This window comes from Talpa occidentalis, unplaced genomic scaffold (assembly GCF_014898055.3).
Source record: "Talpa occidentalis isolate TD23 unplaced genomic scaffold, MPIMG_talOcc4v2.1 talOcc4.9, whole genome shotgun sequence".
Lineage (NCBI taxonomy): Eukaryota > Metazoa > Chordata > Mammalia > Eulipotyphla > Talpidae > Talpa > Talpa occidentalis.
Window position 1 is genome coordinate 80730960 of NW_023605305.1, and position 144179 is coordinate 80875138.

At 43.7% G+C, this 144179-nt stretch overlaps 3 protein-coding genes across 11 annotated transcripts in view; 1 reads left to right on the forward strand and 2 right to left on the reverse strand.

Annotated features, from left to right (window-relative positions):
• Nucleotides 1–1523: 1523 nt before the first annotated feature.
• TUFT1 (tuftelin 1) lies at nt 1524–40157 on the reverse strand. 2 transcript variants are annotated; one of them, XM_037498320.2, is made up of 12 exons: nt 40018–40157; nt 19571–19645; nt 19083–19184; nt 16533–16619; nt 15935–16024; nt 11299–11412; nt 7554–7682; nt 6889–6983; nt 4864–4969; nt 3850–3933; nt 2873–2973; nt 1524–2069 (listed from the first exon to the last, which is right to left on the reverse strand). In XM_037498320.2, exons 1-12 carry the CDS (start codon nt 40075–40077, stop codon nt 2006–2008), a joined length of 1107 nt encoding a protein of 368 aa, XP_037354217.1. In that variant the 5' UTR covers nt 40078–40157; the 3' UTR covers nt 1524–2005. The 2 variants fall into 2 exon arrangements, with proteins under 2 accessions (XP_037354217.1, XP_037354218.1); XM_037498321.2 differs by lacking the exon at nt 19571–19645.
• Nucleotides 40158–41908: 1751 nt separating this feature from the next.
• CGN (cingulin) lies at nt 41909–67595 on the reverse strand. Of its 2 annotated transcripts, none has more exons than XM_037499281.2 (21): nt 67529–67595; nt 60146–61025; nt 59366–59466; nt 59150–59219; nt 58969–59061; nt 55178–55305; nt 54359–54491; nt 53827–54039; nt 53262–53410; nt 52880–53012; nt 50276–50476; nt 49745–49951; nt 49095–49352; nt 47814–47984; nt 46513–46674; nt 45416–45505; nt 44888–44971; nt 44661–44779; nt 44245–44353; nt 43701–43864; nt 41909–43414 (listed from the first exon to the last, which is right to left on the reverse strand). In XM_037499281.2, the coding sequence occupies exons 2-21, from the start codon at nt 61007–61009 to the stop codon at nt 43273–43275; spliced, it is 3591 nt and encodes a 1196-aa protein (XP_037355178.1). In that variant the 5' UTR covers nt 61010–61025; nt 67529–67595; the 3' UTR covers nt 41909–43272. The 2 variants fall into 2 exon arrangements, with proteins under 2 accessions (XP_037355178.1, XP_037355179.1); XM_037499282.2 differs by lacking the exon at nt 67529–67595 and adding an exon at nt 64741–64897.
• Nucleotides 67596–111258: 43663 nt separating this feature from the next.
• Nucleotides 111259–144179, forward strand: part of POGZ (pogo transposable element derived with ZNF domain) — a 51031-nt gene continuing 18110 nt past the window's right edge. The window contains exons 1-7 of one of the 7 annotated variants that reach the window (XM_037500931.2): nt 111366–111603; nt 130058–130182; nt 131129–131287; nt 139852–140027; nt 140995–141103; nt 142351–142641; nt 142720–142938. In XM_037500931.2, the coding sequence (XP_037356828.1) occupies nt 130059–130182; nt 131129–131287; nt 139852–140027; nt 140995–141103; nt 142351–142641; nt 142720–142938 (1078 nt within the window). In that variant the 5' untranslated portion in view covers nt 111366–111603; nt 130058. The other 6 variants (XM_037500932.2, XM_037500933.2, XM_054691358.1 and 3 more) reach the window with 6 other exon arrangements.

The window sequence follows — 144179 nt, forward strand, 5'->3', positions numbered from 1 at the left end:
CTCTTTGGTTCAGAAAAGATTCATGTATAAGTTCAGCAATGTCCCTGTTGGGCCCTGCAGTCAACTGCATTTTTGGCAGAAATAAAAAAAGACCATTGGACTAATTGAATGATGCCCAGAGATAGCCAAAAACTAAACCCTTAAACAGCTGCAGTCAGCATTTCCAGAGTGCTTGTCATTTCTGCAAAGGACATGGTGTTACTCATCACCTCCAGTGCTGATTGGCCGAACTCTAAGTAATCACAGGACCCGTGCTTCTGAGCAGTTCTTTTTCAATTGGGGACACAAACTGAAAAGTTTAGCTATCACACAGGCCACCACCCCACACAGGGGCCAAGCTAAAGTTAGGGGCCACCTCCTACAACCAGGCTTCAAGCACGGAACTGAGCTGCTTAAAAGGGTCACCAACTCCTCTGAACATGAGACTCCTTATATCATAGTATTTGGGGTGCTTGGATACAGCTCCGAAATGTGGACACAGACACCAAAATTGCATTCTTATATCCTCCCAGAAAGTGAAAAGAATCTAGGCCAGGAGCTCAAAGAGACATATTAACATAATTTATTAGATTCACCATATCAACACTACGTCACTGGAAAAAATATCAGAACTGGAGGGGCATATGGAGAGCATCTGGTCTGACCTGTCGCTTTGCAAATGAGGAAGCTACACAAAGAACAGCAAAAATCATCTTGGACAAAACCAGAACGTGAGCCCAGTCCCAACAGACACATACTTAAGGCTTCTGGTTTTTGAGTCAAGTAGAACCTTGAAGGCTTAATCCACATTTGCTTTTAATTTTTCTGAGTCCCATAGTACCACATTCTGATGCTTATCTCCTTCTTAGGACTTCAGGAAGAGCCCTAAAGAAAACATAGGTCATTCAGGTCATTCAGAGCCAGGATAATAGGCTGATTATAAAGCAGAAGTTCAGGGAAAGAATTCAATCCCTCCCCAAAAGAATCTGGACTATCCACTTCTCCCAAACAAGTGACACTCAGACCCTGACACCTTAGAGCAAATACACTTGCCTGCCAGAGGATCAGATCAGGTTTGGGGAAAGAAGCAGATAGAGAAAAGAGAGAATTCTTTTCCCAGTTTTGAACAAATCCAAATACCGCCAAGAGCAGGCTATAGAACTTGGTATTACATCGATTTTAAGATGTAAGCAAAAACACCAATAACTTAGCAAAATAAATACAATGAGTTTCGCTGAGATTGATGTTACCCAGTGAAAACAGTTTTTAGGCTCGGAGTCAGGAAGACTGAGGTGTGCCTTGTACTGCGACTTAGGGAAAAACCCTAAGAGATTCTGGGAGTCTTCACAGCAGAGGGAAGTCACGTTTAAACGTCCGTGGCCCTATAGAATCTTTCTGCCAAAAGCTACTCCCCGAATATACATTCCCATCTCCCCAAAAGGCAAGGCCATCGAATCAAGTTGAGGTTCACTGGCTCTGACCAGGCCTTGACAGGTAAGCCCCATTGTCTTTCAGTGGGAGGGCCAAGTCAGCAGGGGCTGAGGATGGAGCTAGTAGAAAAGTAAACAGTTTGTTGCTAAGAACAGAGCTGTGTTTGCAGAAGGAACTTCATCTCCCCAGGACACTCTCCAGTCGCTGTCGACAGTTGTGCTGCCAGCTTGCCAGCTTCTGAGGCAAATCTTGCTACCTCTCCCAACCAGGTGAGGGCCTGGCTTCTGGGGCAGCTGAACTCCGGTCTGTAACAGAAGGGAAACTCTACCACAGAGAAAAATCGTAACTACAGGAATAAGGACCCTGCCCTGGCTCCTGCTGGCAGTATAATGTCTTCCAAAGGTCTGGTGTCCACGGGAGGCCTCATCCTCCATCCACCGGGCTTACAGAGGATAGGCGTTTGGAAGGGGCAGGACACCTGAACCCCAAGTGCAGCCAGGGGACAGTCAGGAAGTCAAAGTCAGTGCTAACAGCCTACGGGGGTGGTGGGCTTCTCCACAGGCGAGAGGTGGCAATGGCGGCGTCTTCTTTCCACTCATGTTTCCACCACTCGGATGAGAGGCAAGGGCTTGGGGCTGGGGGGCTTTGATATCCTCACGCTGAAAAGAAAGATGGAAATACTGAGTGTGAGCTGCTGCCTTCACTTCAGAGCCCCCCATCCATACTCCCTCGGGAATTCTACCCTTCAGAGTGGCTCACCTCCTGTTCCAAATATTTTGAAACACTGTGTCTGGTCTCTAAGAAAAGATTAGGGGGGATGGTATATGGTCCCTGACAGGAGTGATGGAAAAGAGGGGGAGCAACTAAGCAACTGAAAAGTAGGTATGGATGGTCTCACTCATAGCAGGAATCTAGAAAACTTAAATAAGGGACCAGGAAAATGAATAACTATAAGAAAGTGAAAATCAAAATCAACAAAAAACTATGAACCAGAGACACTTTTTGGGGGTGGGGGGCGGGAGGGGAGGGATTGGGGTCAGAATGGGGGGGGTTGCAATTGTATGGAGAATATAAAAATAAAATTTATTATTTTAAAAAAAAAAAAGTAGGTGTGGCTGTGATTCTTCATTTTTTCCAAAGTCTTGGACCTTTTTGGGAATCTCTTAGAAACAAAAGTCTATCTCCCTAGAAAAAGGCACATAAAACACACACAGTTTTTGCATCCAGTTTTCAGGGAGTTCAGAACCTCTAGCAACTATTCCTGGCCCTCCTTGAATTTGTGGTATCAAGCTCTGCTTTTACTGGCTTAAAAAACGGTGCGGGTAGAGAATGTCAGATCAGAGGCTTAGAGGATCAAGCTGGATTTAGAAGAGCCTCTTCCTTGCTTTTGCACCAAAGCAGCCACAGCTCTGTCCTACCTCCCACCCTTCCTCCCTGGGTCTGCTCCTCTTCGCCCACTCACCTGCCCAGGTTCTCTGTCTTGGCCCGGGTCTGCGTGCTGAAGTTGCCATGACTGATTTGTTTTTCTATCAGGTGTTCTATGCGGTCATGCATCTCTAAGTTCTGTAATACAGGTTAGGAGGTTAGGACCAATCTTTTCTGGCTTCCATCTATCACGTTGACCTAGCCCAGTGTGCTTTCTCCACCTCTGTGGTGACACTGCTGTCACCCCAATCACGCATGCCAGGACACCCTCACTTCTCATCTCACCATGCAGCTTGCTCCCTTCCTCCACACCTGCTCCAGCCTCCACTGAGGATGTGCTCTCGGTGGCTCTGTGCCATACTTGTCATTTCCTCTATCTCATCTCTCTATACTGTCTGTATATCATTTTTGTGGTCAACTGAGATGTTTACTTGCCCTTGTCCATAGGATTGTCTATAATGTATTTTAAAAATATGTATTTTATTCCTAACTCAAGACTGCAAATCCCTGAAGGTAAACATCCCTCTCTCCATTTCTTTTTCTCTCTCCCACAACAAGGGATCTTCCCACAGTGGCTGCAAAGTGATCTTCGGGTAGTCAAGGGATAAGGAAGAGCTTTGAGGCTGGGTGGAAATTGGACTAAGAAAAACTCAGCTAATCAAGGCCCATCACCTTAGCCATGATGATGCCTAGAGGATGCCTCCTCCTCCAAAGCCCAACTGCACTGTCAGCTCCTCTGCTGAGCCCACATGGTCAGAAAGAAGGTTCACCTCCATGCTGCCATGGCACAGGGCTTGCACCACAAAGATGTACCCCTTCAGAAGGGGGACAGGTCTTACCAACTCTCTGAAAGTTCTGGAAAATGTTTACTCAACTGAGCAGAAAATCAACTATCCAGATACTCACTTCAGAGCTGCAGCTAGAAAGGACCGAGACCCCCCCTCTGTGATCTTTCCCTCCCTTTTAGCCAGTCTTCTCTTCCCTGCCAGGTCCCTACGGCTGCCCAGCACACACCTCTGCTTCCAGGTAGGCGATTTTCTCCTTGAGCTCCTGGATGGTGGTGTCCTTTGTCTGGACCACAGCTTTTGAATTCTGGAGCTGAAAAGATGTGGGAGACACTGAGCTCACTTTTAAAATGACTCAAGACACTCTCATCAAACTTGGACCTGCTGTCGCCAGGGGAAGCGGCAAAGATGAAGGCAGGGTTTGCACCTCTCACATGATTTGCTTAGCTTTCTATAAAAGTCCTGTTTTACTTAATAGTAAACTCTGGATATCCCAGAGGGTGTGTGGGGAGCACCACTCTGAGAATCCAAAATTACGGATGATTCAAAAACCACTGCCTTTGATTTTTGGAAATACAAATGATTTATTGATTCAAGAAGTATTTATTGAGCATTTACTATATGATGGGTCCTATTCTAGACAGTGGGGAATAGCAGTGAGCAAGACTGAAGACTCCAAGTCTGGAGGTGACACCAAGCAAATGTATCCCTTCATCAGAGGTCTCACATTCCAAACCATACCCAAATTGGCATATCCTAAATCAGCGACCCTAAAGCTCAGGCGAGAGAAGCCCAAAATCTGCCATGAAGCACAAAGGTTGGTAATTTGCACACAAAGAAGATAGTTTACCGTGACTCACTCATTTACAAGCAGTCATCAGACTGTAAGGAAAACTAACCTTTTCCTTCTTTTGCCTTCTATAAGCAGAAGGCAAATGCCCAAAGAAGTAGGGCAAAGGTGGAAGAAAAGCAAATCCCAATGACCTTGTCTGGTAACTGGAAGCCATAAATATTTTATGGGGCACTTACAAATACAAGCCAGGCTCCCCAGGAGAATACATAAGTAAAAGCATGGACTTGCTAAGAACACAGTACTAGGCTCAAGGTGATTCCTTTAGGTGGGCATTATCCGGGTTCATCTGCAGCTATGGATGCCAAGCTCTAGAAACCAGGCTGACGGATGTCTCAGAACAGTCTTCAAAAGCACGTTAGGTAAGGCAAGTAAGGAGTTGACCCTGCTTACCTGCTCGATCATTTGCCGAACTTTCCGCTGCTGGCTCTTAAGCATGTCATCTAAGTGATGGATCTTCTCCCGCAACCCAGCCACTTCCTTTTCCAGGTTAGCAGTCCTGGAGATAGAGACCAGAAGGATAAGGCAAGAGGAAAAAACATTTCCTCTACCCAGTCATAGGAAGAGCCTTGGGCTGGGGGTGAAGGGGTTGCTGTCAGGTATGATTCCCTCTGCCTGACTCCCTGGTAGGCTGCCCTCAGGGGTAGGGAATAGGACCCCTTAGGACATCAATCAGAAGCATCACAGAGATCACCTGGTCCAAAAAAGGAAACTGAGGCTCAGAGAGGTTCTAAAACTACAACTAATAGGTAGGTATTCCCAGCAAGCAGTTCTTAGGCCAACATGGGAATAGACTTTCTCAGTGTTAAAGTAGTCAGAAAACAGACTGCCCTGTGTGTAATGAGCTCCTGGAAAAACTCAAGTGGGAGCTGGATTGTGATGTCCAATACAATCACACTGTTGGCAGGGATTTTACATCAAGAGGAAAAGAAGGTGGGCAGTACTTGATGTGCGGCTGGGGCACAATGCAATGGGAGCCCCACATCTTTCCTAAATCAAACATTCTAAGTTTCCACCCTCAGCTCTCTAACACCCCACTTCCCAGTCTCCTTTCATCTAGAAAATCAGCATTAATGGTGCACAGCTATTACTTGTTGTTCCCTGGGCTTTAGACTTTCAGGTCTCTTAAGTTTTTCCTGCTCTTTCCTCTCTCAGTCGCCTGCCCATGAGCACCTCTGCCATTGAGGAAGAGGGAATACTGATATTTTAAGATATGAAGTCTGAAAGGAAGCAACAATTAAGACCCCTGAATTGTCTGTGCCAGACAGGCTGAGATGGAATTTATAACAAAGGAGAGAAAACTTCCCCAGTTTACTGAAGGGTGCAGGAAGGCAAAGGCTTTATCTGTTAATCTTGGAATTCCTTAGCCTTCTCAGGTAGCCTTGTCTGTTGAATTTTAAAAGGTCCAAATCATACAATGGAGCTCAGACTCAACATGCAGATGTAAAATTTTTTTTAAAGATTTATTTATTTTTATACAAGAGCTGGGGTACAGGCCAGAGGTGTGGGAGGGTGAGAGGATTCACCAGAGACAGAATGGGGAGCAGAACAGGCAGACAACTGAAATACACTGCTGAGGGGAGCAGTGGGCGTGACAGGAGAGGTCTGCCGCGCCATATGGGTATCTCTCTGGTAGGCCGGGAATCAAACCCATGCTGCAGAGGCTGCAGACAGCTTCATAGTGTGGCGTTCAACCCACTGCGCCACCAGGGAGGCCCTGATGTAAAATTTGTTTTACCATTTGAGATCTTATTTATTAATTGTCAAGGACATAAAGAATTTCTGAATTCTTAAAGATACACAATGGCCCAATCTTTGCTCTTAGGTTGCACTACTCTGGGACCTGTGCTCCTCTCTGATTTGAGGGAATTTGCAAAACTCTCTAACCTAGATCCCAAAGATGCCCATGTACCACTGCTGAGCTGGTTCTCAGTTTCTGAGTCACTTTGGGGGATGGGAAGATCAGTTATATCTTCATGAAGCAACTCTTTGCATTTTCAGTGAGACAACTTGTGAGGAAATTATTCAGTTTCACCCTCCACTAGTTCAGTTGCCTTGTGTCTTTGGGGAGTAAACCTTGGTGTGATATTAGCATGTCCACGTCCAGCACGACACCCTGGAATGACGTGTGACATCGGCAGAGGCTTGACTAGCTCTCACTTGACCTTGACTCTCGAACCACAAAGCCTTTTCTTTAGGTTGTTACGCCATGGAAAATGACTCCCTAGAGATGGCAGCCTCCCAACCAGTATCTCCCTGGGCAGGGCCCCACCCTGAGCAGCCCAGGGTGAGTCAGAGATGGAAGATCTGACATCAGCACCAGCTTCCTCCCAGGTCTGGCCACCATGGGAGCTGCAGGCTGCTCCGCCCACCCTCCCCTCCCAGCACCCCAATCCCACAGTGAACAAGAGCCCTTACTTTTCTTGTTCTGCTCGGCAGTCAGCGTTCTTGCTCCGCAGTTCCTCCAGAGCTGTCTCCCCTTCCCTGACCTTCACCAATAAGGCCTGATGCTCCTAGATAGGTCAAAGGAAAGAAAATCTTGGATGAAGAGATGGCAACAGTTTCTGTGTTTGAGGTGATATGGGCACTAGAACTGGGACAACTGCCAAAGAGCAGCAGGCCAAGCTGGTTTGATGGGGTGCCCTCCCCTGTCAGGGATAACCCTTCCCACCCTCAGCACATAGAAGCTTCCCAGCCTCACCCAGCTGCCCGGAGGGAGAGCCTGGCCCTGCATCATCCTGGCCCACCTGCCAGCCATGGTTGCCAAGCCCTGAGAAACCAGGCCAATGGTTGTTAAGAACAGTTTTCAAAAGCCCATAAAGGGCAGCTGTACAAGCCTGACTAAAATGGAAATCAGTTCAACTCTAGTTATTGAGGGCTGAGATTAGAGGAGAGAAAGAACATTTCCTTTTCCTTAAAGGTTAGAAGGTGCTCAGACATATCAGTATTTTCCAAAGGAAGCCATGAAGTACACTTTTCTGGAGCTGCTTGTACAAGGGGAGCTTCAGCAACCATCCCAGTCAACCCCGGGGCGCCTTGCAGCCCAGGACGCAGAGCAGAGGAGAGCAGGTTCCTGCAATTACCGTCTCCATCCCTAGCAAGCGCCTCTGTAGCTCTCCAATGTCCACCTCTTTCTGCTCCACTCTGGCCTCTGCTCTCTGAAGGGCCATGTGACTCTGTTCTGCTTCTCTCTGGTAGCGACTGAGTGTCACCTAAGACACAGGATGGGGATGTATGAGGTGGTGGAAATAGAGCACACATGGATAAAACCCCAGAAAAGAACCCAGGATCTTGCAGTGGAGGGAGAAGGTGGGCAACGCCAATGAGAACACAGCCACCACCCCCTTCACTGGTGCAGGGCCACCAGGAGACTGCAGAGGAACGATTTCCAGGGTCCATGGGCAGAAGCTGACAGAGTTCTGCTTTAGAGAGACACCTTTAGCCTATAAGCACCACTTTTAGCAGCTGACTTCTTCAACACCCCACTAGCCCTCCAACGTGACCCAAGCTTAAGCCAGTATTTTGGTTTTCCTACTAATTCAAAAACAAATCATCCAGGGAGGCTCTTGCCATGTCCTTCTTTCTATTTCTCCAATTCTTCCTCACCCTCACTTCCACTAACATCACAGCGTAAACACAAAGGCCAAAATAGCATCTGGGAGGGTTACTAAGATCCAGGAAGACTTTGCATTTTTATCAAAGATGATAAGTCGATCTAAAAGGACAGAAGCAGAATTTTGGAATGAAAAAGTAAAGTAAGAACTTGCTTCCTGCCCTCCCATGTGCATTTACCAGCTCTTAATTATCCTTCAGGTCTCAGGTCAGATACCCCTTCTTCCAAGGAGCCTCTGGGCCTGGGCGAGGGGTCCTTCTTCGGTGTGCCCACGAGGTCATGCAGCCCTCCCCTCTCACAGCACAGGGTAGATTTTGCCTGGCCACTGTGTGCACCCCCGGTAGACCGTCAGCTTCATCAAGTGAATGGAAGTGATGCTCATCGAATCAACCCTTTACTTTCACAACTAAAGGTCAACTGACCTATTCAAGGCTACAGAGCTGGTGTATGACAGAGCCAGTGCACTTCAAAATCCATTTCAGGCCCCATGGTTACCCCACGTTGACTCCTCTATCAATCACTCTGGGTAACCTCTGGAGAGCCTCCCTGCTCCTGGGAAAATAGCACAGCAGTAGCCAGTTTGGCGGGCTCCTCCCAAAGTCAAAGCAGGGAGGAGAGAATGAAATACAGGATGATGTGTGAAAAGACGTGTCCATACTGCACTGGTGCATCCAGGGCAAACCTGCTGCAAATTCGTCCTGCCAGCAAGCAGCCAGCAGGTTGGGATCCATGCTGCATGCAGGCTTTTTTCACGATAATTGAATCTTGTCCGTCCTACCCTCAGGTTCAGAATAGTAAACAGGAGAGTCTAATTCCCTATGAGAGACTAAGAAAAACCTTCAAATGCCCATGTTAGCCTGGAACAGGCCAGTCCACTGGGCAGGAACTTAAAAACAAGGCTTTTTGTTTGTGTCGTTAAACACTACACCAGGTTGATATATGCTGGGAGCACAAAGGTAACGGCCATGGACTAATCCTTGCACCCTGTGTAGAATTACAAAGGAAAAATAAAACACTCCCCTGCCTTCAGGGACATCTGTCCCTGTAGCTCCAAGTTGGCCCTGCCCTAAAGGACGCTCTCACAAAAGGGTATGCCAACCTACACCGAAGTGGGAACAACCCAAGTGGCATCTCCATTGTAGGTGGGTGCTGAGGAGCACGGGGTTAAATGGCAGTCCTTTCTGAAAAAGCAGGGGCCCATGGCCACAGCTGTGAGGGGCATTCTGGACTTCGGCGTTTTTACTTGGGGCCATTTTGCCCAAGTTTTGAAATGTCAGGTTAGCAGCATCCTCTTTGTCTGGTCAAAACTGAGAAGTACTTCATAATGCAAGGCAAACCTTACTTCCTTTATTTTTTTTAAATTTATATATATTCTACATCACCGTTAATTTTTAAACAATGTTTGCCTTTCCCCGCCCCCTCCAGGTGTAGTCCCATAAGGCAAACATTTCTTTCTAAAATTCACAGTCTGGTAGGTGCTCCAGCCTCAACCTCTGCGTCCTCCTGCTCTGTAGGGAACTGCTGGTCACCACACTGATACATCGCCAACCAAATGACCCAAACTGTGGAATCTGAAATCGACGCAGCAAGTACCTTTCTCAGCAGACTTCTTTACCATACAGATATCTTGTTCTGAGACCAGATTAATCTTAGTATAGCCCTAAAGTCCAAACTATTCAGGGCAGGAAAGCCTGTGTAGCAAATTGATCACAAAGAAAAATATATAGGGAATCTTGTATTTCTAAAGCCCTTTAGAGTGATAAACGTGTATGTTTATTACCTCATTCTAATTGCCCACTGACTGGAGAGGTATATTTCATGACTTCTTTTTAAAAAAGTTAAAACTGGTACTTTGGGAGGTTAAAATATTTGCTCAACTAAGACAGACTACTTTAGGGGCAGGTGATGGGCCTCAATGCCCTTCCTCTTCCTCCCAATCTTCTTCACAAACATTCTTTCTAGTCCCATGAAAGAGAAGAGCTCAGGCTGGCCTTCTTTCCAGCAGCTCCTGGCGTGCCTGGGCAGGACATAATCCTATCATTACATATTTATGACCTAAAAAATACTTTCCGTGTGGATGAACAACAGCAGATAACAGATGGTTAATCTCACACAGAGCAATTTAAAAGACTGCCCAAGCTCTTCTGCCCACCTGTGACTATGCAGGTGCCTCTCTTTTTCTTTCTCCTTTTCCTAACAAATCTGTTCTTTCAAAATGTAAAAAAAAAACTTCTAAGATTAAAAAAAAAAAGGTAGAAAACTGACAGTGTTCACCCAGTGCATCTTCATTTTATACTTCAAGTATTTTCTGTGAAGTGTGGAAGATTTTCCACACTTTTAAGAATGGGAAGCCTTCACTCTCTCTTTATAGGCTTTTGTATTTTTTTTTTAAAGATTGATTTATTTACGCATACAAGAACTGGGTTACAGGCCAGAGGTGCGGGTGGTGAGAGTATTCATCAGAGACAGAGTGGGGAATAAAACAGGCGGACTGTCTGTAATACACTGCTGAGGGAAGCAGCAGGCGAGACAGGAGAGGTCTGCTGTGCCATGTGGGTTAGCCCCCTGGCCGGGGATTGAACTCATGCTACAGTGGCTGCCCATCGTTTCATAGTGCTGCGACTTAACCCTTTGTGGCACCAGGGAGACCCGGCTTTGTATTTTTTTAATCTTCTATAATAACCTAGTATTGCCTTTATCACAGTAACTGAAGAACTCATTCAAGGTCACAAAGCTCTGTGTGGTAAAGCCACGACTAGGCCTAAAGTTGCCTCAGCCATGGGCACAGCTCTGGTGATGACGGCACCAGCTCTTCCACTCACCCTGACGAGGTGCCCACTGGGGGATGCACAGCAAACTTGACAGCAACAGTCCTTGCCTGCTTGGTGCCCACAGCCCAATCATTCTTACTGTGGTGCTTATAGAAATGACTTAAATTACCTGCTGCTCCCAGACCAGCACCACCACACAACTTCAACAGAGGCAAGAATCAAAAGCTGACCTTGGAATGATGGGCCAGCTGTAGACAATAAAAACTGTGACTCTCCCCGAGAAGGAAAAGTAGGCAGGCAGGAAGTACCTGGGCCTCAAAGCCTAACCTGTCTAGTTGATGACACCCAGCCAGAAAGACATGAAGTCCATGCTGACAAAGTCACTGGCACCTACACCCAGCAGCCCAACCCTGGGGCACTTTTTCCCCAAATTCCAAATCTCACCTCAAAAGTCACACGGTCTGACTGGTGCTTCCGCTCAGCCTCCTGCAGTTTGGCAAGCAAGTCCAGCACAGTCTTCCTCAAGCTATCGGCATCTTCGTTTAAATAGGTGTCCACCTACAGCCAGATCAGGAAAGGGAAGGTGAATCACTGTGTTTGCAGCAGGGTAAGGACACAGGTGCACACAATTGGTTTGAACCATCTTGTCCATTCACATCACACAAGGGGAGAGTTAGTTGGAGGTACCCACGAGTGCTGAATTATTCATTTGAAAGCATTCTCTTTTCATACCCTAAAGAACTCAACTAGTCTTAAAATACCCAATTACCTTAGGACACACCCAGCAATTCTTACACATGTATCTACTGATTGATTAATAGGGACGTCTGTGCCATCTTTGCGTGTGTGTCCTGCTTCCATCAGACCAGAGATCTCTGCAGCAGGGAACATGTTCCCCTTTGCACTACACTTCCCTTAGGGCAGAAACCACCACCCCACAAGGGGAGCATCGCAAAGACCCATCTTTTGTTGTTCTCTGTACCTAGCCCAGAGATCAGAGCATAAAGAATTCCAGATGAATGGGCAAGTTTAGGGCAAAAGAAGCCAACAAGTCCAGCTATCTGATTTGATGTAGGAAAAGGTGTCTCATCAGGTTATTGTGAGTCTCACACCTGGACACACCCAGTTGTGGGTGGGTGGTTAAGGCTGAACTGGCATGTAGGGTCTCGCTCCCATCTGCACACAGGCACCAGATGCTGCAGTTACCGGTTCCCTGTGAGTCTGACAGAAAATTCTCTCTGTCTTGCACAGTGGGAAGCAGCAACAACTTCAAGCCAGAGCCTGGGGCTCTCAGCTGGCAGGAGGGCAACAGGGTTGCAGGGCTGCCTGATACAAGCCCTCTGGGCTCTGTTTCTCTATCTGAGAAGCAGGAAGAAGTCTCCTCGCCATGCTTTGCCTTACTGGTAGGCTGCCTCAAAAATAAGATAATATCCAGTAGGGCCTGGGGCTTATGAGAAGAAAGAAGCTGAACAGATAATACCAGGTGTTATTACAGCTTGTTGCCAACAGCATATTTGCCAAATATGGTGACTCAGGAGGAAGGGAAAAATCCAAAGTGCACATCTCGAGCATTCGAGTGGCTGGAATCCCAAGCTTCCAAATCTCCAGGTCTGTAAGTTATCTGGTCAGTTCTTCTGTGTGCATGCACTGAGGCTGCTGGACAGGGCAGGTGAGAATGCTATGAAAGGCCCCTGAAGCATAACTATAATGTTTATTTTAAGAGAGGTTCTCAGGAGATTTTTTTAATCACCTGAAATATTTTTATGATGTACTGTGAAGAGAAAAAAATCTTTACAAGTAGGAGTAGCAGATAACAAACTAGATTTTTAACACAGGAACACAAAGAGATCCTAAGTACATGGTGCTGGTTCAAAAGGAAAAAACAGAAAGACAATACAAGTCCATTATGAAAACTGAAAACATATGTGATCGATGTATTTAAATCATACATTGCATATGTTAGAGTATCTGCTTGTAGGAGAGAAGACCAGCGAGAGACCTACATGAGACCAGTGATGATAATGTGGTCTGAACTGATGGCAGGTATGACTCAACTCTGCATGTGAGGGCCAAAAAAACCCCAACCAAAGAAACAAATACAGGGAAATATTATGTATACATAAACTTAATATTGTAAATATGTATTTTCGTTAAAGGAACCAAAGGAAATTTCACCAAGCTCTGGTTTTAATTTGGGTAGGTTACAATGGATATTCTTCCCTTCATTTTTCTGTTTCTGATTTCCAAATTTTCTACAATAAGATTTCTTGTATTTTTTATAAATCAAAAAAATATAACAAATGCCATTTTTTCAAAAGCACAGCCAATTACACCTCAACAAAGCTGGAAAAGATAAAATAAAAACACACAGCCATTGGAAGAAACATATGTGGTTATTCAAAGGTGTGAGATAGAACTATAATTACTAATGTGGAAAGAAGGCTATTAACAATCTTCTGTTGAAAAATATTAAAAAGTAAGCATAGGTACATTTGTTGTGTATATAGAGCATAGTATCAATATACAGATTTTATAGATGCACATATAGCATTAAATATGATTGCGTATAGAAAACACTAGAACATTGGTACTCAACTTCCACTAAACAGATTTTTATTTTTTTTTATTTTTTTTTTTTTTTTTTTTTTTATTTATTTTTTTTTTTTTTAGAGGCATGTTTTTTATTTGTTTGTTTGTTCGTTCGTTTTGTTTATACATTGTTTATACATGCACTGGGTACAGTCAGAAGCCGGGAGGGCGAGAGAATTCACCAGAGCCAGAGCGGGGAGCAGAGCAGGCAGAAGGACCGAAGTACACTGCTGAGGGGAGCAGCGGGCGGCAGGAGAGGTCTGCCCGCCATGTGGGACCCTCCTCCGGTGGCCGGGGAGCAGCCGGGGATCGAACCGGCGCCGCGGAGGCCGCGGGCAGCTTCGCAACCCAGCGCTCAACCGCTGCGCCACCGGGGAGGCCCTAAACAGATTTTTAAAAAAGATTTATTTATTTATGCATACAAGAACTGGGGTATAGGCCAGAAGCATGGGGGATGGGGATGAGAGGATTCATCAGAGACAGAGTGGGGAGCAGAACAGGTGGATCTACTGAAATACACTGCCGAGGGGAGCAGTGGGTGAGTCAGGAGAGGTCTGCTATGCCATGTGGGTAGCTCCCTGGCTGGGGATCAAACTCGTGCTGCAGTGGCTGCAAATAGCTTCATAGGTTGTGTCTTAACCCCTTGCGCCACCAAGGAGGCCCCTCACTAAACAGATTTTTAAATCACCTATAGAATCACCTAAAGTGGCCAGGCACCAGACCAATTAACTCACTCTCTGGGAATAGCACAGGGGCATGGTTCCAGGGCCTCAGATGCTTCCAGGGCCACTCCAATGGGCAGCCAAGGCTGAGAAGCAGAAAAGGATCCACGCACTTAATCTGTTAACAGTGGATACTCCCAAGGAGGAAGAAGCTGAGATGAAAGAAGAGGGAAGGCAAGGAGGGAGGAGGAGGTAAAGGAAGGGGAGAGGAGGGCAGGGAGGGTTGGGGAGAGGAAGAAGTAAAGTGTTCCAGTGCTCTGTGGGGAAATGGAAAGAGGAGGGAGTAGAGAAACACATGCAGCCTCGGAAAGAGTCCCCTAGCCTTATAGGGAAGATGAAGGAAACCTCAGGCTAAAACCTCTCAGCAGACTGGAAAATAAGCAGACCCATTCCTTGTAGCCCAGGGAATACAAGCAACTGCCTTCCACAAAGAGTTTCACTTAGTCCCTTAGGGGTCCTGATAAGGTGTAGCAAAGCATGAATCAACAGGAGAAGAGGCATTTGCAATTCTTTTTTACCCAATGCCTGATTATTCACTATGAGGGCTAGTTTGTGCTAACAAAGGGCTAGGACCTTTGAGTCAGTCTCTGAGCACAGGAGGTTCGTCTGCCACCTGACAAAGCACCTCCCACCAGCCAGATGAGCTCAAGCAGTGAAAGTCCTACCTTCAGTCAAGCAAAATGAATTGGGGCAGGTTGCCACACAAGCCAAGTACACACCCAAGCCAGAGAAACTTCGCGGTGCCAGGTTCGTGGGCACTGTTCTCCTGGTAAGTGCTAGAGAAAGCCCAGCCCACACAAACCAAATGCAAATAAAAGAGATACAGCCCATAAGTCAAAGGTGGATGAGGGTGATCATGGCAGAGATAGTTCTGTTATCCTGAGAACAATTCTATTTTAGGGAGGCTGAAAAGCAGGATCCCAGGATTATCCATCCCCAAATGACTTCTCCAATCAGTTCAATCAAGTGAACTTTTACTGAAGACCTTCCACATCCCAGACCCTTTGCTGGAGGAGTAGGGTTATAGAGATAAAGGGTGAAGGCCTAACCTTGAGGAGCTTCCCATCCCCGGCAAAGAGTTACACACAAACAACAGAGGAGGGCTGAGAATTCCAATTTATACTACAGGCGTCACCCAAATGAAGCAAAATCAACTTACGAGAAGTTTGGATTTATACATGGTTGTCTGCTTTACAAGATTTTATATTACAAGAAGATTGATCACAGAATCCTGATAGACAAGAGGTTTTGTGAAATTTTATTTCTATAAATTCCATAAATATTTATTTCCTAAAAGCAGGTATACTTATATAAAGATTTATTTACTTATGCACACAAGAGCTGGGGTACAGGTGAGCATGTGGGGGGTGAGAGGATTCACAGAGACAGAGTGGGGAACAGAACAGGCAGATCTCCTGAAATACACTGCTGAGGGGAGCAGCAGGCGAGTCAGGAGAGGTCTGCTGCACTGTGTGGGTTGCTACCTGGCCTGCCGGGGATCGAACTTGCAGACAGCTCCATAGGCCGTGTCTTAACCCCTTGTGCCACCAAGGAGGCCCAGGTGTACTTATACAAAAGCTGATGTAAGTAAAGCAAAAGCTCCTCTGCTGGAGAGCCCTGCCAAGGTTGTGAGTGCCCAGCAGAGCCTAATGCTCTCTTTTCTTGCCAGTATTGTTAGATTCAGCACCCAGTGGGTGACGGGCAAATGGGACTGCCTGGCACAACCCCACTTTCTTGGTGGGGACCCAGCAGGGACCGTTTCCCATTACCTGTATCTCCTGTTGATGGAGAGAATCTCCTGGATCTCTGTCGAGCTTGCTACTTATGTCTTCCCGGAGCTTCTGCAGGCAGTTCCTGGCCTGGGAGAGGAAGGCAAGAAGCTTTAGCTTTGGCATAGGGAAAGAGAGCACACCAACCACCCACCACTCTATACTCCTGTGAGTCCCGCACTGCTGTAAGCACAGCTGGGGAGAGTGGATCCAAGCCAAAAAGGGGGTACAGACTAGTCCCTTCTATACAAGCCCAGATGAAGCTAATGTTTTAGTTATAGGTGACAGGTGTCAAGGAGAACCATAAGCCAGGGAGAAGGTCAGGAAAAGTTGGGGAGGTGAAGCTGGCAATTTGAGATAGCATGGCTAGGGGAGAACACTAGGCACATGGTATTAATTTGTTAATGAAAGGATAGGCTGATTCATTAAAGGGTCAAAAATGTTATTTGGTACATGAGAGGGCATGGTGGTACTTTGGAGATAAGGGAGCAGAAGGGAAAAAGTAGGAACCCACCAAGTATGGAAAGGAACCAAAAATAAAAAAAAGTAAGTTTAAGAAAAATGATCCCAGTCACTTCCGTAAGGGAAGGGTACCCACCTCCTGGATGTACTGGACCTCACTCTTCAGCTGATCAATATTCTTCTCATGGATCATCTTGTCTCCAGACCTCCCCTTCAAGTACACCTGAAGTAACGAAGATAGCACTATTTTGTTATGACAACTCAAGCTAAATTAATTTCATGACAACAGTCAGCCTGGCATGAAAGTAAATATATTACCACCTTTCTGGGTAGCAAGTTGGTGATTCAGATTAGAAAACTTAAAACTATATTTACTCTTTGATCTATGAAATCTACTTGTGGGAATTTATCCTAATGAAATACACTTAGTTCAAATGGTAAAAACAGTCACATGTATATATGTAAATTGATAGGCAGGGGTTGTAAAAGGTATTACACATTTCTCCCTGTATACCATGCTGGAGCCTTTTACAGTTGAGAAAATTTTGGTTTTTAATTGTATCATAAACCACACATAGTAACATATATGTTCAGCAAAATGTTTCTGGCAGCAAAAAGTGAAAATCAGACAAAATATCCACCAATGGGCAATTAATTAAATAAATTATGGCATGTCTATAATAGAATATTATGGAGTACTTCAAATGCCAGATATTTACATTTATGGACACAGAGATATTATAAACTACCACTTAAGTGGGAGGGAGAGCAAACTGGAAGAGTATATAGTACAATTTGATTTTTTCACAAAATACATAGTATAGAAAGAAAAATGTCTGAGAGGATACACAGTAAAGTATGACCAATGATTATACTGATAGAATTATGGGTAATTTTGCTTTCCTCAAGGGCCATGACATGACTTGGAATAAGAAAAAGAAATTAAATAAAGGATTCAGATTGGAAAGGAAGAGGTCAAATTAATTTGATTTGCAGTGATGTGACCACTGTATATAAATTATCCTAAGGAATCCACTAAAAAACTGTTGGAACAAAGAATGAGGTCAGCAAGGTTGCAGGATATAATGTCAATATACAAAAACTAGTTGTATTTTGACATTGTGTTTCTTCAAAGGTGATAAACAAATGGGAAATGAGCATGTGAAAAGATGGTCAATTTTATTAGGGAAATGCAAATTAAAACTACAGGACACCACTTCATATCATCTAGGAAGGCTATAATCAAAAAGATGGATAATAACAAGGGTTGCTGAGGATATAGAGAAATTGGAACCCCTCATGCATTATTGGTTGGAATATAAATGGAGCAGATGCTCTGGGAAACAGTCTGGTAGTTCCTCAAAAGATTAAATACAGGGTCTGCCTGGTGGCGCAGCGTGTTGAGCGCCGGGCTGTGAAGCTGTCCGCAGCCTCTGCAGCACGGGTTCGATTCCCGGCCGGCCAGGGAGAAACCCACATGGCATGGCAGACCTCTCCTGCCTGGCCCACCGCTCCCCTCAGCAGTGTCTTTGGTCTATCTGCCTGTTCTGCTCCCCACTCTGTCTCTCTCTGGTGAATTCTCTCACCCTCCTGCGCCTCTGACCTATACCCCAGTTCTTGTATAAATAAATAAAATCTTTAAAAAAAAAAAGATTAAATACAGAGTTACCATACAACCTAGCAATTCCACTCCTAAATATGTGCCAAGAAATTAAAAACCTATGTTCACACAAAAGTTTGTACATGAATATTCATAATGGCATAAGTCAAAAAGTAGAACAACCCAAGTGCCTACTAATTGATGAATAGGTAGCAAAATGTGGTACATACATTCAAGGTAATATTCAACCATAAAAAGCAATAAGTACTGACATACGTTACAAAATGGTTGAAGCTTGACAATATTATTTTTTTTTTTAAAGATTTTTATTTATTTATACAAGAACCAGGGTACAGGCCAGATGCGCAGGAGGGTGAGAGGATTCACCAGAGATAATATCTGCTGTGCCATGTGGGATTCTCGCTGGCCGGGATCAAACCCATGCTGCAGAGGCTACAGACAGCTTCACAGTGCTGTGCTCAACCCACTGCACCACCAGGGGAGGCCCAGTGACAATATTATTTTAAGTGAAAAAAAAAGACACTAGAGAGCACATGTTGTATGATTCCATTCATATGAAATATCTGAAAAAGGCAAATTCATAGAGACTGAAAGTGGTTGGTGATTGCCAGGAGCTGAGAGGAGTGACTAAAAATGTTCTGGCATGAACAGTGGATGTACAACTCTGTGAATGTACTAAAAGCCACTACCTGTATACTTTGAGTCGACTTTATGCTCTGTGAATTATGTCTCAAAAAGCTGTTTTTAGAACAAAGTGAGTTGTATAAACACCCCCTTTACCTCCTGCCTCCACAATCTCCAGCTGGCAAACGGAGAGTGAACAGGCTCCCAGACAGGTTGTGCCACCATGCCTAGGCCGGGGTAGGTCACACCAAAGTCACTATAAGGTAGTGGTGTCCTGGTGCTAATTAGGCTCTTTCCAGGAGAGCCAAGAACCAGCATTACAGATCTGGTTCTTCTGAGTCAAACCACAAACTCCTTTAGGCATAACCAGTTGCTCCCTCTCATGTTTGCAGAGAGGATGAGAGAGGAAAGACAAAGTGGAGGTGAACTGAGCTTACTTACCTTAATGATCTCCTCATGTCCATCGTTGGACTCCACCAATTCTGAGGCCAGAGAATGACCAGTTGAGTAGCCAGACACCATGGCATAGGTCTTCCTGCCAGCCTGAGAGAGAGAGAGGTAGAGAGATTCAGAAATCATGAAAAGTCCAGAATTGAGCCTCTTTACCAACGCAAAAATCTGCTCCTCAAGAGACGTGAAAGGTTAGCAGAATTTGCCCTCTAAAACTTCATCTCAGGATCTCTACCAGAAGTTACACAGTAGTAAGAACATCAGACAGGGAAAATTAGTAGAAATTGCGGTTAGTTTTCATTTTAGTAGCGGTCTCCCATTCCCGGAAGCTGCGCATATGCTGAGGTCAGCAAGATGTGCCTGAAAGGAAGCGCTCCCAAATTCACAGCAGCAGAGTGGCTCCAGCAGTCAGGGGTGAGAGTCAGTAGCAAGTAAGAACTGGTTGAGGGGAGGCCTCACCCCACCAGAAACCTCAATACCTTCTGGGCTATGTGTTCAAGTTCCTCTCCTGTCAGTTCACTCTGCAGAGTCAGTCTGAGAATGTCCACGCTGCCCTAGTAATGACAACGACAGCAACAATAACCCTTTACCTTTACAGTCTACTATTGGTACAAGGTGCACTTTTGCTGAAACTATGGAGTGGGCCTTATTATCACCATCTCACAGACAAGGAAAGCTGAGGTCCAGAAGGGTGACATTAGCTTTCCCAAGATCAGGTCTCTCCTGAGTGGTGGAATGTCTCAGAGAGGTGGGGGCTCTGACAGTGCTCTTTATACTGCAGAAAGGCTGCACAGCAGGCTGCTCCAAGCAGCTCCATAGGGGAAGGAAGGGACTCCCCTCCCCTAACTCTGAAGAGGGCATTCCTGGCTTGGTCATCCCAATTCAGAATTTCTGTACCTGACAGCCAACCAGGAAGTTACTGGTGTACTTTACAAGCCTATGATGTCTTTCCTTAACCAAACTACCATTTCTATATAGCCACACAGACATTATCCAAATAAAAGCAGGCAAGACAATAGTTATTCATCTAGATATGAGCCTAGCTTCAAAGGAAGAACCAGGTTTTCTTTTATAACTCAAAGGTTAAAAAAACACATTGTGGGGAAAATACAAAGCCTAAGGGGAAAAACGTGGTAAGAGGTAAAAGTGCTGGGATTGGATATCTGGGGAGATAATAGCATAGGCAGGGTCAGCAAGGGAGGGTAGGCCAAACCTTGCCAATAACCTGTAGAGGTGGATGAGGGGCTCAATCATTCTGATACACTGGTTCCCATTTGATAAATGAGAGGTTAGACATAGTAAAATTAACCCTTGAACTATGCAGGGGTGTGGAGGAGGTGAAGGTACGTTAGGGGTACCCATTGCTGTCCCCCAACTCCTGGGCACAGTTGTAAATCCAAGGATATTTATAGTCAGTACTTAGTGTCTGCAGGTTCACCAACGGATTGATAGCTGTATTGAATCAGACAGAGTCTAACAGTTAACCCTTTGTGGGAGTATACACCTTTCCCAGGCAATACAGCAAAGTCAATGATGATCTATCCAAAGGTGAAAGTGATCTTGATGTCATCTGCTCATCCCCTGTCTTGAGGCCCAACAGGATAAAGGCCATTCTACCCTTACCATGTTTTAAGAATCCATCCTAACCTTCCAAGTATCTGTTAGAAGGAAAGGAGGAAGAAAGGTTGGCATCTTCCCAGGGAGTTGGTAAGTTTCCTGGACAGGCAACTACAGAAGGAGCAAGTCAATTTCTGCAATGAGAATACTACCATCCAACTAAAGGTAGGGTTTTTTTGTTGTTGTTGAAGATTAACTGAAAACATACGAAGGTTGTTCTCTGTCACATAAAGAAATATTCAAATAATAGCCTCCTCCTAGTTCTTAGAATGAACCCAAATTTAAGAAAGACAGAAGACACTCCCACAATAGTCCTTAAGCCTTCCCAATCTTGGCAATGTAGCTGGTTTTACAAAAACACTTAATTCCTACAAAATAAATGTCAGATCCTAACGTGACATTTAAGGCTCTCAACAGTCTGAGTCAATTCACCTATCTTGTTACTGCCCCTCCTTGCCTGCCCCCTCAATACATCCCTTGCCCTCCCACTTCAGTGCCTTTGCTTTCTACATTTCCTTTGCCTTAAGTGTCCTTTCTTTTCATCTGGGGTATCTGCAGGTCCCTCAAGAGTCATATTCAAATGCCACATCTTCCATGACGTTTCCCTATACCCTGTGGGTAGTACACCCTCCCCGCCCTGAGCTCCCTCAGCATCACAGGGCCTCCTGTGGCACCTGCCTCTCCATCACTTGTGATCCATGAGGACTGCCCCTTCTGACTGTTAACTCCCCGAGGACTGTTGTCACAGCCCTTAACACAGGTTAAGTATTTTCCGAATGTAGAATGAGTGCTCCGTGATACCTAGGTCAAGATGTTACAAAGAAAGAAGAGGAAATGATTTCAAAATTGCCAGAGTGGCTGCCAGCTCTTTCCCTCCAGAACAAAAGCATGCACTTTGCTTAAAACATTTCCCCATACCTACAGGCAATTGAGAAAAGCCGGGACAACAAAGGAATCAGCCAGTGAAGCTGGGAATTAGCCGGGTCATTGCATGAACCCAGGCATTCTAACTGTAAGAGCACAGACAGCTAGGCTGGGTTGGTGCCTAGACAGATCATCTTAGCCATTCAAGTTAACACAGATGGAGAGGAGAAAGGGGACAAGTTGAAAATTATTCAAGGCAATGATAGCTGAAACCGCCCAAATTTGGCAAAAGACATAAACCTACAGAACTGAGCAAATCCCATACAGGGCAAAACCAAAATTCTTGCCCAGAAACATAATTAACTCTATCCAAAAACAGCAGAATACACATTCTTTTCAAATACCTACAGAACATACACTAAGACAGACCCTAATCTGGACCTTAAAGTAGACCTCAACTCATTTGAAAAAACTGAAATCATAGAGTATGTTCATCTGCCTATAATGGAATCAAACAAAAAATAAATAAGAGAAAGACAACAGGAAGATTTACAAATACTATGAAACTAAACAACATACTTCTAAGTAATCCTTGAGTCGAAAAGGCATTCTCAAGGAAAATAAAACAATCATTAAACTGAATGAAAATGAAAAAACAAAATGTCAAGCTCTGTGGGACACAGTTAAAGCAGTACTGAGAAATTCATAGTGTGTTAAGGAAAGCTGGGGGGGAGGAGGGAGAAGGGTTGGGAAGGAAGGTCTCAAATCAATAATTTAAGCTCTCACAACAAGAATTTAGAAAAAGAACAAACTAAACCCAAAGCGAGCAGAAACAAGGCATTAATAAAGGTAAGAACAGAAATAAATAGTTCACAGAAAAACTATAGCGAAAAATCAATGAAACAAAGATCTAGTTCTTTGAAGAGACAAATGAAATTGATTAACCTCTAGCAAGACTGACAAAAAATAAAAGAGAGAGACACAAATTACCAGTATCTGGAATGAAATAGGAAACTTCTACAGACTCTGCAGGTATGAAAAGGAGTAGGCAATACTCTGAATAACTCTATGAGCATAAATTTGATAATTTAGATAAAATAATCAAACCCTTGAAAAACACAAATTACCTTAATTCACCTGATATGAAATTGGTAATAAGAATAGCTTTATAATTATTGGGGAAATTAAATTTACAATTTAAAGACCTCTAAAAAGAAATATCCAGATCCAGATGATTCCACCAGAGAATTCTATCAAATGTTTTTTTAAAAAATAGTACCAATTGTATTGCTATATAATCTCATCCAGAATATAGAGGCTAGTCTTATCCTGGTACCAAAACCAGACAAACACAATAACAAAAATAAAGAAAACTATAGAAAAATTACAGTTTTTTTACATTAATAAAAAACATGAAAAGACATTTTACTGAAAAAAGATATACAGATGGCAAATAAGTACATAAAAGGATGTTCAACATCATTAATCATTAGGGAAATGCAAATTAAAACCACAGTGAGACACCACTACATACCCATCAGAATGGCTACAATAAAAAATAGTGACAAACCAAATGCTGACAAGACTACAAAGATATTGGAATCACTCATACACTGCTCCTGGGAATATAAAGTGACAGCCATGCTGAAAAGCAGTTTGGCAGTTTTTTTAAAAATTCAACATACAACAACCATATGACCCAGCATTTGTACTTGTGGGTATTAATCGTGGAGAAATGAAGACTAATGTTCACACAAAAACTGGTACTTTAATAGCTTTATAATAGCCCCAAAGTAGAAACAACCCAGATGTCCTTCAATAGGTGAATGATTAAACAAATTGTGGTATATCCATAAAATGGAATATTTACTACTCAGCAATAAAAGGGAACAAATTACTGGTGTATAACAGAATAAAATATTGAGGCAACAGCAACTTCCAGAGAAATTATGCCAAGTGAAAGAAGCTAATCACAAAAGGCAACAGACTATATGATTCCACTTACGTAATATTCTTGAAATGACAAAATTAAAGCCATGGAGAACAGGTTAATGATTGCCAGGATTAAGAAGATGGAGGCAGGAAGAACATGGGTGTGGCTCTACAAGGTAAATCTGGATTATCTTTGGCTGGCAGGAATATTCTGTTTCTTAATTGTACTGATAACAAATTTGGTTTGTGATAGTGTATTATCATTTTTGCCAAAAGTTACCATGGAAGAAAAGGAAGTACAGGGCACAGGGGATCTCTATTATTTCTTACGGCTGCACATGAATTTACATTTATCTTTTAAAACAAGAGGTAATTAATACTTTCAGAGACCAAAAAAATTAAAGAATATAATGAAGAAAATAAGCACTTATAAACATACTATTCAAAAATAATCATTATTAAATGTTAGTGGATTCATTATAATTTTTCTGTGTACATTAAAAGGCGTACTTCGATACTCAGTTATATATTTGATCCCTCCCCCAATATGTCATCATTAATTTCTATCACAGTAAACATTCTTCAAAGTTGGCTTTTAATGAATAAACTAAATTGTTCAACCTAACACCCACCCTTCCTTTGTTCTTATATTTTTTAATTTTAGAAAATATATTCTACTTGGATAGTGAGAACGAGGTGACACACAACAGTACCTCGATCACCATCAGATTAACTTGTTGGCCCACTGGCCCTGAAGTCCAATTTGACTTACTCCTTTGTAGAAAAAGAATGGGATCAGGAACAGTGACCTTGACTCAAACACTGCCTCTGACTTTCATTTGTTGTGTGTATTGATCTTATTCTCCCTCAATCTTGGTATTTTAGTTGGTAAGATAGATAACCTGACACTTAAGTGAAAACGTAGTACCAAATACATATAACTTTTAAAAAAATGCCAACTCCTCAAAATCTGATATAGTGCTCCTTTTCATAATATTTTCACAAACATATTTCCTATATTTACAGATCAGTAAATATGCCTTGTTATTAGAAAAGAGGTATATTGACCCTTACCTTACATCACATGCAAACATCAATCCATGTGGATTGCAGATTTGAAAGTAAAAAGGAAAATAGTAATAGTTTAATAGGAAGTCAGAGGACAGACACCCTTTTAACTTTAGCAAAGCAACTTTTTTTCTTAAATGTGGCACACACACAAGAAATCCTCCCCATAAAAGTTTTAATAAATCAGAGTATATTAAAATTATGAATTTTTGTTGATTAAAAGATACCAACCTCTGAAAATACCAGGTAACACACACAACATTAGTTATTCACTTTACAAATATCTGACAAAGGATATTCACAATAAAGAAAGAATTCCTACAAAGCAGAAAGACTAAAAACACACTATCTCCAGTAATAGATTTCTGGATCAGAAAAAGGAACAACTGGTGAAATCCAAATACAATCTATAGTAATTGTATTATATCAACATTAATTTCTTTTTTTTTTTTTTGAATTAAATGGTTCAGGTTTTTTTTTTTTTTTATCTTAAATTTTATTTTTATATTCCCCCATACAATTGCAAACGCCCCATTCTGACCCCAATCCTTCCCCTCCCGCCCCCCACCCCCCAAAAAGTGTCTCTGGTTCATAGTTTTTTGTTGATTTTGATTTTCACTTTCTTATATTCATTTTCCTGGTCCCTTATTTAAGTTTTCTAGATTCCTGCTATGAGTGAGACCATCCGGTATTTTTCTTTTTCTTTTTGGCTTATTTCGCTGAGCATGATCCCTTCCAGCGCCATCCATGTTGCTGCAAATTGCATGTGTTTATCTTTTTTGAATGCTGAGTAATATTCCATGGTATATATGTACCACATCTTCTTGATCCAGTCATCTACTTTTGGGCATTTGGGTTGTTTCCAAAGCTTAGCTATTGTAAACAGTGCTGCTATAAACATAGGGGTGCAGGTGCTCTTTGGAATTGATGTTTCTGTGTCCTTTGGGTAAATACCTAGGAGTGGAATTGCTGGATCATATGGAAGCTCTATGTTTAGTAGGTCCAGAAATCTCCACACAGCTCTCCATAGTGGTTGGACCAGTTTGCACTCCCACCAACAGTGCAGAAGAGTTCCTTTTTCTCCACACCCTCGCCAACATTTGTTGTTGCTAGTTTTTTTAATATGTGCCATTCTCACTGGTGTAAGATGGTATCTCATGGTAGTTTTGATTTGCATTTCCCTGATTACAAGTGATGTTGAACATTTTTTCATATGCCTGTTGGCCATTTGCATTTCCTCTTCAGAGAAGTTTCTTTTTAGCTCTTCTGCCCATTTTTTGACTGGATTATTTTCTTTGTTGTTGCTGAGTCTCATCAGCTCTTTGCAGATTTTTGTGATCAGTCCTTTATCATTAGTTCAACATTAATTTCTTAGTTATGACAAATGTACCATGGTTGAGTAAGATGTTTACATGGGGGGAAACTGGGTTAAGAATATACAGGAATTCTCTACTATCTTTATGCAACTTTTCTGTAAATCTAAAATGATTCCCAAAATAAAATGTTTATTTAAAGAAAGGGGAGGAGGAAAAAGAGGAGCAAAGAGAAAGGGACCAACACAAAAATGGGCAAAGGCTTTCAACAAACACATCACATAAGAGGATATCCAAATGGTCAATAAACATATGAAAAAGGGTTTAAGTTCATTAGTAATAATCATTATTACTAGAAATGAAGACCACAAGGTGATACCACATAATAGCCATAGGAATTGCTAAAATGAAAACAAAACAAAACCCGAAGTGTTGAGGAATGGGGAACAATCATAACTCTTACACTGAAGGTGCAATTAGCCAGGATTACAATCACTTTGTAAACGAACAGATGGATAGATGAATAGATGAAAATGAATGAATAAATAGATGAACAGATGAATGAACAACTGAACAGACACATCCCCTCTAACATAGTAATTTCACCCTTAGTTTTTTTTTTTTAAAGATTTTTTTATTTATATGTACAAGACCGGGGTACAGGCCAAATGTGTGGGAGGGTGAGAGGATTCACCAGAGACATAGTGGGGAACAGAACAGGCAGACTGACCGAAGTACACTGCTGAGAGGAGCAGCGGGTGAGACAAGAGAGGTCTGCCGCACCATGTGGGTATCTCCCCGGCCGGCCGGGCTCAAACCCACAGTGCAGAGGCTGCAGATAGCTTCACAGCACTGTGCTCAACACGCTGTGCCTCTGGGGAGCCGTCCACCCCTAATTATTTACCCAACAAAAATGTACACATGGGGCCTCCTTGGTGGTGCAGGGGTTAAAGACAGCGCTATCCCCGCTGCTCCCCTCAGCAGTGTACTTCAGCCCTTCTGCCTGCTCTGCTCCCCGCTCTGGCTCTGGTGAATTCTCTCACCCTCCCGCGCTTCTGACTGTACCCAGTGCATGTATAAACAAAACAAACAAATATAATAAATAAATAAATAAAAACATGCCTCTATAAAAAAAAAAAAAATCTTAAAAAAAAATAAATAAATAAAAAATAAAGACAGCGCTATCAAGTTATCTCCAGCTTCTGCAGCACAAATTTGATTCCCCAGCCGGCCAGGGAGGGGACCCATATGGTGCAGCAGACCTCTCCTGTCTTGCCCGCTGCTCCCCTCAGAAGTGTATTTTGTCAGTCTGCCTGTTCTGTTCCCCACTCTGTCTCTGGTGAGTCCTCTCACCACTCCCTCTGCATCTCTGGCCTGTACCCCAGCTCTTGTATGCATAAATAAATATATATTTTTTAAAAATTCAGACACAAAAAGTCTACTGGATGATACTGCTTATATGAAAAGTTTAGAAACAAACAAAATTAACATGTATGTTTAGAAGTCATTACCCAAGAGGATAGCATGTAAAAGGGGACAAAAGGCGGGTTTTCTGTGGCACGGGAAATGACTTGTTTTTTAATCTGTATATTTGTTAGTGTCCAATTTGTGAAAATTACTTGACCATACATTTGTGCTATATGCATGTGTTGTGGTTAAATAACATGCTTTAAAAAAAGCTTAACTCCTTACCATGCATTTAAATCCCCCTCGTGATCAGATCTAGCCCTGACTATACCAATGTTTTGACCCCTTCAGCACTCTGTAGGGTACAGCACCCATGTATCCTACACTCAAACTATCCCAGACTTTCCTAATCTCATTGTAGGAGTGCATCCAAATCTAAGTCTTTCTCTTGATGAGTCTTCCAATACAGTATGTGCACATATTGGTTCCCTTCCTGAGATCCTCCCTTTCCTCCTTGGAGAATTCCCACTCAGCTTTTGAGGCTCAGCTCAGACATCTTTCTTCTGAGGATCCTACCCCAACCTTCCTTACTCAGGGCCTATACCCTACATATCCTACAGTGTAACACTAACCCCACTCCTTCATGACTACTTATTCATTCATCCTCCCAATAAAATTTAAGCTCCTTGAAGATGAGGTTAGCTTGCATTTAGCACAGTGCCTAAAGTAGGTACTCAAAAAAGACATGTTGCATTAATTCCAGGTGATATAGTCAGGGATTTTCCCAATCCCCTTTCTTTTAAGACACTGAGACTCTTCAATTTAGAGAAGCAGTTTTGAATACTGGAAAAAGCAGGCAAGAAAAGGGGGAGAGGGAGTGAGCAGAGGCTAAGAAAGGCAACTCTGAGATAAATGTAAGTAGCTAATAGATAAATGAAAGATGTTCAATCTCGCCAGTAATAAGGGAAATGCAGGTTAAAACAACTATCATTTTTGTGGCAGTTCCATTAAATGTATATATTTAAGAGGTACAAAGATAAGACATGCAGAAATAATGCTCAAAGCAGCTTTGCTGGCAATGGCAAACACTGGAAATAACCCACTGGTCCACTACCAAGAAAACAAGAGGAACAAATTCTGGTGCAGTAGTACAGCAAACTGCTGTGCAGCTATGAAAATAAGTAAATTACAGCTACGTGCATGGACAGGAATGAGTCTCCACATTAATGCTAAATTAAAAAGTAAGCTGTAGAATATAGATACCACATATATAAAGTTCAAAACATATCAAACTAAGTTGAACACATAGTAAAACAAAAATTGCCGCGGACCAGCACAGCGATGGACGATGAGGCCGTCTCAGGGTTGAGAGACTGCGCAGAGTGGTCAGGGATTCGGCGAATAAATGACACACAGACACACTTCAAGAGAGTGAAAATCTGAGTGTAATTTTCTTTGAGTTGGTGGCCAGTATATATATGTTCTCTAAAAGCATAGGAACGGTGAAGCACAGCAGTGGACGAAATCAGCTTGTTCATAGGTTTAGCTTATCATTGACAGGGCAGTGATTTATGTCCGAAGTTACATCTGGACCTGGCTGCATCCTTAAGTAGTCAGGCTATTATTTTTTCTTTTGTTCTATGTAATTACTTTTTTGTTTTAATAACTATTCACTACCACTAACTTATTTTTAATTATTATTGATTATTATGGGTGAATTTTACTTCTTATAATGCAATGCTTTTTTATTAACATCAAAGCTATCAAAGCTGAGCATATAACCTAGAAATTACTAACCATTCTATTATTACACAGAGTTTTGTAATGTTTCATTTGAGTTAGTCCAGTTATTAAATTACGTATGTTTTTTAATTAGCAACCAATGACCTTTTTAGACCGCGAAAAGAAAAGATTTTAGAAAGACAGTTATAGTAGAATAAAGTTTGTGGGCCTTGAGAAAGCGAGATAAGGTTCTGTGTGGGCAGCATTCCTTCTTACTTTCCTGTGGCGGCTTCTGGTAGTAGTTATCTCTTAACAGGCATCCGACTTATCTGCATCTTAGGGAGTTTGCTGTTCTCCCCCTGCGCGCATGGTTCCTTGCCCATGCCGGACCTCAGGGACCATGGCAACAGCCATTAGCCCTGAAGGTCACGGCAGGGGGAGGTGCAGCAAAAAATCAAGGAAACAAACACAAAATCCAATACAACAATTACTTCTGTCTATGTTGGAAGTAGAGAGTTACGGTTCCAGGGAGACCACAGGGCTTCAAAAGTATTGAGAATGTTCCATTTCTTAAGCTGGGTGTTCAGTAGCCAAGAATTTATCTTATTACTGTTTTAAAATTATCCACATGTACAAGTTTCTTTCTTGCTTTTCAGTAAAAGCAACTGACTTCTCTTCATGTAAATCCTGAAGAAATATTTTTTTAATCCAAAAGAATGGCAAATATTAAAGATACTAATAATATCCAGGATTGGTGAGGATGCAGGAAAAAAGACTAATCTCACATATTGTTGGAGAGAATGTAAACTTACAAAGGTACTTTTGGAAGCTAATTTGGCAATATTTGTAAAAGGGCTTGCATATTTTATAAACCACTTGAACTCAGTAATTCCATTTATTTGGAATATGCCCTATAGAAATCCACGTGTATTTGATGAGCACAAATCTTTTAACTGCAATACTGCTTATAGTACTTAAAAAGCAAAACAATATGAATACTCTCTAATAAGTAAGTATAGTACCATCCATACTATGTAAAGTACAGTAACATCCATACTATGAAATACTACATTGTGGGCCTCCCCGGTGGCGCAGTGGTTGAGCGCTGGGTTGCGAAGCTGCCCGCGGCCTCTGCGGCGCCGGTTCGATCCCTGGCTGCTCCCCGGCCACCGGAAGAGGGTCCCACATGGCGCACAGAACTCTCCTGCCGCCCACCGCTCCCCTCAGCAGTGTACTTTGGTCCTTCTGCCTGCTCTGCTCCCCGATCTGGCTCTGGTGAATTCTCTCGCCCTCCCGCGCTTCTTTTTTTTTTTTTTTTTTAATAGAGGCATGTTTTATTTATTTATTTGTTTGTTTGTTTGTTTATACATGCACTGGGTACAGTCAGAAGCGCGGGAGGGTGAGAGAATTCACCAGAGCCAGAGCGGGGAGCAGAGCAGGCAGAAGGACCGAAGTACACTGCTGAGGGGAGCAGCGGGCGGCAGGAGAGGTCTGCGCGCCATGTGGGACCCTCCTCCGGTGGCCGGGGAGCAGCCGGGGATCGAACCGGCGCCGCAGAGGCCGCGGGCAGCTTCGCAACCCAGCGCTCAACTGCTGCGCCACAGGGGAGGCCCACCGCGCTTCTGACTGTACCCAGTGCATGTATAAACAAAACAAACAAACAAACAAAACAAATAAATAAATAAATAAAACATGCCTCTATTAAAAAAAATAATAAAATAAAATAAAAAGAAATTAAAAAAAAGAAATACTACATTGCTGAAAAATAAACTGCTATGAAGTGACAGGAAAAGATCCCCAGATATATTAATTCATAAATAAAATGACTTTTCATTTATTTAAAAAATACATACATATACAAGAATGCATCATGCTTATGAGATATGTGTGTGCGTTTTATATACATATAAAATTTCATATTATGGGTAACTGCCAACCCCTATATATAGCACTTACTATCTGCTAAGCCCTACTTGTTCTAAGTACTTCCAAGTATTAACTCATCCAGTCCTCACTGCAATATCACATTGTAGGTATTATTCCACTTTACAGATGAGAAAACTGAGTCATATAAGTTTAGCATTTGCCCCAAATCATATAACTAGTAAAGGACAAAGTCAGGATTCAAACTCAGGCCCTATGATTCCAGCATCCTTGTTCCTAATTACCAGGCCAATGGCATTTTTTGAAAGTAAGCACAGAGGAAAGCTGAATTCATGCACACTAAACTAGAGCAGGGCAGGGGAACAAAGTGACTTTCATCTTATATACTTCTCTAGTGTTCTTAACTTTAGCAACAAAAATTTGTGTGGCATACCTGTAATAAAAATTCTAAAAATAAAAAGAAGGAAAGAACAGTACTGAAGTTGGAGTGAGAGGTAGCCTCTGAGGCCGCCTGACACCCATTAATCCTCAAACAAATTACCTTATTTCTAGGCCTCAGTTTTCTATTTGCAAGATGGAGGTAATAATGCCCCTTGCCTAGGGAAGAGGGGCTATGGTAAGAACAACGTGAAAGTATTTTGTGAGCCATAGCACTTCACAAAGGTCAGGCAGAAGGAGAGGAGACAAATTGTCTAAATGGAGCCTATAAATAAATCTCGGGTTCTCTCCGGCACCTCACCCTCCAGAACCAGAGAATCCAGTCTCCAAGGCCACAGGCCTTGCCCCACAGTCCTAACCCAGCGCCAAAGAGGAACACACGGGCCCCTTTCTGCTTGGTGCCGTAAGTCATTTTCCAGAGCTAGAGGGAGCTCAGAGCTCCAGAAGCTTTAGGAATACCCCAAAAATGTCTAGCAGGAGACTCTGATAGGCAAGAGAGGAAGTGGAACCTTCTACTTTAGGGGTAAAGGAACAGAGTTAATCACAAGGCAAGGAGCCTCCAACCTCATAAACATTCTTGGGGAGAAGCCCAGCCACCTCCAAATTACAGGCAGCCTCTCTACTCTGTTCAAACAAATCTCTGGCTGTGACTCACTCCTCAGAGCGGGGAGGGGGTAAACACATAGCTGAGGGGTTAGAGATCAAGACGCTAAGGAGAAGCCACAGGGAGATAAGCAGAGAGGCCAGAGGCTCTCACCCCACAGGTACATGTGAAGAAGGAAATATCTGTGGGAGAAATCTAGGTTTCCCAGGTTCCCACTCTCCAGGCTTCTGAGGAGGCCACAAGGGCCAGTGGTGAGTGAGGGTCAAAGGTCTTTCTAAGAGAACTTAAGGAAAATAGAGAATGCCCTGAGCTGGAAACCAACATCCTTAATTCATCTTCCCCCTGTGACCTGCTCCTCCATCATTCTGTCCCTCAATCCTGTCTCTTTCTTACTCCACTGTACCTTTCAACGTGTTACAGCAGTAGCCACCTCAATTCCCCTTCTCTAAGAAATGCGAATTGCTAGTCCCTTAAAACACTAGGTCCTAAGTGTTCAGGAAGAGGAAAGCCCCATAAAGTCAAATGAAGAGGGTGAGATGGGGTATCTCATGTCAACCTCTGTTGGCTGAGACTCTCAATCCACTTAGCTGGATGTCGTTGGTCCTTCCTGCCTGCTACAGGGCAACCAGGGCCAGAAATGGCCCTTTGTTGAGTATGACACAATGAATCCCTGCTGTTCCTTCCCATAGATTAGTCAACAAAACAGTTTTTTGTCTGGCTACTTGCCCAGAGGCATGGGCTGGACAAGCTCGAAGCAGAGGACTGACTTGAGGTGACTGGGAGGTGAAATGAGAAAAAGGGATTTAGGGTGGTACCCTAAATGGGGCAGCCCTTCTCATTACCTGGAGCCTTGGTACAGGAAAATGTTGGGGCCTGGCAGTGATTGTGTACACAGAGGGCGGTGGGCTCTTGAATTCTCAACTTGGAAGTACAGCCAGCCTCTTTCCAGAAAACCTGCCCAGTTCCTTGGCAGCCCCACCCCTCTGTAGTCTCTAGCTACCTTGTTTTGTGATATTTGTGTTTATGTTCCCAGTCTTTGGAAGACCATTTCTCTTTTTTACCTTTCTCTACCTGTTCCCACCCTATCCTATATCTTCTCCTCTTACTGCCCCTGCTGGTCAGGCTTGAATCTGGGCTACCAGCCTCCTGGTACATATCTGTTCCCCCAGCTAAGCCTCACCCACCTCTAGAAAACAAAGGCATTTCACAAGACTCTACATTATCACCCAAAGAGACCTTAATTACCAGCAGGCGGAAGAGGCTCATCCCACCTGCTCTGAGCACACGTGTCTGGAACCGAAACCATTTGGGTACACATGCCACACCCCCCCACCCCACCCCAGAGAAATATGGGCAAACATTGGTGCCAAATGCCTGGTGATTGGGTAAGCATCCTCTCCTAGATCTTTTACAGAGCTTAGGGTTCCTCAAATTCCTGGCAAGCTTGGAGACATCAGCGGTAGTGCTCCTAAAAATCAGAACCTGGCAATGAACAGGGAGGATGGAATGGGATGAAGCGGAACTTGTAGGCTGAGCTTGGGACAGGCCTTAGTAGTGAAAAGAATAGGCAATCATCAAACTTGAAAGGTTCCTCTGCCCAGGAGTTTCTTCCCCACCCAGGTATCACAGAGCAGGGGTTTCTACCATTTTAGAATTCATTCACTGTTTTGGAATAAGTACCAATGACTCCAGATGAATTCCCTCTTAAAATGCAAATATTCTGAACTAGCAATAGCACTCCTAGGTATTTCTCTCCAAGACAAACAAACATTACAAGCAAATGTTCATAGCAACATTATTCATAATGGACAAAAAGTAGAAATGACCTAAATGTCCATGAATATTTCTTCATAGCAAACATATGTGGTAATTTAGTCACATTGGAATATTATTCAGCCATAAAAAGGGATGAAGTACTACCTTGTGTTATAATGAGGTTCAATCTTAAAAATATCAAGCTAATTGAAAGAAGTCCATCACAAAGGGTCACAATATAGGATTATATTTACATAAAATATCTAGAACTAGGCAAATCCATTGAGAAATTTTAAAAAAGTCAGACTAGTAGTTGCCTACAATTGGAAGGGATGGTGGGGGAAGTAGAGTGACTACTAACGTGTCAAGATTTCTTTATGGGATAATGAATGTTCTAAAATTGATTGTTGATGACTATAGTTCTGTGAATTTACTAAGAACTATAGAATTGCATACTTTAAATGGGTGACTTGTATGGTATGTGAACTATATAGCTCAATAATGTTGTTATATAAAGAAAATGAGATTCATGGCAAGCCTTCAATAAACCACTGCTTTAGTTATTTAAAAAAAAAAAAAAGGAGTGGGCTCAGGAAAAACTTGGTATTAAATTAACTGAAGTTTTAAGGTCCTAAAGCAAAGATACTTATTTTTTTTTTTTAAACTTGGAATGCAATTTAGTGTGTTTTTTTTTTTTTAAGATTTATTTTTATTTATTTATACAAGCACTGGGTACAGTCAGAAGCGCGGGAGGGTGAGAGAATTCACCAGAGCAAGAGCGGAGAGCAGAGCAGGCAGAAGGATTGAAGTACACTGCTGAGGGCAGCAGCGGGCGGCAGGAGAGTTCTGCGCGCCATGTGGGACCCTCCTCCAGTGGCTGGGGAGCAGCCGGGGATCGAACCTGCGCCGCAGAGGCCGTGGGCAGCTTCGCAACCCAGCGCTCAACCGCTGCGCCACCGGGAGGCCCAAGCAAAGATACTTATTACCGGGTAAAGACAAAGATGATGCAGATAATGAAAAAATTCCAAATCCACCCAGGCACTGAGAGAATCTCTCTGGTCAAGACTGATTAAGTTTAAAAAAAAAAAAAAAAAAGACGATTAAAAAAAAAATGCAGACACTCTAAGGAAGGGTAACACTGATAGATTACATAAAGGGAATAACCTTAGAGCCCAGAGCATGATGGGATACCAGCAGCTTCAGTCCTGACATCAAAGGAGGAGGAGGAAAAGGGCTTGGAGGAAAGGGCTCAGAGGGAGCTGCCAAAGCATAAATCCAGACTATCAATCTATTTAAGACCAGTCCTGGCTGAGTTGGAATTAGCAAAGGTTATTCAAGGTCTTTTTTTTTAAAGATTTATTTATTTATACAAGAACCCGGGTACAGGTCAGATGTGCGGGAGGGTGAGAGGATTCACCAGAGACAGAGCAGGGAACAGAACAAGCAAACTGACGAAATACACTGCTGAGGGGAGCAGCAGGCGAGACAGGAGAGGTCTGCCTCACCACGTGGGTATCTCCCCGGCCAGCTGGGATCTAACACATGCTGCAGAGGCTGTGGACAGCTTCACAGCGCTGCGCTCAACTGCCTGCACCACCAGGGAGGCCCTATTCGAGGTCTTTACCCTGAGTGCACCAAAGGTGCCTTCTCATCCCTAAACTGGCAGAGGAAAAAGAAAAGAACAGATGGAAAAAAAGTCATCTCAACATAATGAGAAAGGGCTTCACCAAACCAGTTTCTACACTCTTCCTCCATTACTTGGTTAGGGGTCTCAGAGGAGGCTAAAACGATGGAGTCAAGGGCCTCCCCTGGTGGCGCAGGTGGTTGATCATCACGCTGTGAAGCTGTCCACAGCCTCTGCAGCACCGGTTCGATCCCGGCCGGCTGGCGAGGGTCCCTCATGGCGCAGCAGACCCCTCCTGTCTCACCTGCTGCTCCCCTCAGCAGTGTATTTCAGGCAATCTGCCTGTTCTGTTCCCTGCACTGTCTCTGCTGAATCCTCTCACCCTCCCGCGCATGTGGCCTGTACCCTAGTTCTTGTGTAAATGAATAAATAAATGTTTTTAAAAAATAAAAAAATAATAAAATAAAATAATAGAGTCTAAACCAGTCAGTGCCAAACAAAATAATTACTAACATTTGATAGCTTACCATGTGCTGGCTTCTGCTCAATGTCTCATATGCATTATCTTATTCAATCCTCAAACAACCTTATGAGAAGGGTGCCATTATCCCAGTTTGACAGATGAGGAAACTGAGACCGAAGAGCTAAAGTAAGTTACTGAAGGGATCTTAGGCAAAGCAAACATCAAAGCCCTGATTACAGTCCACTGGGTCAAATTCCCAGAACCCGACTCTCAACCACAATGCTATTAACAGAAATCATAGTTTAGTCAAAAATTTTACACAGGGAGGATGGGAAAAGGGAAAGGAGCTGGCAAGGGGTGGAAGTATAAACCTTCTTCTTATAATTCTACAACAAGAAATCAATAAATTAATACATCAAAAAAATTACTAGAGGCATACTGTTTAGAAACATGGAGGTGGACAACAAAGGAGCTAACAGAATCAAAAATGGTTAATAAAAAAAAAGGTTACTCCCATGGAATGGAACTTGAGGTAGGGAACCTGCTTGTTATTTTCTTTTAAAAGACTTGACATTATTAGATCTTTTAAAAACCATACACATACATTCCTTTGATAAAAAATGATTGAAAGAGAAAAAGAAAGAATATCACAGATCATTCAAAACCAGAGTCTAATGTAGTGACAATCTTTTGCTTTTGCAACAGCTTCCATTCTCCTCCACTGGTAAAAAGTATTTGGGTTTTGCTTGGAGAATCTCCCAAAGACCGGAGAATCTGCCCAGAACCTGCTGGATAATCTGTGTGACTGTTAATACCTGTCTAAAATCCCTGGACAAACAATGTTAGGGACCAATGGCATCCTTTGCCTGGAATCTTAAGCATAATGAGAAAAAGACCTAAGATAGCTGGAGCCAATTCACTCAGAAGTAGAAACCCTCTATAGTTGCTTCTACCCCAGGACTCCTTAGGTTTGGTCATTTCAAGCTTTCCCTTAAATTCGTGAGCTGCCCACTTCCTTTTAATAAAGTCTTCTTTGGCTTAGGTTAGCTGAAGTCACTCTCTGTTGCTTATAACCAAAGAAACTTAATGGAAATGTTTAATTAAAATGTTTGAGGTTTTTGTGCTTTTACTTTCCAGTATAATTTAATACAGTAACTTACAAACTTTTTTGACCTAAAAAAACACATTTTGTATCATGATCCAATAAATATGCATACACACATATATATAAAAATGTCTACCCTAATACTCTAAAAGCATTACTTTCTATTTTTTAAAGACTTTATTTTTAGAGCAGTTTTAGTTTTACAACAAAACTGAGGAATGTGCAGAGATATCTCATATACCCCCTACCACCATGTGCACAGCCTCCCTCATTATCAACAACATTCACCATAATAGTTGTTTTTTTTTTTTAAACCAATGCTGAATCTACATTGACACATCATAATCACACAAAATCCACAGTTCACCTTCGGGTTCATTCTAACAAAGTAAATGGTGCTGCATATTTTGTAAGTTTAGATAAAAGTATAAGAACCTATCTATCATATTAATATTATACATAGCATTTTCACTACCCAAAAAAAAACCCCCTTGCTCTATGTATTCACCTCTCCTCTCCCCCCAAATTCCTGGCAACCACTGATCTTTTTACTGTCTCTATTGTTTTGCCTATTTTAGAATGTCATATAGTCGGAATGTGTCTCTTTTTTGATGCTGACTCAGACCCACCACCAGTGGTGATGGTCCACAGTTTGAAAAATACTCCCTGCACCTGCTACATCTACCTCCGACAATGAAAACAACCCAGAAAGCATGTCAGCCATACTTCCATGTCCTTGTGGAAGGACATGATGAATTCAGGCAAATGGCCTAGCTGGTGTCTGAGCTCTTGGCTCCCTCTAGGACATACCACCCAGTTAAACTGTCTACACTGCTAACACCAAAAGGAACATCTGTGTATTTATTTATTCACTCACTCACTGTGAACAATGCCCTGAATAGTGTGAATATATGACACTTTATGACAGTGAATATATGACAGTTTCCTGGGGACTATCCAGAGTCATAAATTCTATCTAGGTGGCTCAGAGGAGTGGAATCCAGGACAAAGCCTGTCTTCTGACTGATTGTTTACCATCTCCTAACCGTCCTTAAGAACTCAAGAATGTCTCCAAGACATAGCTGGGTATTGGCTATCTCCTTCTCAGCTTTGAAGCAAAATAATTCTCAAGTCCAGCCTACAAAGAAAAAATAAAAGGAAATGTCTGTGTCCATCTTGTTCTAGAAGTCTCTGATTAGCTTCAAACTAATCTATGGTTAGAGCCTGAATTCTGTAATGACTAATTTCCTACTGACTCTTTGGGGCCTGCCAGACAAGCAGCCAAAAATTAGAGGATGGAAGAGGATGTCAACTCATTCTGAAAACTGCCAATGTCTTGATCTTAAGACCTGCATCTCTTTTCTACAAGTAAAAAGAAGCTAAAACATCCCTCTCCTTTATTTTCCTCATACCTCTTTCCCTGCCTCAACCATTCCAACACAATGAGCAAGAGCATGGAGCAGGACTTGGGGATGACACAGCAAGGGATGGATTTTTTCCCCATCTCCTCAGCAGACAGAGGCAGAGGAGCAGAAGCTACAGAAGACTTAGAGAACTGGAGGACTGGTGAGCAGAAACACTCACAGACCTGTGTGGTAGAAACACTCACAGTCTGGGCAGAAATGGAGAGGGTCCTGTGAACAGTATTTAGTGATCATCTGTACTCTAAACTTGAAACGAGCAACTAGAAGAGCTATAATCCAGTTGCCCCTGGGTTAGTTCTACCTCAGGGCAGGCTGAGACAGGAAGAGGGGAAAGGAATCAGATCCAAAGTAGAAGGAGGGGGAAGGGAGTGATTACAAATTTCCATCACTCTGGGTCCCACTTCACTCTCAATAATTGCTGGGAACTAGATAAAACAGTGTACACACATTCTGGATTAATTCTCCAGCAGAGCCTAAAACACTCGATCACAAGTTACCCTCCTCAGCCTCTTGAGAGGGAATAACATATGGCCTAGTGGGGTATGGAGGTGAAGAAGCACTGGAGCCAGGGGGTGAAGGCAACAGGGCAGATCGTTTAGCAGCTTCTCTCCGACCCTCACTGGGTCCAGAAGCCCCTGCTGACTCACTTCCCCTCCCTTCTCAACCTAATTCTTCCTTTTTTTTTTTTTTTAAAGATTTATTTATGCACACAAGAACTGGGGTGCAGGCCAGAGGTGTGGGGGTGAAAAGATTCACCAGCCACAGAGTGGGGAACAGAACAGGCAGACTGACCAAAGTACACTGCTGAGGGGAGCAGCGGGGGAGTCAGGAGAGGTCTGCAGCGCCATGTGGGTAGCTCCCTGGCTGGCCAGGGATCGAACTCATGTTCAGAGGCTGCGGATAGCTCCATAGGTTGCGTCTTAACACCTTGCGCCACCAGGGAGGCCCTCAACCTAGTTTCTGGCATCTCCTTCATCCACTAGTCCAGGGCTTGGAGGCTGGAGACAAGCAAAACCAACCAGCCGTCCCAGGAAGCCGTGAGCCAGCCGATAGGGGGAGGGAAGCAGGAGGACAGCAAGGGGTGGGGGAGGAGAAATCTAAGCGGAGAGGTGACCCCCAAGCGGACAGCTCTAACCCTCCAAGTGAAAGGTAGTCTCAGGCCCATCTCCGCGTCGCTGAAGTCCTATCGCCCCAAACCCCCAGTCAAAGCTCTAGGATTTCACTCTCTACCCTTTGTCTGGTGACTGATACCCAAAGCACCAGGCAATCTCCGAAGGGCCTCTGAGGTTACCAGGACCTACAGAAAAACCTAATCGCTCTTGTCGGGACACAGTCAAAAGCAACGCAGGGATCCCATCCCTGGAGCTGGGTCTCCCACGACCCAACGTACAGTCCACAGGACACGGAGTAACGCGCGCTGCTGGCCGGCGTCGAGCCCCGGGCAGGAGCCGCAGTGTCCTCCCCCAAAGGGCGGGGACGCCCTGAGTCCTCGAGCCTCAAAAGAGTCTGCATGTCGCGACACCCAGGACTCTCACTGCCCTCCGTGGGTCGGCAGAAAAAGAGAAAGACAAGCTGCCCCAGGAGCTAGGTAAGCGCTGCGAGCGCGGCACCAGGTGAGGTCAAAGAACTCGGCGCAAAGAACCCGAGGGGCGGAATTGGAAACCAAGTATACCCAGCCCGGGGGCAGGGCGCCCGCTTTTTCTTACCGCGATTTGTCCCTCCGGGTGCACGTCCACCGCAGTACACCAGTTGCGCGTCCCGTTCATTTTCCTCCCCCAGGGATCGCAGCGCAGACGCCAGCCCTTTTCCTTGCGGTCCGGCTCCTACAGGGCGGGCGCGCACGGAACCACCCCCTTGTATAGGCACGTTGGGGGCGGGGCTGTATGCAGGACGCGCCCCGAAAACGCCGTTCACCAATCAATGCGAGCTGAAAAGCACAGCAGGCGTGGCCCAAATGGTCCTGGACCTGGCCTTCCGCGCTCTCAGATTTCCATAAAGGTGGGACTTGGGAGCTCGCTAGGTCTGCTTAACTGAAGTGTGTTTGCACTTCAATACTCATCAATCTTTCTGTCTCCTTTTTCTACCTCCAAGATAAGTGTTGGTAAGAGAAAATCACCCTGCCTGTCTTTAGATAATGAGCAGTTGGAAAAAAAGCTTCCCCATTCTCCCTTCCATATATAGAGGCAGTAAGTAAGCTCTGTGAAGCTGAGCAAACCTTTCCTCCACCGTGGAAATGCAAGGGCAAGCTCACTCAGACTGGCCTAAGCCAGTCTGGCAGGTGCCCTTCCTGGCAGGTAGCCCAGGCCAAAGTCAAAGCCAGCTTGGATCTGGGTGGGGCTTGTTTTGCAGAAGCTATTATACCAAAGCTGCCCTTATATGGTTGGGAGAGGCGGGACACGTTGCCTTAAAAGGAATTTGTATTCTTGAAAAAAGATGAGCATCAACTTATCCAATGGTATTTGCTCCCCAGCACAGGTTAGCATATTAAAGGCCTAGAAGGGAGGTCTGGCCAAACAGGACCTTGGCAGCCTTCCCCAGCTCAGTGGTGCTCTGGGTGTCTGCTCCACTGGTGAGAGGCAGAGTGGATAGCAGGCAGACCTGACCCGCTCATGCGTGGGCAGCACCCCTGAACCTGGCAGTAAGCCCTGGTGACCAGGACCTAGACCCCTCTTCAAGAAAAACAAGGGCAGGGGTAATGAAAACTTCCCACCTCCCAGAAAGGAACTGGGTGCCATGCCAGGTAGAAATGGATAGGGGCCTCCAAGCTAGGAGGTGAATGCTAGGAATATCCCTCTGCTCCAGGGTAATAAAACAGTCTGATCTTGGGGCCTCCCTGGTGGCGCAGCAGGTTGAGTGCAGCACTGTTAAGCTATCCACAGCCTCTATAGCGTGGGTTCAATTCCCGGCCAGGGAGATACCATGGCGCGGCAGACCTCTCCTGCCTCGCCCACCGCTCCCCTCAGCAGTGTTTTCTGTCTGCCTTTTCTGATCCCCGCTCTGTCTCTGGTGAATTCTCTCACCCTCCCATGCCTCTGGCCTATACCCCAGTTCTTGTATAAATACATCTTTAAAAAAATATAGTCTGGGGCCTCCCTGGTGGCGCAGGTGGTTGAGTGCAGCTCTGTGAAGCTGTCTGTAGCCTCTGCAGTGCCGGTTCGATCCCCGCCGTCCTCGAAGCAACCCACATGGCGAGCACACCTCTCCTGTCTCGCCTGCTGCTCCCCTCAGCAGTATATTTTGTCAGTCTGCCTGTTTTGTTCCCCACTCTGTCTCCGGTGAATCCTCTCACCCTCCCATGCCTCTGGCCTGTGCCCCGGCTCTTGTATAAAAAATAAATCTTAAAAAAAAAAAGTCTGGTCTTTCTCCTCTAATCCTCCAAGAAGCCATTCACTGGCTTTACTATTCCTAGGAGGTTGTTCAGGAAAGATAGGAGCTGCTATAAACACTTCCAGGTTCCCTGGAGTCCATCTGATCTGCTGTAAGGGGAGTCTATAAGGTAAAGAGACGAAAATTCCAGTTTTGACCTAAACAGCTTCTTTATACCACTTGGACCTCCAAATAAACCCAGAAAAAGAATAGACAGGCCAAGGATTTCAATATAGGCATATAATTTTTAATATTTAATTTAAATAAAATCAAGGCTGGATTGGATTGGAAGAGATTATCTGATTTGTAGAAGAGGATTTTTTCTTAAAATCATGATATTACAAGTCATTGGTGAGAACAACCTGCTTCTTTCCTCAGGTTCCTTACAGAGCCTGCTTAGGAAATGAGAGGTGAATCATCTCCCTCACCTCCTCCCCACCAGGGCTTGGCTCTCCCCAAAACCTAAAGGAGTAAATCCTTCACTGCCTCTTCCCATCTCTACCAAGAGTCAGCTTCTAGCCCCAGCCAGGAAGTCTATATCAAGTCCAAGCTCCTGAGATAATGAGGGTCTTTTGGTTCCCTACTGAGGTTGGGCACATCTGGTTAGAGAAATCTCAAGGAAGATCACAGACACTGTGACCTTCTATTTTTCAAACTCATTGTCAGGGTTCCCAGGTGCAGCTACCTTACAAAACACATCTATAGTCGAAGGAAAGGGGAAGGATGGAAACCCTGAGCAGAACCAGGCCCTACCACCTTATTATGGCCGTACCAAAGTCTCTCTCCCAGGGGCTCATTGGCAGAGAGCTGCCAGTTCTCTCAATCGGTCACTGGGGCAGCAGGCGAGGCCTGGGTAGGGAAAAGCTGGTCCTTAGAGAGGTATGAACGTGCAGGTGTAAGAGCAAGAAGAGCATCCTTATCTCCTTGCCTTGACTAAGGCACTGAGGGGAAAGAAAGGTAAGAATGATGAAGATGGGAAGAGAAGCAGAAAGGATCCCTTGGACCCACTAGCTTGGAGAAGGGGAAAAAAAAGGAATGGAGGGAGATGAGGACTACCACATGGGTGCCACAGCTGTGCAAAAAGGTGCATCTAAGAAGTAGGTTGGGTCACGCCAGCGTGTCCATCACATGATATTCCCTTCACCCTGCTCCAGAGTGCAAGGAAAATGGTTTGCAGTAGTCAAGGGAGCAGAATCACATAGGGTATTTCCCTGAGCCTGAGGGTGAAGGGCTAATGGAATAAAGCTTTATATACATGGCAATTCTATTCCTTCCCATTGTACTCAAGCCCCTGCAGCCTACATGCTGACCATCCTGCTCCTGGGAGGGAGCAAAAGGAGGGCTCGGCACTTAAGAGAAGGGCTCGGTTGGCCTAAAATACCCACCACTTCAGTGGTAAGGGAAAGCCCATCCACCAGCTTAGTATTGTTGCCTTTTTTATCCCCACCATTCACATCCCTCCCTGTCTCAGATCCCAACAACAGGGTCCCTCTTCACTCCCCAACAGGAATGGGGACTCTGAGGCCGGGCAGGGTAGAGCAAGGCTGATCAGGATAGGCCTCGATCTTGGTTTCTGGGTCCCGGCGGACCTCTTGCTAACAGGAGCTAGTCTGAAGGTTGCTTTCCGTAAGCAGTGATGCGATGGAATTAGGGTCGTAAACACCGTCGAATTCCTCATCTGAGCTTAGTCCCTCATGTTGGAGGGTGGACTCAGCAGCTGAGCGGGAAGCTTTGCGCCTGAATCAGAGAGAAGAATACTGATTAGGGAGGGCGAGAGAAAGATTGAGAGAGTCACCCTTTCCATGCTAAGAAAACTCCCAGCTCTTTCAAGACCCAGAGCTTCTCACTGATCAGAGATTTGGGGACATGGGCTACAGGATGGGGGCTGAGATACTAAAGGAAAATCAGACTGGCTTCCAGACAGGAATGCATAGCTACGAAATCCCACCTTAGAGCTTCGCCTTCCTATCCAGTGCAGGAGAGCCCATTCCCTTCCTGCTCTGTCCTCACGAGCAGCCCATACCAGTTGTCCTTCTCCAGGGTTTTGATCCTAGCCTGGAGCTGTTCATTGATTTCATGCTGCTCCTCCAGCTCACGCTGGGCCTTCTTCCTCAGACCATCCAGTCGCTCAATTTCCTCTTCTGCTTCATCCATCTGCCGCTTCAAAGCCTTCACCCTCAGGCTTAGCTGGGCGGGATACCAAGTGCCCACATTAGAAAAGCATCCCACTATGGCCTAGGATCCTCCTCTGCAAAAATCTTAACAAGGGATTGTTGCCCCTAGCAAAATGTTTGTGACCCTGATCTCAAGTTGCCTGATCTCATGCGTTTGTCTTGGGGACTAAATGAGTTAATACATGCATGATACTTAGAGAGCCTAGCAAATCCTAAGCACAAAAATACATGTGCTCAATGACTGCTCTAATTCAGTCCTTTCAGTCTAGTCTCTCTGTCCTCATACAAGGAAAGGCAAAGTTTGGAAGCCAGGAATTGGAGCCTCCCTTGCCTTCAAGCAAATGCAAAGTAAATACTTTCCACATGGTTGTGTGGCCCTGATTGTCATCTCACCTGGTCTTTCTGGTCATTGACATGCTGCCGCTCATCATCAATCTGGATGGACAGCTCTTTGACTTTCCGCTCCAGTTTTCTGTTGGTAGACTGGAGGACTGTCTTCTCCCTAAAAGGATAGGGCAGGGATGTCTATGGCTGTCATCATTTTTAAAGGAATCTCTACTTGGTTCCCTGCTGCTTCCAAGGACTCCTTTCAGTCATGAGCCCCACCTTAGATCAGGACTAGGGAGGATCCAGGGCAGATAGAAAGACCTGGGGGTCATTCACATTTCAGAATTCTGCAACCCTCCTGTTCTCTAGCAAGAGAAAGTTTCCTGAAAGATCAGGCAAATTTAGCCACGTCTGAGGTAGAAGACAGATCAGCCCCAGAAGAGAAAAGCCTAGTGGGAGGGGGGGGGATGGGCTCGTGTCACCTCTCTTCTGATTGCAGCCGCTCCTGCAACTCCCGATTCTGGGATTCAAGCTGAGAGACGCTGGCGTTGGGCTTCTGGAAACCTTCTAAGCTGGCCAACCGGCTCTTCAAATCCTTGTTCTGAGAGGGACAGGTTGCCTCTGTGTTTAGTACTCCACTTCTGATCCCTTCCATGCTCATTCTGCCCACCTCCTGGGGCCATATCCACTCCCTTTCCATCCCCCTCACCTGTCTCTCCAGGGAGATTTTATCACACTCCAGATCCTGCCGAGCAGACCTCTCCTGCATGAGCTCTGACCTTAGCTGGTCCACCTGGTGGGGACAGGTGAAAGGTACCAGACTTAGGGAGGGCTAATCAAACCAGCAAGCTGAACCAAGTGGGACAGAGTAACTGTAGGTTGCACTCTGAATCCTCACATTCTCAGGAACTAAGAAATCAGAGTTTTCAAATGGGAGGGTTCACAGAATTTAAACAGGAACTCCTCGATTGCCCCAGGAACAAGCATCCTTTTTGAATGGAAGTAGCCCAGACTTAGGCCAGCGAGAGTCCAGGCCACCGGGATTCTTCCCCCCACTCAAATTCTTGGTTTCTTTCCACCCAAAAAGCCCTGCTAACCCTCACCAACTCAGAAAAGACCCTGAAAACAGAGCCAGGTATGCACAAATTCTAGTCAGAACTCTTCAGATTGTGAAAGCTGAGAGGTCATTTTTTACATGGTCAGCGTAGACACAGATGAAGAGTAAAGAGAGGGCTACCTGGTCCCGGGCCCGATTCATCCGGGCTGTCAGCAGCTCCACAGTGTTCTTCTCCTCATCTAATTCCGCTTCCAGTCGTGAGACTTTTTCCTATGGCAGAGGAGCAACAAGTAAGTTCTGCTCCAAATGCCGGACACCAGAATGCTAAACTCAGACTAGGACCTCTCAAGCCCTTGCTTCCACAGACTTTTCACTCTCCATCATCCCTATAACCTGTTGGTCCTTACCCCTGATCCAGAGTCACCTTGGAGCTAGCGCCCTCTGCTGACCAGGTACAGCAGCACGGGGCAGGGGAGAGGCACCTCTGGACTTGGGCCCTTGCCAGGATTACAAGCCCCAAGAGACAGCCCTGTTTCCCTAGTGGGAAAAGAGACAAACACCAAGTGCCTGGGCCAAGGCTGAGATGAGAGAGGTGGAAACTAAAGTACCAGGATACAGATCTGAGGAGCACATTCAAGCCAGGGAGTACCAGATAGAGACTAATGGGTAGGTTCTGGGACCTACTAGATTTGGGTATCAGATACCCCACTTCCTAGCAGAAGGGCCATGAACAAGTTGCTTAACTTCTCTGTGTCTCAGTATTCCCAACTTGTGAAATGGAGAAAATATCCTGACTTCACAGTGTTATTCTGAATCTTAAATGCACTGCACACAGCACAATATATAACTGTTTGCTGCTACTATTACTGGTATTATTATTATTGCTGTTACTGGTATTATTATTATTATTACTGTCAAATATAGCAAACTGTGGCTCACTGTTCATGCTAAAGGAGAGAAGCCTTAGTTTAGCTTCAGCCAACTGCTGCAGAAAACGCAGGATTAGAAGCTCAGCATTACTATATTTTCAGATATATAAAACAAATCAGAAATCTAATTTTTTATGCGTGATTCATAAATTTCTAAACATTGGCAATTAATTCAAAATTGTTTAAAAACACTGTAGTCAAATAGGACCCACTGGCGGTGGGCTGCCAGTTTCCAACCCCTTGAGAGACTTGGAATATGTTGGCACCCGTCTCCATAGTGTCCCACTGTGCCAGGATTTGGAATCCTTTTCCCTCTTCCAGCCACCACATGTCACCCAATGTCCTTACCTCAAGGCCCTTGAGTTGCCGGGTCCTGTCATCTTGGGAGCGCTTTTTGTTCTCTGCCTCTTGCTGCAGCCCCTCCAATCGTTGGGCCAGCAGCTCTTTATCCAGCTGAGCTGTGTCCCGATCAGCCTGGGATGCCTGCAGTGCCTGCCGGAGCCTCTGGGTCTGAGCAGAAGGGAAAAATCCAAAAGCTCAGGCTAGTAAGATGTGAGTTGAGAGCAGGGAGCAGTCTGCCCCTGAGGTGAGAAACATTTCATCACTAACATTCTTTAGAATTCCACAGTATGGTGACAATAAAAAGTTGAATGACTTGTAGCTCATTTTCTTTACTGTTTTAAAATTCTCTACACAAATTAGAATCATCTGACAAATTTTCAGACTACCAATCCTGAGCCCCAGTCCCAGGGATTATGTTTTAAGTGGTAAGGAATATAGCTTAGATACAGGTTTCCCCTGCTGTCTGAAAATAGGATGTTCCTTTTGGTATGATTTGATAGGTTATTTTGGGGGCCTGGGAATGTTCAAAATTTTTTTCCATATAAATTAAAGGTTTTAATTGAAGGGATTCCCAGACCCCCCCAAAGTAACCTACCAAATCATACCAAAAGGAATGTTCTCTTTTTGGATATTGAGGTAAACCTGTATTGGTTTTTTTTTAAATCTCCACAGGTAACTCTAAAATACAACAGAGTGAAAATCACTGCTCCACTGACAATGCATTCCCTGTTGTCTGTACCTTAGGCAAACAACTGTCCTGCACCCCCAGCTTACTATGTCTAAGTGCTTAAACCTAAACCTGAGCCCCAACTTCCTGTGGTCACAAGTTTAGTTAAGAGGCAATGACCTTTAGACCATGTAGGGTAAAGTAACAGTATCAGGCTTTTCTGCCTTCCCACCATTAGGATAGATGACGGAACCCTGCGGTCCTGAATGCATGCCTGATGGCGGGCACCTGGAGTAGGGTGTTGGTATAGGTAGATGGGATTCACCTGGGCTAAGACTGGGCTTTTAAGAGCAGCATCACGGGGACGCCAGAAGAGAAGCAGTAGAAGCAGAGAAGCAGAAGCAGAACCATGAGAGAGCCAAAGTGAAGACTTGCTGGGGGCTGGGAGGCCCCCAGCCTGCCTGCTGTATACCTGGTAAATCCCAATAAAAGCCTGAAAAGCCACCGAGGGCTCCAGGACTCTGACTCCTCCCTTACCCCGTCTGCTGGGATCACAGAAAACCTGCCCTGTGCCCATTCCTGCCCCTACAGGCCAAGAACACTAGGAGAATTCCCACCCTCCTGCCATTTAGGCTCCTACCTCATCTTGAAGCCGGCTCAGCCCCCCAGAGTTCTTCTCAGCCTCACTGGCCCACTCCTTGGCCTGGCGCTGGGCGTCTGCCACCTCACGCCGGGCCTTTTCCTTATAATCCTCCAATTGTGTCTGGAGCTGCTGCAGGGCTTGCTTAGAGTCTTCCCCAATCTGCTCCAGCTGAGATGCAGAGAAAAGAGGGTTGTCAGTACGGCACCTCTTTAATATGCCTCTGTCTTTCCTCTGGGCCCAAACTCCCAAGACCCTGCCAGAGTCTCCTTTCTGCCAAAGCAGCCCTCTCTTAACTCTTTCCTGGTCTATGTCCCTAGAACAGCCACTAGTAATATACAGATTGCATGGGTACAAAGCTTAGCTCTACCACTTATTGCCTGTGTGTCTGTAGACAAGATGAAATTTAACTAAATTAAATTTAGGCAATTAAATTTAACTTCTCTGGATCTCAGTTTCCCAATGGTAAAATGTGATAGTAATACTTATATCAGAAGGTTGTTGTGAAAATCATGGTAGTTAATTATGTAAAGTACTCACAACAGTGCCTGCTAAAAGGTTAACTTTAAATGGCCTTATTTCAACAAACCTGAGGTTTATTGAACCACTAAGGGGAAAAAATCTGGGGCATCCCTGGTGGTGCAAGGGGTTAGGTCTCAGCACTATAAAGCTGTCCGCAGCCGCTGTAGTGTGAGTTCAATCCCCAGCCAGGGAGCTAACTAACCCACATGGCGCAGCAGACCTCTCCTGGCTCACCCGCTGCTCCCCTCAGCAGTGTATTTCAGTGGATCAACCTGTTCTGCTCCCCACTCTGTCTCTGGTGAATCCTCTCATCCCCCCCCCATACCTCTGGCCTACACCCCAGTTCTTGTATGCACAAATAAATCAATCTTAAAAAAAAGGGGGGGTAATCGAACTGGTGCTGCAGTGGCTACAGATAGCTTCATAGTGAAGAGACTTAATCCCTTGTGCCACCAGGGAGGCCCTGTTTGCTCTAGTTTTATAAAGAAAGATTAGGAGGAAAACTTTACCTCCAAATAAAAGCTGTTTATTTCCTTTTCTTCCTTTCTTCTAATATAAAATTCTACCAACGATGATTCTAATGTCTAGGTCTTATCAATTTCTATGGTGGAATCCCAGAATCCCCAGGGGGCAAAACACCAATGGGAGAAAGGAAGGATGCTTCACTGATGACTTGGCCCTGGCCTCCCCAATGACTAACTTAAGGAAAGCAGCACCACCCCCATGCCCCCCTCACCCCCATGCCACCCAGTGCCCCACCTCCTTGTTCAGTCGGTCCACGGTCCTGTCCAGCAGGCGCTTCTGCTCCTCCAGCTCAGCCTTGCCCTTCCGGAGCACCTCCCGCTGCTTGGCCTCATCCTCTAGAGCCCTATTCAGCACCTGCTGCTCCTGCCCCATGCGGGCCAACCCCCGCTGGGCCTCCTCCAGTCGTGCCTCCAGTGCCCGCTTTGCTGCTGCCAGGCTCCCCTCCTCTTCCTGAGATGCGTTCAGGGCCTCCACTAGTCGCTGTTTCTCTGCCTGGGAGAGGGAGATGCTGAGGGAAGCTGGACTGAGAAGAGGCAAAGCTTGGGCTCAAGGCTTTTGGAGGTGAATAGAAGGAAGAAGGAGGAGGGAAGAGGGAGAGGTATTTGTAAAAAAGGTGGGCAATGAACACAGGCTCAAAGGAACCAGCAAAGAAACCAAGACACAGAACAAACAAAGGGTGGGAGATTAAAGGCAAAAATACCAGTGCAAAGGCTAAGACATTCACCCCAAAGCACACTCCAGGAAATAAAACCAAGGGTAACACAGGGTTGGGAAGGCAAACAGAAGCACACAAAGGGCAAAACAGAATCCATGACAGAGTATTTAACCCAGGATGAGAGAAGAAAGTCGAGGAGGAAGCCAATGAGGATGACAGAGGCACGGACCTCCAGCCGCTGCAGTTTGTCCCGAAGCCGAGCCTCCGCCACTTCCCCTCCTTCCGCCAACCCTCGTGTCTCCTTTAGCTGCTGCTCCAGACCCAGGATGCGCCGTCGGAATTCGTCATTTTCCTCCTGGGTCTCCCGAAGCGTTGTTTCCACTGCTGTGCGCCTCTGCCCCAGCACTGTAGCCTCTGCCTCTGCTGCCATCTTAGCCTGCGTCCGGTTCAAGGAAGGCGGCTCAGACCCCAGGGCTCAATGGACCACCCCAAGGAGAGCTCATAAGAACTTAAAGCCTTAATGAGGGATAGTGCCACCAATCAGAGGCTCCCCTGAGAATCCACCCCTTCAGCGATACAGCAGGTGCCACCAAGTACAACCCTACCTCCCCCTGCCAAATCCTGGCTGCTTTTAACCACACACAAGACCAAGGATCTGGTCTGTACATACCAGGATAGGTAATTTTCCACGCCCTCTGGCTCTTCAGCCCTCCAGACCCCTCAGTCTCCACCTTCTAAGCCCTGTGCCCACTCCCCTTGCCTTGGAAGCCTCTTCACAGTCCTGTCTCAGTTGATGGAGTGTTTTTTGCAGCTGGAGGTTCTGTTCTTCGAGGCCCTGGCCTCGATCAGCCTCAGCCCTCAGCTGCTTCTCCAACTCCCGTTCCCGGTGTCGCCCAGCCATCTGCTGGCTCTGTCGCTCTGTCTGTAGCTCCTTAAGTTCCTCTTGTGTTTGGTGCAGCTCCTAAAAGGGAAGGGAAATGTGCCAAGGCAAAGAGAATCAGCATAGGCTATCAGAATATGAAGAAACCTAATGCTCATACACTTTTGGGTGAAGGGAGATCTACAACGGCATGGTTACTTGCAAAAATGGTTTGACAGCTTCTCAAAAAGTTAACCATCATTCCTATATGACCCATAAATTCCACCACCATATAAATATGAGGAGTGAAAGTAGGGTTACATAAAACTTGTACATGAATGTTCATTAGAGCTAAACTATAGAAATGACTCAAATCCATTCAATTGATTTGTTAATAAAATGTGGTATATCCACATAGTGGAAATCTGTTCAATCATAAAAAGTAATGAAGCACTGATACTTGCTACAACAAGGGTAAGTCTTTAAAAAAATGCTGTGCTAGGGCCTCCCTGGTGGCTCAAGGGTTAAGACACAACCTATGAAGCTATCTGCAACACCAGTTCGATTCCTGGCCTGCCAGGGAGCAACCCACACGGCACAACAGACCTTTCCTGACTCATCCGCTGATCCCCTCAGCAGTGTACTTTGGTCAATCTGCCTGCTCTATCCCCCACTCTGTCTCTGGTGAATCCTCTCACTGCCCACCCCCCCCCACACACACACCTCTGGCCTGCCCCAGCTCTTGTATGCATAAATAAATAAATCTTAAAAAAAAAAAATGCTGTGCTAGATAAAAGTAGTCAGACATAAAAGATGAGTCCACTTATAGGAAGTGCTCAGCAGAGGCATATCCATAGTAGTTACAGGGGGTGGAAGTAGTCACTGTGAATGGATATGAGGTATTTTTTGGGGTGATGAAAATATTCTGTAGTTAGATAGTAATAATATTGTAGTATATTCTGTGACTATACTACAAACCACTAAATTGTATACTTTAAAAGGTTGAATTTTATGATACATGTAATTAATCTCCATAAAAAATTATATGGCATAAGAACAGATGACAGTACGGACAAAACAGGATTGTTAGTTTAAAAAAAATAATATGCTGAAAATCAAAATATATGATACAATATATACTGTTATGGAAAAAAAAACCAAAAAAACCCAATATATACTGTTATGCTCTGGCTTCTTTTTTACAAAAATAAAATGAGTTCTGGTTCTAACCCTTTGGCTATAATGTACTTCTGAAATTCAGAAAGCACCATAATTAGTTTGACAGGTTGTATAACAGAGAATAGGTCACCATGGTAAGACATTAACAAAACTAATTACAGAGAAAAAGAAAAATAGAGTATATGGTCTAAATTGGACTTGGTTACTCTCTTTCCTAATGTATTTTTTGTTTATTGATCAAATAATAAAATAAACTTAACATGAAATAAATGAAAAACTAGTTATTAATTTTTAGCTTTATTTGGCACAATAAGTATCAACTGAGATTATTCAGAGGAATGTCCAATTTCACTATAAGACTTTAAACTACACTTGATTACAAATACAGTCTTATGTTATAGACATGATAAACAAGCATTGATTAATTAATACTGGTTAGCTAAGCATCTACTACATATCCAGGAAAATGAATCAAGGAAATGTAGGCCTTAAAGGATCCCCAGACCATATAAGTAAATTCCCTAAAATTAACAAAAACAGTCTCTAAGTTCTAAATCATCCAAAATAATTAACTGCTTGCTTTCTTGGCTTTCACAAACTAGAATTCTAAGAACATGAAGAAAGTATTTGTGTATTCATCTCTATTTTATTATCTTATCTTTCATAAAGTATCATTCATGTTTGATAAAATGAGAATTAAAGAAAAGACCAAAGAGAGGGACTCTTATGATGAATTTCAAGTTACAGTCCCACCACCAAGGCCATGCCTTGGTTACTGGGGAGCTAAAATGTTAACTCCTCATGTCTAGATTCTATAATCCCTGAGCAGCCTTCAAATTACAATTTGGCTTTCCATGTAGGTCAGCAGGCCATGCCAATGCAAGTGTTTTAGTCCATGTGACAATACTTCTCATTGTAAGTTAACAAACTGGCATTCCAACTGTAAACATTTGTTTCGTAAATGTAGTTAGAGTCCCTGAGACAGAGCAGCTCTTGCTACACTGACCAAATAAGGTTCCTGAACTTGCAAAAACGGCCCTTGTGTTTCACAAATCCACCTAAATGCTGCTGCCATGAGGTCCCTTGGGAGGCAGCCAGCACCCCCTGGCTACCACCCAATCTGGGCACTTAGAGTCCTTTCCATTAGAAACTGCTGCACTCGAGGAGGAGACCAGCACTCTGCAGCAGAGTGCTGGGAAAAGGAAAAGCTGAGCAGGCAGAATGGGGCCTGAAAGGAAACATGTGAGATGGCCACATCAGTGTGGAAGCGTTGGCGGAAGCAAGGCAGGTGCCCATGACCCCCACCTGTCTTCTGCCCCTCAGTACCTTCTTGAGTTCCTCCATCTGGCGAGGATCTGCAGCCTCAGCTCGTGCCTGCCCTAATTCCCTCTGCAAGACCTCCACTTTCTCCCCAAGTTCCTCTTCCATCTCTTCCTTTTCCATCCGCAGCTGCATGAGTCTGAGTCCAGCAAGGTAAAAGAAAAAGAAAAGGGATCAGGATCAGTCTGCCTACCTGGGAGAGGTCAGGACAGTGAAAACCACCTCCCTGGAGCCCAATACACTGGGCACTCATTCTCAGGAGAGAGGAAGGTGGATGTGTAGAAGAGCAGTTGGAGACATAGGAGTATAAAGAGCACAGCATGAGTAGAAAGGAAAGGGATTGAAGTACTACGGGTTAATATTCTTGGGAGGGAGGCAAGGTCCTTACTCCTGCTTGGTGGCTCTAAGCTCCTCTTTGTTCTTCTGGAACATGTTCTGCCAATGCCCTGTCTCCTCTGAGGTCTCCTCCAGCTCCCTCTGCAGCCCACGCACCAGGGCCGACATCTTCTGCCTCTCAGCCTCTAATGCAGCGTGGTCCTAGGGAAGAGGAGAGTCAGGGTCCAGGAGGCTCCGAAGGAGGAGCTCACTTAAGCCAAGCTGTGAATGTAGAAGGAGCAGCTCGCATCCAGAGGGCACCATGCCAGCTGCACACCCTGCTACCTGATAAATGCTAGCAGAAGGTTCCCTCCCCAAGTTATAATCCAAATCTATGTCATCTACAGGAAGCCCCTCCCTAGTCCCCCAGTTATTTCCCCCCAGTATGCTGGTCACACACACCCAAGGTATTTCTGGCCTGCATGTTCTCCCTCTGTCTATGGAGGTTTCCTGGCCAAGGTTTTCATTATATCTTATATGTGTCCTGTAGGGGAAGCTCCAGTTATAGCAATGAAAAGACCAAAAACACTGAGGCCTCAAGGCAGCCCTTTTTTCAGGCTGCCACTTTTGTCACATGCCTGGGTCGCATCTTGCATGCTGCGGCGAAGCTGCTCTGTGTCTCGCTGGCACTGTTGGCGGACATGCTCCACCTCCTGGTCACGTGAGGCCACCTCTTCCTTCAGGGCCCCCTTCAGGGCCGTCAGCTCCCGCTCCCGCAGCCTCAACTGCTCCTCTATCCGCTGCTTCCCCTCCAAAACCTCTTCCAGAAGTTCCCGACTCTCTAACAGGTCCTGGGGAAAGTGAAGGGAGAAGCACAGAGGTGACCAAATTAATTAGGATCCACCTGTCATTTGTTCAGTTAGTCAATCAAAAAATATTATTGAGCATCAAGATAAGCACAGTACCAGGTGCTCTCTGTCCCCTAAGATGTCTAGTTAAAATAAAGAAATCCCACCACCTGGGGCTTTAGTCCCCCCCACCAGTGAGCTGGCCTGAAAGCACACTTTCAGGGGTATCTGTAATAAGCTACCTAGTCCCCAGACTTTGGAGAGACTTGAAGATGCTCTAGCTAAAAAGAAACACAAGCTAGGGTTCAACCCTGCTCCCCACCTTCATAAGCACTTCCTTTGCAGACTCAGGCCCCTGGGATTGTTTCAGTTTATCCTGCAGCTCCATCACTTGCGTCTCCAGCCCACGCCGGACCCTTTCACTCTGATCCAGGAGAAGTTTCATGTTCTGGAGCCTAACAATTAATTACAGATAACATAACTGAGCAATATGTGTCAGGCGGTTTTCTAAACACATGTCTTACTTCATTTAAACCTCATTCCAAAAAAAAAAAAAAATTAAGTACACCTTCCAGGCTGTGTTTAAATTTTAACTTGGCCTTCTCTAACTACCTGATTTACTATTACAACCTGTCACGATCCAGCCCTTCTGATCTGCTTTAACCTACTTTATTTATCACCCTCTCACATATTACAAATTTATTCACAGGCTATGTTTATTGTTTACTGTCGGTTCCCCCTCACCAGACACTGCATCTAGAGAGCACGGCTCTTGTTCTCTGTACAGTTCACTGAGGGCCCCAGGAATCTAGAATCATGCTTGTCATACTGCATTCATTGCAAAAAACATCTGCTGAATGAATAACGGAGTCATCACAACAATTGTGTAGATAGGTACTACTACTAACCCCATTTTCCAGATTAAGAACCCAAGGCAAAGAGGCATCCCAAGTAGCTAACTAACCCACACACTATCACCATTACTGACAGAAAAGGTAAAGAGAAAAGTCCTATCTTTAAATCACCTCTCTCTGTCCCTTTCAGCTTCTGGAGATTTCCCTCTGTGTCCCTCAGCCCTGGAGACAGCTTCTCACTGGCCTCTGCCCCCATGCATCCCTCATGTTCCATCAGTAGCACTCACTCCTTGGTGCTCTGCTGAGCCTCCCCTTTCTTCTTCTCCAGCAGCTCCTGCAGGCGGCTGCACTCCTCTGCCTTCTCCTCCAGCTGCCGCTCCAGCCCAGCCCGGAATGGCTCGAGCTTCTGCCGCTTCTAGAAAAGAAAGCAGAGTGAAGGAGGTGGAGGAGCAGGGAAAGCTCTCAGAGCACCAGGAATAATAGGAGTGTCTACCATTTACTGACACTCACTATATGAAAGGCATTGTCCTGGGGACATTATGTATTATTAGTCGTATGTCACTTAATGCTGGGGTTACATTCTGAGAAATGAGTCATTAGGCGATCTCACCACTGTGTGAACATCACAAAGTGCAGTTACACAAACCTAGACATTATAGACAACATGGCCCCAGGCTGTATATAGGGACCACAATTGTATAGAAATGGTCCCTCACTGATAGAAACATTGTTACATTTTAAATCCTCCCAACAAGTCATGGTTCTTGTGAGGGTTTAAAATACCTCCACAAATTCTTTGATATTTCTTTCAAAAAGTGAAGCCTCTGGTCCAATCATTATGGAAAGCTGTCCCCAGGTTCCTCAGTCTACTAAAAATGGAGCTACCATACGACACTGCAATTCCACTACCCCGGGATCTACTCAAAGCACACAAAAACACTGATTCAAAAGAACACCTGTACACCTGTGCTCACTACAGCACTATTTACAATACGTAAAACCTGGAGACAACCCAAATGCCCAAAAATAGGTGACTGGATCAAGAAGATGCGGCATATATACACAATGGAATATTATTCAGCAATCAAAAAAGGTAAACTCATGCCATTCGCAGCAACAAGGAATTATGCTCAGTGAAATAAACCAGAAGGAAAAAGAAAAATATCGGATGGTTTCACTTATAGCAGGAATATAGGGGACCAAATAAGACATCAGTATAAAAAAATAATAACAGTATATAACACAACAAAGCAAAAACAGACAATTATAAATCAGAGAATACACACTGCAGGGGAGGATGAAGGAAAGGGAGGAGCACAGGGGACTGAGGTGATGGTGCATGGGTGCATTGGTGAAGGAAACTCTATGGGTCTGCACCTGAGGGGGTGGGGGGAAGCAAATATTGTTTAAAAATGAACAATGATGTAAAAAATTAAAAAAAATGAAGAAATAGTAAAATAAAAAAAAATCCATTCTTAAATTTCAGAGGCAGTACATTTTGCTGTCAAGGAATATTTTTCTGATCATAAAACATACTTTAAGAATGACTCTCATAGTGCATTTTGTTACTTCTGTCCCCTTTGGGTTCTTTCTTGATGCTCCACTTCATGTGCTAAAATTCCTTGATTTCACAACAAAGTTAAACTGCATTCAACCAAACAAAAACAAAAACAAAAAAGGTGCAGCCTAATTCCTCTCCCCTAGAATATGGGCTGGACTTAGGGTCTCTTCTAACAAATAGAAAAAGGAGGAAGGAACATGTCATTTCTGAGATTAGGACATAAAAGGCATTGCAGGGCCTCCCCGGTGGCGCAGCAGTTGAGCGCTGGGTTGCAAGGCTGCCCGCGGCCTCTGCGGTGCCGGTTCGATCCCCGGCTGCTCCCCTGCCACCGGAGGTGGGTCCCACATGGCGCAGACCTCTTCTGCCGCCCGCTGCTCCCCTCAGCAGTGTACTTCGGTCCTTCTGCCTGCTCTGCTCCCAGCTCTGGCTCTGGTGAATTCTCTCACCCTCCCGCGCTTCTGACTGTACCCAGTGCATGTATAAACAAAACAAACAAACAAATAAATAAATAAAACATGCCTCTATTAAAAAAAAAAAAAGGCATTGCAGCTTCCTTCTAAACACCTCTTTTGGATCACTCATTGTAGGGAAAGGTAGCGGCCATATTGTGAGGACACTCAAGCAGCCCAAAGAAGAGATCCACATAGCGAGGAACTGGGGCCTCCACCAAGAGCACTGAAGAAGTCATTTTAGAAGTAAACCTTCCAGGGCCTCCTAGGTGGCGCAGCGGTTGAGCGCTGGGTCGCGAAGCTGCCCACAGCCTCTGCAGTGCCTGCTCAAACCCCAGCTGCCGGCGAGGGTCCCACATGGCACACAGACCTCTCCTGCCACGCCCGCTGCTCCCCTCAGCAGTGTATTTCGGCAGTCTGCCTGTTCTGTTCCCCGCTCTGGCTTTGGTGAATTCTCTCACCCTCCCACGCTTCTGACTCTACCCAGTACTTGTATAAATAAATAAATAAATGAATCTTTAAAAAAACAAGTAAACCTTCCGACTCTGGTCAAGTCTTCAAATGACTATAGCCTTAGCCAAGAGTTTGTTGGAATCTCATGATAGACTCTGACAGAACTACCCACTAAAGCTACTCCCAGATTCTTGGCTCTCAGGCCTGGGAGATATTTTAAGATGTTACGTTTTGGGGTAATTTACACAGCAATAGATAACTAATGTGATATGACTATTATCCCCACTTTACAGTTAAGGAAACAGGTTTAGAACAGTTAAAGAACCTACCCAAATCAGTTACACAGCCAACAAGTACTGGTAACAGGATTTGAACTCAGTTTTGAGTCTACAGCCCACCACTTAATCAATATACTACATTGCCTTCTAGGAAACAAAGGGGGTTACAATTTAACACTTACTAAGCACTAACGACATATAAGACAATAAAACAGAAGCAGTATTTAAAAAGGGGTGAGGGAAGTAGAAAAGCTTTAAAATAAGACTGACTTGAGTGCCTCCCTGGTGGCGCAAGGGGTTAAGCACTGCACTGTGAAGCAAGCCGCAGCCTCTGCAGACGAGTTTGATCCCCGGCCAGCCAGGGAGCTACCCACATGGTGCAGGAGACCTCTCCTGTCTCGCCTGCTGCTCGCCTCAGCAATGTCTCTCAGTCAGTCTGCCTGTTATGTTCTCCGCTCTGTCTATGGTGGATCCTCTCACCCCTCGCACCTCTGGCCTATACCCCAGCTCTTGTATGCATAAATAAATAAATCTTTAAAAAAAAAAAAAGACTGACTTGAATTTTTTAATTCCTTCTCTGGAATGTGCTACCTTGAGCAATTCACTTAACCTCTCTGACCTTCCACTTTCTCATCATAAAAGGGTCCAGGATGCCTACTACACAGGGTCATATCATTATTACATATTACTCAGGACAGTAACTGCTATAAAAAATTATACAATTAAGTGACAATTACTATTGTTGCCATCATGATGATGATGATGATGATGATGAAAAGAGCTGAAGTAATCTGCTCAAGAATATGATCGGTAAGTGGCAGAGCCAGGACGGTGCCTCCCAAAGGAAATGTTATGGGGGGCCTCCCCGATGGCATAGCGGTTGAGCACTGGGTTGCGAAGCTGCCCGCAGCCTCTGCAGTGCCGGTTTGATCCCCGGCTGCTCCCTGGCAGGAGGGTCCCACATGGCGCACAGACCTCTCCTGCCGCCCACTGCTCCCCTCAGCAGTGTACTTCGGTCCTTCTGCCTGCTCTGCTCCCTGCTCTGGCTCTGGTGAATTCTCTCACCCTCCCGCGCTTCTGACTGTACCCAGTGCTTGTAGAAATAAATAAATAAATCTTAAAAAAAAAAAAGGAAATGTTATGGGAAGAAGCTAGACAGCTGCTGAGCGTGCTCCTCCTCTCTATGCTCCAGAGAACCTTTGCTGGGACTTGTGCACACTTGTCTCAGCTCACGGGACACACAGGTGCTCCTTCCATCACTTGGAAGAGCAGACCCCAGTCAAGGATTTTCCCCTGTGAGCCTTCATCCCTCCTGGACCTCTCTAGCCTCTCCTCACCTTCACCTCTTCATCCAACTTTTGCTGTAGCTCCGCCACTTTCTGAGTGAGTTTACTCTGCCCTGCCAGGGCCTTAGCAGAACCAGAAGTCACCTGCCAGAGACATACAGAGGAGGAAGTGAGTCCATATCCAGATCCCAAAGCCCTAACCCTGACCCTGACCCACTGTGAGGCCACTCACCACCAGAGGCTGCATCTGCTCCAGCACCAAACTGACCTTCCTCCTCACAGAGGTTTCACTTTCTGAGCTTCTGGAGGATAAAAGGACAGAAGCAAAAGTTAGGAGGGGAAGAGGTAGCAGGGATAAAGGAAGAGTTAAGAGGAGGGAAGAGGGAGAACATGGCTAGAAGGAAAACCAGAGTGTTGCATGACCTGCCCGTTGGGAGGCCCCACTCACCCCTCCCTCAGGATGCCATAGATGGCGGCCTTCACATGGTCCACACTGCCTGGTGGGGCTGCCTCCTGCTGGTCCCGGAGAAGGTCCGGAGTTGATTTGAACTACGAGAGGAAACCCAAGGAAAAGAAGTCAGAAGGCTGCAAGGGATTCAGATGAGGTGGAGGTAGCAGGTGGGAGCAGGGGTTTTTAAAACCAGATGCACGAACCTGAAGTGGGATAAAGAGGCAACACCTCCAAGGCCTGAGTCACAGGCAAGGGAGCGGTCCCAGAGGACACACTCCCACTGTTGGGACAAACCAGATTTTCTTCAAGCAGATCTCAATTAGCTTTGAGCTTGTCACAAGTAATTTGTTACTAATGACAGTTAATGTGCTAGAATTTGTCAATGATTTACTTTAGAAAGAGTCTAACTGGGTCTCAGGAAAGTCACTTCCCTGCTTACTTGCACTCCTGAGCAGGACATAACGGGGATTTTTGGCAAAAGCCTGGCTCCCATGGGATACCCTAGAGGAACAGGAGTGCCGGTTTCCCCAGAGCCTGCATTTAAGAATGTTGCAGCCCTAGCCAATGCAGGGGACAGAGGCACAGATAATGGTGAGGCAATGACATGCTTGTGAGTGATGATGCCACAGTCTGTTCAGAGTTTTGCCCAGGGAAGTACCTTGTACATTTAACTACCACATCTGGAGGCATAAGGGGGAGAACAAAGGGTGGAGACTTTCTGCCCCAGGCTATTTGAATCAACAAGAGGTCCCAGGGCTGAGACAGGTGGGGTCTGACCTGCAGCATGGTAGGGTCCTGTGCTCTCTCCCGTGGCTCCTCGAAGCTCTGAAGAACCCAGTCCTGAGTCCGATGGGTGCGACCGAGACTTCCAAAAGGACTCTGGCTCCGGGCTGATTGTTTCGAGCTGCCTGTGTGGTTGTTCTGCTTTGTGGTCGGGCTCCAGTGGTTGGGGGACCGGCGCTCCCGTGCTTCCAGGGTGTCCTGTGGGAGCCGGTTGTCCAGGCTCTGGCTCCGCTTACGCTGTTCAGGGGGCAGCGTCCGCATGCGGCGGCCAGTGCGGCCCCGCGTCTGAATCCCAGGGCGGCTGTCAAACTTGTTGATGAGGGAGTCCACTGAAGACAGGGGAGCAGTGTCAATGGTGGTCCCTGGGGGAGGCCCTTGCGGGGCTAGCTCCAGCAGACTGGTACTCCTGTTGCTCGGACCCAGAGGAGCAGGGTCTGTCAGTGAGGCCTGCGACTGGGACCGGAGCAGCCTTCCACTCCAGTGGGCCCCATGTTCCTCATCAGATGTGCTGCCATGAGAGGGGGCAGGAAAATCCTTGGCCTGAGAATAGGGGTTCTCAGGGAATTCTGAGTTGGGGCTCAGAGCTCTAGGGGCCCCTTGGTTGTTGGCCCCTTTTATTTGGACCCCAAAGGAGTCACCACCTTTCTCCCCACTGTTGAGCACCACAAAGGGCTGCCCAGCGATGCCTTGCACACGCACTGCCACTCCATAGGTACTGGCTCTGGCGTCCTTCGCTGGGCGTCGTGCACGGTGCAGGGAGCCCATCTCCACATAACCCTCTGGCTCTGTGATGAAGCGAATCTGGACTCCGTGGTCCACAGGGCCGCGGGATTCAGTCATGGTGGATGCCTGCTCCATGGAAGAGGGGGAGGTCCTAGAAGACCAGGAATATAGTTAAGGCTGAGAGATTGAAGTAGAAACCCAGGAACTGCTACCTGCCCAGCTTTTGCACAGCCACTGGCATGGCAGTTCCTTCTATCTGGTACAATGACTGTCATACTTCATCTTAGCAGCAGAATCAACAAAAGGGCCTATGAAAACAGACTGCTGGACCTTTTATCTCTCTCCCTACTTTTTTTTTTTTTTTAAATAATAAATTTTATTTTTATATTCCCCATACAATTGCAACCTCCCCATTCTGACCCCAATCCCTCCCCTCCTGGCCCCCACCCCCCAAAAAGTGTCTCTGGTTCATAGTTTTTTGTTGATCTCTCCCTACTTTCTGATTCAGTAGTCTGAGGGGGCAGCCAAGGATCTGTATTTCTAACAAGTTCCTAGGTGATGTTGGCTGATATTACTGGTCCAGACTCCATGCTTTGAGACCCACTGACCTGGAACCATTTCCTCTCATACAGAGTGGGGAGCGTGGCTTGGTCAGGAGTTTGAAGGCACATATGCAGAGTCATCGCGTGCCTTTCCCAGCCTCCCCAACAGACACCTCCAAGGAAAACCCACTCCACTTCCAGGAGAATACGCAAAGAAATTGATAGTAATGATTTCTCTGGGTTGGGAGAACTGAGGGCTGGGGACAGGGGTGGGAGAGTGATTGGTTTTCTACTATAAATATTTTTGACCCTTTTGAATTCAGAACCATACCTATTAAAAAAAATTAAGCAGTGTTTCAGAGTGCCAATCCCAGGGGGCCCAAGACAGGCAGGCAGACTTGTCTCATCTGAGGGCCAGAGCCAAGCCTACCCATGGGTCAGCTCCCAGGTCCGCATTCCCAAGCTCAGAGTCAGCAAGTGGAATGTATCCCAGGTATGCTCTGGCTCCAGGAACTTGAAAAGAGGTTCTCCTCTAAGCAAATCATAAATCCAGATTCCCAGCCCTTCTGCTAATTTCTAACAGAGCCTAGCACCAAACTGGAGGAAGATTCTCCACAGGGTCACACAGAAACACAAACACCCAGCTCAACCCCCCTGTGGAGCTCTGGGCAAAGACCCTCTCAGGGACTGTAGAAGAACTAGGGAGCCCAGGAAAACTGGGTGGGAAGGGAGGGGATAAGCTCTGGGTGAGAAAGGGCTTGGTGGGGCAAACTGTGCTCTGGGAGGACAGCATTCCAAGCATTCCTAATCCTTTCCCTCCAGAGACAGGCACAGGGAGGAGCTCTTTATAGGTAATGGTTCTTTACCTTTTTGGTGTTGAAACTCCATTGGAGAGGGCCTCCCTGGTGGAGCAAGGGGTTAAGACACAACCTATGAATCAACCTATTGTTATAGGACAGCCCCGATACTGAATGGGTTGCCTGGCTGTGGGTCCTCACCGCGCGCTTAAAAGGGACTTATTAATACTCCACTGCAGGCACACACAAAGGGTTAATAAAAGGTTTATTTACAAGGGAGAAGGAAATAAGGAAAATGTACAACTCAGGGAGAAAATAGGGAAATAAAGTCTTTAATGCGTCCTACCCAATCGGCAGACCTGGAAACCCAAAGTCACTCTCAGAGCTGGCAGAGAGCCAAAATGGGGGACCTCTCCAAAAGCCCATGTGTCTGGCTTTATACCAACTTGGCTGCTTAACCCCACCCTCAGGTCCCAGCCACTTTCCCTTTGGTGGTGATGGGATTTGGAGTTCCCAGTGTCTTTGGCTTTGGCCTGGGGTGGGGGTGGAGTCCACAAAGCCTGTATGGAATTAGCTTTAGGACATCCTTTTCCCCCTAACACTATGAAGCTATCCTCCACAGACACTGCAACATGAGTTCGACCCCCAGCCAGGGAGCTACCCACATGGCGCAGCAGACCTCTCCTGACTCGCCTGCTGCTCCCCTCAGCGGTGTATGTCAGCTGATCTGCCTGTTCTGTTCCCTACTCTGTCTCTGGTGAATCCTCTCACACACCCCTCCCACAACTCTAGCCTGTACCCCAGTTCTTGTATGCATAAATAAATCTTAAAGAAAGAAAGAAACTCCATTGGAGAAAATTATGAAAGCAATGCACCCTCCCCTCAGGAGACAGCCCACACAAACTAACCATGGAAATTTCAAGAGGTAGGTAAACACCTTACAGCCCACCCATGAACACAAAGACCCCATCTTTCCACTATTTGGGCACTGGGGAGGGTTTTAACCAACCACTGATTTGGATACTCCAAAGATCAGGCTATTTAATTGGCAGGACACTATGTTGCAATTTAAGTAAAAAAATGGGACCAGAAAAGAAGCTACAAGGCAAACAAGCAAGTTCTCCCAATGACTCATGCAGCAGAAAAGGCCCTGGACTAGAGTTAGGAATAGTAGCTCTGTTCTTCCCCAGATGTACATAACCTTGGGCAAATCACAATCTTCCGGAGCCTCAGCTTCCTCATCTATAAAATGGGAATCTGTAAAATTACCTTATGATAATAGCTCATAGACAATAAATAATTACACCATAAAAATTTATCAAGTTAAAGGGCCTCCCTGGTGGTGCAAGGGATAAAGATGCAACCTATGAAGCTATCCACAGCCTCTGCAGCATGGGTTTGATCCCCGGCCAGGAAGCTACCCACATGGCGCAGCAGACCTCTCCTGACTCCCCCACTGCTCCCCTCAGCAGTGTACTTCAGTCAATCTGCCTGTTCTGTTCCCCACTTTGTCTCTGCTGAATCCTCTTACCCCCTGCATCTCTGGCCTGTACCCCAGTTCTTGTATGCATAAATAATAATAAATATATCTTTAAAAAAATTGTCAAGTTAGGGCCTCTCTGGTGGCACAAGGGGTTAAGCAACGCACTATGAAGCAATTCGCAGCCTCTGCAGCACAAGTTCAATCCCCCACCAGGGAGTTACCCACATGGCGCAGCAGACCTCTCCTGCCTCGCCCGGTGCTTCCCTCAGCAGTGTATTTCAGTCCATCTGCCTGTTCGGTTCCCCACTCTGTCTCTGGTGAATCCTCTCATCCCCCACTTCTCCGACCCATATCTCTGGCCTGTACCCCGGCTCTTGTATGCATAAATAAATAAATCTTTTTTAAAAATTTATCAAGTTATATATTTAAGGTTTTTGGACTTTATTTAGGTTCTACTTTACTAAAAAGAGGGGAAATAATAAGATATAAAACATGAACACTTACACCTATCACATAACTGACAAGAGAGGACACCCTACACACGCACTGCGCCAACAGGAACTTCCTGGTTTCACCTAGTTCACAGGAAGACGTCGTTTCTTCAGAGAAGCCTTCCCTGACCATCCCCTCCCACAAACTAGGTCAGGTCTGCATTATATGCTCTACAGTTGTCCTTCAGTGAGTTTGCCTGGGTTTATTTTTACATATTTATTGGAGCGATGATTGGTTTCCTGTCTGACACCCCAGCTAGATTATAAACTCCTGGAGGGCGAAGGCTCTCAGCTGACTCTTGATCCCTAGGTCCTGGCACATGGTAGATGTTAGAAACATATTTGTTATTTGTTAGTGGGTGTATCCAGAACCATGGCAGTCTCACAGCAGTGGGAAGATTTGCCCAAGGACCCCTCCCAGTCATCTCTTGTTTGCCTTAATTACTGGGCCTCTCCTGGCTTGGACTCCCCTTTTCAGTCAAGATTTTGAAACCAGATGTGCCTAGACTGCCAACTCCCAAAAGTCACATAATTTATTCATGATGCATCCTACCCAGTTAGTACATCTGCTGATCTTCCAGATCCAGGTCAAGGAGTTCTCAGTTCAGGCTCAGAGGCACATACCTGTCCTCTGAGGCCCCTCACCTGTCCAAGACCACCAACTTGTTGAGAAGCAGCAGCAAGTGCACCCCCAGGTCACAATGGATCCCTTACCTCAACCATCCAGGACACATGGGTTAGGGCCCAGGAGGGCTGGCAGGTCAGAAAGCAGGGCTCTAAATGATTCAACATGGAAAACTGGAAACTTATCCGTGTTTAGTTACAGAGGACAGGGGGGCGGGGCCAGGGGAGCAGGGCAGCTCTAAGGCCTTGCGCAAGCCCCAAAGCAGGTAAACAGTGAGTGAGAGCACCAGGCAACATGGAATCCAGAGCCTTAGCTCTCACCAGATGCCTGGCCCTGCTTTTTCCTCCACTGGCTTGTGCCCAGGGTGCTCCTCACCAACTGTATTCTGGAAAGAGAACCAGCCACATTCATCTTCATAAATCTGCCTCTGCTATTCCTGTCTGCAAAGAGCGGGTGGAAGGGAAGGCAGGGGAAAACTCCGAACCTGTACCAGACAGCCACTTCTCCATGAGTTACTCATTAGCCTGCCCTGCCCCAATTCCATCACCACCAGCCCAGCCGTAAGTGGCGCTTCTGACTAGGAGGGACAGGGTCTCTGGACTCCCAGCAGGAAGTGGGGGTGGGGTGGTTTCGGGTGTGTGCAGAGAAGGAACTGATATACACAGGGCTGGGCAATACGCTAGAGGCTACATAATTGGCACATTTATAAATCTCTGGATTAGGCTCTCCTCAGAAGAAACAAGGAAAGCAAATGGTCAAAATAGAAAAGGACAACTCGGTGACCTTGATCATTTGGCTCTGGTTTCCTCATAGTTTACAGATAAGAAGGTTCCATGTGGTTCCAAAAAGAACCCCCTCCAAGTGGACTCCTGGCTCAGTCCACTGAAAAAAGCGAAACCTGAGAGCCAGGATAGAGCTGCTTGGCCAGTGACAGGGGAACACAATGAGAAACTGGGCCCCTGCAAACTGGCTCGACTGGTTTGAGAGGCAAGAGGAAGGGGAGGGTCAGGGACTCCACTAGCAGCTAGTAAAGCAGACCAGAGAAATTCCACACCACAGAGAAGGCAGAGGGGAAAACCATGGGCAGGGACTGGGTCCAGTCTAGATGCCAAGGCCAAGGCTCCGAAGGAGGATGCAGAAGGGGAGGGAACAAGCAGGAGGAGCAGAGGCACAAATAACCTGCTGAGTGACAGGCCAGTGTGGGACAGGGAGACTTTGTCTCTATGCCCCTCCCTTTCCAGTTCCCTAAGTTGCAGCCCAGATCCCACACTTGTCTTGGCCACCTCCCTGGTCCTTAGTTCTCCCTTCCCTGGCATAAAGAGAAGCAGCCCTACTCCCTCTTCACCTTTCACATGAGTGGTGGCGCAGCTCAGCCTGGGAAAAGCAGGAAGGGTTCTAGGAAGCCAGGATCCTATTAGGGTTTGGCAAATGTCTGGATGAGCAGTCCCTAGAACCGGTGCCCCATTTCCAGATATCCAGGATGAAAGAAGAGGTGTAGAGGTGTAGAGGCACGTGCAGGCAGCCTGTCTACAACACAGAGGCTGCTAATTATTTCCCAATTACAACAACTTTCCTCCGGCAGGGCATCAAAGGGGGCACGCTAAGGCTGGCTCTGGCTCCCTTACCTGCCTGAGGCAAGGAAATCTGCCTCCGTTTTGTCTGGGCCCCAATGTGCAACTCTCATCCAGCCTGGACACCTGGAAGAGCTGATTCTCCCCTACTCTGGGGGTCTCCTGAGGAGTCCTGACTATGTTTCCTGCACCACTAGCACCTACTGCCATTCTGACAGTCATTATGGCCCCAGTTAGGGATGCCTAGCTGGGTTTCAGGGATCTTCTGAGAGGCATCAAGAGAACTGTTTAGGATCCCAAGGCTCAGTGAGTGACACCATCTAAATAGGGACACAGAAGAGGGTATGTGTGTTTAGGGGCGGGTTTGCCATTAGCCACCAGAAAGGGGCTTGTTAGAAAGAAGTAATTCTAGTGTTTCTATTTTGTAGGTCTAGGAATCTATGCTTGCTCACATCCTGCTCTTGGAGTGCATTCTCAAGATCAAGAAGGAAAAATTCTCCCTGGCATGAAAGCAAAGCAGGGCACAAACAGAAATCCTTAAATAGTTTCACACCTAGCAAAGAAATGGGGGGCGTCCTCTTGTTCTGCCCCACCTTGTCTCTTATAGGCAACTGTCTTCACCTGTAGGTTGAAGAAAGAGTCTACACCTCAGTCATCTCAAAGCCCAGGGGAGGTGTCTGCCCCGACTCAGATCGGCAGTCGGGGGGCGGGAGTGGGGGTAGGGAAGAACCCTGGGGAAACAGCACTTCTCTGAAATCCTCCCCTTTACGTCTCCGAACCTCAGGCGGCAGTTCTCTTTGCCCAGCTGGGACTAACTCCTTCCCACCACCACCCCGATCTCCAAGAGAAATTCTGCCCCCGGGGCCGGCGTCTGACCTCCAGAGATATCCTGGCTAAGAAACGCTTTCGTGCCCAGGGAATAGCCTTAGCCTCACCTGGCACCTTCCCAAGCACTTGCCTCTGGCACCTTGCAGCAGGAGCCAGCTCTGAATCGGTCTCCCACCTTACCTGTCCCTCCCCTCCTCCTCTCTCCAACTCAGCACCTGTGCCCTGGGACCTCTGATCGCCTGGCCTCCGCCCCTCAGAGGTGTAGCAGAGGGCATTTTGGCCTCTCAGGTACCCTTGCCCCCGGCAGGTTCACTCACCCCAGCCAGGCTCGGCGCTCCCGGGCTCGGGCTCCGGCTCGGGCTCAGGCGAAGCTGCACGCGCGGCTCCCAGGCCCTCCCCCTCTAAGCCTCCGCGCTCCCTCCTTCTGTCTCCCCCTCCCACCAACCTGTTACTCCCCGTGGAGCTCCACCCCCATTGGTCGTCACCGCCCGCCCCGCCTTACCCTTCATCCTATTGGTCCTTTTCCAGTCAGGGGCGGGGCCTCCGCCCAAGGGACCCGAACCCGGGGTCGCCAGCCGGGGTGGGCGGGGCGGGTCACGTGGGCCAGCGGGCGGTGGGGAGGCATCTGGAGGCCATTTTGGGGGCGTGGTGGTGGCGACCCCCGCCGCGCCCTGGTCGGGAGACGCCAGCCAGAGCATCCTCTCGACTCTACTAGAAAATCGGCCCCGCCTCGGGTCTTCTCAATGATGAATCTGTCCAAATAGCTCTGCGCCCTTCACCTCCCTCTGCGCAAGCCAGACACCCTTCCCTCACCTTCTGTAGCAAAATACCCGCTGCGCCCCGACGTCGGCGTCTACACCGCTTCAGCTTCTCGCCCTTTTCCCCAACCTGAGCTAGAACCTCAACCCTGAGTATTCGTCCTCTATCTATCCCCTGGCCTCCCCAAATCATTTTCCAGCCTGATGCCCTTTTCTGCGTAGTATTGACCACCTTCCTAATTATATCATTTTTTAAAATTATGTTCATGGGTTGTCTCTCGTCCTACGACAAGGTCCAGCAGGTGCAAGGATCTCTTGTTTCCTGCATCGTCTGAAAAGCCTACCACAGGGACTGGCATGTATTAGACGTTTAATACTAGTTGAAAAAATGAATGAAAATGGGGGATGTAAATGTACTTAGAAAGGAATGACCCTCGGGGCCTCCCTGGTGGCACAAGGGGTTAAGACGCAGCACTAGGAAGCTATCCGCAGCCACTGCAGCACGAGTTCCATCCCCTGCCAGGGAGGTGACCCACTAGGCGCAGCAGACCTCTCCTGGCTCGCCTGCTGCTCCCCTCAGCAGTGTATTTCAGTCAGTCTGCCTGTTCTGCTCGCCACTGTCTCTGGTGAATCCTCTCACCTCCACACCTCTGGCCTGTACCCCAGTTCTAGTATGCATAAATAAATCTAAAGAAGAAAAAAAGAATAGCAATGACCCTCAACGGAAGAGAACTCGACCCAAGATTGTGAACCCACTTTAGAGGCAAGCATTTCAGGAAGTGGGGAAATTGCTCCCAACCCCCAGAGAAGTGAAGTCCTTACAGACATTCCGCCAATATGTTGGCTATGGTTAAATTGTGTTAAAGCTGGCTTCCTAGATTTTAGCTGTTGAAATATGCAAAAGGGCTATTGATTTTAGTTACTTTGCTGGGCGCTGGATAATGTCATTTATACACAAATATTTATTGTGCACCTATTTAGGACTGAAGAATAGTAAATGCAACTGCCCCACCAGTGCGTTCCCAGCAGCTCTCTTTCCCCTCCCCCCTGCATTCAGAAGCTAGGTGTGGGTCCTGGAGGGCAAAGTCCACCTACCAATCCTTACCTGGGAAGCAAAGTCTCCGCATTCCAGGAGAAGCTTTATATAAGGATTAGAGTCATCAAACCGGCCCAGGCCCCTGGGAGGAACAGCAAGAGTGTGTGGGGGTTGGGACCCGTAGTGGAAGTGTCCTTCCTGGGAGGTAACAAGCGTTAATATCGCCAGACCATGGAGGTGTTTTTGTGAAGAGATTTTTTTTTTTAATGTGCAATTGAATCGACTCTCCCAACCTGAGTAACACTTTAGTAATTAGAACACTTAATGTATTTGTTGTAAATACAAAGTGCGGGTGGTGAAGGAGCCACCCCACCCCAGCACACTGAACTCAGAAAACCAGGTGTCCTCTGAGTCACCACTGTCCTCTCCGCCATTTGTTCCTCAAGGAAGCACTCAGTCTCAGAGGCATGCCATCAGGCACAGGTGGCAAAGGTGACACCAAGGTCTTTGTCCAAAGTATGTGGTTCCTATGCTTTAGAAATCTTACAATTAGACAAAATTAGCCAACTTTTGGAATTGCCATATCTGTGGCAAAGATAGGGAATTACAATAATATCCAGAAAAAAGAAATTAACATTAATGTATAACCAAGAGGATGATTTTTTTTTGTGGGTGTAAAAGAGAAAGTTCTGTGTGCATGGAAAAAGATTTCATCAAAGAAGTGAATTTGGAGCCAATTTCCTGTCCTGCAATTCTTTCCTCATATCTTCCTTGAGTTTTCCAAGACTATCACCAGTACTGTTAGGGGGAAAAGGATGTCCCAAAGCTATTTCCATATAGGCTTTGTGGACTCCACCCCCACCCCAGGTCAAAGCCAAAGACACTGGGAACTCCAAATCCCATCACCACTAAAGGGAAGGTGGCTGGGACCTGAGGGTGGGGTTAAGCAGCCAGGTGGATAGAAAAGGCAGACACGTGGGCTTTGGGGGACCCCATTTTGGGCTCTCCACCAGCTCGCAGCGTCCGGCCAGCTCTGAGAGTGACTTTGGGTTTCCAGGTCGTCGGATCGGGTAGGACGCATTAAAGACTTTATTTCCCTATTTTCTCCCTGAGTTGTACATTTTCCTTATTTCCTTTCCTCTTGTAAATAAACCTTTTATTAACCTTTTTGTGTGTGTCTTGTAGTAGAGTATTCATAAGTCCCTTTAAAGTGCGCGGGTGAGGACCCACAGCCAGGAACCCGTTTAATATCGGGGTTGCTCTATAACACTACCAACAACAACTGTACTGAAATTGTTATCTAAAAGCACACCTGGGGGCCTCCCTGGTGGCGCAAAGAGTCAAGAAGGACCCTATGAAGCTGTCCGCAGCCACTGCAGCACAAGTTCAATCCCCAGCCAGGGAGCTACCCACATGGTGCAGCAGACCTCTCCTAACTCGCCTGCTACTCCCCTCAGCAGTGTATTTATGTAGATCTGCCTGTTCTCCCCACTCTGTCTCTGGTGAATCCTCTCACCTCCATACCTCTGGCCTGTACCCCAATTCTTATATGCATAAATAAATAAATCTTTAAAAATTAAATAAATAAAAGCACACCTGTTAATCTGAGGCCAATTCCTTAATGGACCAGCAGAGAAGGCTGTGCAGAAAGAGTGATGAAAAATAACTGAAAGAAGGCATGCGGATGATTATGAACGAAATGACAGGAGACAGAAAGGATTTGGGGAGAACCTAGAGGAGAAAAAATATAATAAATTAACTTTTCAACTTGTCATGTTGGAAAAGTATGTGAGATATACACTGTCTAACAAAGAACTGGAAATAGAGCTCAGAAGAGAAGTTAGAGTTATAGACGGATCCTTATAGATGTCAAAGTTTGCGAAGAGGACCCAAAAACAAATATGGGACAAAGATCTGGGAACTGAAGAAGCATTCAAGAGTAAGTTAAAAAGTTCATGGAAGGGCCTCCCTGGTGGCCTAAGTGGTTAAGCACAGCACTATGAAGAAAATCCACAGCTTCTGCAGCATGAGTCCAATCCCTAGCCGGCCAGAGAGCAACCCACATGGCGCAGCAGACCTCTCCTGTCTCACCTGCTGCTCCCCTCAGCAGTGTATTTCACTCAGTCTGCCTGTTCTGTTCCCCGCTTAGTCCCTGGTGAGTCCTCTCACCCTCTGCATTTCTGGCCTGTACTCCAGCTCTTACATGCATAAATAAATAAACCTTAAAAAATTAATTAATTAAAAGTACATGGAAGAGAGGTACTCAGTACCTCAGTAGAAGGAAAGATAGGGATTTAGCATTAGAAGTTATGGTTGACCTTCCAGAAGTCAATTTCAGAAGAATAGTAGATTTAGCTCAAACTGTAGTGACAGAAGAGAAGTGTGTGTGTGTGTTTTAAGGAGAAAGAGTACTTTTGGGGTCTCCCTGGTGGTGCAGAAGTTAAAGTCTCTGCTATGAAGCTATCCCCACTGTGCCTGAGTTCAATCCCCTGCCAGGAAGCTAACCCGCATGGCACAGCAGACCTCTCCTGTTTCCCCCACTGCTCCCCTCAACAGTGTATTTCAGGAGATCTGCCTATTCTGCATCCCACTTTGTCTCTGGTGATTCCTCTCGCCACCCCACCCTCCCACCCCCGCACCTCTGGCCTACACCCCAGTTCTTGTATACATAAATAAATAAAACTAAATCTTAAAAAAAAAAAAAGTGTACTTACATTTGAAGAAGGGAAGTCTTATGTTTGTTTTATTTTTAGGAGGGAGGGACTTGGTTATGTTTTCAGAATAAGCCAGACAAGTAAAATTTAAAGTGGGAAAGGATCGTAGAAGTTTGGATCTAAAGGAAAAGTTAAAGTCTATATTCTGGAACCTAAATTGGAAGTACAGGTATGAAGGAACAGGAAGTTGAGTCAAATTTTGATTCACAGGTTGCTGTACAACAGCTTGTACAAAGACAAGAATGATTGTGAGAGTTGGAGACTTTATAAACAAGTTTTGGATATGCTGCAATTACCTACAAGCCTAAGAAAGAACACCAGTTTCCCCTGCTACCTGAAAGTAAAACATCTGTTTAGTATGATTTGGTAGGTTCTTTTTGGGGTCTGGGAATACTTTTACCATTAATTTATATGAAAATGTTTTTTAGCATTTCCAGACCCAAAATAAAATCTATGAAATCATACCAAATAGGAATGCTATGCTTTCATATATCGGGGGAGACCTGTATGATAAGTACCAAATGAATTGTACAAATAAAATACTAGCAGACAGTCTTCCCTTTCTACTTAAATAGGGTTGTATCTAATCTAGGTCTTGAAAAATCAGGTAGGTGGAGCGGGAGGAGAAATGGAGACAAGAAAATATGCAAAGGTCTCAGGGCAGAAAAGTTGTTTATTGTAGAAATTGGAAGGAGGTCTTAAAAGCTGAGCAAAGGGGCGGGAGTAGTGGGAAATAAAACTGGAAAGGTAGGCCTTGAATATCAGGATAAAGAAGGTCGTCTTTGTTGGTGGATAATGGAGAGCAGTTGAAGGAGTTTTTGAGCAAGACAGTGGCAGTACTTCAGAAGGTAAATATATGTCAGTTTGATAAATGCAGTGAGGAGGCTTGATGGCAGTCATAAGCCCTATAGTAGAGTGTTGGCAAAGGGAGGAAAAAGAAAGGGACCCCTCTCTCTAACGTCCTTTTGGCACATTGCTCATCTTTTCGTTCTTTTTTTTTTTTAGGATTTATTTATTTATACAAGAACCGGGGTATAGACCAGATGTGCGGGAGGGTGAGAGGTTTCACCAGGGACACGGTGGGGAGCAGAACAGACAGATTGAACGAAATACACTGCTGAGGGGAGCAGCGGGTGAGACCAGAGAGGTCTGCCACGCCATGTGGGTAGCTCTGTGGCTGGCTAGGATTCAACCTGCACTGTGGAGGCTGTGTACAGCTTCACAGCACTGCACTCAACAGCCTGCACCACCACAGAGGCCCTCTTTTATTTTAAGATTTATTTATGCATACAAGAACTGCGGTACAGGCCAGAGGTGTGGGGGTGAGAGGATTCACCAGAGACAGAGTGGGGAGCAGAACAGGTGGACTGACTGAAATACACTGCTGAGGGGAGCAGTGGGCAAAACAGGAGAGGTCTGCTGCACCATGTGGGTATCTCCCTGGCCAGGGATCAAACTCGTGCTGCAATGGCTGCGGACAGCTTCATAGGTTGTGTCTTAACCCCTTGCACCACCAGGGAGGCCCCATCTTTGCTTTCTTGAGCTTTGTTTATAAACACTTTACTCTTCAGCAGCAATAACATCATGTAATTATACAATAATTGGGACTTTTCCTGGTTGAGTAAAATTTCTATTATGGGTGCTGTTAGAGAAGATAATAAGGAATGGTTACTTTATATATCCTTTCAACATTTGGGTTCAGTATCTCCAAGAGCCTCCCAAAAGTATTTCATTCTTTCTGACCCATGTGCTCAATCTTTCCTCAGTTGACTAGGGAGGCAGGGCCCCTGACATTTTATGAGTGAACATGACTGATCAAAACATCAAGTTAAGAGCCAAACACCTGGATTCTAGTTTTGCTTCTGGGATAACCGTAATCCTAGCCACGTCTCCTAAAATCTTTGGGACTCAGTTTCCTCGAAGAAGTTAAGAAGATGATCCAAGAGTCCACAATTATATTGTTTCTTTTGTTGAAAGAAACAATTGCTTCTTAGTGGAAAAAATTCACGTTCCGCCTTCCGGCTCCTTCTTTTATCATCTTTGAGAACATGAGTAAGTGTAACCATATCAGGGTAACTGCTTGGGATAGAGAATTCCAAGCAACCTTTTTAGCCTAATCAGAGTCACTTCCTGACAAGGGACTCATCTGGAAGCTCCTTGAGTCATCACATACCTTCTAACCTTTTTATCATCCCAGATGATGCTCTGAGCAACTACATTCCAGTATGTTCAAGCTCCAGTATATAGCCAAAATAAGAGGATCATTGAAGAAAAAAAAAGAGCAAACTACAGATTTCTAATTCCAAAAGAAATTAAAAGGAACAGATTCCTTCTGCATAATTTTTTTGCCCGAGTTGTTAAAATGCCATTCTGAGGAGAGAGCCAGTTTTACTCCACACACCCAAATAACAGCTGACTCCCCCTCCATCTCTCTTTCCTTCCTTCCTCAGTGAAGAAGGCAGAAGCTTGGCAGCTTGCACACATTCCCAAAGTCCCAAGAATCCTCCAGTTCCCTCACAGTCCACGGTGGTAAAGAGTTTCAGCAGCGTTAACTAATTACCTGATTTGTTTGTGTTCTTGAGCTGAATATTTTTCAAAGGCTATGTCTCAAATACAGAGGCAAGTTGATACAAGGATACAAGCACTGGACATGAAGATTAAACAGCTGATATGGCAGCCATGGTGCTGTGCAGCTCACATCCCCGTAAAAGAAAGAGTGAGCTGTTGAACTGCCGACGGGAGGTTAGCTGTCAGCCTCCAGCTACAGCACCCTTGGGACCCATTAGTGTCAGAGATAAAGCCCACTCTCTGGGCAACCCCTAGCTAATGACTAAGCACAGTGTGGCTATGAAACTGGCCATTTCTGCCCACTGCTGGACTCCTCTATAGGATACTGTACTCTGGAGCTTTCCATTGGGTAGAGTGCCACTTGGAAGGGTCTGCATCATGACTTGAAGTTCTCCGTGCCCGATTTTCCTTCCTTCCTCCTTTCCTTTCACAGGTATCGGAGCGGCATCCTTATCCAAAGGCTTCCTTGGCCCATTCCTGCTTCCTTCCCTTTTATCTTTGAAAGGTAAAATAAATCTTTTGCACTCCTAATTTTGTCTCAGTATCTTCTTCCGAGACCACCTGAACTGACTCTGTTGGTTCCAGGAATGGTTTGAAAAAATAGGCAGTGGGCCTCTCTGGTGGTGCAAGGGGTTATGTCTCAGAACTATGAAGCTATCAGTAAGCCACGTCAGCACAAGTTCAATCCTGGCCAGGGAGGTGACCCACATGGCGCAGCAGACCTTTCCTGTCTCACCTGCTGCTCCCCTCAGCAGTGTATTTTAGTCAATTTGCCTGCTCCCCACTCTGTCTCTGGTGACTCCTCTCACCTCCCCACTCCTGCACCTCTGGTCTGCACCCCAGTTCTTATATGCACAAATAAATAAATCTTAAAAAAAAAGAAAAAAAATAGGCAGTAATATGGGGTTTGGGAACTGAATTATTCACTGCCTGGCTGGTAATAAAAATATAACCTGGCCTCCTGGATATATGTGGAGTACAGAGAGTCTCTGGGTCAAGATGATGGCCCAGTTGTGGAAACTTTCACTGCCGGTGGTTTGTAAAAATGTTTCTGTGGTGCAAAGGTGCAGGCATATGGGGTAGGCCAAGGGAGAGCAGTGAACACAGAAACAGTAGAATTGACTGGCTGTTATTAAGTTGCATTGAACCCTGCCAAGAGATAATGAAAAGCTGAGAGCAGTTATCCAACATTGAAAATTAACTGTGAAGGCCAGAGAGCCTCTTTGATGGGTTACAAAGAGGCCCTTATCTCCAGCAGTGGGAGAGCAAACCAACCCATAACTAAATAGAGTTTCAGGATGCAAATCTATAATCAAGGCCAGAGCTCTAATTGGAAAAATCTGGGACCCTGACACATAGAGTAGAGCTCTCTAGGTGAACCCCCCCAAATCTTGGTATCTTACACTCCTCCAAATCCTAAGAGTCTTAAGTGGGATCCCCTCCCTAAGAGGTAGCACTCTCCCACAGCAGAATCTGCCCCATCTCCTCTCCTGGCTGCCTGGTCTCAGCTAGTGTTAAGTTACAGTAGAGACCTGCAAGAATGTGCTGGACCTGGTGAAGAAAAAAAGGAACTGTGCTCCAAAGTAACAAAGAAGTAACGAGAATGTACTGGTAAGAGGTGGGAAGTATCTATGGGATTGGATTTTGGTGGCGCTTAATCATGGGACCTAAATATGAGACTGGATAAGGGAGTTTATCGACTGGGGGCCATTATCGTGGGAAAGAACTTAACTTCCTGTTAAAGACCTGCCCTAGGAGCTCATAGAAAACAGCAGATGTGATAACCTTTGCTGAGTGAAACTCAGCGGAATTGCTGTGGCAATTTGGGGAAGAAAGAATTATGTGAGTCAACGAAGTAGGCATGCTTGGTAGTTATAAGAGGCCAGAAGTCCTACCAAAGATGTTCTGTAGAAATTCTAGAGGGGATGGGGGAGGCTCCCTGGTGGTTCAAGGGGTTAGGACACAACGTATGAAGCTATCTGCAGCCGCTGCAGCACAAGTTCAATCCCCAGCCGGCCAGGGAGCAACCCACATGGTATAGCAGACCTCTCCTGCCTCCCCCACTGTTCCCCCTCAGCAGTGTATTTCAGTCAGTCTGCCTGTTGCTGTTCCCTGTTCTGTCTCTGGTGAATCCTTCCCCTCCCCCGCATCTCTGTCTCTGGCCTGTACCCCAGTTCTTGTATGCATAAATAAATAAATCTTTATTTACCAACACCATCAGGAATCTGTTGGCCAGCATCATTAAGCTCAGCGGTGGCTTTCTTCTGCAAGCCAGAGCTAACAAGGAGAGACACTGTCACAACGTGACCCTGTTATAGCAACACGGATAATGGGGTCCCAAAGCAATAGAGACCAAGTGGCAGCACTTACTTAACTGCCAGAAGCCTGGGGGCTATGATTATCCAAATGGTTGGCAAGATCAGCTTGACAGCAGGGAGTTTGACAGGTATTGAGCTTAGAGATGTGCGGGTGGTTGACAGAACATGGCATCCCCAGGGGCAAAATAGATGGGCAGCCAGAACAATGGCATAGTCGCATACGTGCAATCAAAAATAAGAAGAGATGAACAGGAACCTGAGGATGGAGGTCCCAGCCAAAACAAACAAAAAATCATGATCCCTTATCCCAACATGAGTCAATTTTCATACCAAAACTCAGTGATCAAAGTGGTGGCCAATTCTCCAAGACGGGAAACACCAGGGTGAGTATATACTGTGATTTCCCCAGTCCTTTGAGGGACTATGACTATTTATTTACTCAAGTGACTATCAATAGAGGAGAGAACACCCACACATTTTGAGGACTGTTGGACACAGGATCTGAGCTGCCGTTATACCTGGGGACCCAGACCATTATCCTCACCTCCCTGTTGGGGTGGGACCTTATGAGGGCCAGGTAGTATAGAGTCCTAGCCAGAGTCCATCTTTCAATGGGTCCACCCAACCTGCCGGAAGCAATCTGGACTATTTGAACACCCTGCAGAACATCCCTTTATCCATGACATCATGCTGATCAGCCAGAATGAGCACAAGCAGCCAGGTCATACCAGAGTGTGGAAGATAAACCTACAAAGATTCAGGGGCCCACCACTTCACAGAAGTTCACAGGAGTCCTGTGCTTAAGGGACATGCCACGACATCCCCCAAAGTGAAAGACACATTGCTGTACCTTGCATCCCTTTCCACCAACAAGGACTCAAGGTACCCAGGCAGACTCTTCCAGTAGTAACGACTATGCTTTCCATTGCTCTGGGCTGTATACAAGGAGGCATGAAAAAATTCTGGCTCTGTATATGGTCTGGAGCAGGAAAGGAGTAGACCCACTGTTAAATCAGCTAACACTTTGGTAACAAAATAACACAGACAAGGTAGCTTATAAAATCACGTTTATCTCTCACAGTTCTGGAGGCTGGGAAGTGCAGGGTCGAGGTGCCAACAGATTTGGGGTGTTGTAAGGGCTTCCTGGCACATAGATGGCTGTCTTTTTGCTGCATCCTTATACAACAGAAGTGGAGAGGGATCTCTCTTGGGTCTCTTTTATTCTTTAAAGATTTCATTTATTTATGCATATAGAACTGAGGTACAGGCCAGAGGTGTGGGGAGGGGGTGAGAGGATTCATCAGAGACAGAGTGGGAGCAGAACAGGCAGAACTATTGAAATACACTGCTGAGGGGAGCACTGGGCAAGATAGGAGAGGTCTGCTGAGCCATGTGGGTTAGGTCCCTGGCCAGGATCAAACTCAAGCCTCAGTGGCTGGTGATAGCTTGGTAGCACTGAGACTTTAACCCCTGCGCCACCAAGGGAGGCCCTTTTGTTTCTCTATTATAAGGACGCTAAGTCTGTTCATGAAGGCGGAGCCTCCCAAAGGCCCCACCTCCTAACACATTACATTAGGAATTAGAATTTTAACATACAAATTTTGGAGGAAAACAAACATTCAGGAAATAGTACCCACTTGCCATCACTCTCAATAATTTTGTCGGGGGGACTTTGTGCATCCTGTTCCTACAGCTACAGGTTGTGGGGTTAGAAATTCTAATCCCCCCTTGGGCCTCCTGGTGACACAACAGGTTGAAGCACAGCACTGTGAAGCTGTCTACAGCCTCTGCAGTACGGGTTCAATCACTGGCTGGCCAGGGAGATACCCACATAGCACGGCAGACCTCTCCTGTCTCGCGGGCTGCTTCTCTCAGAGTGTTTTCGGTCATCTGCCTGTTCTGCTCCCCACTCCATCTCTGGTGAATTCACTCACCCTCTTGTGCGTCTGGCCTTTACTCCAGTTCTTGTATAAATAAATAAATCTTTTTTTTTAATAAATATATCTTTAAATAAAATCTTAAAAACAAAAAGAAAGAAATTCCAATCCCCAATGGGGCAAACTCTTTTCACAAAGGTCACATTAAATTACATGCCCCAAACATCATATATACAGGCATTTTGGCCTTGAATATAGGGAGCAACAGGCAAGAAAAGACATCACTGTGTGGTCAGGCCAATGGAGGTGTCTGAGGCAAGGGGTATTCAGAGTGGAGGAGGGAAACGGTATACTATTAACAGTTGCAGCCCTGCAGCCAGCTGCAGCAAGGTACCTGTACTTAATTTTAGTAACACCCCTCCTTTGAGTCTCTCAAAACAGGTCTGTGGGGCCTTGACCAAATATGCACAGAGAAGTGAATCCACATGACACAAGGGCGAGCAATAGGAGCCATGGAGGTGCTCCACTTAGTCCCTTCAAGGGAGTCCTTTCCTGTCAGCTGCCAGGAGAGCAGTGGCCTCACCCCTGCCAGCTACAGCCCCTTCAGGAAACACCATTATGTCCAGTGGTGACCACGCTCTTCCTGGAAAGCCTCCAGGCGGTAACTGAGCAAATTGTGGGTTCTAGAACTTCGCTGTCCTCTCTCCTCAGCCTGCTCTAGTTCTCCCCATCAGGCTGGCTCAGATCCTATCAGATCTGCATGCTGACTAGAGGCTTTCCTTCCCCAACCTTGCTTCCTCTCTGTCTTTTATAGACATTAAATAAACTCCTTGTATTCCTAACTTTGTCTCAATGGACCCACTCTGACACACCCAGGCAATAAAATCATTGAAACAGAAAAATGAAAATGCCATCTATATGAGTATGCACACATATACACACACACACAACAATTGCAAAGTCTTCTTAAAATCTGTATTTATATAGATGCGATATGGAAGAAGACATAGAAAATAAAACTAGTGCCAGGGAGCTAACCCACATGGCGCAGGAGACCTCTCCTGTCTCCCCCACTACTCCCCTCAGCAGTGTATTTCAGTCAGTCCGCCTGTTCTGCTCTTCACTCTCTCTGGAGAATCTTCTCACCCGCCACACCTCTGGCTTACACCCCAGTTCTTGTGTACATAAATAAATAAATCTTTAAAAAATGAAACTGGTTACTCTGTTAGAGTAAAAGGATTGTGAGTAATATTTTTCACCTATCCTTGATTATTAACATACTGTTATTATATATTACATAAAGATAAGGAGAAAACAAGGCAATTGGCTCTGATTCTACTTTCTGTTTCTTAAAAGCTATGGGACTTTGGGCAACTGAGTTTTGGTTTCTTTATCTTTAAATAAAGATAATAGTTATGAAGATAGGGGTTGAGGATATGAACATACTTTGCTGTAGGATAACACTATGAAGTTACAAAGTATTTTTATTACATAGGCTGGTGTCCCAGCTTCAAATAAATTGGTTAGTCAACAAATGTTAATTAAGTATCTATGTCGTGTCAGTACTACTTGTATTAGTTTTATTCCCACATATTTCATGGATTAAAACAACATACATTTATCATTTTACAGTTCTGGAGGTCAGAAATCCTAAACACAAGTTGTCAACAGGGCTGCATTCCTTCTAGAGGTCCCAGGAAAGAATCTGTTTCTTTGCTTTTTCCTGTTTCTGGAAGTTGTTTCCCTTCGATCCTGGTCTTTTCCTCCACCTTCAAATCCAGCACATGGTATCTAAATCTGCCTCCCTACAGCCACTTCTGTGCTCACAGCTCCTTCCCTGACTGGGTTCTTCCTTCCTCTTATAAGGAACTGTGATTACACTGGGGCCTCCTGGATAATCCAGTTCTGTAGCTCATAAGGAGGACTAAGAAGTGGGGCCAGCAGAAGAGCAGGGTAACTGGTTTTCTAGAAGAAAGCCATCTTGCCCTCTAGGCTATGAAAGGGAGGCTTTTCTGTAGATTAAAGGGGACAAGGAGAGTCAGCTGGCTAAATAAAGAATTACAGAAAGTTTACAGAAAGAACACAACATTCTCACTCAGGCTAGCTAGAGACTGTCTCTTCTTGAGTTCAGTTCTCCCCTCCGGAGGGAGTGGCTGGTTGATCCTGGTGTGAACAATGCCTCTTTGTATCTTGTCTCCCTGGGCTCTCCTTTGTTTTCTCCCAGATAGTTGTTTCACAAAGACTTTCTCTTGACTGTAGAGATAAATTATATACATGCAAATATGCAAGTAGACATATATAAGTTAAATATTCAAACTGCTATTAAAATCTTTTTGATTTTTTCCTCTCGCTAAACAACTTCATCAAGGTATAACTTACACACTGCTAATTACACAATTAAAAATGTACTACTTGATAGTTTTGAAGTGTGTTTCCATGGAAATTTCACAATCAAGATAGTGAACATATCCATCCACCAGAAACTAGGATGGTGGGCATGTTCTTCCTGGGTTTCAGCTCATAAAACCTGTTATCAGCTCATAAATTTGTACTCTGAGTAATGAGACAAGATGAATCATTCATTAAATTTTTTTCCTGCAAAAGTGGGCAGGAAAAACAACTTCCCACCCACTTGGCAGGTAATCACTATTTCATTAACTACATTATGTCACTGTACTGTGAGTTCTTTCTTCATTGTGCACAGGACTCAGTTGGGATGTAAAAGGTTGGGGAAAGCAACCAGTTGGTATCCAGGCCAGCTCTTGGCTACCCCGTATGGAAACAGGAGTGGATGTTTGTCCTCAGTTCCCTAACAAGCCTGCCCTCCTGCAGTCCATCTTCCTGGGTCCCATCTCATTCAGCCCAGGGCTATCAAACATGAGATCCTTCTCAACCTGTACCTCCTCAATCATCTTCTTCTTCTTCTTTTTTTTTTTTAAGGATTTATTTATTTATTTATACAAGCACTGGGTACAGTCAGAAGCACGGGAGGGTGAGAAGATTCACCAGAGCCAGAGTGGGGTGCAGAACAGGTAGAACGATGAAGTACACTGCTGAGGGGAGCAACAGGCGGCAGGAGAGGTCTGCGAGCCATGTGGGACCCTCACCCGGTGGCCGGGGATTGAACCGGCGCTGCAGAGGCTGCGGGCAGCTTCGCAGCCCAGCGCTCAACCGCTGCGCCACCGGGGAGGCCCCTCAATCTTCTTTATGGTTTTGAAGAAGAGATATCTATTTTCTCCTTCATTCTAAAGTCATTATCTCCTCCCAGTGTTTGGATTTAATAACTCCTGCTCTTGTCCCTCATTTTTTTAAAAGGATTTATTTATCCATACTAGTACTGGGGTACAAGCCAGAGGTGTGGGGGTATGTGTGAGAGGATTCACCAGAGACAGAGTGGGGAACAGAACAGGCAGACTGACTGAAATACACTGCTGAGGGGAGCAGTGGGCGAGGCAGGAGAGGTCTGCTGCGCCATGTGGGTAGCTCCTTGGCCGGGGATTGAACTCGTGCTGAAGAGGCTGTGGATAGCTTCATACGTTGCGTCTTATCCCCTTGTGCCACCAGGGAGGCCCCTATTCTCCCTTATTAAGAAAAATTGATTGACTATCTACCAGGTATCAGGCACTGCTCTAGGATCGTGAAATATAGCTGAAATCAGAACAGAAATCCCTGCCCTTCTGAGTCTACGTTCTAGTGATGCAGGGAAACTAAGAACTAGAACCTAACTTCCACCAGTCTCCCCTTCCTCTCTAACATCTTCAATAATTCCCTCTCTGAGTTATTTTCCTTCTGACCTTAAAGATGAATAGGAGAACTTTATTTTAATCCTTTTGGAACTCATGGATGCTCTCCTATTTCTTTCCTTTCTTCACCACTGCCTGAGTCAAGTTTATAACCAATGGCTCCAAGTTTGCAGTTGAGCTCAGCAACTAAAGGACTTTTCTCAGTTCCCCGCTACTGAATGTCTCTCGTTCCTCTGCGCCCTGGCTCTTCACACTCTTTCTTCCTTGGGTTTCTACACTACATCTGTCTATGATCTACTGCTCCAGCTCCTGCCATTCCCCGCAGTCACTTCTCCCTATCCCTTAATTATAACTACTGTTATAAGTTTTCAGATTTTCTGTAAATATGAAACTATTCCTATATCACTTCTTTAAAAAACAAAAGCAGAGTAAACTCTAAAGAATTATTTTATATAGTTTTTTATTGAATAACGTTGCATTATAATAGTATATACATTTCAGGGGTGCATCATTATAAATTAATGTCTGTATTATAAATTCACCACTAAGAGTCCAGTTCTCTCCTTCATTAAATAATTGTCTCTTTTACCTGCTTCACCAACCTCATTTCCTCCTTCACTCTTGGTAACCACTGATTTGGTCTGATAGTCTAAAAGTTTATTTTTGTTATATTTAGTTCATTTCTTTTTTGTTGTTGGTTTCCCCATATATTGCATATGAGTGAAATCATATGGTGTTTGTCTTTCTCTGTCTGACTTGTGTCACTGAGCATAATACCCTCTAATTCCATCCATGTGTTTGCAAATGGCAGGATTTCCTTTTTTCTTATGGTTGAGTAGTTCCGATACATTCTTGATTTTGAACTTTGGCTCCCTAAATTCAGAGGGAAAGAAACTATTTCTGAAAGGAATCCTGCTAGAAAAGCCTGGTAAGAACACTGTTATTATTCCCTAAACCTAAACACTGGTCATAGCTTTGACGTCTTCCTCTCCCAGGGTACCTATTGCAAAGCTATCAAGTACTATTGTTTGAAACATCTCTCATCTAGAAGTTTAGGTGCATGAAATAAAAAGCTTTGTTTCTGCATAGGAAAAATGCTGCAAATAAAATCCAAAAGCTCAGGTGTCAAGGATCACACAATTCATATGATAAGCAAAGGGATAATTAATTTATATAAAGAAATACTAAAGGCATAACCACTTTAATAATATAAAGGGATAATTATTTTAATACATATAAAGAAAAATAAAGGCATTCCCTAATAGGAAAATGAACAAAGAATAGCAATAGGTAATTCACAAAAAGAGAAAAAGAAAAATTACTAATAAATAAACATATTGGAAAAATGTTCAATTACACACGATTAAATAAATGCAATTAAAATAACTATAAGATGACAATTTTTGCCAATCACATTGGCAAAGTTTTTAAATTTAGAAGTTTACACAGTTGACAAACTGTGAGAAAATTGCATTCTCAAATATTTTTGGTAGGAGTGAAACTTAGTACAAACTTTCTGGAGGGCAACAAGACAATTACTCATTTGCAATATAAACATCCTGTGGCTTAGCAATTTTACTGCTAGTGTAGTTTATGAATATATGTGCAGTGTATGTGTGTACATCACAAGGGTGGTCTTTTTTCAGTACAATTTCTAAAAGCAAAAAACCACAAAGTAATGTCCAATAGAAACTTGACAAATAAATTATGATATGTCTATGGTATAGATGTTAAAGGGAAGAATTACATATGTCAGTATGAAAGATCTGCAGAGGTAGAATATTGAGTTTTTTTAAAAAGGAAAATTGCAAGGGGTTGAGATGCAACCTATGAAGGTATCCGCAGCCACTGCAGCACGAGTTCGATCCCTAGCCAGGAAGCTATCCATATGATGCAGCAGACCTCTCCTGACTCACCCACAGCTCCCCTCAGCAGTGTATTTCAGTCATTCTGCCTGTTCTGCTCTGCACTGTGTCTCCGGTGAGTCCTCTCACCCCCGCACCTCTGGCCTATATCCCAGTTCTTGTATGTATAAATAAATAAATATTTTATTATTTTTTTAAAGATTCATTTATTTATTTTATACAAGCACTGGGGACAGTCGGAAGTGCAAGAGGGTGAGAGCGAGCGCCAGAGTGCAAGCGCCAGAGCCAGAGCGGGGAGCAGAGCAGGCAGAAGGACCGAAGTACACTGCTGAGGAGAGCAGCGGGCGGCAGGAGAGGTCTGTGCGCCATGTGGGACCCTCCTATGGTGGCCGGGGAGCAGCCGGGGAGCAGCCGGGGATGGAACTGGTGCTGCACAGGCTGCGGGCAGCCTCGCAACCCAGCGCTCAACCGCTGCAACACCGGGGAGGCTCTATAAGTAAATAAATCTTTAAAAAAAAAACACTGGGCCTCCCCTGGTGGCGCAGGCGGTTGAGTGCTGCGCTGTGAAGCTGTCCGCAGCCTCTGCAGAGCAGGTTTGGATCTAGGCAGGCCAGGGAGATTCCCACATGGTGCGGCAGACCTGTCCTGTCTCGCCTGCTGCTCCCCTCAGCAGTGTATTTCGTCAGTCTGCTTGTTCTGCTCCCCACTCTGTCTCTGGTGAATCCTCTCACCCTCCTGCATCTGGCCTATTCCCCCGGTTCTTGTATAAATATAAATAAATCTTTTTTAAAGATTTCCATTCCACTTAGAATGGAAATACCATACAATCCATCAACCCCACTCTTTGAGTATATATCCAAAGAATATGAAACTATCAACACAAAAATCTATATGTTCCACATTGTTCATAGCAATATTATTTATAATAGCTAGGAAATGGAAGCAGCCTAAATGTCCATTGATAGATAGCTGTATCAAGAAGATGTGGCATATTATAAAGTTTTAACAAAATGGAGAAGTACATACAGGTATAGAAACATGCAGGTATAGAGCCTCCCCTGGTGGCGCAGTGTTTGAGCGCTGGACTGTGAAGCTGCCCGCAGCCTCTGTAGCGCCTGTTCGATGCCCGGCCGCCGGGCCCGGCGAGGGTCCCACATGGCGCAACAGACCTCTCCTGCCGCGTCCGCTGCTCCCCTCAGCAGTGTATTTCTTCGTCAGTTTGCCTGTTCTGCTCCCCACCCTGGTGAATTCTCTCACCCTCCTGCTCTTCTGACTGTACCCAGTGCTTGTATAAATAAATAAATCTTTAAAAAAAAAAAAAGAAAGAAAGAAACATACAGGTGTAGCCATAAGAAAGGATGAAGTGCAGTCATTTTCAACAAGATCGGGAGAGTTGAGAAAATTATGTATAGTAAAGCAAGTCAGAATTATAAGAACAAATAATGGACATTGACATAGCAGATAATTCCATTATGAAAAACACTTTCCAAAGCCAGTGGTCATCAACAAGCAGTGAGAGCTCTAAGGTTAAGAGGGAGGGAGGAGGGAAAGGGACAAGGAGGTATAAGGGATGGTGGTAGGGAAAAAACAAACACAATATAATTAATAAAGTAAATTTAAAAAAAGAAAGGAAATGTTATGATCAGAAGCTTGCCAGTCTAAGCCTGTATTTCCACAGCAACAGTTCAGTATACATCTAAACTAAGTCAGCGTTTGATGCAACTTTATGGAACATAATATTGGGAATTACAGGGTCAATCATATAGAAATAGGCATATGTTAAAACATTTAATGACCTTTAGGACTGGTTATTTTTGTAGAATCTGTCTGGAATTGAGAAAGAGGCGGAAGACTTTTGTTTTTATTCTATAACTGTATGTACTACTCCATTTTGTTAAAGCTCTAAACATGTCTTACTTTTATTTTCTGAAAATAAATTTAAAGCCATATATCTCCCATATTCCTCCCTCATCTTTTCCATGTGTGGTACATCATAAAATTAGGTCCTCACCATCTCCAGTCAGAATTATTATATCTGTCCTCCCTTTTTCTTCTAATCTTTTCTCTTCGTCAGTCTTTCCAGAAAATCACTGCCAAATAAATTTTCTCAAAGTACCACTGATATCAGCCATTTCCCTCTGAAAAGTCTCAACAATACTCCATTGCTTATTACAGCAAATCTATCTTTTTAAAAAAGATTTATTTATTTATTTTTATTTTTAATTTTTTAAAGATTTATTTATTTATTTATTTATACAAGCACTGGGTACAGTCAGAAGCGCGGGAGGGTGAGAGAATTCACCAGAGCCAGAGCGGGGAGCAGAGCAGGCAGAACGATGAAGTACACTGCCGAGGGGAGCAGCGGGCGGCAGGAGAGGTCTCCGCGCCATGTGGGATTCTCCTCCGGTGGCCGGGGAGCAGCCGGGGATCGAACCGGCGCCGCTGAGGCCGCGGGCAGCTTCGCAACCCAGCGCTCAACCGCTGCGCCACCGGGGAGGCCCTGGAGTCATATTCTGACCTATATAAAATACTTTCTGCTGACTGCGCAAATGGATGAATTATATCATGTGTTCTTTGAGGGAGGAGACTGTATCTTCTTCAATCTCTTCTCTTAAGAGCCCCATAATATGCTTAAGGAAGTCTTATCAAATGCCTGATTTTCCTGGGCCTCATTTTATGGGAGGCCGACTCTCCTAGCTCTGGGAATGGACTTGGGACTGGGAAGTTAGGTCTTAAAGACAGCCTGGTTCCCCTTGAACTTGCTGGCTGCACCCCTTGCTCCTCCAATGGTCTACCTTTCTCTCATCCACCAGCTGACTTCAGCCCATGCCAGTTTCTCTTTGCGCCTTACCAAGGGTGCACAGTGAGCCCTGTGGCCACAAGAGGGCGAGATGGACGCTGTCTCCTCCACCAGGAGGACTCCCTATGCCTTGGCCGGAGCAAAAAGCAGGATTTCATTCATCCCCTGGGCCTCTGGCTCCTCCATCCTGCAGCCTGCCCGCAGAATCTCTCCCAGATGCCGTGAAAATGCATGGTTTTAAGATTCAAATGGATTTGGGATTACTCTTGGCTCTACCACTTATTGGCTGTGTCACTTTACACAAGTTACTGAAGCTTTTGAGCTACTGAATATGATTATTCAGTCAGGCCTCTGAATATGATTAAGTCATTGCTAACAGCGATGTAACCAGTGAGTGCTGAGCTATATCCTAAGCACAGTTCTAAGTACTTTACATACATGAACTTGTCCAATCTTCACAAGTCGATGAGAAGGTGTATTGCTGTTTTCATTTCACAGATAGAGAATTGAGGCACATGGAGCAGAATGGACTTACCCAGTGATACAGAGCTAGCAGGAAACGGTCTAGCCAACATTTATATAATTGTCATGAAGACAAAAAGAGGTAATATGTAAAAAATAGCTGACATAAGAAGACATGGTAATTACATCCCTTGTATCAGTTAATATTAGTTTCAAGGATACACAAGTTGAAGGTAAGTGGAGACTTCATGAGAGTCATGGAGTGGGGAGGGAGTGGCCAGGAGGTCTGTGAGGCTGGGGCACAGAATGACCAGGACACCATGCCAGGAGATGAAGACTAAAAAGAAGGAAGGGAGTGGGATGTGAATGGCCTTATAAGAGTTTTATGAAAAAAGTTTAGGGCCTCCCTGGTGGTGCAAATGGTTAAGATGCAACCTATGAAGCTATCTGCAGCCACTGCAGCACGAGTTCAATCCCCAGCCAGGGAGCAACCCACGTGGCGCAACAGACCTCTCCTGCCTCGTCCGCTGCTCCCCTCAGCAGTGTATTTCAGTCAGTCTGCCTGTTCTGGTCCCCACTCTGTTTCTGAATGTGAATCCTGTCACCCGCGCATCTCTGGCCTATACACAGTTCTTGTATGCATAAATAAGTAAATCTTAAAAAAAAAAAAAAGAAAAAGAAAAAAGTTTAACTCAAGCCAGTAAATGATGGGGAATTATTGAAGAATTACATGGTGAAATTTACATGTTAGATAGGGTGAGGAGTGTGAGGTTAGAGGTAGGGATATCTACTAGGTGGCTATTTTGATAGTACAAGCAATGAAAAGCTAACACATGGTGGGGAGAATGGAGAGAAAATTTAGAGTGTGAAAGAAATGAATACAGTAAATAAAGAGCATTCTTCCTGCTGGCCTTATCAGCCAAATCCTTCTGGATTGAAACTAGTGCCAATGGTTAGCAATGGTCTCCAGGCTGGTTGAAAGTAAGATGGATATATTTCCTGTAGTTCAACCTCATCTGGAGACTTAATTCTTAATCATTTCAAATTTTAGTCTGCATTTTTTTAAAAAGATTTATTTTTATTTATTTATGTATTCAAGAACTGGGGTGCAGGCCAGAGGTATGGGGGATTGAGAGGATTCACCAGAGACAGAGTAGGGAGCAGAACAGGCAGTGTATACATAAGTAAATACACTGCTGAGGAGAGCAGCGGGTGAGACAGGCGAGGTCTGCTGTGCCATGAGGGTAGCTCCTTGGCCAGCCAGGGATCGAACTCCTGCTGCAAAAACTACGAACTCGAACTGGTGCTGCAGAGGTTGCGGACAGCTTCATAGTGCTGTGCTTAACCCCTTGCGCCACCAGAAAGGCCCCTCCCCCAGGTTTAAATACTAAAACAGTATTGTGGAAAGATAGACATGGAGTAACCTTGTATGTGGTATCTATTCAACAAATATTTGCTAATACTGAATCTGAATACCCAAAACTTTCTGGGAGTGGATTCATCTTCAAGCCAGACTTGGAATATGGGGTGGGGGTGTCTTTTCTATATAGAAACATATTTCCTAGGATAAGCTCTCCTCCTCATTTGTTGGTGTCTACTACACCAAGAAGGAAATCCTTTTTAACAAATTCCTTTTTTCTTTCTGTAGTTTCAGGATCTCGACTTCCTCTTGGTGGCGGTAGAGAGTATTGGCAACAGGCACTGTTGCCTATGTTGGAGACATAAACAGATGAGTAGTAGACTTCATAAATCCTCTTTCTCAGAAGTAAAAGCAAACAGCCCATTATCCCCGTGTTGGCTGCTCCTTTAAGCAAGAGAACTGGTCCTCCAAAGAAAGTGTGCAAAGTTAAGGAAACTGCCAGCTCTCAGCACCCTGAGGTTTATTTATTTAGGTATCTCATTTATTTATTGACCTCCACAGAGAATGAATAATTAACTTGCCTCCCTGCCCTACTGCCAAGAGGCAGCAGCCATCTACTACAGAGGGGCACGGCTGTGGGCAGATGCCTGGGTTCCCCTGGCTTGTTTCAAATCACTAATAGAGCCTGTGTAAGTAGCTACACTATTTTCTCCTCTACAGCATATGGAAGGGGACTGTTTTCCTCCCAGAAGGAGAAGATAATACGCAATTTTCTGTAAAAGCTCTCTAGTTGGCCAAGTTTGTTGAAGACCATGCTGAAACAAACAGCATCTTAAATTTAATCTTGATCTAAGGTGAAGCTCTTCTGAGTTTTATTTTTTTTTATTTTTTTTAAAAAATTATTTATTTATGCATACAAGAACCAGGGTACAAGCCAGAGGTATGGGGGGTGAGAGGATTCACCAGAGACAGAGTGAGGAGCAGAACAGGCAGATCTACTGAAATGCACTGCTGTGGGGAGATGCGGGCGAAACAGGAGAGGTCTGTGCGCCATGTGGGTAGCTCCCTGGGCGGCTGGGGGATCAAACTCGTGTTGTAGAGGCTGTGGATAGCTTCATAGTGCTGTGCTTAACCCCTTGCACCACCACGGAGGCCCCTCTTCTGAGTTTTAAATGAACCACTTGAACTGCAGGAGTAAATAACTAACTACAGCACAAAATTTTAAATTCTATATTATGATAAACTATAGCAGGAAGGAGAAAGAATTAAAGAAGAAAAATAAATGGAAAGAGAAGGTAAGAAAGAAAAAAGAAATTCAACAACAAAATGAACAACTAGATTAAGATGGGCAGAGGATCTGAATAGACACTTCTCCAAAGAAGGCATACTGACGGCCAAGAGGCATCTGGAAGATGTTCATCGTCTCTTATTATTAGGGAAATGCAAATTAAAGGAACGAGATATCACCTCATACCTCTAAGAATGGCTATTATCCAAATGACAAGAAACAGCACATGTAGGAGAGGATGTGGAGAGAAGGGACACTTGCACGCTGTTGGTGGGGTTATAACTTGGCACAGCAATTACAGAGGGCAGTATGGGGATTCCTCAAAAAAATTACAAATAGAAATTCCACATGATCCAGTTTATCCTACTTTTTTTCCCTTTTTTTTAAAGATTTATTTATTTATGCATATAAGAACTGGGGTACAGGCCAGAGGTGCAGGGGGTGAGAGGATTCACCAGAGGTAGAGTGGGGAACAGAAGAGGCAGATCAACTGAAATACACTGCTGAGGGGAGCAGTAGGCAAGATAGGAGAGGTCTGCTGTGCCAAGTGGGTAGCTCCCTGGCTGGGGATTGAACATGTGCTGCAATGGCTGTGGCTAGCTTCATAGGTTGTGTCTTAACCCCTTGTGCCAACAGGGGTTCCCTATTGCACGTTTTTTTTTTTTTTTTTTGAATAGAAGAACTGAGGTATAGGCCAGGGGATGGAGGTGGGTAAGAGGATTCACCCGAGACAGAGGGGGGAGCAGAACAGGCAGATCTACTGAAATGCATGCCGAGGGGAGCAGCGAGCGAGACAAGAGAGGTCTGCTGCACCATGTGGGTAGCTCCCTGGCCAGGGATCAAACTCAAGCTGTAGTGGTAATAGCGCCGAGACTTAACCCCTAGCCCACCAGGGAGATCATCAGTTATCCCACTTCTGAGTATTCATCTGACAAACGCAAAAACACTAATTTTAAGAGCTATCTATACCTTCATACTCATCACAGCATTATTTAAAATAACAGAGAATTTAGAAACAACCTAAGTGCCCAATGGCAGATGACTGGATGAAGATGTGGTGTCAATACAAGATGGAATACTACTGAGCTGCCAAAATAGATGAAATCTTCCCATTTGCAACAATGTGGAAGGACCTAGATGGTCTAATACTTGGTGAATTAACTCAGATAAAGAAAGGCAAACATCATATGAATTCATTCATATGTAGTACATGAAGAACAAAAACAAATGAACTAAATAAAACAAACAAAAAACCTCTCAGGCTATAAGACCAAATTAATGATTACTAGACGGGGGAAGGATAAACGGGTGGGTAAATTGAGTTAAAGGGTTCAATTTTGTAGAGAAGGCTGGACTTAGTGGCGAACTTAGTGTAGCACATACAGGACTGACTTACGATGGTGCACGCCTGACACTGACATGTGCTAGTGCGATGTCATTTCCACAAAAACATCTTTTAAAGAAATCCAGATGACGAGACTGATGGGTGATAAGAGGGAATGAAAGACAGATCAAAAACAGGAGTTGGAGAGGAAAGAAAGAGGCAGGGTCAAGAGTGAGAGGGAGCAGCAGCGAGAACTACATTTTCTGAGAAAGCCAGTGCCAGGAGCTTCACTGTAAGGTAAGTAAAAGTATCAGGCTTTTCTGCCCTCCTGCCATTAGGATTGATGATGGATCCCTTCGGTCCTGAATGCATGCCTGATGGCGGACACCTGGAGTAGGGTGTGGGCATGTGTAGACGGGATTCACCTGGGCTGAGACTGGGCTTATAAGGGCGGCTTCACGGGGACACCAGCCAAGTGAGTGGAGAGCGAAAGAGAAGCAGAGACCATGAGAAAATGCTGGAGCACCCAGAAAGAATGAAGACTTGCTGGGGGCTGGGAGGCCTGCCAGACTCCCTGCTCCCCCAACCCCACCACCACCCCGCACCCCTGCCTGCCGAGTACCTGGTAAATCCCAATAAAAGCCTGGAAAGACCACCGCGGGCTCTAGGACTCTCCTTTACCCCGTCTGCATAGAATCATAGAGAACCTGAACTGTGCCTTCCTGCCTCTACACTGGGGCACATATATTTTTTATTTTTAAAGATTTATTTATGCATACAAGAACTGGGGTACAGGCCAGAGGTGTGGGGGTGGGTGTGAGAGGATTCACCAGAGACAGTGGGGAACAGAACAGGCAGATCGACTGAAATACACTGCTGAGGGGAGCAGGTGGCCAGACAGGAGAGGTTTGCTGCGCCATGTGGGTCAGCTCCCTGGCCGGGGATCGAACTTGTGCTGCAGTGGCTGCAAATAGCTTCATAGTGCTGACACTTAACCCCTTGTGCCACCAGGGAGGCCCTGGGGCACATTTAACCTCTAACTACAGGTATTTGTTACTGATGAGTTTTCAGTTTCAATGTTGGCAGGTGTTGACATGTTGGCTTTGCTCTAGGCTGAGAAAGTATGTACTTTCTAAACCAGCTGCACCCCAATATTGCCCAGAAGTTGGCTGAAAATTTTAGAATACTTCTGCAGTTCATCTACCTGTCTGTAAAATTTCAGAGATATTTGTCATCTTAGGGATATAGTATCTCTTTCAGTTCAGTTGATGGCTCTGGGAATTGAACAGCACAGACCTGATTCAGTAAATGAGACCATTTTAAGGTGTGCATTTTAAAAGCAACGACTAAAACATAAAACCTCCACATAAAAATCTGTGAACGTTCTGAAGTTGTGACTTTATTTTTACCAAGTAGTTCAGCATCTTGCCCAAGTGCTTCGATTGAGTCCAGGTGCTTGAGCGAAAGGAAATGAGCACAGACCCAGCTGACTGCTGTCAAGGCCCTTCTGAACACTCACACGTTGTTAAATTCATCAGCACTGCTCTTGTTTTAGTCTCCTGAAGCTTTACATTGCACTGTGCTCAGCTGTCACACCACAGCAATCAGAAAGAACAATTTTATGAGCCAGTAGGAGTCTGGCATGTTGTATCTCTCAAAACCCTTTTAATTAATTCACTAAAGTCTTTAATCTAAGGAAACAGCTCAGTAAATCGCTTCAACAAGTTTCCACCGCTTAGCAGTCTGACAGTATTAAAATAAACTAGATCTCCATGTTCTACTTTAACCTTTTCCAAACACACTGAAAACTGACTAAGGCTAAGGGCAGAAACAGAAAATTCAGTCTAATTCCTCCATCGCGTCATGTGACTCGCAAAGCTCCCAGTCCGCAAGCTTCCAATGAATGATGTAATGGAAGCTGGGGCCCACTAATCGTTTGTGACTTAAATAACTGGAATAACATGTAGAAATCTACCCCTCTCCCATCTGTGTGTCAAGGAAGCTTAGATTTTCCATATTTAGACAAACTTCTCAAGTTCCGTACTGACAAGAGGTTAGGCCCTGCTAGTTAAGTAGGCACACTTTTTTCCCCTGAAAATTTTAAGTGGTTCACATCCCAAGGTCAAGAGTCTGCATGTAAAAATCTGCAGGATAGATACCTCCACACTGAGCCTCACTGATGAGATGCTAGTGGGCCCCATCCAGGTATTTTCCCTCTGTGTAGTATGGGGTGTGGTATGTTTATTCATTAAGTATTTATTGTGTTTGCCCCATGCAAAGCACTTTGGGGGTTGTCAAGATCAGTAATTCTAATAGTTATCACCTAATGAGTCCCTATTTTTTTTTTCCGCCCCCTCCCTAATGAGTCCCTATTATATCCAAAACCCTTTTGTATATTTTTTAAAGATTTATTTATGCATACAAGAACTGGGGTACAGGCCAGAGGTGCACGGGATGAGAGGATTCACCAGAGGTAGAGTGGGGAACAGAACAGGCAGACTGACTGAAATACACTGCTGAGGGGAGCAGCCTGCAAGACAGGAGAGGTCTGCTGTCCCATGTGGGAGGCTCCCGGGCTGGCGATGGAACTCATGCTGCAGTGGCTGGGGACAGCTTCATAGGTTGTTGTCTTAACCCCTGGCGCCACCAGGGAGGCCACCAAAACCCTTTTAAATGCACACCACTGCCAGGAGATTAACCCCATTTCACTGAAGAGTAAGAAAGGGTTCCTTTCACAGAGATTTCTGATATAAAACATGGTATAGATTACATGTATGTGAAATCCCAAATCTAATGAAATTAATAGTATGTCAGATTGTTTAAATTGTAGTATCCAGCAGTGTCCAAAACTAAGCACTCCCCAAATGCTTGTCGACAATGCAAATCAGGAAAAAAGCTGTTTTCTATTCACACAGCAAAGAAACACTTTAAATGCACATAGAAAATAAAGCAAAATTTCCTAAATCTGAAGGAGAAATTATTATATCACCTGCCATTGAGTTTTTGAAATCGATCTAGATTAAACCTGGACTGAGTTAGGTATAATCTTATCCAGTTGAAGCCAGGCTATGAATTAGAATGAAGTAAAACATAAATTCAAAGTCATCACCCATGGAAATGGTCATTGCTTACCAGGGTGAAGTGTCAGGGAGTCGACCTCCATTTGGCAAAATGACTATCCACAAAGGAAGACAAAGCCGGATCTTGGAGGCCTTTGAAAATGTTCATTTACATCTAAATTTAATTTGACAGAGAAAAAGGAAGTAGGAAAAACTGTTTTTAGAATCCCATTTTATGTTCTCTCCAGGTCATCTCGTTTTCTGCACTCTTAATATGGCTCCCTTAAGTCTGAAGCCAAGAGATCATGATGACAAAAAGAAATGATCAATAACCAAATAACCAAAAACCAAAAAAAAAAAACCCAAAAAAAAACCCACAAAAAACATCCCCCCAAAACAAAAAAAACCAAAAAATAAAACTACTCTTGACCACCCAAAGCGACTCCAGGGTCCAGGAGACCTCGGCCTCTCCTGGGCTCCCGGCCGCCAGCGCCCCCTCCCGGGCTGCGGGAGCACAGCACAGGACACCCCCCCCCCCCTCGGCCCTTTCCCGGACTTGAGGGTTTCCTTCGCCCACCCCACCCCACCCCTCCCCTCCCCTGCCCTCCCCTGCCCTCCCCTGCCCTCCCCTCCGCTCCCCTCCCCTCCCCTGCCGTCCCCTCCGCCCCCCTCCCGCCCTGCGCGTTACCCCCCCGGGGCGTTAGGTGCCCCAGCAGCCCCGGCCCGGGCTGCCCACCCGCCCGCACGTCCAGCGCCCTCTTTTCCCCTGAAAAGTTTCTAGCTGGTAGGGACTATTTTCTTCTGATGTAACCTTCCACCAAACTGGAGGGAAAAGTTACCCGAGGCCGGGAGGGCCGGGGCGCCGAGGGCACCCTCGGGGCCGGGCTGGCGGCTGCACGGCTGTGCTGCGTGAGCAGGGTTACTTGGGCCCAAGCCAGAGTTGTGTTTGTTGGGTTAATTATCAGAGGTGCACGGTGATGCTAAATTTTTAAGATGGAGATGAAAAAAAATTAATATGAAATAGATTCCAGGAGACAAATGGTTCCTTCAGGCCTTGCGGTTGGTCCTGTGGACTCTCGCATTGTCTGGCCCTCCCTCCCCCTGACTGCCAAATCCTTATGGTGGACTGAAGGAAAAGCTAGGTTCCTTGGGAAGGACTTCTTAAATCCTAGAGACAAAAGTCAAACCTAGAAATCGCTCTTTTGGGCAGTTTCTGCTTTCTGTCCCTGTTCTGGCTAGGCAAATTAAGCTGGACATCAGGAAAACCCACTAGACCCGTATTTTTCAGATTGTGAGTGGCAAAATCAGTTTGACAAGGATTGTGAAGGAGCCAGAATAAAATAGAAAAATACTACCTAGTAAGATGCAAAATTCTTTCATAAACCCAGTATCATGAGACAATACTGAGTGTTTGTACCTGTACCGAATGGAGATGCAGAATATATTTCTTCCTGTGGGCTGCTATAAAAAAAATGTTGAAAATCATTGCACTAGATGGTGGAATTATTTTAGGATGGTTAGATTGGAAGGGTTTGAAAAATCATCTTACTTACTCCTCTGTACTTAGACAGTACTTCATTGAATAATATAGACATGAATTATTTTTCTTACCATCCTCTTATTTCAACCTCTCCTGTTAGTGATTTGTGAATAATTTGTAGCATTAAAGCAGGTTTCTTGTAAGAAAAGCTATAATTTAAAATAGGAAGGCAATTCTGACAAGCTCCCTTTTTCTGTGGTGCCTTCCTCTTCCACCTGGGACATCCTCATCTCCTCCAATTGGAATGTATCCAAAATCGCTCTCTCTACTGCAATACCAGGAAGTCTGGGTTTCTGGACTAGCATGGAGTCAAGTATTCTCCTGAGCCGATTTTATTTTTTATTCATTTAAAAATAAATATTTTGATGTTTAACATCTCTTATAATCAGGGAAATGCAAGTCAAAACTACAATGAGATACCATCTTATACCAGTTAGAATGGCACATATCAAAAAAACTAGCAACAACAAATGTTGGCGAGGATGTGGTGAAAAAGGAACTCTCCTGCACTGTTGGTGGGAGTGCAAACTGGTCCAACCACTATGGAGAGCTGTGTGGAGGTTCCTCAGCCTGCTAAAAATGGAGCTACCATGGGACCCAGCAATTCCACTCTTAGGGATCTACCGAAAGGACACAAAAACATTAATCCAAAAGAACACCTGTACCCCTATGTTTATTGCAGCACTGTTTACAATAGGTAAAACCTGGATACAACCCAAATGCCCAAAAATAGATGACTGGATCAAGAAGATGTGGTACATATACACCATGGCATACTATCAGCAATCAAAAAAGATCAAGTAATGCAATTCGCAGCAACATGGATGGAGCTAGAAGGAATTATGCTCAATGAAACAAGTCAGAAGGAAAAAGAAAAATATCGGATGGTTTCACTCATAGGAGGAGTATAGGGGAACCAAATAAGACATCAGGGGAAAAAATAATAACAATACAAAACAAAACAAATCAGATAATTATAAACCAGAGACATTCTGCAGGGTAGGGGAAGGGAGAGGGATCAGAAGGAGGGAGGGAGAAGCACAGGGGACTGTAGTGATGGTGCACGCATGAATTGTTGGTGGAAATTCTACACCTGAGAAAAGAAAGCAAACATTGTTTAAAAATGAACAATGATGTAAAATATAGATAAATAAATAAAATAAAGTGTAAATACACACACAGAGAGACAAAGATAAACACACACACACACACACACAGACAAATAGATACTTTGGGGCCTCCTTGGTGTCCTAGGGGTTAAGTCTCAGTACTGTCACTGTTAAGGCCTCAGTTCAATACTGGCCAGGGAGCTACATGGCACAGCAGACCTCTCCTGTCTTGCCCGCTGCTCCCCTTAGCAGTGCATTTCAGTAAGTCCGCCTGTTCAGCTCCCTACTCTGTCTCTGGTGAATCTGTTGAACCGTCTCCCCCATTCCCCCCCAGCCCTTGACACCCAATTCTTCTATGCCAATTTTTTTTCTCTTCCCTGTTTCAAAATTTTTGATCCTTTTGTATAGGTAATATGAAGAAAGCACTTGAATCTGATTTAGTCACTCTCCATAGGGTAAGCTCTCTTTTGTGCTAACAAGGGCTGCTTTGCATTTTCTCTTTACTACGCCTTGGCCCCACTGCACATTCTTACTTCATTCCTGCCATGTGCATTAGTTCAGCATTTGGATCCAAAGACCTATGTGTACAAGTGGGTGAGGCTACTGATAGTAGGGCAAACACTTCTCATTGTCAGTAGTGGGCCTCTGGCCCAGAAACAACTATAGTAATTATAATAATTATATTATAATATGTCATATATTATATGTGTTATATATAGCATATTATCTATAATAATATATTATTATAATTATTATTACTATTAATTTATAGTAATTTATGGCTAACATTTACTCAACACTTTTCTGTGATAAGCATCTTAAGCTAGTAAATTCTCCTACCATCTCAGTTGAAACAGGACTTAAACAAGGTCGAATTATGTGTTACTTATCGTTCTAGGCAGGAGGAACCCAGCTAGTCTGCCTTCAGATCTCAGAAGTGGAATACTGGCTCCCTGCTGTCCATCTTCAGGCATGAAGGACTCTTTTCTTGCAACTTCTTCCCTGCCTCTGGCTCTCCTTTCAATGCCTCCCTTAATGTTGGGGCTGACCATTCCCCCAAAATCCTCCTGCCAAAAGGCAGTTGTGATATCAGTGAGACTGTGCATGTTCCTTGATGACTGAACAGCATCAGGCACGCTGCACAGGTCTGCCTACCTACCGGGTCGGAGGGGGGTCACTGTGAACGAGAAGGGGAGTCCCTGGGCCCAGTGTTGGGAAAGTCATATGCCGTGGGAGAGAGGAAACACAATTACTACAAACTTCCCAAACTTTTTAATTTCTGTTCAGTGTTCATCATGGGTGAGGGCTGTTCAAAATTTTGAGTTGATACCTAGGCGATAAATCTTGGAGTTGACCTATGGAGGTCTTGGGGTATTTGCTGGCGCTCTAGGGAGGACAGAAATTGGGATGGGACGATTTTTTAGTACTATTAGAAAAGTAATGTTTGGAGAAATAGCCCACTTTCTTTTTTGTTAAAGATTTGTTTATTTGGGCCTCCCTGGTGGCGCAGGTGGTTGGGTGCAGTGCTGCAAAGCTGTCTGCAGCCTCCGCAGCGTGGGTTCTATCCTGGCCGGCAGGGGAGATACCACATAGCGGGGTAGACCTCTCCTGTCTCGCATGCTGCTCCCATCAGCAGTGTATTTCAGTCAGTCTGCCTGTTCTGTTCCTCACTCTTTCTCTGGTGAATCTTCTCATCCTCCTGCACATCTGGCCTGTACCCCGGTTCTTGAGTGCATGAATAAATAAATAAAAAGATTTATTAAAAATAAAGATTTATTAAAAATAAATCTTTTTATTTATTTATTCATGCATGCAAGAACTGGGGTGTAAGAGGACTCACCAGAGAGAATGGGGAACAGAACAGGCAGATCTACTGAAATACACTGCTGAGGGGAGCAGCGGGTGAGGCAGGAGAGGTCTGTTGCGCCATGTGGGTCACCTCCCTGGCCTGGAATGGAACTCGTAATAGCTTGTTAGCACTGTCTTTAACCCCTGTGCCACCAGGGAGGCCCCACTTTCCTTTTTCCCTGTTTGAATATATGATGATCCTTAGTTGATCCTTGGGATCCATCTGCTTGAGGGAGGTAAGAATTTGTTATAGAAGTGTGTGTGGGGGGGGAGGGTGTGAGTATAGTTACTGAGATATCCAGTCCCCAGGGGAGTGAGGTGAGCCTGCTTTTGTCTCTTTGCAGGGGAGATTCTGCTTGATCTTCAGGTCTCATGAGAGGACATGGGGAGGAACAGTTTAAGGCATGAGACAGGAGAGGTCTACTTCTGATATTCAAAATAGGATTTTATAGCAAGACAAGAAGTTTCAAAGCTAAGACAGTGATTCAGAAGATTTTCTGAATTCCTTTTAACTTTGGGGGAAAAAAGTTTCTGCAACTACCTCAGTAGCTCAGCTTGGAGGACTTAACTCAGAGTTCTCCCAAAGGGCATGATCGCCTGGCCCAGATGCCTGTGCTCCTTGGGGAAGGACATGATGTGGAAGAAGGAGGGAAGCCAGTGTTTTTCAGTCCGGAGGAATAATGGGGGGAGGAGAGGGAGGGAAGGTCATTATCTGTGTGTCCTGACCTTTCCTCTCCAGCCTTATTTTTTCCAAGCAAAATTCTCACTTTCATTTATTACTGAACTAACCAACTAGCATAGAAGCCTAGAAACAAAGAGTAAAATCATTTCCTAATAAAACAAGTACAAATATTATGACTTTTTCAGCATGATATAGCCAGATGCCAGGGACCTTGACACAGCATGTGTGTCATCCCATGTGCAATTCCTTGCAGACAGAACTTGACTCCTCTCGATGTCTCCTCTTGGGATTGTACCTGATTTTTTTCTAAGATTTATTTATTTATGCATACAAGAACTGAGGTACAGGCCAGAAGTGTGGGGGGTGAGAGGATTCACCAGATACAGAGTGGGGAGCAGAACAGGCAGATTGACTGAAACACATTGCTGAGGGGAGCAGCGGGTGAGACAGGAGGGGTCTGCTATGCCATGTGGGGCTCGAACTCTGTGCTCCAGTGGCTGCAGATTGCTTCATAGATTGCATCTTAACCCCTTGCACCACCAGGGAGGCCCTTGACTTTTTTTTTTTAAGATTTATTTATGCATATAAGAACTGGGGTACAGGTCAGAGATGCAGGGGGTGAGAGGATTCACCAGAGACAGAGTGGGGAGCAGAACAGGCAGATGTATGAAATACAGTGCTGAGGGGAGCAGCAGGTGAGACAGGAGAGGTCTGCTGCACCATGTGGGTTGCTCCCTAGCCAGGTATCAAACTCTTGCTGCAGTGGCTGCGGACAGCCTCACAGTGCTGTGTCCCAACCCCTGCGCCACCAGGGAGGCCCTGCACCTGATTTTATTAACAGCTTTCATCCGAGGTCCCTGGGGAGTGAGGTGAACCTGCTTTTGTCTCTTTGCAGGGGAGATTCTGCTTGATCCTCAGGTCTTATGAGAGGACATGGGGAGGAACAGTCTGACCTGATAGCACAGAAAGGGAGATGAGCAGGAACCTGCTCTCCCTTGGGCCACTCTGAGGGGGCCCAGTGCACTCTGAGCCTTTTCCGGTGTCACACATCAGATGAAAGCTCAAGGAAACTGCATCAGCAGGAAGCCCCAAAGTCTAGCTTACCAGGGTGCTGTCAGTGAGAGCCATGATGGCCAAACATCTGGCTGAGGAATTTGTTGAGGGGGTGATCTTAGTGGGTTAGGGGCACCCTGCAAGAGTTGGACGGCAGAGTGAACCACCCCTCTACCACCACAAGCACAGAGTCTCGGGCACACTGTAGTGGGATCTGGAGAATCAGAGAGCTGAGGGGGTGTTGAGGGAGTACAACCCAAGTGAGGCCAATTCATAGGCATAGCCACACAGTCTTGCACCACCGATTCCAGCTGCAAACTCCAGCAGGAGAAGCTGTGCCCAGAGGGACAAGGCACAAGGCCCCAAAGTCTGAGGAGTCAAAGGACACCACTTTTGAGGGTGTGGGGGTGTCTCTGGATTTTTTCTTGCTTAAGCTTTGCTTGTCCCCGGATACTCTAGAAGAAAAAAGGGGTGACTGAGATTGCTGAGAAAATTGAGTGTGACTTTTCTGAATACATGAGTGTTACCTAAAGGGATCATTTAAATTCTTTGATGTTAGTTAACATTTTCTTTAAATATTTTTAAAAGATGATAATGAAATATTTAAATTACAAGAAATAAGACTATAAGGAATCTATGCACCTATCACCCAGTATCAAACATTGCTAATACAGGTGAAACTTAGAGAATATTGTTCCACAAATGCCACTTTTATTAGGTAGAACTATATGAAATTGCCCAAAATAGATTTTTTAAAAACCTCCCATTAATTTTATATGATTCAACTTTAATATTTTATTTAAAACTTATGGGTTTAATTAATGCCATGATCATTCTGTTGCCCACTTGGAATGCCTTTTTCTTTCTTTTCCTTGGTTATCCACATCCTACCCATACCTCTAGATGAAATCTGAGCTCCATTCCCTTCAACAAGTTTCAACTGAAGATTTAAGATGGCATAAAGCTTCCCTTTCCCTTTCCAGAATGTACTCTCTGTCACACAGGAGCATCATTTTCAGGTTATATTCTTTAATCATCTGAACTACACACAAATTAGCACATGGCAATATTATGTTACCTGTTATGGTGTTTTTTATTAACTAACATGTGGAAGAAATAATAGACTTTTACTAAATACTTGGCAGATTAAAGAAAATAAACTACTTATTCTTAGAAGTTAGTCCAGCAATTTTATAAAAGATGCTTGAGTCCAGCAGAAGAGCGAAAAAGACACTTCTCCAAAGAAGAAATGCAAATGGACAAAAGGCACATGAAAAAAAATGTTTAACATCACTAATTATCAGGGAAATGTAAGTCAAAACCATAATGAGACACCACCTCACACTGGTGAGAATGGCACATGTTAAAAAAAAAAAAACAACAACAACAAATGGGAAAAAACAAATGCTGGTGAGGATGTGGAGAAAAAGGAGCCCTCTTACAATGCTGGTGGGAATGCAAACAACTGGTCCAGCCACTATGGAAAGCTGTGTGGAGTTTCCTCAAAACACTAAAAATGGATCTACCTTATGATCCAGTGGTTCCATTACTAGGAATCTACCTAGAGGTCACAAAAAACACTTATTCAAAAGGGAACCTGCACTCTTATGTTTACTGCAAAACTATTTACAATAGTTTTAGAATATAGAAATAACCTAAATGCCTCATAATAGATGAATTGATCAAGATTTTGTGGTATATATATACACACACACACATAATGGAATACAACTCAGCAATCAAAAAAGATGAACTCATGCCATTCGTAGTAACATGGATGGAGTTGGAAGGGGTTATGCTAAGCAAAATAAGTAAGAAGGTAAAAGAAAAATATCAAATGGTTTTACTTCTAGGTGGAACATAGGCACACTGAACAAAGGGTCAGGAAAAAGACAAAACTTGCAAGCTGACCATAGATTTGAGGGAACCAGCAAGGGAGGGGGAGGGGGAGGGAGAGGGGTATAAGGGGAAGGAAGAGGGTAAAGCACAAAGGACAATGGTGAGGGCTTACAGGTGCTATGGTGGTGGGAGAACTATGGGGACTACACCTGATGGGAAAACAATGATGTAAGAAAATAAAAATAAATTTAAAAAAGAATAAAATAAAAACTAGGGGAAAAAAAGAGAAAAAAAAATTTGAGCCCAGGATCCAAATTATTTAGAAGAGGTACTATAAGGTGAGAAATCTGAGAAAGGGGGCCTCCCTGGTGACCTAGGGGTTGTCTCAGCACTATCAACACTATTGCCTGAGTTCCATCCCCAGCCAGGGAGCTACCCACATGGCACAGCAGACCTCTCCTGTCTTACCTGCTGCTCCCCTCAGCAGTGTATTTCAGTCAGTCTGCCTGTTCTGTTCCCCACTCTGCTCTGGTGAATCTTCTCATCCCCTGCACCTCTGCCTATACTCCAGTTCCATGCAAAAATTTAAAAACAAAAGAAATCTGAGAATCAGAATAGGGAAACTATCATCCATGAGTATAATCAAATTTTATCATGTCCCATAAACCTGTTTGTTATGGTATAGGATATTTTAAGAATTAATAAAAGTTATGGAGTAACTAGTGTAAGCCAGATACTGCGCTAGACATTTATATAAACTACCTACATTACAATAACCCTGCAATGCAGGTTGTACCAAGCTCTCCTCAGTCCTCCATACTCTTTCCCCATTCTTTTTTTCTTTTGACCAGCCAAAATTGTTTATTATGTGAGAATTTTACAAACATCACTAATATTAGCAGTAATTGTGGAAACTGGAGAGTATTGTGCCTTCTCCAAGAGGCAGGCTAAGAACTACCAGTGCAGTGTGACTGTGGCCCCCAGATGTCAGCCCTCACACTTCCCTGAGCTTGCAGACTTTTGGTGATCCATTGGGTGTCAGGATTTCTTCTGACAGCTTTATGGACTGCATCCATGAGGAAAACCTGAAAGAATTTGTAAGCGGAGTCTTCGCCAACTCAGTAAGAATTCAGAACTCTCAGAGCCCCCCAGTAGCATCCAGTTTTCTCCTCCGCAAGAGAGTGAAGGCTTCAGCTGGTTCATGCTGTGAAGCAGGCTTGCCTTAGGTTATACCTCGTGGAACTGGATATTTGCCCACGTGAATCTGATCTATGACATAACCTTTTTTGGCTTTATATCCCAGTCTGTGTGCTTTGCAGGGTCAGGTTAGTGGTGGGGGCCCTGTGGAGCAGTGCTGAGAGCTTGCAGTGGTGCTGCCCACAATGCACACTCAGAAGAAAATGCATCACATTGGACTGATTCTTCCTCACGGCTCCTGGATCTACTTTTAAACCCATCCTGGCTTCTGCCCCCACCCCCATCCTCATCCATTTTTAAAAAATATTTATTTATTTATGCATACAAGAACTGGCATACAGGCTAGAGGTGTGAGGGGTGAGAGGATTCACCAGAGACACTGGGAAACAGAAAAGGCAGATCTACTGAAATACACTGCTGAGGGGAGCAGCAGGCAAGAGAGGAGAGTTCTGCTGTACCATGTGGGTAGCTCCCTGGCCAGCTGGAGATTGAACTCATGCTGCAGAGGCTGCAGATAGCTTCACAGTGCTTTGCTTAACTCCTTGTGCCACCAGGGAGGCCCTGTGTCCCCATTCTTCACTAGAAAAGTGTTCTTTATATAATCTATATGCCAATATATTAGTCAATATAGTTAGGCTATTTTGAATGAACAAATCAATCCTGGAATTTCAGTGGCTTAGCGCACAAAGTGCTGTTATTGTTGTTCTGGTTAAGTCCAGTGTCTACTGGGCAACTCACTAGTTCAGTTCTCCTCCCTGGGGTGACTCAGGGATCTAGGCAGCTTCCATCTTATGGTTTTACCATCTCGCTAAATGGGAAGAGATGAGTCACACCAGCCTTTATATGCTCTGGACTGGAAGTAACTACTTATACTCACATTCCCTTTTGCCAGGACTCAAACGTGGCCCTACCTCATACAGCTCCCAGGGAGGCTGGGAAGTGTAGAGAGCATGAGTATTTTGTGAGCCACAGATGAGTCTGGTGAAGTAAAGCCAGATATCCCAGGAGAGTCACTATATTTGCAGAGTTGGGAGGAATCACAGACAACTTCCTCAATTCCAGTGATATCAATTCTAGTGCCCAAGGTAGCTAGAGCATCTGATAGTCTTTTAGGTCTTAGAAGTTCCTGGAGCGTCCCAGATATTGAAGAACATCTTGGGCAAAAACAAAGGAAGAAATAAAATAATAATAGTAATAATAATTATAGGTAAATAATAATAACATGAAGAAGAATGAGAAAGAGAATGTGAAGGAGGAGGAGGAGGAGGAGGAAGCCGTGGTAATAGCAGCAACCACCACTCATAGGAGGGACAAGAATCTCCAGTTCTTTATATGTTCATATACCTGTTGAGAGGAATATCCTTTTCCTGGGAAGACAGGAGATGAAGCATCTTGTCCAGTGAGCCCACAGCCTGAGGTTCTTTCCCTGGGGTTCATGCATAGGCACACAAATTGGCGCCATGACTCAAAGTGTTTGCACAATTTTGTGTAATATGTGCAAATGTGCATTTTCTGGGCAGATAATCTGGAGTTTTCATAGAGATTTTCAAGGGGCTCATAATGCAGAAAAGGTTAACTTTTCGAGGTATAAGGTATGAGGTATAAGGTATCCAAATAGTCTAGGTATAAAATATCCAAAGGGGAGAAGAGGCGATGAAGACTGCCAGGAAGCAGTGTGTAGGAAACAGGAGACTGATATTCACACCTTACTCACAATATTTACATAATAATGCATTTACATGCAAACTGAAAAATGAGAATTATTTCCTGGATGAAGGCTAAGTAACTTTCTTCCTATAAAATAATTTAAAATGGGTGAATCTTGACATTTTCACATTTTCAAATTTTAGTACCATTATGTTTCAGGCAATATAAAAGGCATTAAAAACCAATCCTTGGTTGTCATAGGAGATGTCCTCCTTCCTGGGTCTCACTCCTGCTGCATGTATTCAGCAAGAAGAGACCCAAAGGGATGTGACCACTTATCTACACTAGAAATCTTTAAAACTTAGTGCTGGAGGATAACTCAATTTCCTCATCTATAAAACAAATACAGTAAGTCCTCAACATCATGCATAGGTTCTTGAAACTTCGATTTTAAGCAAAATGATATATAACAAAATCAGGACCTGGAATAACACGATTTCATTCAACAATACCTGGAACTTCTATTTTCTCACCTATGCTATAACAAATTGAGTTGAATAAAACCATGTTATTCAGGGACCACCTGTATATTAATCCTGATGTTCTTCAAAAGAATGAATTGGTACGTTGTTTTTTTTTTTTTTAAAGATTTATTTATACAAGAGCCGGGGTACAGTCCAGATGCCAGGAGGGTGAGAGGATTCACCAGAGACAGAGCAGGGAACAGAACAGACAGACTGACAAAATTCACTGCTGAGGGGTACAGCGGGCAAGACAGGAGGGTCTGCTCACCATGTGGGTTGCTCTGAGGCTGGCAGGGATCAAACCAGCACTGCAGAGGCTGTGAACAGCTTTACAACAGCTTTACAACGCTGCGCTCAACCGCCTGTGCCACCAGGGAGGCCCCTGAATCGCTAAGTTTTTTTTAAAGTCATATATGTGTTCTGGAAACTATCCACGACTATAATAAAATACAAACACTTAAATAGAAAAGAATGTATCTTAGAGAAAAAAAGAAATTTTAATTGAATTTTACTTTGCAATCTATTATGATGAACATACCTCTTAACAAGTGTCTATAAAGTAATCCAATTCATTTTCCGTGACTCAGTTTAGTTAGTTGATAATCCCTACCTGCTCAACTCTGTAGTAACAACCTAGAAATAACAAGTATTGCATTGCTTCTGCATGTCTCTTAATATTAATTTAATTCAAATGTTAACTAAATTATTGTTTTCCATGAAGTCATAAAGCAATTCACAGTGAGGTCTTGGTGACTGGTGGAGTTATGGCTCATGCATTTCTTGTCAAATATATTTCGAAACCTTCAATTACTTTTTACTGTAAGTTAATTTGTGACTCTTCTTTTAGAAACCTAGTCTGAAAACCTCACTATTTCTTACCTTTTATTGGGGAAAGTCCTCAACTTCTCTATACATAAAGAGATGACAAATAATATTTCTCATTAAAATGCAGCAGCAGCCTCTAACTACCCCATTTTCCACTGGTCAAACACAGAGCTTCACTTGTCCTTTGCTCACGACAACTCAAGGCATTTCAGGATCCTCCTTTCCACCCATATGTGTTGACTTCTCTTGACCCCCAAACTCAATCAACAATCAGACCCATTTAACAATCAGCTGCTAATCATCCTGAGCTATAGGATGCTTAGAGTGTGAAAATTTCTCCACTGTTTTTCTATCTCTCATGTCTTCCAAAATGAGCAGTACCTCTGAGTTCCTGGTTTTCATCACCCTCAGTGTATGTTGTAAAGAGCGGGAGGTTTGTTTTTAAGGAAATCTGGCTTCGTGCCCTGTGAAGATGCTTTCTGCCCAGACTGATCTCACAATCCTCTCCACACCCCACCCCACAAGTACTAGTCAGCAGCACACTGGACCTGAGCAGTCACTGCTGGTTCTGTAGATTAGTGAAATCACATTGAAGGGGCATCTATGACTCACAACTTTTGAAGACATGCTGAAATCGTTTGTCTGTCTTCGCACTCTCCAGGCTACAGGTGGTTCTAATTTTCAACTCGTGGCAGAAACCATACGCCATGGAAGCATGGAAGTATTTCCATAAACTGTAGAAAAGAAACACTCTCTGGCTACCTTGCTGTGAAGTGCCCAACTTGGGACTCCCATTAACTTTTTTTTTTTTTTTTAAGATTTATTTATTTGTTTGTTTGTTTGTTTATTTATTTGTTTATACATACATACAAGCACTGGGTACAGTCAGAAGCGCCGGAGGGTGAGAGAATTCACCAGAGCCAGAGCAGGGAGCAGAGCAGGCAGAAGGACCGAAGTACACTGCTGAGGGGAGCAGCGGGCGGCAGGAGAGGTCTGCGCGCCATGTGGGACCCTCCTCCAGTGGCCGGGGAGCAGCCGGGGATGGAACCGGCGCTGCAGAGGCTGTGGGCAGCTTCGCAACCCAGTGCTCAACTGCTGCGCCACCGGGGAGGCCCCTCATTAACTTTTGACCCTTTTTTCCTTTTGGAAACCCATATGGAGAGGATTCCATTTTTCTAAGTTAGTTACGAAGACCAACATCAGCGCCCAATTTCTTCAAAATAACCAACTGGATTGACTTTCAGATCCCTCTCCAATGTGTTATAGAAGCACATGTGAATTTATTTCTAAGAATTTGAACCAGGTTATCTGTTCTGCTGCTTTTGCTTCTCATTATTTTCAAGATGGTTCAAATACAGAGACTGCAGCTATTCAATGCAGGAAGCTGTGTGTTGGCTGATGAGAGCATAATGTTCCAACACTGTCCAAATTACTGTGGGCATTTCCTCCTCAGCACAAGGAGTACGCGTCTGGAAACGGGAGTGCTAACTTCATAGTCTTATTTGAGATGCTGCTCCACTGTCCCAAGGTGGTAGAGTTTTCTTCAAATCCTCTAAAGAGGATTTTATATATATTTGAAAATGTCTCCACCCCTGATTTCTCCCAGCCAACATTCAGCTGTTGCTGAATCCTCCCAGACTGTGGCATAGATGGGACACTTTTAAAATGTCAAAGAACTTACTCCATCCCCTGATTCTCTGTTGGTCTTTATTCTTGTTTCCTGAACTCTTTCTCGAAGCTTCTGCGAAACTCCCAGTTTAACATTCAGCACCATATTCTTTTTTTATTTCTTTGCAGCCGGCATAGCACCAGCAGTCACACATTTTCGTTAGCCACTAGGGGTTAAAACTGTCCCCCAGAGCACAAGATAAATTATAGGCCACAGAGAAGTAAGCATCACCCCACAGAGCTCACTCAGCTGAACTAGTGAACTCCATAACTCCCACCCCGGTCCAGGCCACCAGGCTCTCTCAACAAAATTACTGCAATAGCTTCCCAACTGTTCTCCTTGTGTGTCTGCCTTTGCCCTCACCAGTTATTCTCCACAAGCAGCCAGAGCAATCCTTTAAAAACATACATCAGATGATGTCATTCTTCAGCTTAAAAATCCTTCAATGATTTCACTTTTGTTAAGAGTAAAACCTGAATTTGGCTTGACTTTCTTCGAGTCTTTGGGCAAATATCACCTTAATGATGAAGCCTTCCCCAACCACTCCCCTTAAAATAACAACTTCCTGCACCACATTCCCAACTTCCCCTCTTGTGACCTTTCCCCAGTCACAGCACCTATCACCATACCACTTATTAGACATTTATTTATATACTGTATGGCAGGTTGTATTTTCCAAGATGGTCACAAGATTTCCCATTCTTCATACTTTTCTTACAGTGAAATGTTCCTACACCTCCCTTTGAAAAGTGTTCAACACCCACCTGGAATCAAGGTGATGGAACTGTGAAGTAGGTGATGCTATTTGGCTGGGTCACAAAAAGCCACACACCTCTGCCTGGTTATCAGGGGTGAGGGGTTACTAAATCTTTGTACTCAGCCGCTATGATTTGAGGAAGCCCAGGCCATGTGGAGAGGCCAACAGCCAAGCTGTTCTGGCCAATGATCATTATCATTTTTCAAACCTATGAGGAAGCTTTTGAGATGATTCAGCCCCTGTCACTTCTTTAGAGACTCTGAGTGAGATCTGCTTAGTTTAGTCTAATCATCTTCCAGAGTCATTAGAGATAATAAAAAAGTTGTTGTTCTAAGCCACTGAGTTTTGGGGCCATCTGCTATTCAACAATAGATATTGGAACAATTGCTTATATGTTTATTGTCTATTTCTCCCCACTAGACTCCAAGTTTCATGAGTCCAGGGATTTTGTTGTTGTTGTTGTTGCTAAAGCCCCAGTATCTGGCATATAGCAAGCACTAAACAAATATTTGTTGAATGAATGGATGGACATAGGATTCATTTTCAGTATGTTATGAAATGGATGATGTGTATTGGTCAACAGTGTACAGTGCAATCTCTTGACTACACCTCATTGGTAGGGGTCGTAAGTTGGCACTCAGGTAATGAAAAATTGTATTTCAATAAGAGCATTTCAGAGTCAAATACATTATATTGAATTACAATAATTATGTTAGGAAAGCATAAAATAGGATTAGATATTCATGTAGGGTTTGTCTTTTGGTGACTGATGCCATAATTCTATCATGGACTTTTCCAGATAAGGGCTAGAAAGACTTCAGGAGTATTTTCAGAAGGATTAGTCATTCTTTTAGTTTAATGAAGTTCTTCCTTAGAAAACCTAATTGAAATCACTCACATTTTGGGTATGGAATGGGATGATGCAGAATGAAAATGGGTGGTAGCACAGTGTATGGATGTGTATATGCATAATTTGGAATTCTGACTTCCTCTGTGTATTTTCATAGTTTGGCGGTTTGAATGGAATGTGTACATAAAAAGAAGGAATAGGGGTCTCCCGGTGGCATAGCGGGTTGAGCACAGCGCTGTGAAGCTGTCTGCAGCCTCTGCTGCACGGGCTCGATTTCCGTTGGGCCAGGGAGATTCCTACATGGTGGGGCAGACCTCTCCTGTCTCGCCTGCTGCTCTCCTCAGCAGTGTCTTCGGTCCGTCTGCCTGTTCTGCTCCCCGCTCTGTCTCTGGTGAATCCTCTCATCCCCTGTGCGTATGGTCTGTACCCCAATTCTTATATAAATAAAAATCTTAAAAAAAAAGGAATAAATATGGTCACGATCACCTCAATCTTGTACAAAGTACTTCGATTCAGCACTTGGTTTGGAGCAAATGTTTGTGTATTGCTTAATAAGCCAAAAAATTTCTCCAATAGCCAAGGAAAATATTAAGATTTCATCATCCTCTCAGAAAGCAACAAAGCACAACATTTCTTAGCTACCTGGAAAAGTGGTTCATGACAGGTGAGTGGTCTTGAATGGGCGGATCCATTTCTTTGGGTCAATCCAGCTCAGCCTTGGAGCAAAAAGGATGGATGTGCAGTTTATGGTTTCTCACCGTTGACGATCTCTGTTGAGTCTATTCACCCTTTTCTCAAAGCAGTTTCTATACAAGAATGACTTTGACAAGCAATAAGGTGACTTCTTTCCCGAATCCAAAAGGGTTCAGGGTCCAAGTGGCCTTTTTAAAGTTAAGACCACTACCATCAGGCCACTGGGCTCAGTTTCTCTTGAGGAAGAGTATGTGCCATTTTGCTGCCTTTGTTCCAATGACAGTTGTTGGTGCCATTGGGTCTCGCCATCTGGCCTGTGGCATGAGGTTCCCTTTGGATCAAGACACAAATCTTGAGTGCAAAGTGGAGAGATTCCCAAAATCTCCCTGCAAAGACCAGGCAAGAGAATTGGGAACTAGTCTTTGGAAATCCCATTTTTCTCATCAAAATTTAGATACTACTTCAGAAGCTAATTGTTCTTTTTTTCATTAAAAAAATGTTTTCCTTTATTTATTTATTTGCAGGCCCGGACAAACTTGACTAGAAAAGAAGCCCGGGCAGGGGTTAGGATGAGCCCGTGACGTCGCACTCCCGCCAACCAATCGCAAGGCTCCGAAAGGGGGAGGGCGGAAATGACGAGCCGTATCCCTCCGCGGGGCGAGAGGGTCGGTGGGGGGAGTCGGCGTCTCTCTCCCCCGCGCCAGCTCCCGTACACGGAGCCGCATTCCTTGGCCCCCCCACCCCCCTCCCTCGGGGCCCCCCCGCCCCCCTCGGGAAAAAATCCACCTCAAATCACTCGAACCCGAGGGAGGTTTCCTTTCACCCTCGGGGAGACGAGCTTTCAAACGGTTCCCTCTCCTCCGTCTCCCCCCAAGCCCCCGTCCCCTCCCCTGCTCCCACCCCCTTCTCCCGGCGCCGGGTGCAAGGTCCCTTTAAGGCGACGGCGCCTTCCTCGGGTCAGACTACCGGCGGCGACGACCACGGGAGGTGAGTGAGCGAGCGAGCCTTCTCTCCCCACCCCCTTCTCCCGGGGGTTCCGTTATCTTTTCGCTCGGCGAGGCGTTCCGAGGCCAGACAATGAGAGGGGGATGGGGCGGGTACGCGAGGGGTGGGGGCGGGGGCCCGGTGGCGCGCGCCCCCGCCCCCCGCGAGTGGCGGCGCGGTCGGCGGCGGCGGGCGTGGGTCGCGGCGCGCGTGCGTGTGCGCGCGGGGATGTGTGCGTGCGCCCCGGGGCCGCGGGAGTCGCGCGGCGGGCCCGGCCGGGCCTGGGAGGCCCCTGCCTGCTGCCGCCGCCCCCGCCCCCTGGCGCCCGCCGCGGCGCGCGCGCGCGCACTCGCGCCCCACGGCCCCGCACACACCCGACGTTCACACGCACGGCCGGCGCGAGGCGTCTCGGAGGAGTGGGCGGGCGCGGGCGGCGGCGGCCCGCTGGGAAGGGGCGGGGGTGCGGGCGGCGGCGCGACGGCGGGGCGCGGCGGGCGAGGGGCGAGGCCGCGCCGGGAGGAGGGAGGGCGGGCGGGGGGACGTCCCCCGGGGTGGGGGGGCCGGGCCGGCGCTCCCCGCCCCCACCCCGCCGCGCCCGGGAAGGAGCGGGGCGCTCTTTTTGAGCGCGGGCCGGGAAATGAGTGATGGCTGAGCGGCCGCCCGGCGTTATGTAACCGCCGCCGGGGCCAGCGGCACGGCCCCGGCCGCGCCGCGCCGCAGCGCCTTGGCGAAGTCTCCTCCCTCGGCGCTCACGTTTTAGGATGGCGCCGTGATTTGTAAAATGGGTCGCGGCGGAAAACTGTTATTTTCTGGTGGCTATATCCTGCCGCGCTGGGCGCCATGTTTCTCCCGGGGACTATTTCCCCTACGTTCCTAGCACCTGCGGACCAGGAGGGATGCCCGGGGCTCACCTGGCCTGGCGCCTCGCTTCGAGGTAGCCTGCCGTGCCCTCCCGTCAGACGCGGGGGTTCCTCGAACTCTCAGTAGCGCCGGACGGTTCCCTGCTCTCTTGTTCTGGACATTCTTAGCTCAGAAACAGGTAGAGGTCTCAGGACAGTCTTGTATGTCGTTTCGCCCGGGCTCCTTTTCGAGGTGGACATTGATGCACAGGTGTGCCCTCTCGAAACAGCAGGTCTGCTCGTTGCAGGCTAGACCAGCCCTCGCTGCTCTGTCAGACACCTGCCACCTGAACTCAAAGCCCTGTACGAATGGAGTTTTTTACTTTAGAAAGAATTTTGTCATCTAAACGAAGGGGGAACGATGGGGATGGGGGGTGTGTATCTTGGCAAATGGCATTGAATTTCAAGACCCTTTGCCTCTGTGACTAGGAATTGGACTGTCAGTTTGAACCACCACGTTGCACAATCTGCTTGGTTTTAGGGGTGCATTAAAATTTATGTACCTTGGACGTTGCTTAAAGTGCAGTCTGGGGGCCTTCATTCTCAGATTACTTTGCGTTGGGAAGGGGCACTTCACCACAGCTCTCAGTTGAGACCAGTTAAGATAACCACCAATATTGAGAATTCTTGGTCTAGCCAAAAGTGCTCAAATATATTCTTAAAACAGAATGAAGTAGCGGTCCATGCCCTTGATTTCCTTTTCCTTTTCCATGATTAGTCATAACAGAGCAGCTATGTTGGTGTTGTATCTGACACTAAAGAACCAGAAGGAAGATTGTACAGGTTAGTTTCCACCACCACCCTGAGCCAGTGATAACATTTAGGAAAGCAGTTCTCAAAGCATGATCCCTGGCCCGGGCGAATCCCTTGAGACCCTTTAAGAAGACTGGGGACGTCATAACTATTAGCAAAATAATACCAATACCCTATGTATTTTTTACCACTGATATTTGAAAGCTGATTGTCCAAAAGCAACGCTGGATAAAAACTAGTGTGGCGCCTTAGCACAAAGCAAGGCAGTTGCAGGACATTCTGCTATACTTACTTGAGAATGTCCTTGATAAAGCAATCGAAATAATTTTATTAACTCATTGCTTATGAGTACAGATTTTAAGAATATGTGACCAACTGTGAAGTGTATGTAAAGCTTTTATGCTGCCTAACAAGGTCTGGTCATTGTCATAACAAAAATACTTGTCAGATTGCGTTGTATTGTCTGTTTCAGGGAATACCATTTTTCCTTGGGTAATGATTGTCTTGAATGGTTGGTGAATGTTTTCTTGAAAATGAATGACTGACTTCAGCTTGTCGCTTCGAGGAAAGCAACTGATGGTGTTTGTTGCCAATGATAAAAAATAGAGTGAAAATTAGAATTTTTAAAAAGTTGACACGTTAAGCTTGACAGTTTAAAAGTGCTGAAAAGACTTCTTATGGCATCACTGTTATGACACGTGTGTGCCTGAATGATGAAAGTGTCCACATTTGGAAGGCTGGTATAGCTCAGTTAATCCACGCACAACCCCCCCCCCCACATCAGTGCATGATGTTTCAAAATCACCATAGGTAAAAGTCCTTTCAAAAATGCAAGACGGACTGGTGGGTTTTAATGTAACAATGTGCGAAAGATTTTATTGGTACGGTTTTAGAGTCTAAGATGCAACTCTTCAAGAAACTACCTTTTGTTGGGTTTCAGGATTGTTACCTGAAAAGACTTTCAGAATGTTGCTCCCCTTTCCTACTGTGTGAAGCCTGATCATCTTTACCTACTTAATCCAGACAGTTTACAGAAAGAGTGACTGCAGAAGTGGATGTGAGAACCCAGTCCTCTTTATCAAGCTAGACATGAAAGATTTAGAAATATGTAAAGGAATGTTACATTTGGAGGGAAAGTAGTCGTTTTTAAATTGAAAATGTTATTTATACTAACATGATGGGTTTGTTGTTTTTAAATGTATTGATAAGTATTTGACTTTTTGTTTTAATTTCTAATATGGTAAATACCAGCAGATATAATCCATATAAATTGAAACTCCTCAGTGTCCTGGATAATTTTAAGAGTGTAAAGGGGACCTGAGACCAAGATATTTGAGATCATTCAGTGCTTCTGCTCTTGCGATCTAAATCTGTCTCCATGTAGTAATTTCTGGAGAATTTACAAATGGTACTTGGCATTAGTAATGGAAGTGGCAGTGAGTTGGGAAAGAATTCTAAAGCAGAAAAGCTTGGCTTGACTCTGGTTTGAGGGGGGGTCTGGAATATTTACTAACTGTAACATTGGGCACTTTACTCTCACTAAACCTCTGTTTTGACCTCATCTCTAAAATGTGTTTAGGACACAATTGTGTGATGTCATTGTGATAACAGAAGTAAAGTGTGTAATAATGCCTGATCATATCACAGTAAAATATACTTATTTCCTGATGTTTCAGTCTATTCTCCATATGTGTTCTTTTTCTTGTAGGCAAGAAATTCTGATTTAAATAAATGCTAGAGAGAATTGTTACCTTTGTCATAATATCAATATAACACTTTGGTAGACTCTTTGGTATTCTGGTTTGTGATATCAAGCCATATCTACAAAAACATTTTCATATACCTAAGGAGAATAGAAAGAGAAGGGAAATAGACTAATGTATTTCTGGTATTTAACTGAGGAAAATTGACGGGGTAGAAATGGAATTTAGATAACATGCAGTTGTTGGTGAAGAGAAAACTTTTCTTGGGCCTCCTGAACCCTTTAAAAATAATCTTGTTGGGCCTCCCCGGTGGTGCAGCGGTTGAGCGCTGGGTTGCGAAGCTGCCCGCAGCCTCTGCAGCGTCGGTTCGATCCCCGGCTGCTCCCCGGCCACTGGAGGAGGATCCCACATGGTGTGCAGACCTCTCCTGCCGCCCGCTGCTCCCCTCAGCAGTGTACCTCAGTCCTTCTGCCTGCTCTGCTCCCCGCTCTGACTCTGGTGAATTCTCTCACCCTCCCGCGCTTCTGACTGTACCCAGTGCTTGTATAAATAAATAAATAAATCTTAAAAAAAAAAAAAGAATCTTTAAAAAAAATTATTAGAACACACAAAGGAATATCATACATACATTAAAAAAAATAAAAATAATTTTGTTGCTTTAATTGTTTTAGGAAAGAGCACATAACTAATAGTTGGGTGCTTTTTGACATCAAATTTGTTGCCAGATAAATAGATTTTGTGTTGGCGAATATTAGGTTATTAAGACTATTTAAGAACCCGTTGTCCCTATTGTATATGAGCTGCTACAACAGTTAGATCCTGTGAGGGACAGAATGGGCCATGCAAGTCATAGGTAAAAGCTTTTTGTTGCAGATTTAATTATAGTTTTATTGCTGTGTTAAGTATTCATCCCTATCGGTTTTCTGAATTTCTTTGATTCAAAAATTGAGGTAACTTGAAAACAAACCTCCAGTTGTTTCTAGGATTATGAGTGTTTCTCAACCTGCACCAGGAGAGAGTGGCATTCTTAACTTTTTTTTTTTTTTTTTTTTTAAGATTTATTTATTTACACAAGCACTGGGTACAGTCAGAAGTGCGGAAGGGTGAGAGAATTTACTAGAGCCAGAGCCGGGAGCAGAACAGATTGATGAAATACACTGCTGAGGGGAGCAGCGGGCGCGGCAGGAGAGGTCTGCGCACCATGTGGGACCCTCGCCAGCGGCCAGAGAGCGAACCAGCGCTGCAGAGGCTGCGGGCAGCTTCGCAGCCCAGCACTCAACCGCTGCGCCACCACCGGGGAGGTCCGCATTCTTAATTTTTAAAAAAAATATTTCCTGGGCCTCCCTGGTGGCCTAGGGGTTAAGTCTCAGTGCTACCACAAAATGGCCCACTGTGACTGCGTGAGTTCCATCCCTAGCCAGGGAGCTAACCCACATGGTGTGGCAGACCTCTCCTGTCTCATCTGCTGCTTCCCTCAACGGTGTATTTTTTTTTTTAAGATTTATTTATTTATGTATACAAGAGCAGGGGTATAGACCAGAGGTGTGGGGGGTGAGAGGATGCACCAGAGACAGAGTGGGGAACAGAACAGGCAGACTGACTGAAGTACACTGCTGAGGGGAGCAGCGGGCAAGACAGGAGAGGTCTGCCGTGCCATGTGGGTTGCTCCCTGGCAGGCTGGGGATCGAACTCATGCTTCAGTGACTGCGGACAGCTTCATAGCTTGCGTCTTAACCCCTTGTGCCACCAGGGAGGCCCTCAACAGTGTATTTCAATAGATCCACCTGTTCTGCCCTCTACTCTGTCTCTGGTGAATCCTCTCACCCCCTCCATCCCCCCACCTTTGGCCTACACATCACTTCTTCTTTGCAAAAATAAATATATAAAACCATTAAAAACAAAACAGGCAAACAAAAAAACATTTTTCCGGTTCCAGTGTTCTATTTATCTTGACTCAGGGTATGTATTGGCAGTGAATTGAAAATGTTAGATTCTGAATCTTTCATTTCTGGAATTAGAGCTTTGAAAGAGCCAGGAAAGTTAAAAGAGTTCAGAGGTTCAAGAGTCAAATCTTGTCACAAGATACAAATAAAAAAATTATTACAAAAAAGTGTACTGACATGTTGTCTGTGGGATGCTTTTTTTTTTTTTTTTTGCTGCTTTTAAATAACAGGTTGTTTGTAAAGGATCTCTTTGTATCTTGCATTTTCAGTTATGCAGGCTTTTTCTGATTAGCTAATTATATAGGACCTGAGTATGGACTATCATATTTGCCGGCATATACCATTAATCCCCTTTTTCCTAGAAAACTGTGTATCTGGTACACGCGTATTATGGATGCAAAGATGAATGCCAAAGACTCAGAAGTCTGTGGGAATTACTAATAGCCCTGTGAGAGCTGCAGTGTCGAGTAGAATATAACAAAACTCATGTCCTAGCTCATAGCTATAAAGTATAAGCGTCAAATAGTTTATCAAGATGTGAAATAATGAATTAGTGGAAGAAGGCATTATTAATCTTATTTTACAGTACCACCTTGGTAGCCTACATAGCCCACCTTTGCTTCATTTTTTCCTACTATTTTAATTACTGTGCTGCATTTTAAGGAATGTGTCTATGTGAAAATTGATCCTAGAAGTAAGAATAAGGTAACAGATAATTCAACCAGGGCTACCAGTTTGACTTAGTAAATGTCAGTAAGGTAATGGCAGACAATAGTACAGTAGGTCTATTATCTAAGCAGTAACTCTCTGTTTTTCCTTGGGGGATATGTTCCAGGGCTTCCTCAGTGGATACCTGAAACTGAGGCTAGTACCAAAATCCTGTGTGTATATATATATATATATATATATATATTTTTTTTTTTTTTTTTTAAAGATTTATTTATTTATACTGGGGTACAGGCCAGAGGTATGGGAGAATGAGAGGATTTACCAGAGACAGAGCAGGGAGCAGAACAGGCATACGACTGAAAACACTGCTCACGGGAGCAACGGGTGAGACAGGAGAGATCTGCTGCGCCATGTGGGTCTCTCCCTGGCAGGCCGGGAATCGAACCTGCGCCGCAGAGACTGCGGACAGCTTCATAGTGGAGTGCTCAATCCACTGCGCCACCAGGGAGGCCCAGTTTTTGTTCTTTATGATAAATTTTAATTTGTAAATGAGACACAGTAAGACATGTAATAACAATAACAACAGTTATAAACAACATACTGTTACAAATGTTAAACGAGTGTGATCTCAAAATATTTTCGGGCAGTACTTGACTGAAACTCACATGGATAAGGGGGAGACTACTGTAGGTAGTTTTTCCCTTGAGCCTTAAAAAAATTTTCATTTTTATTGGGATAGAGTTGACATAAAATTGTAAGACATTTGGTGATTTGACATGTATACATTGTGTTAAAGTATATACATTTAATTAAATAGCACTTTCATCATCTCATGTATGTTTTTCTTTCTTTTTTTGATTTATTTTTATTTATGCATACAAGAACTGGGGTACAGGCCAGAGGTGTAGGGGGTGAGAGAATTCACCAGAGACAGAGTGGGAAACAGAACAGGCAGACTGACTGAAACACACTGCTGAGGGGAGCAGTGGGTGAGGCAGGAGAGGTCTGCTGCGCCATGTGGGTAGCTCCCTGGCCAGGGATCCAACTCCTGCTGCAGTGGCTGTGGATAACTTCATAGGTTGTGTCGTAACCCCTTGTGCCACTAGGGAGGCCCTGTATGTTTTTCTTTTCGTGAGAACTTTTACGTTGTGCTTCCTTATTAGTAAATTTTAGTTATGCTAATGTTATTAACTGTAAAACTATGTTTTTTCATTAGAACCTCAGGCCTTGCAGCTGATTCCCTCTGACTCCTTCCCCCCAACTTTTAAAGAAAATTTCATGAATGTGAAAAAGAATGCTGTAAGAAGCATCTACAATGAATCCATCAACTAGTTATGCTTTTTAACTTGATATATTTGATATCTATTTGATAGCTATTATAAAATAATACCTATATTTTGCTGAACTACTTGAAAATTGTAACACTTCTGTTAAATATTTCATGTATTTGATAAGAATAAATACATCCTCCCCTGCAACTCCTATACCATTATCTTTTCTAAGAAAATATAATTCCCAATATCTAGTATCAAGTATATAGTCATATGTTCCAGTTGTCCTCAAAATGTCATTTATAGTTTTTTAATGAAAAATTTAACCAGAGTCCAGTCAGTGAAGGCTCACACATTACATTTTTTACGTGTTACATTTAAAGAGATGTTGACATCTAGTTTTTTTACCCTACTAAGGTCTTCTCAGTATGTGGGTGACGTTGACATTTTTCAATTGTATTATTTTTATTCCGGTAACAATGGATTACACCACTGTATATAGATTGGTGTATGTTACAACACCACCCATGATCCTGCACCATATTCCATTGGGTTCCTCTCCCCCCCCCCCCCCTCCCCAGTGTCATTTCGGCTCTCAGATTTATAGGGTTTGTTTTGGCTTTGAGTTTCTGTTACTTGGTTGAGTTTCTCTTATTCCACATGTGTGAAATCATTCAGTGTTTGTCTTTCTCCTCCTATTTCACTTAGCTTAACCCCTTCCAGTTCCATCCATGTTGTCACAAATGACAAGTTTTATCTTTTTTTTTTTTTAAAGCTGAGTAGTAATTCATTGAGTAATATACCATGTCATCTTAATCCACTCATTGCATTGAGTACTTAGTTTGTTTCCATAACTTGGCTATTGTAAATAGTGCTGCAATGAACAATGGAGTGCATATATCCCTCCAAATTAGTGTTACTTAGGAGTGGGGTTGCTGAATCTTAAGGTTGATAAATTTTGAGAAACCTCCATACTGTGTTCCCTGGGGTCTGGACCAGCCTACATCCCCACCAACAGTGTACAAGGAAGTGCTCCCATACTGTCTCTTTGATATGAGGTGCCACTAGTCTTTTTGACATGGACCATTCTTCAAAGAATAAGGAGGTACCTAATTGTGATTTTGATTTGTATTTCCCTGATACGAATGGTGAACATTGTTTCTTCATATTGCCTGTTGATTTATGGTATGTGTTTGGAGAAGTGTCTATTTAGAGCCCCCCATTTTTTAATTGGGCTGTTTGTTGTTGTATGAGGTTTTTTGTAGATCTTAGATATTAGACCCTTGCAGACATGTGATATGAAAATATTTTCTCCCTCTCAGTAGGGTGTCTTTGTTTTAGTGATTTTCTTTTTTTTTTTTTTTAAAGGATTTATTTATGGATACAAGAGCTGGGGTGTAGGCCAGAAGTGTGGTGGGACTGGGGTTGGGGGGCTGAGAGGACTCACCAGAGACAGAGTGGGAAGCAGAACAGGCTGATCGACTGAAATACACTGCTGAGGGGAGCAGGTGAGACAGAAGAGGTCTGCTGCGTCATGCAGGTTAACTCCCTGGCTGGGGATCGAACTCCTGCTGCAGTGATTGAGGCTAGCTGAGACTTAACCACTTGTGCCACCAGAGAGGCCCTTTAGTGATTCTTTCACTGTATAGAAACCTTTGAGTTTGATAGAGTTTCATTTGTTTGTTTTGCTTTTGTTTCATGCTGTTGGAGTAGAGTCCCCAAAGAACATCACTGAAGTCAGTGTCATGGGAGTGTTTTGCCCATGTTTTCTTCTATGTATTTTATGGTTTCTGGTCTTACATCCAAGTCGTTAGTCCATTTTGAGTTAATTTTTGTCCATGGTGTGAGATAATGGCCTAGTTTCATTTGCATGTGGCTATCCAGTTTTCCCAACACCATTTGTTAAAGAGATCTTCTTTCCCCCATTTTATGCTCTTGACTCCTTAGTCATAAATTAGTTGTCCCTGCCAGTGTGAATTTATTTGTGAACTCTGGATTTTATTCTGTTGTTAATTTTGCCTGTTTTAATGCCAATACTGTAGCTTTATAGTATAATTTGAAGTCTGGGAGTGTGGTAACTCCATTCTTTTTTGTCAGAATTGCTTAAGGGTCTTTGTGGTTCTATTGAATTTCAGTAATTTTCCTTCTATTTCTTGAAAAATGCCATTGAAATTTATGTAGGTATTGCATTGAAAATGTATACTGCTTTGGTTAAGGTGGCCTTTTGACAGTGTTAAATCCATGAGCAAGGGATATCCATTTCTTTGTGTCTTCTGTGTTTTGTGGTTCTCATTATACAGATCTTTCATCTCTTTCATTAAGCTTATTCCTGGGTATTTAATTCTTTTTGATGCAGTTGTAAATGGGATTGTTTCCTCCCTTTCTCTTTTAGTTTGCTGTTTGTGTATACCGACTTTTGTATATTGATTTTGTAGCATGCCATTTAGCTATACTGATTCATTCTTCCTAGTAGTTTTACAGTGGTGTTTTTAGAGTTTTCTATGTATATTATCATTATCTGGAAATAATGGTAGTTTCACTTTTCTCTTCTAGTTTATATTTTTTTATAGCTCTTTCTTGCCTAATTGCTCTAGCTAGAACTTCCAATACTATGTCGAACAGTAGTGTGAGGTTGCTGCAGATTGCCAAGGGTATAAGCCTTTGGCACTGTAGCTGCTTGATGGAGTGATCTGCAGTCACTGGCTGGCCAAGGTAGATCAGGAGAGACTCCCCCAGCAATGCTCTCCCAAGAAGCCCCAGACTACAGCCACACCCTAAATCTGAATTCCGCTGGTTTGGTTGCCAGTGTAGGGGTGGTGGGGGGTGGTGGGGACAAATTGTGCTGGCTCCAGCCACAAGCAGGCACTGGAGAAGCTTTGGACTATGTAGTATTTAGTGTCCAGGGGCATGCCAATATCAAACAGGGGTTTAGCTGGTGCTACTTGGACCGCTGGGTCTAGCCTCCTGCGAGGTCATGCAGGGGAGGGGTAAATGTTTCTCTTGGTCACTGAAGCCAGCTCTTGTGTCCCTTGCTCAGCAGCCTGTGATCTCCCTGGGAGACCTGCACTGTCCAGCAGTAGTAAGTTGGTAGCTTCAGGGAAGCAGGAGAGCAAGTTGGGGAGATGTGGGTACTTCCTCTAACTCCCCACACTAGCTATAAGCAGGGATGTCCTTTATTCAGCAGGCTGTGCTCTCAGAGACTTGTACTTTCTGAATACATAAATTGGAACCCCACCTGGAGGTTGGGGGAGTGGGAGGGGGGATGAGGTGAGTGCCTCCCCCTAAACTAGTCCACCATCAAAGGTAGTGCAGGAGCCCCTTGCTCATCAGATTGTGTTTGCCTGGGAGGCCTACACACTCTGGTAGTAGTAGGGAAGTTCTAGAAATGGCTTTGGGGATAGGTGGGCAGGTCAGATAACACAGGTTTCCTTTGTTCTGCAGGCTGTGCGCTCAGGGGAAATTCAGCTTTCTGCTACCCCAACTGGGAGATTGCTCAAGGGGAAGGGACATTGACTTTTTTAAAAAGATTTATTTTATTATGGATTCAAGAACTGGGGTACAGGCTAGAGGTGTGGGTGTGTGTGTGTGAGAGAGAGAGGATTCACCAGAGACAGAGTGGGGAACAGAATAGGTGGATTGACTGAAACACATGGCTGAGGGGAGCACTGCTGAAATACACTGTGGGTGAGTCAGGAGAGGTCTGTTGTGCTATGTGGGTAGCTCGGGTAGCTCCCTGGCGGGCTGGGGGATAGCTTCATAGGTTGTGTCTTAACCCCTTGCACCACCAGGGAGGCCCCGGGACGTTGACATTTTTAAAAAGACCTTGTTAGTGGTTTTATCGAAACCTTATCTCACTTTTTCCTTATGGTGCTACTTACTCCTCTATTTTGTTATTTCCTATAAAGTGGAAGTGGAAGTGCTTGTTTTGATTCAGGTTCAACATCATTGTCAATGGTTTTCATTGTTTTTTGGTTTTGGCTTTTTGTAAAAGTGTAGTCCATAGACCAAACCATTGATGACAGGTAAAGTTTGGATTATTGGCTATCTTTTCTGTTTAAATTTATTAATATTATGACCTTTTTAACAGTGCTACTTTTCTAACTTTAAGTTCAAACATAACAAAAAAAGACTGATAAAGAACACAGAGTTTCTGTCATGTCATTTTGATTTATTGACCTCTGAGAAAATGATCCAGAAGTTGAAGGGGCAAGAAGAGCTTACACATTTAGCAAGAGACAGATTTATAGAGAAATTGTGAAGAGTCACATTCAGATATTTTAGTAACGGGGATTAGATGAATGGATTTTGAGAAATTATTTTCACAAAAATTATTCACCAGTTAATATTTATAATAATAATTAATCAAATACAATACTGACAATAACCATAATTTCAGAGGGTTAACATGATGTGCCATTTCTGTGAGGAGAAATTATGTACTTGGGCAAGAACACAAATGGCACAAAAGTTGTCAGATGTATATGAAGATACAGTGATTATAGGGTGAAACAAACTTGATGTATATGAATTTTATAAAAATGATTTTGCTGTATACGATATAATCACTTGAACAACTCATAGGAATCTTGACAGAGGATAAATATTTTTGAAAGAAATGATAAATTTTTCCCCCTTCAGAACATGTATTCAGTTTGATCAGGGTTTCTCAGTCTTAGCATTATTTTATTTTTATTTATTTATGCATGCAAGAACTGGGGTGTAGGCCAGAGGTGTGGGAGGAAAGGGGAGTAAGGTGAGGATTCACCAGAGACAGTAGGGAGCAGACAGTAGGGAGACAGTAGATCCACTGAAATATACTGCTGAGGGGAGCAGCGGGAGAGACAGGAGAGGTCTGCTGTGCCATGTGGGTTAGCTTCTTGGCCAGGGATTGAAATCTTGCTGCAGTAACTTGCAATAGCTACATAGTGCTAAGACTTAACCTAACCTTTTACCACCAGAGAGGCCACAGTCTTAGCATTATAGACATTTCTCTGGCTGTCTTGTGCATTTTAGGATGTTTAGCAACATCCTGGTCACTACCCATTCGGTAGATACCAGTAAAACCCCTCCTATCCCCCCCCTTTTTTTTAAGATTTATCCATCTGTGCACACAAGAACTGGGGTACAGGCTAGAGATGCGAGGGGAGTGGGTGAGAGGATTCACCAGAAAGTGGGAAACGGAACAGGCAGATTGAATGAAACGCACTGCTGAGGGGAGCAGTGGGTGAGTTAGGAGAAATCTGCTTCGCCATGTGGATTGCTCTCCGGCTGGCCAGGGGATCAAACTCGTGCTGCAGAGGCTGCAGACTGCCTTGCAGTGCTGTGCCCAACCCCTTGCGCCACCAGGGAGGCCCTCTATCCCCATTTTGACTACCAAAAATGTCTCCAGATTTTGCTAGATGTCCTCAGGGGTGAAATTGGCCCTGTGTTTGAGTATCACTGAGTTGGATAAAATCCAGGGGCATGCCTGACGGTTCCTTAGTGATGTTCTTTATGAATTAGGTTTTTCTCTACTGAAACTATGTATAGCTCTTAAATGCAGTCCCTTATGTAAATATGCTGCACTGTTAAATGATGCCTGGTATGTGCTGAGAACCCAGGGATATGAATTAGAGAAAGTTTAGTTCTATTCAATTTTATTGAAGACAGGTATGATTCTTACTTGAAAGTCAAGGTGTCATCCTTTTGCTTTAATTCTTCCGGTCCCCATACCCAAATTGCTTGGAAAATAATCTTATTAGCTATGTGTTATGGATAAAGTTTTTATGAGGAGTAATAGAGAATTTTGTTTGATGTCTTTGAAGTGATCTGTCACTTGACATTCAAAAAGGACAGTCTTTAAAAAAATAAAACAAACAGCTGCTTGCTAAGGGCTTGATTAAATACAATGTGTCCTCGTTGTTAACCTTTAATTGTCCTTAACATTTTTCAGCTGTGTAAATTATGCCTCTCAGGAAAATGATCTTGGCATTTGCTAGGGGAAGGGAAGGGAAAGGGGAACGCATGCAGTTGGGATAGGTGGAAGTTAGGAGAATTGTTTAATATAAGCTACAAGATTGCAACATCTCAAGTTTCAGGAGAAAGAATTTTTAAGTTTTTGAGTCAAATATTTATGAGCGTGTACATTTTTTCCCCAGTGATTTAGGAACACAATTGAAGATAGCTAAGTAACAGAGTTGATAACGGAGGTAATTTTGTATTTAAAATAAGCAAGGAAACCCATCTTGACTGTGGTTTTGAATATCATCCTCCATCAAAAGGAATCAGGGATCCTGGAGAAAGGACTGCATGTCTGTCCTACATCTGGGGCAGGAAATGTATGAGATAAACTGGGACCATCTTACTTATCAGGTGGCAAGGTTTTTTTAAAAATACTTCTTTTTTTTTTTTTATAGAGGCATGTTATTTATTTATTTATTTATTTACTTGTTTGTTTGTTTATACAAGCACTGGGTACAGTCAGAAGCGCGGGAGGGTGAGAGAATTCACCAGCGCCAGAGCGGTGGGCAGAGCAGGCAGAAGGACCGAAGTACACTGCTGAGGGGAGCAGCGGGCGGCAGGAGAGGTCTGCGCGCCATGTGGGGCCCTCCTCCTGTGGCCGTGGAGCAGCCGGGGATCGAACGGGGATCGAACCGGCATGGCAGAGGCTGCGGGCAGCTTCGCAACCCAGCGCTCAACCGCTGTGCCACCAGGGAGGCCCTAAAAATACTTCTAAGGATTGGTCAGTGGCACTTGGGAGCCAACTAAAGACATTTCCACTGGTGATAATAGGACATGTCACGTATCAGTAACGTTAACTACAGGGGATCAAAGCACATCAAGTATGTTTAAATATGTGGTAACATGAACATTTTATATATATATATAAAAGAACAAGCTCATTAATCACTTTGGGGAAATGGTACTGAACCAACATTGTTTTGAAATCAAGTAAATAGCAAGAGTGGGGAAAAAAGACATACTTTATAAACCATCACTGGGTAACCAAGTAGAAAATCTTTTTTTTTAATAGAACTGTTCCTTTCAATAAATGAATATGGATTGATTTAGAATGGTTGCATTCAGGCATTGAACGTGCCTTTTTTTTATGGAAGAAAACACTACCCTTGTGTGTAGTCTTGGAGGGCAAAAAAAAGAAGTTACGTTTACTCTAGTCATGCCTCTAAGATCCAACTGTTTCAGGATATACAGAGGACAGAGGCATGTGTATGTCATCAACAGTATCCAGGTTGTAGAACCATAGGAGGTCAGTGACCTGTTTCTTCAATTAGAATAATGTTATTTGGATCCAAATTCAAACAAACTTTAAAAAGCATGAAAACCTGAGAGAATTTGATTCAAGTTCTATCTTTTAGAGCTATATACCAAAATATGATATTAGAGACTTCAAAATAATCTGTGAGGCGGAGCATAGATGAAACAAGATTAGGTTTGAGTTTATAATTTTTTCTTTTTCTTGTAACTTCTTTTAAAGATTTATTTATACAAGAGGTGGGGTACAGGCCAGAGGCACAGGAGGGTGAGAGGATTCACCAGAGACAGAGCGGGGAACAGAACAGGCAGACTGACTGAAACATACTGCTGAGGGTGTTATAGAGCAACCCCGATATTAAACGGGTTCCTGGCTGTGGGTCCTCACCCGCGCGCTTTAAAGGGACTTATGAATACTCTACTACAGACACACGCAAAAGGGTTAATAAAAGGTTTATTTACAAGAGAAAAAGAAATAAGGAAAATGTACAACTCAGGGAGAAAATAGGGAAATAAAGTCTTTAATGCGTCCTACCCGATCCGACGACCTGGAAACCCAAAGTCACTCTCAGAGCTAGACGGACGCCGCGAGCTGGCCGAGGGCCCCAAAATGGAGAGAGCCCCAAAGCCCACGTGTCTGCCTTTTGTATCCACCTGGCTGCTTAACCCCACCCTCAGGTCCCAGCCACCTTCCCTTGGGTGGTGATGGGATGTAGAGTTCCCAGTGTCTTTGGCTTTGGCCTGGGGTGGGGGTGGAGTCCACAAAGCCTGTATGGAATTTGCTTTGGGGCAGCCTTTTCCCCCTAACACTGGGGTGGGGGTGGAGTCCACAAAGCCTGTATGGAATTAGCTTTGGGACAGCCTTTTTCCCCTAACAAGGGGAGCAGTGGGCGTGACAGTAGAGGTCTGCTCACCATGTGGGGTTCTCGCTGGCTGGCTGGGATCAAACGGCACTGCAGAGGCTGCAGACACCTTCACAGTGCTGCGCTCAACCACCTGCACCACCAGGGGAGGCCCTTGAGTTTATAATTTTTAAAGCTGGACGATGGAGAATGGATATATCTGGCTAGTTTTGTGCTTAATTAAAATTTACCTCTCATTTTAAAAATGGTAGAAAAAGAATCACCACAATTCTGGTTGAGACACTCGTAGTGTGATGACAGTTTGCCTATTCATTGAGTTACAGTATGTTTCTCAAATGCATTGCCCACCCACTCCTCTTGGTCCAGTCCAAATCCCTATGTGTTGGCCTTTCATTTCTAAAATTCATTTTTATCTGATGGTTTTTCAGAAGAAATGAAAATGTCCTTAAATTGAGTAGGGATTGAATTTCAATACAATTTTTTTTTCTGTTTAATATAAGAAGTATCTAAGCCCATGAATACATTTCATTATTTTTTAGAGATGTTTTTGGATGTAAGTGTGTAAGAATATGCTCAGTCAGCAGATTTACTGGGTTGACAAGTTTTATTTTATTGATCCTTTATTTCCTAAACTATAAAATCTTGAGGGCCTCCCTGTAGTGCAGGGTTAAAGTCTCAGCACTATCAAGCAATCACCAGTCACTGCAGCATGAATTCAATCCCTGACTAGGGAGCTCACCCACACCAAGCAGCAGACCTCTCCTGTCTTGCCCTCTGCTCCCTTCAGCAGTGTATTTCACTAGATCTGCCTGTTCTGTTCCCCACTCTGTCTCTGGTGAATCCTCTCACACCTCCCCCTCCCCCTCTGGCCTTTACCCCAGTTCTTGCATGCATAAATAAATAAAAAAAAAATCTTAAAAAAATTTTTTGAAAACTATTTTTTAAGTTGAATTTTATTTCCATTTTGAATCTGTTCATTTACATTGAATGTCTTGGCAGAGACTGTGCCCAAGGAATTTCCTCATGCAATAAAATGTTACAACACAAACATCCTTCTTTGGCATCTTTTCAGATTTACCTTTTCCACTGTTTCATAGAATATCTTTTTCAGGGCGGAATAACATTGACTTTGGTCAGATGGAGGAAACTTTGATAGTCTTGGTAAAATTCATTGTTACAAAAAAACAAAAACCATGAACTCAGTCTCTTAAGATATTATAAAATCCTGTGATAAAAGATCAGCCTTTGGGATGTTATTACAATATCCACAGGCAGGACATTGAAAAGCAGAATTTGCGTTCAGCTAACTACTTTTTCCAAAAGAAAGTTTTCCACAGATTGCTCAGCATATAGTTTGCTTGCAGCTGGTCAGAGCTGAAAGAAGGTCCTTGAAAACCATCTGTGTGGAGGTTATCAGCTGTAGTTTATAGTCATTTTGCTGGGTGTTTGATGTTTATGCATTGATTATCTTTTGGCTGTGGGCTCTTAGAAAGTCATACAGCAAAGAACAATGGTATAATATTAAGTAGCTAGAAAAAGTTGTTCAGAATGTTTTTTCCACCAGTGGGACTGGACTGGAAAATACAGAAGTATGTGTTGTGTATTGACTCAAAGGATGCCAACCCAGGATTTGGTTTTACCTTAGTTCAATTTCTGGATAACTTTATCTTTCTGTATTTAAATTAATTACGAAACTAAAAAAAATTAAGTTGCTACCTTAAATCTTTCTCATTGCTCATTCCTTTTTGCCTCTGTGGTTTTGGTTTGTGATGATAAATAATTGAATAGAATATTATAGACCATCAAAACTCAAGATAAACACTTTACCCTTTAAAACTGTGGTCATTTGCTTGTTGCTAACTCACTGGGGCATTGCTGGGATATTTTAAATTTCCAAGGGAACATCGCCATCTGTTGGGCATCTCACAAAGTAATACTATCAAATTGTAAGGGCTTAGAAAGGTAGGTTGGTTGTTTGCTTTGTTTTGGCTAGGAGGCTTTGTGGGGGGGGGGGGCAGGGGGGGCAATTACTGGGATACTGAGTTCACTGAGAACCTTTGCATTTAAAGCTTTGCTTGAACACTGAGCAGTAATGCTATCTCATTCCAAGATAAAGAAATTGACATATAGTCAACTAATATTGGAGGGCAGAATAGCAATAGCTCTTTGTTTGCATTGCAAAGGTATAGGCATTTTTAAAACAACAAATAACTTAGGCAGTTTTCAAATAAAAAGCTGATTCCAAAATTAATGATACTGTACAAAGTAGTAATAGGACTAAGACTAGAGTGTGAGAAGTCAGATTTTCATCTTGGGTGCAAAATTTAAGGTATTATAAAAACGGCTCAAGTAATCAGTAAATAATAGTTTAATGTATCATTTAAAAATTAGTATTAGTAAAAAATTTTTTCATAATGAACAAAATAAGAACAAAACCTGACCCTCCGTTTGCATGACTCTTATCCTAACTTCAGCCCTGGGTATTATAAACTGTTACATTTCTAATTAAAGACTGCTGCAGTTTGCTCCAATGATTTTTTTAATTTGTTGTTTATCAAGAAAAACCATTCTTTAGCCTAAATATTCATGTTTCATAGTTCAGCAACACAGGCAGTGACAAATACGGACGTCAACCCAAAGAAATTCTTGACATTCGAAAATCATTTTGCACTCTGAAAAATACAGACTTTCCTCATCTCCTCAGAATCTTTTATGGGACCATAATTTCTGTAGAAATCTGCAACCCTCAAGGATATAGTGAATGTTCTAACAATATGAAATTATAGACACTTGGCCAGAAGGCTGCACATTGGAGGTTTCATGAAAACACTGGAAGCCATATTAATTATTCTTAACACTGATGGCCTTCTAGACTAAGTTTTTTTTTCTTCAAGAATAAAAGTTTTAATTCTGGACCCTTAGATATGGGGTAGCAGGAGGGGGAGGGGGAAAGAGGTTAGGGGAAATGGTAAAGGGAGCCCCTGTGGTTAGTTACCTTGGGGTAGGTTAGCAGTGAATTCAAGAATATGATTCCGTATTTTGCATTAAACTGTTCCTCGCATTCTGAGGTCAGTATCTTACTTAATCTCTTTTTTTTCCTTGTAGCATGGCGGACACCGACCTGTTTATGGAATGTGAGGAGGAGGAGCTGGAACCATGGCAGAAAATCAGTGATGTCATTGAGGATTCTGTAGTTGAAGATTATAATTCAGTGGATAAAACTAATACAGGTAACAAACTCTTTTGATCTTAGCTTGTTTAAATTGATACAGTTTGAGTGGCTTTTTTGTTAAAGTGTGGTGAAGAAGGACTTCTAAGAATCCAGCATTGCTTCCTTATGGCACTGGTGCTACCTTTCCCAACCATGCTTTAGTAAATGCCTCGATTTTTTCTTCCAGAAAGCTAGAAACACTACTTTTCACTGATTAAAAACATGGAGAGTTGTTGGATTAACCAATGTTTATCATATAGCCATCAGATCTCCTACCAAATGGTGTATGAACCAGAGTGCAAAGTGGTGCTATGTGTCAGTGCTCATTTAGAGCCAGTCAAAAACAGGTTCTCATAGTCTTGTTTTGTTTGTTTTATTTGAACTTGGTTTCTTTTGTGAGCTGAGCGGAATTTGCTTTGTGTTTGCCTTCATGGACAGTTTGTAGCTTCTTTTTCAAAAAGGTGATGTTGCAGGGTCAAATTCTCAATTGCCCTGAATTCAGAAAGTGTGTTTCGTACCTGTTGTTTTCTCTCTCTTTTTCATTAAAATCTTCACTGCTTTGAGACCTGAAGATGGCATTGATTTGGGCTGAAACAGGACACAGTTCAGGGTCTTGTGGATGGCTTACTATGCATGGTAATGAATATCAGTAGTGGTGATAATAAACTTTTGAGTCCTAGAGGTTTCCTTGTGCTATATAAGCAAAACATTAAAATCCTGGTGGAGTGAGCTCATGATCTAACTTAATTAACCAGAAAATATGAGACAAAGAAGGCATTGTGTCTAACTGGTGGAGTAAGGGGCAAGTAGGAGGAGAAATCAGATGAACAGTTGGATTTACTAATGAAGTAGGACACGTTTTGGCTGTACAGACTGACAAGAAGATGAAAAGGGAAGATTAGAACAGTATCCTTTAGTGTCATCTGTCCCTGTCTCCAAGTGACTGTGCCTCCCCTTCCCCACAGTTTCTGTGAGCCAGCAGCCAGTCTCGGCTCCAGTGCCCATCGCTGCCCATGCTTCTGTGGCTGGGCACCTCTCTACATCCACCACCGTTAGTAGCAGCGGGGCACAGAACAGCGACAGTACAAAGAAGACTCTTGTCACACTAATTGCCAACAACAATGGTAAGTGGGATTATTGGGAAATTTTTCCTGGGCTAGAGGGATAAGAGAATAACAAGGGTCTTAGGAACAGATGTACATGTTTCGTTTTAGGTACTGGAGTGGTTCTGCTAGTTGATGAGTGACTTTAGTAATGATTATCTGACATGGAAATGATTTAGTAGGTGGTGATGTTCTGTCTGAGGTAGTGCTGAATTTATGTTGGTGTTTAAAGTCAGGGCAACCGATTTTTGCTGCTGCTGATTTCCAGGAGAGCAAATGTAAGCCCCAAATTCCTAACTATTAAAAAGATCTGGGTCTTTTGTTTTTGTTTTTCAATTGGAAGGGCCCTTCTAGTTTGGTAAGAATACTCCTAAGGCAGCTTTGTTCTGAATTTTCTCTGGCAGTTCTTATTTGGTTATTAGTTCCTGGGTATGGACGCTTGGATATAGAGCTGTTGTCTACCTGAAGGAAAAGGTGAAAGAATAGTGGTTTCAGTGTATTTATTGGCTAGAGAGGCTATATAATAATGGTTTCTATGTCATTTCTGAATACTGTTTCTGTCCCCTGAAGATGAGTTATTGGCAAGTTATGTCTCAAGATTTATAACTAGAAGTAGCACCTTCATAGAATCATTGCATTGCTTCAAAGGACCATTTTTAATTATTTTATTTTCTTTAAAATAATTGGTTTGAACGAAAGAATAATAATTCTTTATTAATACAAGAATAATATGTGCATTGTAGGAAAAATAGCAGTAAAAAGTAAAGGAGAAAAAAAGGACTAGTTTTAATGCATTTCCTTTAAAAATAGCTTTAATACAAGAATAATATGTACATCGTAGAAAAAAATAGTAAAAAATAAAAGGAAGAAAAAAAAATTAACTGTAATCCCACTATCTGATGATAACTATTTGTAACTTTCACTCTGCACGTATATGTACTTCTATATATTTCTTTATGCTATATGTAGTGACTGACTTTTTACAAAAAGGGATCATAAAAATACCACTTTACTCTCTGCTTTTTATCCTTTATGTAGCGAATATTTTCTCATTTTAATAAATACCTGTAGCACTTTATGACTGAATGTTATATCAGTTTATGTTGCCATTAAAAGCGCATGTGGTGTTCTTATTTTGGGTTATAAGCTTTTATTACCCTGCTGTTACATGTTTATTATAATCTTGATTTTTTTTTGTGGTTATAAACAGTACTGTGGTGAACATTCTTAGGCATTATATTCATGCTCTCTGTATGAGCTTACCTGCATTATAAAGTGAGATAGCTGAGTCAGGGGCTTAAAATTTAATAGTGTCAAATTGCCCTCATAGATTGTTCTAAATAAGTGCCTTCCAGTAGCTCTTTCCACATATTGTTGCCAACTTTTAAGTATTATCAAACTTCAATCTTTATAATTTCCATATGTAATTTTTCACTTTTTGAGTACTAAGAACATAACACATGGAAAATCCTTCTAATTTTTAAAAACTTATGGGGAACATTATATATATGAAGATGAGGAAACGTTAGAGAATTCTCTAATTTTACAGGTGTGGTAAGTTCTTAGGCCTTAGTATAAATAATCTTAAGGTTAAATGTTTGGTAAGTGACTAAAATAGGTTTGAGTGTTCTGGACTTCAAAACTGTGGCCTTTCTGTTATATTTTATTGTTTTCTTATGTGCAAAGCTAAATTTTTCTTTGTTTTTGGGGTTCCAAGACCCTCGATGAGCATCTCATGACCTGTTGACATGACCTAGTCTCCTTGAGTGCTGAACCCTTGACTCCAGAGCCTTCTTAAGGCATGTGTACAAGCTTTGTAATATACACATTGATCTTATTTCTTTCAAAAGCCTCTAATACTCAAATTAAAATGTTAACCCCTTTTCATGTGGAAAAAATGGTTATAGACTGGTAACCACAATTATGTATGTCTTGATGTTCTTCCAAAGAATTTCCATGCATGCATTAATAGGTCCAATTTGTCTGGCTTTTTTTTTTTTTTTTTTTGGTATAATTACATACAGTTCTGCAGTGTTTTAATCTTGAGTATAACTTTATATTCTTGAAATGCTAGCTTACCTATAGGATGAGACTTCAGAATAGAATGAATAGAATGTTTTATAACACAGCCCTCTATAAGCCTTCAGTTTAATTGTATGGATATGTAGTCTACTTATTACATGGATAACATAGCAAGGAAGAATAACTTTTAAGCATTTCAGTTTTGTTTCATTTAGTGTACTAGGTATTTTAGAAAGCTAAAAAGTTACCTTTCCCCTTATTCCTCACCTTCTTTTAAACCATTTCTAAAAACAGCCTTGCTCCTGGTTACTAGTAGCTATCTCTTCCAGTAATTATATTTTAGAAGGTTGTCCATTTGGGACATTGATTAGGCATTTATAATTTACCTGTTTTATTTCATTTATTTTTAAAAAATTTTTTTAAAAAGATTTATTTATGCATACAAGAGCTGGGGTACAGGCCAGAGATGCTGGGGCTGGGGGTGAGAGGATTCACTGGAGACAGAAAGGGGAACAGAACAGGCAGACTGACTGAAATACACTGCTGAGGAGAGCAGCGGGCAAGGCAGGAGAGGTCTGCGGTGCCATGTGGGTTGCTCCCTGGCCAGCTGGGGATTGAACTTGTGCTGCAGAGGCTGCGGATTGCTTCATAGTGTGGTGTTTAACCCCTGCGCCACCAGGGAGGCCCTACCCTGTTAATTTCTTTGCTCCTCTCTGCATAGAAAGTCTTGATTTTAAGAAACATTTTCATACGTGTGGGAGGGAAGCAAGAGACGGGAATGAGTAGGGGCACATGTATAGAATTATACTGGCCCAGATCTAAACTAGGTGTTGGATTTGAGTGTTTGTTTTATGACTATACTTTATCACTTAAATTTATGTAATGTTTTATGTGGATCAAATTTTAAAATATAATCTAGATAAAGGTATCTTAAAAGAATGAATGTATTGGGGAAAGAGGAGTAGATATAGTTTTGCCCTATACCGTAAAATTCCTGTTGTTCCATGAAGAGTGATAGCTGGATAAAAAAAAAATAAAAGTGGGCCTCCCCTGGTGGTGCAGCGGTTGAGCGCTGGGCTGTGAGGTTTCCCTTAGCCTCTGCAGTGCCGGTTCGTTCACGGGCCACCGGCGAGGGTCCCACCAAAAAAAAAAAAAAAGTGTGTGTGTGTCAGAGACACAGCTAGATACTTTTCCACATGAAAAGGCATGAGACGGTGCCCCTACTTCTTACCTTAACAGTAAAAAAACATAACTGTAAAAGCCAAAACTGTGAAATTCTTAGATGCAAATATAGGTGTAAGTCTTTATTTCTTTTTCTGTTGCGGGTAGTATTGGTTTACAGTACTGTGGGGAACTCATACCCTTTTGGATGAGTTGTAAATCCTTATGACCTTAATTTAGGCAGTGATTTCTGAGATAGGACACCAGAAGCATAAATAACCATAGAAAAAATGGATAAATTGGACTTGCAAAAATGAAAACCTTTTATACTTCAAAGGGCACAATTAGGGAAGAGAAAACAGAACCCATTGAATGGGGGAAAAAGTTTGCAAATACGTACATACACTTCTGAGCCTACAGTGGTGCCACTTAAGATTTTTCAACTTTCTGATAGTACAAAAGTGATATGTGTTCAGTAGTAACTGTACTTCAAATTTTGAATTTTGATCTTTCCCTTGAGCTAGCCAGATGATTCCAAAGTAAATATCTGATACTGTACAGTGTATAGTATTCAATAAGTAACATGAGATAGTCAAATTATTATAAAATAAACTTTGTATTAGGTGATTTTGACAAACTGTAGGCTAATGTAAGCATTTTAAGCATTTTTTAAAAAAAAGATTTTATTTATGCATACAAGAGCTGGGAGACAGGCCAGAGGTGCGGGGAGTGAGAGGAATCACCAGAGACAGACTGGGGAGCAGAACAGGTGGATTGAATGAAATACACTGCTGAGGGGAGCAGTGGGTAAATTAGGAGAGGTCTGCTGCACCATGTGGGTTGCTCCCTGGCTGGCCGGAAATTGAACTTGTGCTGCAGAGGTTGTGGATTGCTTCATAGTGCTGTGCTTAACCCCTTGTGCCACCAGGGAGACCCTTAAGCATGTTTTAGATAGATCAGGATAAGGTAGGTGTCTTAAATACAATTTTGACTTATGGTATTTTCAGTTTTTGATGGGTTTATCGGTATGTAATCTCATCATAAATTGAGATCTGTATCTTATAAGGGACATGTATATAAAGAACTACTGTACTCCAATAATACACACACACTAGGATGGTTATAAAAAATAACAAAAGTGTTGATAAAGAATGTGGAGAAACTGGAACTCTTATATATTGCTAGTGAGAATATGAAATGATGTTTTCACTTTGGAAACTAATTTGGCAGAGTCTCCAAAAATTAAACAGAACTATATAACCCACAATTCTACTCCTAGCTATATACCCATGAAAATTGAAAACATATGTGTTCATTCAAAATCTTGTGCACAAATGTTCACAGCAGTATTTTTCACTGTAGCCAAAAAATGGGGGAAAAAAAAACCCCAAACACTAAGTTGTTGAATGGATAAACATTTTTTTGTATCCAATACAATGGAATATGATCAGGCCATAAAAAGGAATGAAATAACTGATACAAATGGAATGAACTTTGAAAACTTAATGCTAAGTGAAGTAAATTAGACACAAAGGCCACATGTTATATGACTCCCGTGATATGAAATGTCCAGCATCAGCAGATCTGTAGATACAGAAAATAGATTTGTGGTTGCCAGCTCTGGGAAAGAGATTGGGGAATAAATGTTAGCAGGTTAACAAGGCTTTTTTTTATGGGGGTGATAAAAATAGTGGTGATGGTTGTACAGATATTGTAAATATACCAAAAATTCTGAGTTGTACACTTTGAATGGATGATAGGTGTAGTATGTGGATCATATTTTAATAATTTTTTTCTTTTTAAGAAAGTTTCTGGAGGAATGTTTTGGAATATGTTTACTGTTCTTTTTGCTGTTGCTTAGAATCTACCACTCATCATTTGAAAATTATTCCTATGGTTTTGACTGATCATATGTTTGCATTGGAAAGACATGTTGTGAAGTAAAATAAAGCAGTGCTTAATTCTGAGCTGCGGATATAGTGAATTTAATGTTAAAAATTTCTTAATGTATAACTTACTGGTTTTCAACTCCTGTTTAGCCCATTTCAAGTTCATTTATTCCTCTTATCTCTGGGTTTTAATACTATTTAAGTAAATGTAAAAAAATGAAGGAAAAAAATCACAACCTAGATTTGTGAAACAATATGTTGTGATAGAAGCTGTTGAATCCTCCTTTATTTGATCGCTTTATGGCTGTGGCATAAACTGAGAGTAAACAAAGGCAGGGAATTGGTTGACTAGTTCTTTTAAAGCCTTTTAAAGCCTTTGGATTCCAATTGCCTCTTTCATCCTCTGGAAGTGGAACTTTGTAAGATCTTTGAATTGTCAGAATTTCTTTGTAGAAAGACCTATGAATGAAAAATATCATTAAAAATCAAACATTCATTAGAATTGTTAGACTTTGTTGGAATTATTCCAGGACATCATTCAAATCATTCATTATGGAGAGTTAAAAATAGTAAACAGTATACGGTAGTTAACCCATTGTGACCTATGTGCTGGCATCTGCTTTCATTTGAATTGTAAACATAATCTAGATATAGAAACCCATCTTTTTTTTTTTTTTTTAAGATTTATTTATTTATGCATACAAGAGCCTGGGGTACAGGCCAGAGATGCGGGGGGTGAGAGGATTCACCAGAGACAGAGTGGGGAACAGAACAGGCAGACTAACTGAAATACACTGCTGAGGGAAGCAGCGGGCGAGACAGGAGAGGTCTGCCTCGCCATGTGGGTTTCTCCCTGGCTGGACAGGGATCGAACTCGTGCTACAGAGGTTGCAGATTGTTTTATAGTGTGGTGCTTAACCCCTTGTGCCACCAGGGATGCCTGAAACCCATCTTTTTATTTGCACCATGTTTTTGGAAAAGTCCTAAGCAATCCACCAAAATTCAAATATGACCCTGTTGTCAGAATTTTTGCAGGAAATGCTTGTGTTTACATTCTTTATAATAGAAAATGTACAGATTTCATGGGGACTGGCCTTTCTTTCCAGACTAGCCAATGCTGGTTGATTCCACACACATGCATAAAAATTTCCACCCTTCCCTTCCTATATTTATTTTGGGATGTTGAATCAGCGATTACCTTTGGAAATGTTAGGCTTAGATTAATACCATAATTTATTTTCTTTTACCTTAGAGTTAAAATAATGAACAGGAGATAACTCACACACACACACACACACAGAGAGATATATACATCCATATATATATATATATATATATATATATATATATATATATTTTCACTTAATATTTTCCAACCATAAATTGCAAAGGGGTAAAAAGAGATGGATGGGAAGCTTATAGATTAAAAGAGATCTGAGATATATCCATCACTTGTACTTTGTCAACTCTTTTGTAACTGGATTCAAAAATTTTAAAAGATACAGATAATTGTCAACTTGGTTTCTGGTTGGGTATTTAATAGTCTAGAGAATTATTTATATTTAACTTTATTGAAGTATAATTGACAATGAAATTATAAAATTTTTGAGTGTACATTGTGGTGGATTGCTATACATATGTGTTGTGAAAGGATTCCCACCACCTAGTTAATTAACATCCATCACCTCACATAATCTTAACTTTCGTAGGGGACTGAGTGAGAACATTTAAGTTCTACTTTATTAGGAAATTTGAATTATCAGATGTAGTCATAGAATTACCCTAATTTTTAGGAGTGATAATGCTGTTGATATTCTCTTTTAAAAGTTCTTATCTTTTCAATATATATATGGAGATACACATATAGATGAAATGATATTGATAAGATCTGGTACTTGTATCAGAATAACGTGGGAACTGATAATTGAGTGGAAGATAATGGGTGAAACAAGGTTGGCTGTACGTTTAAAAGTTAAAAAAAAAAGTAAAAAAAGTTTAGAAGTTACAGCTAGATTATGGGTACATTGGGGATTCATTATAGTGGTTTAGATGCAGATAGATGGATGGATCAATCATCTGTCAACCTCTGTAATCTTACTAGTCTGCTGACTTTGTGACTCTGAGGGTCTAATCCACAGGTAGACTCTTGATTTCTGGGAGAATATGGGGTAAACTACAGTTTGCCTCTTAACAGCCAACCCATTCTGGCAGTCTAGTTTTGTGGCTAATTACAGTAACTCTGTCAAATGGAACATGCAGTTCATAAGAGTTCATCCTATTCTGATGATTTGAGTTAAAAAATTGAGGCAGTAATTTCCTTGAATCTTTTTGTTTAGGTATATTGGCTCTGAAATTTTCTGTCTGGTTTTGGATTATTCTTTGTAAATCAGGGAACTTAGTATTAATGATTTTTCTGTTCCCCCCCCCCCCACCCCTGGGCCAACTACATAAATAGGGAACTAAAAAAAATTGCAAGGTTGTTTTCCTCACACATTAAAAATAATATTTAATATTGCAATAATTAGCTACGTTGATTGATACTAATATTCATAATTAAGTCATTGTATTTTTAAGTTGTACCATTTTCCTTGGTGTTGGTTAGTTTTTTTTTTTTTTTAAAGATTTATTTATTCATGCATACAAGAACCAGGGTACAGGCCAGATGTGGGGGAGGGTAAGAGTGTTCAACAGAGACAGAGCTGGGAACAGAACAAGCAGACTGACTGAAATACACTGCTGAGGGGGGAGCAGCAGGCCAGACAGGAGAGGTCTACTGCGCCATGTGGGGTTCTTGCTGCCTGGCCCGGATCGAATGGGTGCTGAAGAGGCTGCGGACAGCTTCAAAGCACTGCGCTCAACCACTTGCGCCACCAGGGGAGGCCCGGTGTTGCTTAGTTTTTGACCAGGTCCTTCCTTTATCAATTCTTGAAGACATAAAGATTAAGAAGATAGCCTGTCAATCTCTATTCCCATACTTATAAAAGACAGTGGTTATATTGTCTGTAAATGTTGTATTTCTGTGATTTTACTCACTAGCATGAGATGTTTTTCTTTAGATTTTGTGTACTTGTTGAATTAATGTTTGTTGATGAGTATTCCTTTTTAAAAAAGATTAAGGGGGATTACCTAACAAATTGTGTTCTGGCAAAATAGCTGAAATATGGGTAAAAATTTTACGTTTTTTTGATTTGTTGTTATGGTTATATGTGGTCACTTAAACCATCAGAGTCAAAGGATAGCCATTTAAAAGTTCTAGCGTGTTAAGACATCCCTAGTAAAAATGTTTGGGGGAGATGTTAGTGAACCTCCCCTACCTACTTGTTTTTCTGTTAGTTGTAGATTTGGGTGAAGCTTAAATTTTGGGTGAGTTTGGTGACATTAAACCTGAGGTGAGTGCATCTTGTATATTTTGATATATGGAATACCATTTTTATCTAAAACAATGTTTCTTATGAAATGTGGGTTTGTTTTCTCTTACATTCCTTTTTTCCCCCCTTCCCTTTAATCCTATAGCTGGCAATTCTTTGGTCCAACAAGGTGGACAGCCGCTCATCTTAACCCAGAATCCAACCCCAGGTCTGGGCACAATGGTTACTCAGCCAGTATTGAGGCCTGTCCAGGTCATGCAGAATGCCAATCATGTGACTAGTTCCCCAGTGGCCTCACAACCAATATTCATCACTACACAGGTGAGTAGGACTTTGAGTTCTGGCACTTGGGAAAGAAGGAGAGAACGTCTGTGTCAACCTCTGGAGGTTCTGATGTAGTCTTTAGCATCATTAGAAATGATTCTGAGTCCTGTCAAAAGACAGAACCTGACTTTCTCATTTACTGCTTTGTAATTTGATATGATGTTTGTTGTAGAAAGCCTAACCCAGCATACTGCTGCCTAATTTCCCTTCATACTCCAAATAGAGGGCTATTAAGTGACTTGATTGAGGTCTGGACAGAAATTATTGGGTAAACTTGGATTAAGAAGCCTTAATTAGTTAACACTTGGCTCTAAGGCTTCTTGCCCTTTGCTTAGGGTGATTTTTCTTAAAATGGGGTGAGTTAGTTGACATCTGAAATCATTGTGTGAAGTTGGTAAAGTGTGGAGAGTTCTTTAGAAGAGAAAGAAGGTATTAATTTGATATATAATGTGAATTGATGTTGAAAGCCTAATGTGAAATAGAAAGGCAGATGCTTTTCTTTGCCTGTGGCTTCCTGAGTTACAGACTCCTCTCCTACAAATTTGTCAGAGGTTTATGGCCTTTGAAGTGGACTTTGGGAACAATTTCTTAAAATTGTTTGTGTGTCGAATCACTCTAGTGAATACTGTTAGTGTCATTTTTTTCCTTCTATGCCTTTAGCAATTGAGGAGCCATCCTGTGGACAGGGTTTTTAAACTTAAAAGACAGGGTCTTTTAAGACAAGAAGTAGGTTTTCATTTTTGCTCACCTGTACCAGAGCTTATTTTCCAGTTTTGATATTTTGTCACTCAAAAGTTTGCCACAATTTCTAAAATTTCCATCTCAGTCATTTAAAAGCTGTAATTCTAGAGACAAGTACTAGGTAAGAATGTGGGAACTTTTTTGGACATAGGTCTGTCTCACTGCAGTCTCTGCTAGTGTTAGCTGATCTCCATGTTAAAGATCATTTTGCTTTTTAATGCAGGGATTTCCTGTAAGAAATGTCCGGCCTGTACAAAATGCAATGAATCAGGTTGGGATTGTGCTGAACGTACAGCAAGGCCAAACGGTTAGACCAATTACACTAGTTCCAGGTAAGGAAAAATGTCTATCCATTTGGAATAAACTGGAATCCAGAAGATTTGTTTTTATTGTCTCAAAATACTCTAGGTCACTTTAAAAGTTTAGGTCATTTAAAAAAAACCTATAAATCATGTTGATTTAAACCCAATTAAAAAACAAAACAAACTTTCTAACCTTTGGCCAGGGTGGTAGTTTTATTTATTATTAACTTTTACCACCCTTCATGAGGTAGTAAAACAAGGTTTATGTAGTCATTTTTCTATTTCTGGTGTTTTAGTTAGCTATTAAATTTGTTGTCCTGGAGGGCTATAATTAATGCAGATTTCCAAATTCCATATTCCTTTTAAGCCTACTCACTTACATGGTGGGATTACTTTTTGCTTTATTTTGCTTTCATTTTATAGCATAGATTTTGGATATAAATGAAACAAATGACAAACCCTTTGAAGATAAATACTACCAATGACTAATTAAATTTCTTTTTTAAGATACTGAATTGAAAAATAATTTAAAAAATCTAATTTCCCCCAGTTCTTTATTTATTGTCTGTAAGTTTGCTATAATTCAGGCCAAAAAAGGAGCATCTTAATTTAGTTATAAGGGTTTTTCTTATAACTTGTCTTCCTAAGTTTTTGTTGTTGTTCTCAGAGCCCACAGAGTATTTTTTGGCCTCCAGTCTGATGAGCTTATTGTATCTAATTCTGATATTTCTTCAAATTTGTCAGTGGAATTGTCTATAGCTGAGCCAGGAGATTTTCTTCTTTGGGATATCCGAGTAGAATGACAGTCAGTCTTCTATTTGAGTCTATGTAAAATGGCAGACTCCATTAATAGTGGAAGGGAAAGATCAGTTTTTTCAGGACCAGGTCTGCTCACTGACTTATCTACAGACATACTGCCTCCCATTCTAGACCCGTCCTTTCTCTTCTAATACTGAGGTCAGGCTACTGTGATTATATTCTTGGGCTAGAAAAGGCAGTGTGATAAGGTGTTTCGGGAGGAGTTGATGGGAGTCTTCTTTCTTCAATTTAATGTTTTTTAGGGTTGGTAACCTAGGTTAATTTTTTTTATTAGCTTGGACACCTATTGCTTTCTTAGATATTACAATCTGTGCTACTCTTGGTAACCTTTGATGATCACCAATCAGTTTGGGGAAATAATCTTTTCATATTACAGAATTTGCAATATAGACAAGAGGAATGTATTGTAGGTGAACTCATTGACCAAGATTTGGTACTTTTCTTTGTCTCTTTTGAAGCCCCAGGTACCCAGTTTGTTAAACCAACAGTTGGAGTTCCGCAAGTGTTCTCTCAGATGACCCCAGTGAGGCCAGGCTCCACAATGCCTGTGCGACCCACCACCAACACCTTCACCACCGTCATCCCAGCCACTCTGACCATTCGAAGCACCGTCCCACAGTCCCAGTCCCAGCAGACCAAGTCCACTCCCAGCACTTCCACCACTCCCACCGCCACACAGCCGACCTCATTGGGGCAACTAGCTGTTCCACCTCCAGGCCAATCCAACCAGACCCCAAATCCCAAGTTAGGTGAGGCTTGGGAAGAGTTGATGGCAGAACTGGGGGGTGATGGGTGGAGAGCAGATGATTATCACTTGGCAAACATAGCTCCCTCCTTCCCCTCTCCACCTGCAGTGAGCATTGCCAGCTTTGTCACTGTGAAGCGACCTGGGGTTACAGGTGAAAATAGCAATGAAGTGGCCAAACTGGTGAATACCCTTAACACCATCCCTTCCCTGGGCCAGAGTCCTGGGCCAATGGTGGTATCCAACAACAACTCTGCCCATGGCTCTCAAAGATCCAGCGGACCTGAGTCTTCAATGAAAGGTACAAAAACTTTACATGAGGAGCCAATCATTTAAAATCCCGAGTATTTGTTGTATTAGAACTCTTATGCTGTGAAATAGAATATAGTTACTATAATCTGTTTTTTAAGAAACTTTAGTAGATGGGATAGCTACTTGTGAAGTGTTACTGAATCAACTTCATGGAATTCAGTGTGTAATTGTGCTTTGGAGATTATGAAATGGATTGATTAGAGATGGGTGGGATAATCTAAAAATGGTTTCATGGAGGAGCAGGATTTCTGAATAAATTTTAAAGTTAGGATGTGGTAAAGAGTTTTTCATGTGTAGAAGAATATAAGCATGTAAGGATTATAAACATTCTAGAGCAGGGGTCAGCAAACTTTCTGTAATGAGCCAGATGGTAAATATTTTAGGCATTTTGCACAATATGTTAGAACTTCCCCACTCTGCCATTGTGGTATAAGCAGCTACAGGTAGTATGTGAGTGAATGATTGTGACTGTGTGCCACTAAAACTATTAGGGACTTTGAGGTTTGAATATCATATAGTTTTCATATGTCAGAAAAATCTTTCTGTTCTTTTATTTTTATTGCAACCATTTAACAATATATAAATTTTGATAGTGTTCAGAAAATTGACTATCCACAAGAAAATGAAGTTGAACCCTTATCAAACACTATTTATGAAAATTAACTCAGTGAATTCAAAGACCTAAACATTAGAGTTAAAACTATAAAATTCTTAGATGAAAGCATGAGGGGAAAGTTTCATGCCATTGGATTTTGCAGTGACATTTTGCATGTGACACCAGAAGCATGGGCAGCAAAAGAAAAATAGATAAATGGGAGTACATGGAAATTTAAAATTTGAGTGCGACGAGATACTGTATAAAGACTGATACCAAATGGTAGATAATGTTTGCAAATCATATCTAGTAAAAGGTTAATATCCAGAGTATATAAAGAATGTCTATTCTTTATAGTTCAGTAGCAATGAAAAAAAAATTGAGTGCAACAAGGGACACTGTATAGAGAGTGATACCAAATGGTAGATAATGTTTGCAAATCATATCTAGTAAAGGGTTAATATCCAGAGTATATAAAGAATGTCAATTCTTTATCGTTCAACAGCAATGAAAAAAAAAAGAACCCTAAAAATGGCAAAGGAATTAAATAAACATTTCTCCAAAGAATATATGCAAATGGCTGTTAAGCACATGAGAAAAGGTGCAAACATCACTAATTATCAGGGAAATGCAAA

Coding starts and splice junctions, on each gene's coding strand:
- TUFT1 (XM_037498320.2), bottom strand. CDS start 40,077: ATGAACGGGACGCGCAACTGGTGTACTGCGGTGGACGTGCACCCGGAG. Junction 16,025..16,532: donor AGGTCCAGTACATCCAGGAG/GTGGGTACCCTT, acceptor TTCCTCTCCCAG/GCCAGGAACTGCCTGCAGAA. Junction 6,984..7,553: donor GCTTGCTAGGGATGGAGACG/GTAATTGCAGGA, acceptor TGACCTATCTAG/GAGCATCAGGCCTTATTGGT.
- CGN (XM_037499281.2), bottom strand. CDS start 61,009: ATGGAGCAGGCATCCACCATGACTGAATCCCGCGGCCCTGTGGACCAC. Junction 50,477..52,879: donor AGATGGAGGAACTCAAGAAG/GTACTGAGGGGC, acceptor CTTCCCTTTTAG/GAGCTGCACCAAACACAAGA. Junction 43,865..44,244: donor TCAATGACCAGAAAGACCAG/GTGAGATGACAA, acceptor TATCCCGCCCAG/CTAAGCCTGAGGGTGAAGGC.